The following is a 136,255-nucleotide window of genomic DNA, read 5'->3' on the forward strand; positions in this document are numbered from 1 at the left end:
TGTGATTTTTAATAGGCTTTGGAGGAAGAGTTCACTACCCAACTAGAAGAGCAAGAGCGGCTGGCGGCGAACGCCCGCCTGCCGCCGCCGCCGCCCAGCATGCCCCAGCACAGCTCTACATTACATTCATCTAGAACCAGCTTAGCTTCCAGCCATTACGACTAACAGATAAAACATTAGTATTATGACATTACTTGTCAACTGTCAAAATTACCCAAACGCGTTCGGATATACGTATCTGATTAATTAAGTGTAAATAAGGCATATGTGTTCTTATTAAATTAATATCGTGCTACAATTAAGGTTAAATAAATCTTGTAAGTATTATCCTACACCGCATACTAGTGTACAAAAACAAGTTTTAGTCTGAAACTATTGTCGTTGTATTTGTATCTGGTAGTGTGGTCTGTGTGAGAAAGTGTCAAAATTACCGCCAAAATTTTCACGTGCAAAGATAAAACGCGTGCAGCCAATGCTGAAAGAATGGAACGAGTTTTAAATGGCGAAATTTAAGCCTAATTATTATTAAAGAACCAGTAAAGACTACTTAATTGAATTTATAAAGCGGGGTGCGAATTTTAAAATTGCTTAGGGTTAGAAAACCGGCGTGTTCGTCTTGTCGTCCATTGGCGCCAAAATTATATTAAATTGCATTTAAATTTTGCATGAATTACTTAAGTAAATTTGTATAACAACCTAAAGGTGTTTTGAGTAAACATTATAGAGAAAAATTGGCTCAACATCATTAGTTTTAATAATAAAAATCTAGTATTTTTTTACATTTTCAAACTTTTTTTAAAAGACAGTATATACAGTATCGCACGATGTCTGACATTTTAAAGTATTATCTGTGGTAAAAGTATTAACTTGACTAATTTCGATAAACATTTTAATTTAAAATGGCGAAATTTATTTCATTATTTATTTGCACTAAGAATTTCTGTGCATAATGAAATAAATCTTTTATTTCTTTTATTATATTGAACCCAGCATAAACTCTATAATGTTTACTACAAAATACCGTTTGGTTTGATAAATTTTGTAACGATTTGATATTAAATATTTGAAACGAGGAATTGATCTACTTAATTAAATATAAAGGTGCTTCTGCACCATTGAGACTGCTTGCTTGTACCACAAGGTGCTTTAGATAGATTTAGCCGGATTTAAAATAGCTAGATATGCCCTTTGCCTAAATCTAATTAGGTGAGGGAGCTCACTTAAGTAAAGTTGGCTGATGGCTGGCTAGTACAGATCGTTCGCCCACTAGTCGGAATTCGAACATAATCATAAATTTTCCATATTTTTTATAGCTAATCTTATAGCATAGTAAGTTTAAGCTTAAGCCTTATAAGTTCCAAACAAAAGGAGAATTGGTTGACAAACAGAAAAAGGTTTATAAACTGTTTTGTCAACCTATTAATTTAATGTTATTTTTGTTATCATTCAAGTTACGTTTACGTTCGAAAATGGCGGAGTTGAAAGAGCTACAAAATGGCAGACTAGTTGTCATTAACATGAATAGTTAACATGAGAGACCTAATATAGACATCAATAATGTTTTTTTATGATAAAATTATGCGAAATTAATAAAAACTGATTAGTTTAATGTTTTAAGCTCAATAATAACAATAAAAGTGAAAAAACATAATGTAATATTGCTACAAATTCAATTTATTCTAGTAATATCACTTTAATTATTTTGTATGATGAATTCTATCAAGACTTGTTGAATTCCTAGGTATTTAAATACTTGTTATTGGGATAAAGCGCGCATATCAATTATTACGGAGAGTATTTAAGAGTTAATATTTCGTAAATTTGGGGGGTATCTGGCTATTTTAATCCTTTGGTTCTAGCATTGGCTTTATTGAAGGTTTTATAAGATGGACAAATATGGCGGCATTTACTAACGATGACACAAATATTGCACTCAAGGGTCTGTGGTTTAATTCTTGGTGGAATTATGAGGGGTATTATGAAATAGTACATTACGATACGCCTGGCCAAAGTAGCCTATTTTTGCACGGCGTGAAGTTAGCGCCTGAGCGCAGCGAGGGTGCTAAACGCCGTGCGCATAATAGGCTACTTATGTCACATTCGTACGGTGTAAAAATCAGCTACTTTGGACACGGAAAAGCGTGGCTAAAATGCGGGTTTAGGTCACAGAGTGCTATAAAAAACATTGTGAGATATTTTGTAATTTAAACCAATTTTTTTCATGTACATCGACAAGTATTTGATGATATATGCGTCATATTTGTCCTTCGAAATATAATTTTGAGTATAGATTTGTAACGTGTGAGATGTAGGTAGGTATATGAAATTGAGTCGAGTCATGGTTTTGATAAATTTTAAATGAATTGGCCTAAAAATATTTGTAGCTGTATTAACAGATAGCAATAAATTGAACATAGATAATTTCGGTCGTCCATAAGGTTTTTAATCTGTAATTCCATAGAGTAAGCAGGTTTCTTTCGTCAGTCCAAGCGTTTGTTATTTTAAGAGCAAACAAATTATTTTATTCTTAGTCAATCCAGATCTATTCGATGAGAGATGTATATTTTGTACAGTTAAGACATACAAAAGAAATTATGTGAAATTAGTCAGCGTATAGGTGACTGACATGTAGATATAGGTGAAAAATTAATATTTTTTCATGTACAGTACCTACTTTGTTTTAAGTACATGTGCCTACTTAATTTATGAATCCCGAAGATTTTTATTTTCTGAATCGAAATACGATATGAAATAATCCTTTGTTTTTAAATCTGTAAACATTGAGATAAGTGCTCACTAGCGCCAAGGTTTTTAATTGTCTATTATCTGTTATAAAATAGACAAAATTAAATCAAAAATTACGTTTAGTAATTGATTACACGATAAACCTATAAATAATAATTTTAAATGTCTTAATTATTTTAACATTTCAATATTTTTTTCTCTTGGCGTTAATATCTCTGTCACTATGTAAAATAACTTCTTTTCCCGCCATAATTTTATTCTGTACAGTAGACCAAAGACAAGAATCATTTCCACAATTCCAATACATTAGGTCACTAGTCTTACTCGATCTGTTGTACGAAAAGGCGTTTCCAAACGAATTCTTTCGTTAATTAAGACATTACTAAACAATTTATGGATAGAAATATTGGATTTGAATATGGATGTAATTGGATGAAATATTTGCCGTTGTTTTAAAAAAGAAGTTAAACCAAATTGGCGGGAAGCGATTACAAATGGCGGTGTTGTCTATGTCCATATTTTAACCAATATTTCATATGTTAATTTATTCTTCATTTTTCTAAATACGCTTATTGTTAGTCATTTGTACAAATATCTGAAGCCTTATTTTTCGTATGTCGATCATAGTATAGGATATTATTTTGTTGACACCTTAAAACATCGAAATTCATATCAAAATAATCAAAGAAATAATATAGGATCCATTTTACTACTTTCTACTCTGTGTACTTATCTGTGATTTCTGTAATGTAAATAATTTTAATGTTTATGCATATTACTTAAGCAATGACGATCAAATGTAATTATTTTAATTTGAAAATATGCAAACGCAAGGATACAAAAAATATATATGCGTCTATTTTTAAAATATACATTTAATAGTTCTAAAAGATTCTTAAATAATATGGAAAACTTGGTGCCAAAATCTATTATTATTTTTAAATAATAAAACACTTATTCAAAGCTTATATTGTCTGGTATATAGAAAGAAACATATCGATAATCAGTCCAACTCAATCTGTATTTACTTGTTAAATCTATGCTGGCAGCTGACTTATAAGGCCATGTTAGTAAATAGAAATAATAACGCATGTGTATACTTCAGATAGATTTTTTCTGCATGGAGATAGATACTGATGTCCATGGGCGGCATTGAGGACTTACAATATTATAAAAATGCTTCCTTCTAATTAAAAGTTTTGTAATAATATCTTGGATCCTATGATCGACTCTATAATGACGTATTTAGACAATGAATAATATATATTTGTACATTTTAAACCTACTTAGTGCATTTCGGTATGTTTATTTGAGATTACCGCAGTATTTTGTGAATCAATGTTATTAGCGTAACACGGTAGCCATAGCCATTTTTAATGTTAATCTTATTATTTTATTATTTTTTGTCTATATGAGGTAAAAAGTAAATTATTGTTACAACTTTTCAAGATATAAAGAACTTACTTTGTATGTGGTGTTTCATTGTTTTCCTCTTTTGTGCATTTACTTATTTATTCCCTCCCTTATGCGTTAAAACAAAGAAGTGCAGCGTCAGAGGACGCCACCTTTATTATATGATTATTTAGCAGTTTAAGTTAGCGTAGAATTACTAATTAGTCATAAATTAGGCTAGATCGTAATTAATATAAAGTACCTATTAGTCACTTGGTACTTTATACAAACAAAAAAAAACTTATTTATTGTCAAAATCCGCAGCTCACTACAAACAGGTTTCTTATTTACGTAACTTAAAGCTGATTAGGAATCTAAATCTACACCTAACCTACTTAAAGTAAAAATAGATGCCGTGTCTCTACAACGAATACATTTGATAAATAAATAATAGTTAAAAAAAAACTAAAAAACACGCTTTTATTGCTAATCGAACTAAAACTAAAACTTGAAAATAAATCAATCATAATGAATCGCCTGAATTTTTTTTTTTTCTGCTCTTCTCATAAATTGGGAAATTAATTAATCTAATAAGGATAATGGGAAACTGTTATCATATTATTGCATTGTCATCGGTCCTTCATACGTGTGGAAATTGGTGAAAATTGAACTCAAAGATTCCGTTACATACATACATTGATACGACCTAAGCAAATAAAAGCGTGTTAAAAAGTAGTTAGAAAGCTGAAAAGAAGTATATTTCTAGCATTCTTAGAAATTTTGTGGGACCAAGTTTGATCTTAACTTAACATTTAGTCTTAATTATAACATTTTTCAAACTGATCTATTCCATCAAAAGTTATTATAAGTTAAATTCCTTACTTAACTCCAAATCTTATACCTACATAAAATTCTCGTGTCACAATGTTACCGTACGCCTCCGAAACGGTTTTACCGATTTTCACCAAATTTTATATGCATATTCAGTAGGTCTGAGAATCGGCTACTAACGATTTTTCATACCGCTAAGTGATAAGGGTTGTTCACCCTTTTAAAAACGGGTCAGCTAGTAGATAAATAGGTAAGTAATTTTTCTCTAAGTATGCGATTGGGTATTCGCAGTGGATAATTTCAGTTTACCGGTATGCTTGACAGATGGCGTTATATTCAGAGTCCATGCGAACGATGTCCCTAGCACAACTAGTCTTATATATAAAATTCTCGTGTCACAATGTTCGTTACCGTACTCCTCCGAAACGCCTTCATCGATTTCCACCAAATTTTATATGCATATTCAGTAGGTCTGAGAATCGGCTGTCTATTTTTCTATTCTACTGTCTATTTTTCATACCACTAAGTGATAAGGGTTGTTCACCCTTAACATTTTTTTATTTATATGGCAACACCGTTTGCCGAGTTAGTTTGTTTTATGTAAAATGGTATTTAATAGAGATTCTGTTTATCTTTTAATGCTAAATATTAATACCAGAGGGAGTGTGCGAGAGAGATTATGAATGTAAACGATTTCATGTAGTTATTGTATTGTATCAACCATGTCTATAAATCTTCTATAATTTAAATAATATATGTTGCGGTACACACATGCCTAGCACTCCCGCCTAACGATATTGGAATGTATTATGTATAAAATAATAACAAATATGACTATCATCGTTCCATCACGTAAGTAGAATAAAACCACCAACCTTGATTTCCAAGGCCATCTGCTGACAAATCGTGTCAGGAGTGAATCGCACGGACTTCACATGGCTCCAAGGAGTCGCAGCCTGGTCTTCCTGAGGAGTTGTCACTATGCACTTCATAAAACACGCGGGACCACGGCTAGTCCACGTGGACAACAGGAGCGAGATGGCACGTACATAACGTTTGTATGATCTCGCCCAGTGCGAGACGACGACTGATCGAAAGAAGCGAAATAAAAAGACAACTGGTGGAATTTTTACATCTACCCACATACAAATTGACAAAGATTGAACATTTATAAAGTAATAGCGTAACCGATTTCTTCCATCATGGCGAGCCTAAAGTATAACTTAAAAAAAACGATTTAATAACGAGCCTTAAAGATCAATGTTTCTGTTTTAATAAAATTTTCAGTTCTGCTAAAAAGTAACCTATAAACTCAGATAGTACCAGTATGTAATCGGTCTTTGCTCGATGTTGTAATAATAAAACAAAAATTAAAAAAAAAAGTGTGTGTGTGTCAGCTACGACGCACGATTGGAGTTTACTCCTTACGAACGATAATTATGATATATAGGTATCGAATAGAAAAAAAGGGTAAATGAACGCATCTGCTTAAATAATAAGAGAAACAAACATATATCTGTAATTATTCTTATATACCTTATTATATCTTATTATACAAATCCAATTTTAGGATGATTGATTTCTTTCACTTTGAATTATAATATCATTCTTAAATACTGTAATTATAGGTTTGTGGTAACTGAAATACGATACGTGAACTTCGGAAGTTACATGAGTTATGAATCGTGAAAACACCGCATCAATAGTTGTACCACAGTATCCATATACTGTGGTTGTACCATATCTAGCGCGCAACACACACGTACAAACATACGCACACATTCAACTCTCAGACTGGAGGTAGTGAACTATACAGTGAGACTACGAAGTATCGCGCAAAGAGGAGACCCCGAGAATGAGATACGCAGTGTAATGTATTCCATCTCATTCTTTTACACGTTCAATCCTACAGATATATATGTTTGTCTCTTTCTACGTAACGCCTCAACTTTTCGTGTTACACTTGATTTTACTCCTCATAAAATTTCCGTACCGGGCCTTATAACTCAAATCGTTTCTTAAGGAGTAAACTCCAAAAAAGATTTAATAACGAGCATTAGAGATCAATGTTTCTGTTCTAATAAAATTTTCAGTTCTGCTAAAAAAGTACCTATAAACTCAGATACTTTCTGTGTCAATGACTACAGATTCAAATAAGTTCGTTGAAATGACATTGATATAAATATCTGTAGCATTGTTTATTAGTTTGTAACCTGTAGTAACATTTGTATTTTGTCATTTCTTGTTTAGACTGGTCATCAACAATTATGAAAAACCAATTAAAAGTAATAACTGACTCAACTCACAAAAACGATTTATCAGTATCAGAATCAGAGGTCCATGCGGTCAAAATTGAAATTTAAACCTGAAATGTATTTACATTAAAAATTATTGTCTAATTTCTATTTTGGAGGCATCAAAATTCCCGTTAAAATGGCGACCACAATCAATGAGACTATTCAAGATCGTTACAGACGATGTGGATTTCTCAACAGCATTCAACATGTTGATATTTATGGCAAAAACAAATCGAGCTACGTTGAGCACAAACTAAAGATCGACCCACCATTAGTCACATCTACTTCTAATTCCTCACCGGAATTTACAAAAATGATAACAGATCCAGAATTGAAGAAATGCGTGAAAAATAAACTCGACAAGTTCTCAGTTTCGACCAAAGTGTGTGGGCTGTATCCTGGTAATGACATATTGTCGAAGAAATCGAAATTTAGAAAATTGAGCAAGAGTAACTTTACGTTTTGTGCTTTGAAATGAGTCTACCTGTGTTTGGGAGTAAAGTGTCTGTTACCTAAATATTTGTGTTTTGCTATATTTATTTATTTGCATCAAGTTTTGTCCCTTTTCAGAATATTTTTATAGTTGGTTTTAGTATAACTAAATCATTAATTGTGGTTTTTATTCACATTAATATTTCTCTATATTACAACAGAAATTATCTTTCATTTTGTTTATTTTTATAGTAAAAATAAAATATTTAAAAATAACTGGAGGAGGCTCTGAACTGGAGGCCATTCAAGAAACCGCAATTTTTCAGGATTTTCGTTTTATCTAGAGAGTATATTTGTTTTATGGTTTTAGACAGAACTGCAATATGTAGGCAGTTAAAATTTACACAATACATTCACTTCAATGGCTGCTATGATTACAAATACTACTTCGACTCGCACTTAGCCAAGCTTTTAAATTCGAAGCAATTCAATTGAAAAAATATTTAATACATTTATACTCAAAAATATTAAGGTATGTACTAACTACATGTAAATACACCCACTTATAGCCGTCACAATTTAATAGGCCCATTTTGACACATGCCATCGCTAGGCTCGAAGCATGTGCATTAAAAATTAATAACCTAAGAAACCGATTTTTACGACAAATCGATTACAGCCTCACATCGTATATAGATTACTTAATATTTTGTAAACAGAATATTTATTTAATATTTTTCTAAATTACCTAATTATTTAATAAAAAGAAGAAAAGAAAATAAGTTCTAGTGTACTTAAAAAATTTAATCATGTTTAGAAGAATAAATAAAGCATCGCTCGTAAACTGTTTTTTTTTTTCGTTTTATCATTCACTAAGAAACAATGTCTTGATTATTTTATCGTTGTTATAATGAAAAAGGAATAAATAATTAGTTATTGGTAATTCTAAGTCTCTACCGTCACGTGTTCGTAACCTGCCTACTAAAAAGTTAGTTTAAGACATTATTGACATTAGGATGGCATGTGTCAAAATGGGCCTATTAAATTGTGACGACTAAAGTAATTACAATGAGTTAAAATAAAACAAACCTACTTCATAAATAAAGTATATTTCATTCAAAAGATCTTACAATATGTCACAGTAAAAATATTTTTATTAAAAAAAAATGTGAGCCGTCACGGGACGCCTGGCAGATGTGAAACATCGACATTATTTTGTAAAAGTAATATGCAGAAAAGAACATATTGTGATAGGAACTAAATATGTCATAATGATAAAATAAAATATTACGATTTTTTTCCAGATAACGATGACTATTTATTGAATTCGATTGCGCATGGCGACGCGTCGCCACACCGTACACACTACTGCATATAGACTGTATATATACAGGGTGAATTTTTAAAACGGGCCTTCAGGGCCAAATCCGAAACTATGAGGATTAGCGAAAAATGCTGAAAGGAGTTACGAGGCCGATTTTGATAAAAACTAAAACTGCATCATTAGTTCTTTTAAAATATTTTTTTCCTTAGCCGGGAATCGAACGAGTTCATTTTGATAGTGTCGCTTATAAGGATCAAATTCTGGGAAGTAATGTTATGTGACAAATTAAAGGAAAAGGAAAATTTTGAAGAAAATACGTATTTTTCCATACATTGGCATACTCATCCTTAAGGATTATACATAACAAATGATTTATGTATAATTCTTTAGAAACATACGTAAGTCATACCATTGAAGAATTTGTTGGTTAATCAACTAATTATTCGATGTTATAACCGTGACATACGGCTTAGTATGAGAAAGTAATAGTTTGGCAAGTAAATTACCGCCGTTTTTAGGATTTATTTTTTAATAAAAATAGATAAGTGATTAAATAGTAAATTGTTATTGTTTGTTGTTTACAACTTCGTTTCAACGTTAAATATGATTTTCTATATCTCTTTTTTTAGTAATCACTCGGATTTGACTCTAAAAAGTAATTCTCGCAAATTGTCAACTTTACATCTGTATTAAACGAAACTCCGCCCATAGCTAAGTCGGACATAAAAATATAAATTATTGGGAAATAAAACATCCATTTCGAATGATTAGAAACATTGAGCCAAAAAAAATGTTAATACACGAAATGTTTAAATTGATGAATGGCGGGAACTTAACTGCCAAATTAATATGAAAAAATATGTATTTTCTTAAAATTGAGGCTTTTCCTTTAGTTTGTCATTTATCATTACTTTCCAGATTTTGATCCTTATAAGCAACACTATCAGATAGTGGAATAATATAGAGGGTGCATTTTTTTTCAAAATGAACTCGTTCGATTCCCGGCTAGGGAAAAAGTTATTTAAAAAAAGTAATGATGCAGTTTTAGTTTTTATCAAAATCGGCCTCGTAACTCCTTTTAGCATTTTTCGCTAATCCTTATAGTTTCGGATTTGGCCCTGAAGGCCCGTTTTAAAAATTCACCCTGTATACCATCGTATAGCGTGGGCATGCGTCGCCACGCCAGAAATCGGTTTTACGTGCGGCTATAGATGTTTCACATCAAAAATGTTTGGAATATTTACTATCTAAGCTGCAACTCCATCTTGCAAGTCTTCCTCTGAAACAATACAATATTTTATTGAAAATGGCCTATTTCTTCTAAAAATCGTACGAAATTTCGAATTTGACATTACATTTAGATATTCGCGAATAATCCGCCGAGAAATTCGCCAAATAGTGTCGAGTATGTGAAAGTTGCGCGCGATTACAGACGCGTAATCCTCTAATACACTGAAAAACCTACATATTGTTGAGAACAGACGTCGAGGCGAATACCGAATACATACAACTAGGTTATTTACATACTACAAATTTCGATCTTTAGTTGACAAACATGGAAAAATAAGCCTGTTATTATTTAGAGTAGCTTTCAAAATACAAAATACTTACCTTAAAAACATAAAACACATATTTACCTCATTCAAATTGTTTATAACAGTATGAATTTTACTTCAGGAAACTTTTTATAAGGTGATACAAAAGCAAGGAATATACAGATATATATTTATTTTAAGCCAATATTTCAGCATTTTCAGCCGCGTGCAAGCATTTCTTAGCAGTCAATCAAGCAGTGTCAATCAATAGGACCCTGTAAGCATTTTGAAAAAACGGATCACTCATAAATCATTATATTTACATTTTCAGCTACTGTATTGCGGGCTTCAGACTATAGGAGTGTATCAGAAAATATAGTGTAGTCCGCACCAAACTTCTAGTCCGATCTGAAGTTGGGTACTGGGGCCGCGCTCTCTTCGTCCCGCTGATATTAACAATTTGCTATTGCGACGCGACTCGTTTCTATATTCGGAGCGGACTAGCAGTTTGGCGCGGATTCTACCAACCAATCTATTTTTTTATTTTCAATGCATATCTGTTATCATAGCAACCATAGAACTAAATGCATTGTGAAAATTTTAACTATCTATCTATAATTATATTTTAAGAAAACAATAAAATAATCTTTTTGAAAAGAAAAGTTATTATTAAGTATTTTTGAAGGTGGTACAAGCCTTAGTGGTTCGACTCCGGCGGCACCACCGCCACACCTATTTGTACCTAATAACAGCAGTGTTAGGCGCTGCTGTGTTCCGGTTTGCAGGGTGTGGTAAGGGAGACAGACTTTTCCGAGGCGTTCCAGCTTAGTCCTCAGGGGTAGCGGCGCATCTGTGGCCGACCTCAGATAGGATCTAATCCTATCTAGATTCGATTACAGACGTCCATGGGCGGCAGTAGCCACTTACCATCAGGTGGACTGCATGCTCGTCTGCTACTCCTATATTATAAAAAAAAAGTACACGCCCCTATGGCTTAAGCTCGCTATGTGTTTGTATCCGAAAAAGTAAAAAACTATTAAATGGATTGATTTGAAATTTTTACATAACGTTGCATTCATATATAAGAATGTTTTTATATACTTTACATCCCGAAATTGCTACCGAAAGGGTTCAAAACAGAAGAATGATCCTAAGATGTTAAAAGTTAATTTATGAATGATCCATAGTAGATTTTAATGGTTAACACACATGATTTTAATGAAGGTAAAAAGCAAATCGTTACATTAATTCGCAAATCAGCCAACTCCACTTTTTGTCAAAATGTTTTATTTTATTTATTTCTATAGTAAATGGCGTTGAACGAAATCAAAATAAATAAAAGATACATTTTGACAAAAAATGGAGTTGGCTGATCGGCGAATTCAGTGTGTCCCACTTGGCGAATGGGATCTTTATAGCAGATGTGATCATGCATCATCATCCATCATTTATCGCAGAGGGTAAAATGCTATTTGTCAATCACAGCAGACAATACAGTGCTATTTATCAATAATAGTGAAGCGTGCGATGCTATTAATCATTTATAGTAGATAAATAATCAGCGCCCCAAGCGTATCATAACTGAATGGAAATGTATGGGAAATACGTAAACCAATAAAAAAAACAGTCATTTTTGTAAAAAACTCATACTAAGATCAGTGCCATTCATCATCATCAACATGCTATTCACAGCGTAATTCTACTCATCACCGTCATCTTAATCATCAACATAATATTCACAGCGTACAGTGCCATACCATCATCATCAACGTGCTATTCACAGCGTAGTTCTACTCATCACCATCATCTTAATCATCAACATAATATTCACAGCGTACAGCGCCATTCATCGTCATCAACATGCTAATCACACCGTAGTACTATTCATCACCATCATCTTCATCATCATCAACATGCTTTGTACAACCTAGTATAGTCCGCGCCAAACTTCTAGTCCGCTCTGAAGTTGTTGCGCGCAGATTTAGTTAGCATATACTCCGTAACGTAAGGGCACACTAACGCGTTCATTTTTGCCGCGTACGTGCAAAATGTGGAATGAACTTCCTCCTGAGGTATTCCCTCAGGACTATGACATGGGGCTCTTCAAGAGGGGTGTAAAAAGAACTCTCTTTCAAAGCCGGCGATGCATTGGCGACTCCTCTGGTGTTGCAAATGTCCATAGGCGACGGTGACTGCTTTCCATCAGGTAGCCCGTCTGCCTTATCGTTAGGTTACATATAAAAAAAAAAAAAGTCATGTATCCGCGGACGAGAGTGGACAGCGGAGGGTACCGCGCTGTCTTAGTTCAGCTAATATCTGCAATTTGCTATTGCTTGTTTCGTTTCTATATTCGGCGCGAACTAGCAGTTTGGCACGGACTCTAGCATTCATCATCATCACCAACATATTATTTACAGCGTACGGTGCCTTTCATTATCATCATCATGCTATTTAGAACGTGCCATTCATCATCATCAACATGCTATTCATAGGATAGTATTCATTGTAGTACTATTCATCACCATCATCATCAACATGCTGTTTAGAGCATACCATTCATCATCATCATCACCACCAACATACTATTCACAGCGTACAGTGCCAATCATCATCAACAACATGCCATTTACAACATAATACCACTCATCATCACCATCACCAACCAGCTATTTATAGCATCCAGTATCATCATCATCGTTAACATACTATTAACAGCGCATGGTGCCATTCATCATCATCAACATACCATTTACAACATAGTACTATTCATCATCACCATCACCAACAAGCTATTTATAGCATCCAGTATCATCATCATCATTATATTCACAGCGTACGGTGCCATTTATCATCATCATCATTCTATTCACAGCATACAGTGCCATTTATCATCATCAACATTCAATTTACAGCGTAAAGAGCCTTTCATCATCATCAACATGCTATTTAGAACGTACCATTCATCATCATCACCAGCACCGACTCACCCTTATCATCGGTGTCCATGGGCTCCGGGGTCTCCTGGTAGGCGGGCGCGAGCGGCGACACCACCACGCCGTCCCACACCGTGATCTCCGTGGAGATGTCCTTGCCGCCCTCGAACTCCTGCAGTCCGAGGACGTATCGGTGGCCACCGCGGGCGACTACGCGCAGTAAACTGGCGGGAGGATTGATCGATTTTATTTTTTGTTTTTGTTTTGTTTTTTTTTGGGTGCCAAATCAATCAAATCAAAGTATTATATTCACTTTTTCAGTAACATTTGCTGGGTAAAACATATTTTAAAAAGTGAATTTCAATCTCTCATTCTCACATTCAATCACTTCAATCTCTCATTTTCACATCTGAGCTAAGTGTAATTTGAATAGATTTTTATGGAATTTCAATCCAAGTATTTAGTGGAATGGTGTTTGTATATGTGTGTATGTGAGTCCTTCTTTCTCAGACTCTGTGTATGTATGTGTTCAATGAAATTTGAATCGATTTGTATGTATGTTATAATATTTGGTTCTGCGTATGCGAGTGCGCTTTTACGTGGTCGTCTGTGTATGTTGTGCGTCTGTGTGTGTGTGTATGTGTGTGTCTGCGTGTTCATGTCCATATTTGCCTCAAATTTGTGTATGCACCTAGATATGGATGTGTGTGTATTTGCGTGCCTGTGCGTGTGTGCGCCTGTACGCTGTATGTGTGTATGTGCGTTTATATGTATCTCTATCTGTTTGTGTGTGTATGTGTATCTATGCACTTGATTGTGTGCCTGTGCGCTGCATGTGCGCACGCGCGTGGGTGCGTGCATCTGTTTCTCTCTCTCTGTGTGCAATCGTGTCTGCATATTCACACGCATATCTATCTATACACTCACGTCTGCGCGGTGTTAGCGGCGTGGTCCTGCGCGGCGAGATCTAACGCTGTGTGGGCACGCGCGTGTGTGTGTACTTCTGTATGTCTCTTTCTATGTCTGTTTATATATATGTGCGTCTGTATGTCTCTCTCTCTCTCTGTGTGTGTGGGCATCTGTATCTGTCTCTCTCTTTCTCTCTCCTTCTGTGTGGGGGCATCTGTTTCTCTGTGCATCTGTATCTGTTTCTCCGTGTGAGACAGATACAGATGCACACAGCTGTATCTATCTCTTTATCTCGGCATGTACTCACGTCTGCGCGGTGTTCGCTGCGTGGTCCTGCGCGGCGAGATCCAGCGCGGTGTGAGCGCGAGCGTGAGCCGCCTCGCACGGGTCCGGGAGGCCGGCGCACCCCGGGAGGAACAGACCGCCCGCCACGAGGGATAGCGCTCGTCTGTGGGAGAACACACGATAGTTTTGTAAAGCCCGTTCCACATTGTCGCGAGGATCTCGCGAGAACGCGAGAAAAGTACGAGACGAAAATTTGGAGCTGATACAAATCGGGGTTTTCTCGCGAGAATGTGGAGCGGACTTTAGAGTTAAGTAAATAATAGTAATAAAGTGGAGATAAAAGAAACAATATGAGTAGTTTATTTTATAATGTTAGAGTAGCAGACGAGCATGCAGTCCACCTGATGGATCTCTATCTTTTTCCACTCTCCCTCCCTCACACCAGAAAAATCAATGGCTACTGTCCATGAGCACCAGTTTACATCAGATGGACTGCACCCCCATTTATTGTCGTCAGTGCCTCTGCAGCTGACTCTACATCAGACGGACTCACACTGATTGTCTGCCATTAGTCCGTCTGTAACTAATTCAACATCTGACTGGCTGCATCCAGACTGACTGCCATCAGTCCAATACATTAGACAGACTACACCCTGAACATTGCCGTTAGTCCGTCTGCAGCTAAGTCTACATTAGACGGACTGTACCCCCACACGTTGCCGTCAGTCCATCTGCAATTAAAACTTCGACAGACGGACTGCAGCCGCCCTATTGATGATTGATGGTACAGTCTGTCAGCAGCTCTGCAGCTGCAGCTCACCTGAACGCCACGTTGATGGGCAGCGCCTGCCTCGCGGGGTTGTTCATGATGCAGTGGTGCGCGAGGAGGTCGATCATCCAGGGGGTGAGCGGCTCCAGGCCGGAGTGACGGGCGCACATGTCCCTCAGGAGACGGATCAGGACCTGGGGACAATTATTGTCACTGAATGCTGAGGGTAATGTTATTCGAGTTTATGTATGTACGTCTCATTTTTTGTCACACCCTGCAGCCCAAACGGCTTTATGAGGTGTTAACTAATAACAACAGTGTTAGGCGCTACTGTGTTATGGTTTGAAGGGTTTGGTAAGAGAGACATACTTTTCCGAGGCCTTTTATTTTCCAATATAGTCAGTGATAGCAATGCAGATGTGGAATCTTATCTGGACAGATACAGATTACAAAAAAAATGTGGTTTAAATTAAATTGTGATTTATTAAAGTATGTGTTACAATATTTCAAATTGAGTGTATAAAAAATATATTTCACAATAAAATATTTTTAAATTTTCAATCTAGTTGTTTATTAAGGATGTTTTTAATACTCGTAATTAAATTACATGTTATTTTTTACTTTACTTTTTTATATTTATAATTCTCATTAATTTACTATCAAAATTTATGTGTTACAATTCGATAAACAATTTTGAAAGAAATTTTTATGAACAGTATTTTACCTTAATGGAAGAATGGTGTGCGTTCTCTTCGAACCATCTACTGTGGCGGATCGCCGCTAGGTGGCTACTGATCACCTTATAGTCTAAGTGTACCTGAAATAGAGATAAAAAGATATATTATAATATGGAGCTAGAAGTTGAACCTTTTGTGGTTCAACTCTAGAGGTACCATCGTCACACCTATTTCTGCCTAACAACAGCAGTGTTAAGCGCTGCTGTGTTCCGGTTTGAAGGGTGTGGTAAGGGAGACATACTTTTCTGAGGCGATCCAGCTTACTCCTGAGGTAACGGCGCATCTGTGGTCGACCTCAGGTAGCATCTAATCCTATCTGGGGTTGATTACAGATGTCCATGGGCGGCAGTAGTCACTTACTATCAGGTGGACTGCATGATCGTCTGCTACTCCTATACCATACAAAAATTAATTAAATCTAGCAATATGCATTTAGCCAGCGCGGTGGTCTATGATCTAAACACCTTATATGGAGAGGAGACCCATGCCCAGCAGAGGATCTATTCTCATCATCATCATCATCATCACCAGCAACTCACGTCAGGCTCCAGCTTCCTCAGGTTCTGGTGCAGCGTGGTGACCAGCACGCGCACCGCCGCGGTGGGAGCGCTCACGGTGAAGCCGCATCCCTCACTGCTACTATCATCATCATCATCATCATCACCAGCAACTCACGTCAGGCTCCAGCTTCCTCAGGTTCTGGTGCAGCGTGGTGACCAGCACGCGCACCGCCGCGGTGGGAGCGCTCACGGTGAAGCCGCATCCCTCACTGCTACTATCATCATCATCATCATCATCACCAGCAACTCACGTCAGGCTCCAGCTTCCTCAGGTTCTGGTGCAGCGTGGTGACCAGCACGCGCACCGCCGCGGTGGGAGCGCTCACGGTGAAGCCGCACCCCTCACTGCTACTATCATCATCATCATCATCATCACCAGCAACTCACGTCAGGCTCCAGCTTCCTCAGGTTCTGGTGCAGCGTGGTGACCAGCACGCGCACCGCCGCGGTGGGAGCGCTCACGGTGAAGCCGCACCCCTCACTGCTACTATCATCATCATCATCATCATCACCAGCAACTCACGTCAGGCTCCAGCTTCCTCAGGTTCTGGTGCAGCGTGGTGACCAGCACGCGCACCGCCGCGGTGGGAGCGCTCACGGTGAAGCCGCATCCCTCACTGCTACTATCATCATCATCATCATCATCACCAGCAACTCACGTCAGGCTCCAGCTTCCTCAGGTTCTGGTGCAGCGTGGTGACCAGCACGCGCACCGCCGCGGTGGGAGCGCTCACGGTGAAGCCGCACCCCTCACTGCTACTATCATCATCATCATCATCATCATCACCAGCAACTCACGTCAGGCTCCAGCTTCCTCAGGTTCTGGTGCAGCGTGGTGACCAGCACGCGCACCGCCGCGGTGGGAGCGCTCACGGTGAAGCCGCATCCCTCACTGCTACTATCATCATCATCATCATCATCACCAGCAACTCACGTCAGGCTCCAGCTTCCTCAGGTTCTGGTGCAGCGTGGTGACCAGCACGCGCACCGCCGCGGTGGGAGCGCTCACGGTGAAGCCGCACCCCTCACTGCTACTATCATCATCATCATCATCATCACCAGCAACTCACGTCAGGCTCCAGCTTCCTCAGGTTCTGGTGCAGCGTGGTGACCAGCACGCGCACCGCCGCGGTGGGAGCGCTCACGGTGAAGCCGCATCCCTCACTGCTACTATCATCATCATCATCATCATCACCAGCAACTCACGTCAGGCTCCAGCTTCCTCAGGTTCTGGTGCAGCGTGGTGACCAGCACGCGCACCGCCGCGGTGGGAGCGCTCACGGTGAAGCCGCATCCCTCACTGCTACTATCATCATCATCATCATCATCACCAGCAACTCACGTCAGGCTCCAGCTTCCTCAGGTTCTGGTGCAGCGTGGTGACCAGCACGCGCACCGCCGCGGTGGGAGCGCTCACGGTGAAGCCGCATCCCTCACTGCTACTATCATCATCATCATCATCATCACCAGCAACTCACGTCAGGCTCCAGCTTCCTCAGGTTCTGGTGCAGCGTGGTGACCAGCACGCGCACCGCCGCGGTGGGAGCGCTCACGGTGAAGCCGCATCCCTCACTGCTACTATCATCATCATCATCATCATCACCAGCAACTCACGTCAGGCTCCAGCTTCCTCAGGTTCTGGTGCAGCGTGGTGACCAGCACGCGCACCGCCGCGGTGGGAGCGCTCACGGTGAAGCCGCATCCCTCACTGCTACTATCATCATCATCATCATCATCACCAGCAACTCACGTCAGGCTCCAGCTTCCTCAGGTTCTGGTGCAGCGTGGTGACCAGCACGCGCACCGCCGCGGTGGGAGCGCTCACGGTGAAGCCGCACCCCTCACTGCTACTATCATCATCATCATCATCATCACCAGCAACTCACGTCAGGCTCCAGCTTCCTCAGGTTCTGGTGCAGCGTGGTGACCAGCACGCGCACCGCCGCGGTGGGAGCGCTCACGGTGAAGCCGCATCCCTCACTGCTACTATCATCATCATCATCATCATCACCAGCAACTCACGTCAGGCTCCAGCTTCCTCAGGTTCTGGTGCAGCGTGGTGACCAGCACGCGCACCGCCGCGGTGGGAGCGCTCACGGTGAAGCCGCGCTCGTGCATAGCGCCCGTCACGTTGCCCTGACCCTCGGCGCGGGTTAGCTTGTTCAGCTCCTCTATCACCTGGTTGTAGGGGAGGTGGAAAGAAATTATCAGGGAATAAGAAGGGAAACAGAAAAAAAATGATAAAAAGATTAAGTTACAAATAAGAAAGAGTATATGTGAATGAGGGAAAAGCGGGAGAAAAAGGGAGAGATAATAAAAAGATTAAGTTAAAAATAAGACGGAGTATATGTGAGAGGAGATTGAAAAAAAAGAAATTGTGGAATGAAAGATACAAGGTTATACAGGGAGAGTTAAATATAGAAAAAATAATTGAGATTTTGGTATTTATAGTAAAAGGAAAGAAATGAAAAATAGAGAACGAAAGAAAGAAAGAATGGAAATAAGGAAATTTAAGAAACAGGAATAAAGTAAAAAGCGGAGAAAATGAAAAATAAAAGAAGGGAGATAAGGCAAATGATACCATTATAGGGGAGAAACAGGTGAGAGTCAAGAATGGGTTAAGAGTGGAGAATAAGAATGCGCAAAGAAAAGCAAAAGGTAAAGAAAGAGAGGAGAGGGACGTGAATTAATGGAATGAGGTGAAATAAAAAAAGATAAATTAGTTTTTTTTTATAATGCAGATAAAATCAATGGCTGCCACAAAAACTTTATGTTATATGTCTAAAATACTTTTTTGTATGCTGATCAACTTTTTTGTATTCATCTAATTTACTGAAATTTGACACGTTCAAAATAAAAATAATAATACAAAATACCACATTAATATTTTTGTATTTGTCCACACAGTAACAAACGTACCTTATTCGAGAGCCCTTCCACCGCCTCCTTAGTGGGAAGGGTCTTCATGATAACGACTATATCGGCGACGTTCTTTCCGGTCATCATCGTGCCCTTCTTGTAGGACCCCACCTGCCGGACCTCCTCGAGCTGCTGTAACAAACAGGGCACTGAAACATTAGTATGTTTTGTGGCGAACTAAAAAGGTTTGGGAAGGGTCGGGTAGAAAAAAAGACGGATTGTTTGACAAAAAATAAAGATTCATTGTTTGGAGTCGGGTAAACAATAATTGGTAAAGATCAGAGTAAGAAAGAAAAGAAAATAATAAGTAAGAAAGAAAAAACAAATAAAAGATAATAAAATGTATAATTTTATAAGAAAGTAAATAATAAAAATATATAAAGAATAAGCTTATAAATTGATATAATTAAAATAAATAGAATTGTGAAAAGCATAATAGAGATGAGAGAAGATGAAAGGGAATAAAAAGAAAAACAAAACGTAGAAAGATAAAGAATAAGTAATAATAAAGGAAAGGAAATCATAACATGGTAAAAGAAAAATATAATGAAAGAAAGATGTAAAAGATTACTACATTAAAATAATATGAGATGGAATGAATGACATTATTAAGAATTTAGATAATTAATTAATAATAATATGATTAAAACAATGAATATAATAACATTGCTGAATATACAGGGTGTTAAAAGACTCAATTTTCATATCAAATTTAGTAGCTAATAATAGTTTTCCAAAATTTGAGATAATTTAACATTATTTAACCAATGCAGACTTAAGTGATTAAAATTCCTCTGGTGACCCAAGAGCTAGAGCTTACATCGGTCAACAAATAAGTTTGGCAATACAACGAGGTAATGCTGCTAGTGTCTTGGGTACACGCGGGGCAGCGATCTGGCTCATTTATTTTATTTATTATAGTTTTAAGTATTTTTTGATTACTTTAGACTTAAGTTAAGTTTTAATTTGCTAAAACATAAATATAACTTGTTTTTTTTCTCCAAATTAAACATTACATGATAACATATTATTCTAATAATCACTGCAGAAAGCTTTTATTTTTGTTAATATTACATCATTTCAATATTCTTAAAATCAAATAGTTTAAATAAATAATAGAAGCTTCTTATTAATTATTTAGATTATTCTTTTAACACCCATTTTATTTGTAGAAAGCAATAGTTATAAAAAGTACTGAACCCAGTATAATATTTGGGAACAATAAAATGCATGCTAGTTAACAATTAACATATCCAATACAACATCAATTAAATATGTATCTATTATTTAACATAAATATCTCGTAACATGTAACATTAAAATATATATTAACATTTAATATTCCAAGCATGTTGTGTTACTAGTGTTGAACCCTTTTTGGTAAAAGGTCTCACTTGGCTAAGGGCAAGGTGGTAATGGGTGGTTGATGGTATATTTAAAATAAATAAAGCAAATAATTATTAATGTTCCATAATGAACTTTATAAAACCAAAGATCACAAAATAAATAATTATTATAAATTAAAATTAGTAAACTAAAATAGTTTCACAGAAAGTAAATAAAGTATATTTAAGTAACTAAATGGTTATATTTAAGTAAATAAATAATAAGTAAATAAATAAATGGGACTGCATAGGTAATAACTAATAATAATATTTCACACATTTATCATAACATTAATTCTCGCAAAGCTTTGTTGCATTAATGGCTGTAGCACCAGAAGTGTGTGTGAGAAGAGCGAGACAGAGTACTTAAATGAAGGTAAGAAAGAGAGAAGATACAGAGTGAAGAGAAGGAGAGCTGGAGAAGTATGTGTGTGCGCGTCAGATTAGAAGAATGTACATGTGAATAACAGAAGCAATAGAAGATACATAGATACTAGCTGACCCGGCAAACGTTGTGTTGCCATATAAATAAAAAAATGTTAAGGGTGAACAACCCTTATCACTTAGAGGTATTAAAGATAGATAGTAGCCGATTCTCAGACCTACTGAATATGCATATAAAATCTGGTGAAAATAGATAAAGCCGTTTCGGCGGAGTACGGTAACTAACATTGTGACACGAGAATTTTATATATAAGATATTTATCTGAGGTGTTTCAATTTCTTCCTTAGAGGTTGCAGCTGTACTGCAGCCGGCCTCAGGTGAGATACTAATCTTATATATTTTTTTATAATATGGAAGTAGGAGACAAGCATGCAGTTCACCTGATGGTAAGTGTCTACTGCTGTCCATGGACATCTGGAATCAACGCCAGACAGGATTAGATATTCCTCTTTGAGGTCAGCCACAGAAGCGTCGCTACCCCTGAGGTCTAAGCTGGAATGCCTCGAAAAAGTATTTCTCCCTTACTACACCCTTCAAACCAGAACACAGCAGTGCTTAAGACTACTGTTAATAGGCAGAATTAGGTGTGGCGGTGGTGCAGCCGGAGATGAACCACAAAGGGTTCTACCTTCGAATTTGATTGAGTTTGATTACAGATAACCAGGGGCGGCAGTAGCCACTTACCATCAGGTGGACTGCATGCTCGTCTGCTTCTATAGTATAAAAAGGAGTAAAAAATGAGGAAAACTGAGGATGAGCGAAGAGAGAAGACCGTGAGCCAATAAAGAATTGAAATTTAAATCTTATTTAGACTTCATAAGATATTCTGACCACGAAATAGCAGACCACGAAATACTCACATAAGAGATGGACTGCTAACTATTTACATAGAAAGGAAAATTAATACAGAAGCAAATAGAAGCAAAAGAAGGAATATAGTCATTAGAAGAAGTGCTAAATAAGCAAGAAGAAGTCTCTGTTCAAATAGTACGATTTTGTTTTAAGCGAAAGAAAAATTGAGTTAAATGACATCAGAAGACGGGGCATGTAGGAAGGTTTAATGTGATTGGTTCATTGTGAAGCAATTACACATATAGATTTCTAAATTATTGAACAATGAAACTGCAACATATACTCTTAAATAATTAATTGAATCCCCAAAGTAACATTGTATTCTTTCTTCCTTAACACCATAATCTGCCTTATCGACTTTTTAGTTTATCAAAATCGACTTCGTAACCATTTCACCATTTTTAGCTATACCTTATTTTTTCGAAATTGTTCACCCGCATATACTTAAAAACATCACACTGTATAAATTATGTACTCTGTAATTCTATATTTGCTACATTTTTAAATAGAAGATATCTTTAAAATAGCTCAATTTTAAATTTAAAACAGTTCAGAACAACTTTCGTCTAATATGCCAGCTTTACCTATTGATTTATTTTTATTTTTCAAAACATGATGCAGTTTCATAAAAGTCCAACCGAACAAAACTTAAAATTTACAACATATAGATATAAAAAAATAAACAAAGAAACCACCTCTAAACATATAACAGAATTACACCACAGTAATGTAACACATAATTATATTTAAGAAAAAAATCCGACTACACACACATGCATATATGTCCAAAAATAACAAAAAATGTAACACATATTAGTAACTCTCCACTTACTTGGAAGTGAAAGAACACCTGAAACACAGGTCAGTGGTCCTCACTGCCCAGCCTGTCCCACGGCCGGGCAATGAGGACCACTAGGTAATTTAAATGTTACATTCATAGATAGGTATAGATATCTCACCGCCTTGTAATTGACGGAAGCCATTAAATGGCTTAAACGGCTCATGCGTCAGCCATTTAATAGCTGTCGTGGTGTAATTTACGCGGAACAATGCCGACATGTGCAGTTAAATGGCGCAAAAACACGAAATCGAAAAGTGCGGAGAAATATCGTTTCATTCGTAAATGATTTAAAACTACATTTTTTTTAATATTTTTCAAACACGAAAATAGATGACAGTGACAATTTCAATTTTTAAAACTGGTTATATTTTCTTGTTAGGAGTAATCTTTACTAATCTATGTTTGTCCACCAACCACCGATACCGAGCCGATACCGATAATTATTGACGGCGCCGAAGTAGCGTACATACATTTACTATAGCAACTTGTCCAACGACGTCGTGACCGCTAGATCGGCACCGAGTTTTTGACGGGCCGATGTGTCGGCAATGTAAAACGCATTGGAACTTGTCCATACACAGCCGTCACACGAGTGACAGCTGGAACAAACTAAACCGCCGAGATCGGTCGCAGTGGACAAACTATCGCCGTCACGACATAATTAAAATCGGCCCGAAATAATCTCGTTCTCGGTATCGGCTCGGTCACGGTGCAATGAACAAACAGTCTTACAATATAAGTTATTACAAAAGTAGGTTGTTTCGCTTGTCTAGTTATTAATGTAATGGGTTAGCCCTCAATAGCGTCCGAAATAAATGAGCTACGAAACGGTAAGAGTACTACAATAGCTAAATAATTGTCAGTTGTATCAATGGACCATTTATACATAATAGTGTTTTGTGTAATAAAATTATGGTAAAATATACATTGTAAAATTTATTAAAAGAAATCTATTTTTATATGGTACCTGAAATTAAAATTAATTTGTCTTAAATTCTGAGTGGGATGTATGTATGTCTGTATGTATGCACTACTTGAGTGATCAATTGGGAGCTAGACTTAAAACTTCTAGTAACTAGTCATTCTAAATGAACTGTGATCTGCAAATGCATTGATCAGCTACAAATTCGTTATTTCTCTTTTTTTTATATGTAACCTAACGATAAGGCAGACGGGCTCCCTGATGGAAAGCAGTCACCGTCGCCTATGGACATTTGCAACACCAGAGGAGTTGCCAATGCATCGCCGGCTTTGTATGAGAGCTCTTTTTACCCCTTGAAGAGCCCCATGTCATAGTCCTGAGGGAATGCCTCAGGAGGAAGTTCATTCCACATTCTCTGTTTATGATGATCATATAACAAACATACAAACCTCATTAGTATTAGTATCACCCAACCAAATTAGTATTAGTACCACAATACTTTATATAGGCATTTAGTTTTTTTTATAATACACGAGTAGCAGACGAGCATGCAGTCCACCTTATGATAAGTGGCAACTGCCGTATGGACATCTGTAATCAACCCCAGATAAGAGTAGTTTCCTACCTGAGGTCGGCCACAGATGCGACACTACCCCTGAAGACTAAGCTGGAAATCCTCGGAAAACTATGTCTCCCTTACCACACCCTTCAAACTAGAACACAGCAGCGTTTAACACTGCTGCTATTAGGTAGACATAGGAGGGCCGGTGGTGCCGCCGGAGTCAAACCACAAAGGGATCTACCACCGTCAAAAATAGTAGTGTTATTTAGTATTGTTAGTATGCTATATACAATTAAAAATAATAAAAGTATGTCCAAAATTAGTTACGAATAACCTATTTGCATATATAACAACTCACACAAGCAGCGAAGTCTCCCGGTGCTACCACCAAGTTGTCCAGCACCGTCTGCAGCTTGGTGACGAGGCTCAGCACGGCAGCCTGCTCCGCTGGCGACGGACAGAGCTCCGCGTGTCTTTTTAGTAGCGCCTGTAAACAGGAGGTTTTACTTATTGTCAAAAAAAAAGCAAAGTCCTCAGCTCAGATGTTATGTATGTATCTCATAGATAAGTATAGATATCTCACCGCCTTGTAATTAAAGGCCATTAAATGGCTTAAACTTAACTTAAATTTATATTAATTTTATATAGTACCTATGGGTATGTAATGGAATCTTTGAACTCAATTTTTACCCACTTTGAATGGTCAGTTTAATTCAAAATTTTGAACAATTATCAAGAACCAATGACAATACACAATTTTAATAATATTGTCCCATTCTCCCCATTAGGATTGCCAAGGTTAACAACTTTTTAAATGTTATTTTAGTGTGGTTTTTGGTTTTTGAACTTAATTATTTACTTACTACTTGCTAATTAAAGTAATAATTACTTAATTTTTTATATTTGAAAATATGGTTGTAATTTACTTAGATCAAAATTAAATAGTGGTGCTACTTTAAAGTTATTATTTTTTAGAAAATTGTTATTATAGTAGGTAGCAAAATACCTTTTACCCAGTTGTAGACGGAATTTTTTTCTAAGCATATGTATGTAATTCTTATTCTTTGGCATGCTTCACATCCCTAATTGTTTAATATTTTTTTTAAATATGAGGTGTTGATTATCTAAGTTTAGGTAATAATAAATTAAGGAGATTTCTTGTCAGTGTTTCTACCCATGTAAGCTGATAGATGTATATTATATTCACAAGGCATAAAGATATGACTATTACTGTATGTCATTATCTAATTAACATACCTATTAGCTTACATGACAGAAATAAATATTCTATTGAGTTGTACTTTAAAATATTTTCCAAAAATACCTGTGTTAGCGCGGAGTCATCCGGCGCTGGCTTGCATCTGGGGAACGCTAGTTCAGCGAGGATCAGGTCGAAGGGCGGCCGCAGCATCAGCACCCTCGGCCGGTTGAACGGCGGACGCCCCATGCCGCCCCGCCCTGGCATCCCTCGTCCACCACGACCGGCGCCCCGAACCATATCACTTATTTCACTAACTCACTTAACCAATCTTAATACGCAATAATTCTAACCTAAGCAATCTTATTTTAAGTTATTTTGTAGCCGAAGCTACAGGAATAACGTTGGTATAGTAAATAGTGTGTAAACTTTGTGTTTGGCTGTAAATAAGTAATTTTATAATAGCTAGGGACGCCAAATAGATGTCAAAATTGAACAATGAGGTTAGTTTTGGGTTGCCATTTTGTTTTGTGCACAGACTATTTACGAGTTTTTAGAGTACAAAATACAGATTAAAAATTGAGTGCAATGCGTCCAATTAAAAGTTGAAATTTTAGTTTTATAAAAATATTTTTATTATTATGTTATCTACAATGACCAAGAAATACAAATGAAATGTAAAAAAAATACTGAAGTTCTGATATTCAACGTATGAAATGTGGATTTCCTTAGATAAAGTTTTTAATCCTAAACAGTTAACAAAATAACTGTAGATTACGGAACTATTGATATAATTAATTTGAAATAAATTAAGTAATTAACTGTTCAATCATGAATCAAAGAAATAAAATGAAATAAGAAACATTGACTATATTTTTATTATTTTTGAACGCAATTTTATTAATTTTGACATTGACAGCCCAAAATTTAATATAATGGCCAAAATGACGTGGAGTGATAGGTTATGAGTTTGTTGTATTTAGTATTTACAAATAATTTAGGCCAGATTGGGAGGCAATATTGTTAATACACGTCTTAGAAATTAATTACCTCCAAAATGATTGAAATAACGGATATGCAAAGTGAGTAAATATCATATTTACGTTACACAAAAAATTCTACTAGAATGATTCAGTTAATTTAAGATAAAATCAATATTTATCACTTAATCATAATGGATTACGTGTCTATACTGTATCTATCATAATTACACTCGACATTATTGCTACTTTTAGTAATTATAACTCTGTATTAGTTCTGTAACGGCATTAATATGTCAACAAAAAGATTATAAGAAATACTATTTCATATTGGAAAATACGAATTTATAATACAAATATTTCTATAAACGTGGCAATAAATGAAAATGCCTTTACACTTATAGTGCCCATGTATTTTGTCCCATGGACAATGTAAACACCCATGTTTAAAATAGAAAACTAAATTTATCATTGAGATGCTTGCTTAGCCGGGATCGAAGCTGGAACTCCATTAAATCAATATAGAGACTGTGCCATATAGGCAGTAATTTTTTTGTTTACAATTAAAATTTAATTTTGTAAGTAAACAATGTAGTTTAACTGATGGTAAGGTCACTGTCGTATAGACATCTGTAATTAACCCCACATAGACCTACCTGATGTTATGTAACATATGTATGTAATACATGTCTCTCTTCTGAATAATCATTGAGATATGTATGTATAGTCCGCGTAAAACTGCTAGTCCGCTCTGAATATAGAAATAAATTGCGTCGGCATAGCACATTGTATGACTACACCTGCTCGCAACAACTTCAGAGCGGACTAGCAGTTTGGTGCAGATACACCCACCCAAGGGGATAAAATAGGGGATGAAAATATTACTTTGTAACGCGAGCGAAGCCGCTGGCAAAAGCTCGTCTTTTATATTATTTTACTAAATAAGTTGATATTATTTTTCAGAAATTGGTGTGGGTCTGGCTGGATTTGGGATGACATTTCTATTTCTGGGCGTTTTATTACTCTTTGATAAAGGTCTCTTGGCTATAGGCAATGTAAGTATAAGGCATATTAATTATCATTTGCGTTTATGTAGGAAAAATTGTGAGGAAACCTGCATACTTGAAAAAAGTATGTGTAGTTAACCAATTCACTTGTTACTGGTGCGGTGGACTATGACTTAAACCAAAAAAAAGGTGCAAAAGAGCTCTCCACCAAAGCCGGCGACGGATTGGCGACTCCTCTGGTGTTGCAAATGTCCATAGGCGGTGTTGACTACTTTCCATCAGGTAGCATGTCTGCCTAATCATTAGATTAAACTGTTAAAAAAATAATAAACCCCCCTCTGAGAGGAGACCTGTGCCCAGTGGGACAATAGTGGGATGTAGACAAATATCACATTTGTCACAATATTTTTTGTAATATAGCAATAAAACATGTGCATGCGGTCAATATGGTAAGTGACTACTGCGGTCATGGACATCGGTATTGACCCCAGATAAAATCAGATTCCTACCAGAGGTCGGCCACAGATGCGTCGCTACCCATGAGGACTAAGCTGGACCACCTTACAAAAGTATGTGTCCCTTACCACACCCTTTAAACCAGAACACAGCAGCGCTTAACACTGTTATTGGGCAGAAATAGGTGTGACAGTGGTGCCGTCAAAGTCGAACCACAAAGTGTTCTACTATCTTCTGTGAGTATGTTCAACATCTGCTGCAATGCTAAACAAACGTTTTTCTTTTTTAATTTAGTTCTATATCTAACATTTATTTACAAAGTCAATGTTATTTATCTTATATATAAAAATGTTGTGTCACAATTTTCACCAAATTTTATATGCATATTCAGTAGGTCTGAGAATCGGCCATTATCTACTTTTCATACCCCTAAATGATAAGGGTTGTTCACCCGTAACATTTTTTTATTTATATGGCAACACAACATTTGCCCGGTCAGCTATATAGTATCATTATATTTCTTTTTTTTTATCCTCATGTCTTGTGTTTGAAAAATTCCAGATTCTCTTCATCAGCGGCCTATCCTGTGTGATAGGGATCCAGAGGACGTTATTCTTCTTCTTCCAACGGCATAAAATCAAGGCCTCCTGTGCGTTCTTTGGCGGGATAACGATAGTACTTCTCGGATGGCCTATGGTCGGAATGATTGCTGAGATCTATGGGTTTTTATTACTATTCAGGTATGTACAAAGATTTCTGTTCATTTTCTTTCTAGGGTTCCATACCCAAAGGGTAAAAATAAAAAAGGAACCCAATTACTAAGACTATGCTGTCTGTCCGTCTGTCACAGGGCTCTATCTCTGGAACCGTAATAGATAGACACTTGAATTTTTACAGAGGATGCATAACGGTGGCTGCTATAATAACATATACAAAAAATAAAATATTGTTGAATATTAAAGGGGGTCTCCATACAACAAACTGGTATTTTTCGGTCTAACTGTTAAACCGTACTAGGAAGACAGTTGAAATTTTTACAATCCGTTTACTATTATAACCGCTATTATAATAAATATAAATAAAAACAATAAAACATTTTAATATGATTATTTTATAAAAATAAGTAAAATATAATGAGTATCTAGTGGTACGGAAGCCTCCCTATGCGAGTTCGACTCGTACTTGGCGAATTATTTATAATGCAGGAGTAGCAGACTAGCATGTCCATCTGTTGGTAAAGGCTACTGCTGTATGGACATCTGTAATCAACCCCAGATAGGATGAGATTCCTACCTAAGGTCGATGACAGATGCGCCGCTACGGGACTAAGCTGGAATGCCTTAGAATAGTATGTCCTCTTACCACACTTCAAACCAGAACACAGCAGCGCCTAACACTGCTGTTATGACGCAGAAATAGGTGTAGCGGTGGTGCCATAGGAGTCGAACCACAGGTCCTCAGGGTTAGCGCACCTGTGGTCGACCTCAGGTAGGAATATCTAATCCTACCTGGACTTTATTGTATATGTCCTAGGCCGAAGTAACCACTTACTGTCAGGTGGACTGCATGACTGCATACATCCATGTTGCTTCACTAAATAGATCTTTAGTATAATCATAGATTAGTAAAGATACTTCGCCGCCTTGAAATTGACTGAAGCCACAAACGGCTTATTAGTTAGTTCTTTTTTTAATTCTTGACAAATAAAAACATTTTTAGAGAAAAAATTACGAATAAATAACTAATACTGCGTAATTTACATAATAAATAAATAATTATTTAAAATATTTTAGGGACATTTTAGCACGGAGACGTGGCAAAACTTTTTTACACAACTATTTCAATTCTCAAAACTGGGTACATTTTCTTGTTAGGCGTGAGTAATCTTTACTTATCAATGAGTTTAATAAGATGTTTTGTTGTTTACAGAGGCTTCCTGCCAGCGGCTGTCAATTTCCTAAGAATGGTGCCGGTATTGGGTTCTCTGCTCAGCCTACCGATAATCAGAGGGGTAAGTTATTACTTATTATGCTACTTATATTTTGAAAATGGGATCATGGTAGTTAGTTGCCAAACTATTACTTTCTCATGCTAAGGTGGTACATACTCAAAGGTGGTAGAACCCTTTGCGGTTCGACTCCGGCGGCACCACCGCCATACCTATTTCTACCTAATAACAGCAGTGTTAGGCGCTGCTGTGTTCCGGTTTCAAGGGCGTGGTAAGGGAGACAGACTTTTCGGAGGCGTTCCAGCTTAGTCCTCAGGGGTAGCGGCGCATCTGTGGCCGACCTCGGGTTGGGATATCTAATCCTATCTGGGGTTGATTACAATTGTCCTTGGGCGGCAGTAGCCACTTACCATCAGGTGGACTGCATGCTCGTCTGCTACTCTTATATTATAAAAAATAAAAAAAATAAAAAAACTAAGCCGTATGTCATGGTCATAACATCGAAGAATTAGTTGATTAACCAACAAATTCTTCGATGTTATGATGTTACGATGATATGATTATTATCCTTAGGGAGTAAACATAAGTCATATATAATTATTATGTATAATCCCCAAGGATTAGTAATTGTATGAAAAAATATGTATTTTCTTAAAAAAAATCCTTTTCCTTTAATTTCTTACATAACATTACTTCCCAGAATTTGATCCTTATGAGCAACACTATCAGATAGAGGAATAATATAGGGGGTGTATTTTTTTTCAAAATGAACTCATTCCCGGCTAGGGAAAAGGATATTTTAAAATACGAATGATGCAGTTTTAGTTTTTATCAAAATCGGCCTCGTAACTAACTCCTTTCAGCATTTTTTGCTAATCCTTATAGTTTCGGATTTGGCTCTGGAGGCCTATTTGAAAAATTCACCCTGATTATAAAATAAAAATTTCTTTATTCAAACTATATTTCAAGGATCCCTGATTTCGAATTGAAATCATTTAACAAAAAAAAAAAAAAACAAAATGTCAAAACTGTCAACTGTCACCAAAATACAGATAATGAATTTTTTTTTCAGATTGTAGACAGGATAGCCGGGGACAACGGGCGTAACATGGTATGATATAGTGTTGCCATATGGACAGACTAGTGTATTATATTATCTGTGAAGTGTATGCGTGGATCTGTGTTGTAATTATATACGTTTGAATGATTGGTTGTTTGATTGGGGTAAAGGGGAGACGAAAAATAGATTTTGAGCTTGTACACAAAACTGCGATGCGTCGTTGCATCGTAAAAAATTGCGAGCTCCCTCAACGCATCGTAAGAACTTGCGAGTTGATTCGCATCGCGCATTCCTGCGATGTTTCGTCACAGTTGTTGTTTTTGGTGACCCTGGGAGACGCTATGTCGCACGATATCGCATCGCAGCAATTCGTGTCGCAATTTTCTGCGTTGCGAATTCGCTTCAGTTTTGTGTACGAGCCCATATACTCGTAGTTGGGTCATTCAATTATTATGAAAAGAACAAAAGGAGGTGCTTAAGCCTGCTCCACAGTCTCGCGAGAACGCTAGAAAAGCACGAGAAACGAGAGTGTGGAGCCGATACGAATCGGTTTTTTCTCGCGTTCTCGCGAGAATGTGGAGCGGGCTTTAGGATGAAAATGATTATTATTTTATAACCGAAAATAACCGTTCTGTGAATTATTTGTTTGTTATATTTCGGTATGGAAAGTAGCATATTTTTGCCTATTTTTCAATAGTATATAGTACGCAGGATTAACGTACTGTATTTTGAAGGTGGTAGAACTCTCTTTGGTTCGACTCCGGCGGCACCACCGCCGCACCTATTTCTGTTATAAAACCAGTGTTAAGCGCTGTTGTGTTCTGGTTTGATGTGTGTGTTACGGGAGAGAATTTTTCAAAGCATGACAGCTTAGTTCTCAGGGATAGAGGCGTGTCTGTGGCCGACCTTAGATAGGAATCTAATCGTATCTGGGGTTGAATACAGATTAAAACGGACGGCAGTAGCCACTTACCATAAGGTTAATTGCAAAATTAAAAAACAATAGCATTTTTAGTAATGTTATCATTACAAACATATACTCAAATTTAATTTATTTGTATAGATATCTGATATTATTGCATTTTTTAGGTTCTTATATTCATGTTAAGTGAGTATAAAGGAGGGGGTAAAGTTTCATTGAGAAAGGGTTTAAAAATATTAAAATTCTGTTTATGTAATAATTGAATGACCTGTAAGCTGTTTGTACTTTTGCTTGTAATAATATATCTTACTTAATATGTTCCGTTAATATGATTAAATAAGAGCCGACTTAACGCCATTGAAGTCGTTTTATTCTAATTGAAAGTCAAAGGGATGAGTGGGGAGGGGGAGGTAAAAGTAGCTGCTAGATACTGTGTAGGGGAAGAAGTTGCTACTGTTTGATGACCCCCATACCCTTCATAAGGAGTACGTATAAAACGTACGCAATAATTAATTGTTTGAACAAGAGAAGCTGCTAAGGCCACTTTGCAAGTGCCACTGTCCCTTAAACGCCAGAACTGCCTACTGTAGCACTACCATGAGTTGGCATAGAAACGCCACTATAGAAATTGTAAATAGAAAACTATTGTCATTTTGCTAGTGAATAACATAACTACTATCGTTACGGTATTTCTTGACAACGGCTGTCAAATTAATGACTCATGGGACCGAATTTGTATGGCAATAGATCATAATGACATTCGCTAGCGATTTGATTTCGATAGGTTTTTTACGTATCGAGTTACGTCACTACGGATTTTACTTCTACGAGTAGCCACCAGAGGCGCTGTACAATTTTTCATACATTTATTTTACGCAGTCGCTAGCGAGTAATACTTTTGTAAACTCATGGTAGTGCTACGGATTGTCGTAAGTCGTAATGTCATCTTGTGTAAAAATATTTAATTAAGCAAGCTGCTTGATACCTTACTATAAAATGTAAATAGGATTAAATTGATAGAAGAAATTGCGTAAAGCCCATTAATTCTCTATTGTATCTATGCACGAGTAAAAGAACAAATGGGTAATCAGAATTAAATTATAATTTAATTAGGCGGAATATTTGATTTATGTAAAAGCGAAAGGACGCTCATTAATAAATTATTGAAGAAACTATCTACTGAAACTAGAAACATAAAATTTCGATATAGGTTCATAGGGAAGGTTTATTTTATAATGAAGGTACGCACTAAGAATTATTTGTGGTTCGCTCGTACGATTCCGCTAGCTAGTTAATATAATAAAGTCTCCGTCATAGATTAGTTAAGATTACTCACTCCTAACAAGAAAATGTACCCAGTTTTGAGAATTGAAATAGTTGCGTAAAAAAGTTTTGCCACGTCTCCGTGCTAAAATGTCCCTAAAATATTTGAAATTATTATTATAAATTATTTAATTATCATGTAAATTACGCAGTATTAGTTATTTATTCGTAAATTTTCTCTAAAAATGTTTTTATTTGTCAAGGATTCAAAAAAAGAACTTACTATAATAAGCCATTTGTGGCTTCATTCAATTTCAAGGCGGCAAAGTATCTTTACTAATCTATGGTCTCCGTGTTATAACTGACATAGGATAGTAACTGGTAGGCTTTGGACAACATTGCAACCGTCCGCTACTCTTCGGGGTTGATCCACATCTCCATACGGCAGTACGTATTTACATACTAACAGGTGGACTGCATGCTCATGTTCTACTTATTTATTAAAATATGTCTAAAAAACGTAAAGAACCAACGGATAAAATTATTAAACAAATAATTTTAATAAAATTTACATTAAGCTTTTCTAAAAAACATCTCTGCTTAGAAATTAAGAATTATGTGATCACTTTTTAAGTGTAGCGCCTGTATTATGAAGCAAAATAATAAAAATGTATTTTTAACCTAATGCTAAATTTGAAAATATACTTTTTCGTAATGATAATGTTTTATTTCTTGTAATCAACAGTCAGCTTAGTTTAAAAGAGTGATCAATAATAACAGGTTTACTTTTTTCGCCGGCCAGGCCTTTTATGGGTCTGGTCTTTTAAAGTCCTGGCGTTCATGTGTGCATTGGACCCACGACACGAAATCTTAAATCTTAGAAAAAGTTCCAAAAAGTACAAAAAATGGCTCCTTTTTAAGCATGCTTACGAACTTTGTGTTATTGTAGTGTTAAAATTAATATAAGTTTTTTAATACAATTATTATTAACTGATCTTAAGCAATAATTTGTTAATATAAGGTAAAAAGTTTGTACTTGTATGTTGACTTCCCGCGTCCTTGTATTTTTTAAATATTGAATCCGTTAAACTTTTTTTTTGTTTTTGCGATGGCTTCTCGGTCTTATGACCATTTTGCCAATGTCAAGTTGATGTTCGTTTAAAAACGGGGAAATTCAAAATATAAAAAAGTAAAGATCGATTAATTTAATCCGTTAAACTTATGTAGGAGCGCGAAAATATTGTTTTATTCTTTATGCGACAAAATGGTTGTATTAACGGCCATCCGTTTCGTACCTGGTTATCATTTCATAGAAGGTTACTATAAAAGAAGAATTTTAGAAGCATTATAAAACATAATCAGAAAAATGCTGAACGACGTATTTTTCCTCAGGATGGAGCATCGTAGCGGACAGAAGATCGGACATAAAGTCGCTACAGACACAAAATAATAATTATTATGTATTTTACTATTTTATTCTCCTTTTAATTAGATATTATACAGACTCCTAAGCATAAAACGTAGTTGATAGATGCTCTTATATATCTTGTCGACATTCCACAACGGGGAGAAATACCTAAATTTATAGTAACTCCCTAATCCTACGACATTTATAATATTTTTTATCGTAATATATTTTAATGGTTATAATATAAGAGGTTTGAATATTATTTAATTAACATATTATCAACATAAATTTCTTTGGACAGACAATATTTACTTATTTCATTCAATATAATTTAAAGCAACGGACACTTAATAATAATATATTTATTTTCAAAATTAAAACATATTATGTACTACGCATAGATTAGTAAAGATTACGCACTCCTAACAAGAAAATGTACCCAGTTTTTAGAATTGAAATAGTTGCGTAAAAAAGTTTTGCCACGTCTCCGTGCTAAAATGTGTCTAAAATATTTGAAGTAATTATTTATTTATTATGTAAGTTACGCAGTATTAGTTATATATTCGTAAATTTTCTCTAAAAATGATTTATTTGTCAAGAATTAAAAAAAAGAACTTACTAAAATAAGCCGTTTGTGGCTTCATTCAATTTCAAGGCGGCGAAGTATCTTTACTAATCTACGGTACTACGTAATAATAATAACCAATTGTTTGTATCCTATAATATTTATATTCCTAAACCTTTTTTTACTTTTGAACGTTTTACACAATTTTATTGCTTGAAATATTAAATTATCTAATAATAGTGAAATAGTAAACAAACCGTGTTTATATAATGTTAATTTATGTAATATGGCGCCAAAAATATTTCTACATTTTTCTTTTCTATTTTTGCTATAATATTTTTGAATTTTACTTGGAATAAGTTTTAACTATTTTCTTTAATTATTTGACGTATTTTGTACATTCCTTGTTCGATTAAAGTTATTTATTGCAAACTGGTGTTCTTATTTCCTCGTTCCAAAGTTGTTTTGCTATTTATTTACTGTTACGTTCTTAGAGCCGGTCCACACGGCGCGTTGCGTCAGCGTTGCGTGGACGTAGCGCTGTCACTGCGTCGTTTTACATACTAATAAAATCATAGTGTTCACACGATGCGCTGCGTCGACGCAGCGCATACGCGACTGAACTGCAGCGCCCGAGACGAAGCGGGCGGGGGAGTACTCATTGCGTCGCCGGAGCAGTGTTGGCAACCGTACGATAATTATCGTACATGTACGATAATTTGATACCACCGTACGATGTACGATAGCGAGTCATTATCGTACGCAAATGTACGATAATTGGCTACTTGAAACTTTTTGGGAAACTGTTTTAATGAATTCATAAACGTATTATATATATGCCTTTAATTGAGTCCAAAGTACTCCAGTACAACAATAAACAAACAACAATAGCACGGAAGAGCAAAAAAAAAAAAAAAACCTCGAGTCGACTTGAGTCGGCCCATCTCTACTCGCGCCCGCGTTCTTATGAAATGTACGATAATTTTTCGCCAGATTCGAAAATTTTACGCCCCTGGTACGATCAACGCCATCTCCCAGGTTGCCAACACTGCGCCGGAGCGGCAGCGTTCAGTTGTTTATGCGTTGATAAGGAACGCACACGCAAGCTGATCTCGCTTATTTTTACGTATTTTGACGGTGACGTAGTAATAGCAGCAATGTCAGACGTCTTTTCCGATCCATGCTTTCTATAGAATGACTGCGACGATTACTTAAAATGTTCGCCGGAACGGTGCGTCGCCGTTGCGATGACGGAGCGTTACTACTCCGTCGTAGTAACACTGCGTTGGCGCAGCGCCCGTGTGGCCGGCTATGCGTCAAAACCTTTGTGTTGCGACGAAGCAACGCAACGCAACGCGCCGTGTGGACTGGCTCTTAGATGGCGCTGCGATACATCTTCTGTACCCCTCAACAGATCGCTATACAAATTTCTATATAATTTAAATTCCTTTTAAAGATTGAGAATATTTCCTGCTATTTAATTCTAGATTAAATACAGACCTATAATTTATATACATAGAGGTTAATAAATATATTTAGGATAGCAGGATTTTGTTGGTATCTTTATTATAAAAACTAGCTGACCCGGCAAACTTTGTACCGCCTCAAAATCTATTTATCAAATATATTTCATATAAAATATACCCTATGTTACTCGTGGATTATGAAGCTTTCGAATGGTGAAAGAATTTTTAAAATTCGTCCAGTATTTTTTGAGCCTATTCATTACAATTATAAAAAACAAAGTTTTCCTCTTTATAATTTTAGTATAGATTACGTTCACAGTGTTCTTACTCGTCAATTTTCGAAATCACTTAACCGATTTCAATAAAAGCCGGTGGTACGGGTAGTTCCAGCCTCTAGCGACTTAAGTGGGGGAGGGTGGAAGGGGCGGTCCGCTCCGGGCCTCCAAACACTAATAAATGTAGTTTAAAAAACTAAAAAACACGCTTTTATTATAAAATCAACTAAAAAGTAGACAATAATTTTCAATCTAGGAATCAATTAAGGAACAGTAAATAGTATAATTGTGAAAAAAGCGTGGGGTGCTCCATTTATCAGTTTTCGAAAAGCGCCCCACACTTTTTCACTTTTTTTAATTATTAAATTAAAATCGTGTATTGTCATCGGTTTTTGATAATTCTTCAAAATTTTGAATTAAACTGGACGTTCAAAGTGGATAGAAATCGGGTGCAAAGTTTCCGTTACATAGTTACATACATACATACATACATACAACCCAAGCTAATAAAAGCGTGGTAAAATAGATAGTCAGAACCAAACAATCTATGAAATGTGTATCAGTCAGCAAAAAAGGAGGTCACCGAATCACACACATTTGTAATTTTGTAAACTCAAATCAACTTTTTTCACTGGGGGCCTACAACTTTCCGTCCCGGGCCCCCGACGATTACCCCGGGCCCCGACTTAGTCCGCCACTGACTTCAGCTTGAAACTTGTTTCTGTCTAAGCAATATCTACCTGAGATTATACCTTTTTTTATAATATAAGAGTCGCAGACGAGCATGCAGTCCACCTGATGGTAAGTGGCTACTGCCGCCCATGGACATCTGTAATCAATCCCAGATAGGATTAGATATTCCTACCTGAGGTCGGCCACATGCGCCGCTATCCCTGAGGACTAAGCTGGAACGCCTCGGAAAAGTCTTTCTCCCTTACCACACCCTTCAAACCGGAACACAGCAGCGCCTTACACTACTGTTTTTAGGTAGAAATAGGTGTGGCGGTGGTGCCGCCGAAGTCGAATCAAAAAGGGTTCTACCACTTTCGCAATGTATATGTCTTCCAAAAAAATATAATTCTATATATAAATATATACAAGTTCAAAACAACGGTCAAACAGATTCTAATCTAGTTTATTGACAGTACGAACTCGATAAAATACACAGATAAGTAAGTTTTATATCTAAGCATTATGGCGGCGACACGCTGTCTGCCTTCTTATACAAGATCTCTTTATGAAATTACTATCTTAAACCGCGGCTTTGCTCAAGTTTTTTTTATAAAATAGTAGCAGACGAGCATGCAGTCCACCTGATGGTAAGTGGCTACTGCCGCCCATGGACATCTGTAATCAACCCCAGATGACATACCTATTTCTACCGGCGGTCAGCCACAGATGCGCCGCTACCCCTGAGGACTAAGCTGGAACACCTCGGAAAAGTATGTCTCCCTTACCACACCTTTCAAAACGGAACACAGCAGGCCTAAAACTGCTGTTATTAGGCAGAAATAGGTGTGACGGTTTGACGGTGGTGTCGCCGGAGTCGAACCACAAGGGGTTGTACCACCTTCAAACCACCTTTTTCTACCGAGTTCAAAGATCTATCCCTTGGAAAAGGTACCTTTGTACTGTAATTCCTCAATGTTCGCTATTGATAACTTTTTTGTGTATAAAACCTTATAAATAAATAAAATAACTTTACACGATGAAAGGTCTACGTCCTTCTCTGAACCCCAGAGAACGTGTGTACAAAATTTCATGACAATCAATACTCTCAATACACTACTAGATAATTAAACAAACTAACATTCACATTTATAATATTAAGTTAGGATAATAATAGTCAGAATTAAGATTTTTTTATATTTAAGCCTAACGATAAAGCAGACAACCTGATGGAAAGTAGTCAACGTCTATGAACATTTGCAACATCAGAGGAGTCACCAATGCATCGCCGGCTTTGAAGAAGAGCTCTTGTTGCACCTTTTTTGAAGTGCCCCATGTCATAGCGCTCCGGGAATACCTCAGGAGGAAGTTCATTCCACATATTGCACGTTCGTGGCAAGAACGTCCGTGGAGGATCGCCAGGAGTCCAGTTGTGGATGGAACTTCATCCTTCGGCGAGTGGTGCGATGGAGGAATGGTGACGTAGGCACCAGGTCAAATAGTTCCTCGGAACACTCACCGTTGTAAAGCCGGCAGAACACGCAAAGGGAACCTACATTAGGAAAGGAGCATGTAGTCCACAAGATAAATAACATTATATAATCGTAAATCTTTTACTATTTCACTGCTGGGCATAGATTTGATCAGGTTTAGTTTCAACTTTAGGCCGTAGTAGGCGCACCAAGTTGGCTAAGTGCGGATTGGTAGATTTCATACACCTTTGAGCTCTTTTTATTTTTTTTACTGTAATCTAAGGCATATAGGTGTTTTTTAGATGTTTCCTTCATCACTAAGCCCAGAAATAATTAATTTCTAACATCTAGTAAGTATGATAGTTCAGTAGTTACAATTTACATGTATTTTTCTCTTTTATAATCGCTGGAAGCATGTTTGCTTGATAATAAACTTACTAACAATTAACTACAAAACAAAGATCAAATCTATTCCCACTTCCAAAACCCCAGACGATTGGAGATCGAATCTATTAAAAGACAATGAAACGCAACAATGACCTATTGATTTCCACAACCTGTTTATTTATGACGTAACTCCATTGTCTATGAATACCATAAATCATAGTGACAGCGAAAAAACAACTGTCACTCGAATATCGATATAATAATACCGCGAAGATGGCAGCACTAGTCGTAGTATAATAGTAGCCGCTCCGAGCTCAACTGTCATCGTAGATCAGTTACCGCCCGTGCCCGGGCCGGACCGGTCGTGTGGGGAGACTGTGTTATTCTTTCATTGTGCCCCGAACGCAATAAAACACATGAGAATTACCAAACCGTGCTTTGACTTTCGGCGCCATGAATAAAAAATGCGAAATCGTAAACTTATAGCGTTATAAATGCCATCGGTAGCGGCGTACGCTCGTCTGAGAGCTCGGACTATAACGTGCAAGGATTCTAAGAGGGCGCAAGGATAGGATCGTAAAGCTTGCCTCTGTATAAATTAAAAGAAATTGTTTTTGTGTCATGCTAGTGCTGTGAATTTTGTTGTTCGTTTTTCAAATTATTTTTAAATAAGCTCCGGATTTAAATAGTACGGGTCTGCGCGTCTGTCAGTAATGTAAGTACGATGTGTTATATTTGTAATATGTAATCTATGCTTTAGTTATGTTGTTTCGCGCTTATTTTTTATAGCTTAACATTATATTTGCATTTTTTTGGTTCGTCATAACATTAATAATTTTCGTTATTGCTATTTCCTTTTTATTTTTCAGCTCTCAAGATTTTTCGACAATTCCTGTTACGTGTGTGTTATTTTTATTTTTTGTGTTGTTTTGTAATAAATAGATTAACAAAATTAATCCGTTGCTATTTTTATTTGCCATTTTTCGCGCCTAATTTTATGTGTTTTTTGCATCAACCGTTTTTGTGAGTGAATTGTTACTGATAATATATGTAGGTTGTATTTATGTTAATTTATTACGTGATTTAACATTATTTAAACAAAAATTAAATGAAAAAAACGTCAAAAAACAAAATATGGTGTCTCTATCGTTGTGCATGCATTCGTGTGTATTCAATACTACTTCAATACTATGGATGTTGAGAAAAGGTTAGTGTTATTATATTTTTTATGAATAAGAGATAAGAAATATATACTTATGCAAAAAATTATGTGTATATAGATATGGATCCCATTGTGATAAATTAAAAATTATTGTGATTTTCGGTAGTTCCCATATCCAGATTTTTTCAAAGTAACACGCGCATCAGCAAGTTAATTATCACTTATTTTAAAAGAAATTAAAAAGGCTGAGTAATTGTTTGTCGGATAATATTCTTACGTGTGAAGTTTACTTATTCGCACTGGGCCAGCGTGGTGAACTGTGGCTCATGAACCTTTATCCGAATCTAGCATAGATTAGTACAGATTACTCACTCCTAACAAGAAAATGTAACCAGATTTGACGTCTCCGTGCTAAAATGTCCCTAAAATATTTGAAATAATTATTTATTTATTATGTAAATTACGCAGTACTTATAATTTATTTATTCGTAAATTTTCTCTAATAATGTTTTATTTGTCAAGAATTAAAAAAAAAAAAAACTTATAAATAAGCCTTTTGTGGCTTCATTCGATTTCAAGGCGGCGAAGTATCTTTACTGATCTATGGAATCTAGTAATATAAGATAGGTTAAATCATATTGCCAAACTAGGTAATAGAAAGATAGCCATTTGGGGTTTTGAAGGTGGTAGAACCCTTTGTGGTTCGACTCCGGCGGCTCCACCGCCACACCTATTTCTACCTAATAACAGCAGTGTTAGGCGCTGCTGTGTTCCGGTTTGAAGGGTGTGGTAAGGGAGATAGACTTTTCCGAGGCGTTCCAGCTTAGTCCTCAGGGGTAGCGGAGCATCTGTGGCCGACCTCAGGTAGGAATATCTAATTCTATCTGGGGTTGATTACAGATGTCCATGGGCGGCAGTAGCCACTTACCATCAGGTGGACTGCATGCTCGTCTGCTACTCTCATATTATAAAAAAAAACCTCTTTCTGTCTTACAGCTAAAAGATCATCTCAAATTTTATGCAATAAACTTCGAAATTCATTCAATTATATTTATTACTAGCTGACCCGGCCAACGTTGTGTTGCCATATAAATAAAAAAAATGTTAAGGGTGAATAACCCATCACTTAGGGGTATGAAAAATAGATAGTAGCCGATTCTCTGACCTACTGAATATGCATATAAAATTTGGTGAAAATCGGTAAAGCCGTTTCGGAGGAGTACGGTAACTTACATTGTGACACGAGAATTTTATATCTATACTAATATTATAAAGAGGAAAACTTTGTTTGTTTGTTTGGTTGTAATGAATAGGCTCAAAAACTACTGGACCGATTTTAAAAATTCTTTCACCATTCGAAAGCTTATTATTTCTATAGTAGAAAGTTGTTATTTCTATAGTATAGGAATAACAATTTTCATATGTTCATATGTCTACAAAAATCGACATATAGTCGAGGTATATGTTTGAAATATTACAGAACGTTGCATTTCTATAAAAGAATGTTGTTATATACATTTAATCCGGAAATTCCCACGGGAAATAGACAGAGTCACGGCGAACCGAAACTAGTATTAAGGTTTCTGGCTACCTAAAATGTACCGTTCTAAGAACAATTTTATGTTTTCTCGTGTATTCGAAATTTTGTAGTAAACTTTACAGGCAGTAAACGCTTCGCTTAAGAACGAACTCTGTAATAAATATGAAATATGCTCGCATAGATCATTGGAACGTAGAACCTGTAAAATTTAAGTACGTTTGAATACAGGTGCCTTATGTAACGGGATTTAACGAGAGACGTATTCGGAATATAATGACTAAGATTTATTATATTGGAGTAGGAGATGAGGAAGCACCACCTGATGGTAAGTTAAAGCCGTGCATGGACATCTGTAACCAACCAAAGATACGATTAGATTCCTACTTGAGGTCGGCCACCGATGTGCCACTACTGAAGATTAAGCTACCTCGGAAAAGTATGTCTCCCTTACCACACCCTTCAAACCGGAACACAGCAGCGTCTAACACTGCTGTTATTAGGTAGAAATAGGTGTGGCGGTGGTGCCGCCGGAGTCGAACCACAAAGGGTTCTACCAACTTCAGAATTATTCGGAATATAAAGACTTAATATTTGTTATATTGGAGTAGGAGATGAGGAAGCAGCACCTGATGGTAAGTGGCTAAAGCCGTGCATGGACATCTGTAATCAACTAAAGATAAGATTAGATTTCTATCTAAGGTCGGCCTCTAATGCGCCGCTACCTACTGAGAATTAAGCTGGAATAGTTCGGAGAAGTATGTTTCTCTTACCACACTGTTCAAATCAGAACACAGCAGCGCTTAACACTGCTGTTATTAGGCAGAAATAGCGGTGGTGCCGGATCCGAATTACAGAGGGTTCTACCTTGATTACTGGTGTATCGTCCGCGCCAAACTGCTAGTCCGCTCTGAAGTTGTTGCGAGCAGGTGTAGTCATACAATTTGCTTTGCGACGCGATTCATTTCTATATTCAGAGCGGACAAGCAGTTTTACGCGGACTATACTAGTGATATAATTTTGAATAGTTTTCAGTATTTCGGTCAATGTGAAATACTAAACAGTTAAATAAAACTATTGTAGCAATAGTTTTATTTATTTATTTTTTATCTAAGTCCTTATTAATTGTATAATGTATATTCTTATCTTATATTTAACTAGCTGACCCGGCAAACTTTGTACCGCCTCAAAATCTATTTATCAAATATATTTCATATAAAATATAGCCTATGTTACTCGTGGATAATGTAGCTTTCGAATGGTGAAAGAATTTTTAAAATCGGTCCAGTAGTTTTTGAGCCTATTCATTACAATCAAACAAACAAAGTTTTTCCTCTTTATAATATTAGTATAGATGTAAATTATTATCTTAATTTAATTATCTTATAATTTATTACAGTCAATTCTGTAATGCCGTGTTCACCTATAATTGTGGGTACACGACTTATTTATCTAAACGTTTGCCATCTAATTTATATAAGTGTATACGTTGGTGAACCTTTAATAAATAAATAAATTAAATAAATAATATGGTCAGTATATAGGTAACGGTCAGCTTGCTTGTTTAACAAACGTTAAATTAGGTCCCAAAGCTCCTGTTTAGCGCAACCATTTTGTTTAAAGTACAAAGCGTTGGAACAATGCTAATTAGTTGTAAGTAATTAATTTTCAACTATGCTGAAAGACAGCTTGGTATTTCGAATCTCTTGTTGAGCGCTCTAAGCTGTGCTATTTAAACCCGTTTACACAAAATTAGGCTTCGAAAAAAAGACTTTCTACGCTCAAAGCATCAGGGTTCCGTGTTGTGGCTTTTATTTATAATATAGGAGTAGCAGACGAGCATTCAGTCAACCTGATGGTAAGTGGCTACTGCCGTATGGACATCTGTAATCAACCAAAGATACGATTAGATTTCTGCCTGAGGTCGGCCAAAGATACACCGTTATCCCTGAGGACTATGCTGGGATACCTCGGAAAAAGTATGTCTCCCTTACGACACCCGCCAAACCAGGACAAAGCAGCGCTTAACACTGCTGTTATTAGGCAGAAATAGCAGTGGTGTTGGAGTCGAACCACAGAGGTTTCAACCTTGATTGCGATGTACCAGTGAAGCAATTACAATCTAAATATATATAACTCAAAGGTGACTGACTGACGTAGTGATCTATCAACGCACAGCCCAAACCACTGGACGGATCGGGCTTAAATTTGGCATGCAGGTAGATGTTTTGACGTAGGCATCCGCTAAGAAAGGATTTTAATCAATTCTACCCCCAAGTGGATAAAATAGGGGATGAAAATATTACTTCGTAACGCGAGCGAAGCCGCGGGCAATAGCTAGTTTTGAATATAAGTATATAGAGTTTTCATTATTTCGATCAATGTGAAATACTAAACAGAAATTGTATTGAAGTAGCTGGTCAGCATACTTGTTCAACAAACGTAAATTAGGTCCCAAAGCTCCTGTTTAGCGCAAACATTTTGTTTAACGTACAAAGCATTGGAACAATGCTAATTAGTTGTAAGTAATTAATGTTCAACTATGCTGAAAGACAGCTTGGTATTTGGAATCTCTTGTTGAGCGCTCTAAGCTATGCTATTTGAATCTGTTTAGGCTTTAAAAAGAATACGCTCACAGCCTTATGTAGTCAGCACCAAACTGCTAATCCGCTCTGAAGTTGCGAGTGTGGTCATACAATTTGGTATGGCGACGCGATTCATTTCTATATTCTGAGCGGACTAGCAGTTTGACGCGAACTATACCAGGTTTCGTATCGTGGGTACTCAATAGCCAGAGCCAGATTTGTCATTATTATTATCATTATCTGTCGGGCGGGGAATCGAACTCGGAACCTTCTATGCGTCAGATCGGCATGGTGACCATTCCGTCACTCTGGTCGTGAAAACCGTTTTTATCCGACTACAGAGGGTAATGTTTTTCGCGCGTATTTATTAAGTTTTTTTTATAATATAGGAGTAGCAGACGAGCATGCAGTCCACCTGATGGTAAGTGGCTACTGCCGCCCATGGACATCTGTAATCAACCCCAGATAGGATTAGATATTACTACCTGAGGTCGGCCACAGGTACGCCGCTACCCCTGAGGACTAAGCTGGAACGCCTCGGAAAAGTCTGTCTCCCTTACCACACCCTTCAAACCGGAACACAGCAGCGCCTAACACTGCTGTTATTAGGTAGAAATAGGTGTGGCGGTGGTGCCGCCGGAGTCGAACCACAAAGGGGTATACCACCTTCAAAAAAGGTCCACAAAGGTAGCATACACTTATATAAATTACATTGCAAAATATTAAATAATTAAGTTGTGTACCCAAAATTATAGATGAACACGGTATTAACAGAATTGACGAACTCGTAAATTAAAATATACGTAATTAAATTAAGATTTACATAAAATATAGGATAAGAAAAATATATAGGATTCAATTGTATACAATTAATAAGAAATTATATAAACATTATAAGGTCCTTTGTGTCGTCGTCCGCTACGGCAAAATTAAAAAAAAATGCAATAGTTTCAGACAAAACCAGCGACCTGAAATTAATACAAGTGTGCTAAGTAAATGGTAGCTTGCATCATTATTTGTGTCCATAAAAATATAACGTGAAAAAAAATCAATGTGAGCCGTCACGGGACGCCTGGCAGATGTGAAACATCGACATTATTTTGTAAAAGTAATATGCAGAAAAGAACATATTGTGATAGGAACTAAATATGTCATAATGATAAAATAAAATATTACGATTTTTGCGCGTGGCGGCGCGTCGCCACACCGTACACACTACTGCATATAGACTGTATATATATACCATCGTATAGCGTGGCGACGCCACGGCATGCGTCGCCACGCCAGAAATCGGTTTTACGTGCGGCTATAGATGTTTCACATCAATAATTCCTTTTCAATTTTCTAAAAAATAAATAAATAAACACGTAGTGGATATTTCTCATACAATTCTATATTTCGTGGGAAACCTTACAACCGGGAAACGACCAATTTAAGAGCCCGAGCTCCAAATAACAAGAAATATGGACGCATACATCATTTTAACGTGATTCCCTTAAATAATATTTAAGACTGCGCCAAGAATTTATGAGCAGGTAAGAATGTGTACGAATAAAATTATAACGTCTATTTGTAACAAAACAACATTTTTTGAGTCCCTTGCTTGAATAAAAACTATTGTTTGTTAAAATTCAGGTTAAGTTATCTTAAAGGTAGAATCTTCTGTCGTTCGACTTCGGCACCACCGCCACACCTATTTCTGTTATAACAGCAGTGTTAAGCGCTGCTGTGTTCTGGTTTGAAGGGTGTTGTAAGGGAGACATACTTTTCCGAGACGTTCCAGCTTAGTCCTCAGGTGTAGCGGCGCATGTGGCCGACTTCGGGTAGGAATATCTAATCCTATCTGGGGTTCATTAGGCGGCAGTAGCCACTTACCATCCGGTGGACTGCATGCTCGTCTATCTGGGACATCTGGGACGTCTGGGACGTCTTACCCTCCGGGCGCACATATATGGCGGCAATGTCAACATAAGGGCGGTGGGCAGGAAATTCGAGTCTCGAGGATACCCTCTTTGCCCGGGCATATTCTCAGGTGGTCAAAAGCCCCCTGGAATTATAATATTTATTCATAATAATATAATGTTATTTAAACATTATAATATAATAAACAAGTATCAAAAATAGACTAACCCCACTTTTAAGTGGGTGGTGCTTGCTCGTCTGTTACTCGTATATTTAAAAAAAAGCTACTGTTGTCAGAATATCCTTGCCTATAGTTTTAGCTACACCCTTCCCTATTCTTTATAATATATACTTCTTATGTGCGTGTGTATGTCAATGAACTCCTCCTAAACGACTGGACTGATTTAGATGAAAAGTTGTTGCGTGTGTTCAAGGGGACTTGAGAATGGTTTAGATTCACAATTTAGTCCGTGGGAAAAGGTTTATTTAATTAACTTTTAATTCGTAAGTAGTTGTTGATTTTGGAATGTTTCACATTGGATTCGGCAGACTTCGCTACCATCGCAGTTTCAAATATTCTATCTATTTTTCAAACCCGTGATAAAGGTTTTTCACCCTTAACATTTTTTTATTTATATGGCAACACAACGTGTGCCGGGTCAGCTAGTCTTATATAAAAGATATTAACATAATAAAGATAATAATGTGAGGCAGGATGTTACCATCTGTTGTCAAACTAGAAGGTCGTGCTAAGAAATTTTGATGCCTAAGCACTTATTTGCCGCCCCATTTCTGACGGTAAAAGCAAAAAACTTTACCTCCTAAAGGGCACCCTTTGCTTTTGGCGCTTGGCCTTTTGAATACGCTTCTAGGTATAGACGTTACATAAAATAGTAAACTTTCTGACACGCAGAGGGTCCCGGGTTCGATTCCCGGCCAGACAGATTTCTAAATGATGAATTTAGATTTCTGTTTCTGGGTCTGGGTGTTTGTGTATTTGTCTCTGTGTGTGTCCATAGCACCCACGACACAGGGAATCCTAGTGTGGGGCTGTGAGTGTCGAAAGCGTTTTAGTTTTTTTTTTTTTTCTACACTCACAACCCCACCCTAGGATTCTTTTTTATTCACTCTTTATTGACCATGTTAAACAGTGTGGTGCAAAAGGCGGACTTAATGCTAAATAGCATTATCCCAGTCAACCTTAGGGATGTGCAGAAAAATTGAAGGCGGTACCACTATACTAAGAAATAAAAAAATATAAAAATAATAATAAATAGGAAATAAAATAAAATGAAAAAAAGGGAAAAAGGAGAACATGAAAAAAAGAAAGAATGTGAGAAAGAAAGAGAAAAAAAAGAAATAAATAGATGAGAAGTAAATACATTTTAAAATAAATTACTAAGTGAAAATGAAGAAAAATTGTGTAGACACCATATCTAATGATGAACTAAATTACAATAGTGAGCAGACACTCTTTTTAAAAGTATATTTGGAGCAGATTTTTCTAAGTTCCTCAGGGAGAGCATTCCAAAGCCGCGCTGTTTGGAGCGTGAAAGAATTAGATTCTCTGTATCGTGGGTGTCATGGACACAGACACAGACACAAACACACTAACACCCAGACCCAGAACAGAATTTTAAATTCATTTAGATATCTGTCTGGCCGGGGAACGAACTCGGAACCCTCTGCGGGTTAGTTATGAACGCAACCCTGTACGGGTCGTCATCTATAAAAGGAGGTAGAACCTTTTGTGGTTCGACACCGGCACCACCGCCACGCCTACTTCTGTAATAACAGCAGTGTTAAGCGCTGCTGTGTTATGGTTTGAAGGGTGTGGTAAGGGAGACATACTTTTCCGAGGCGTTCCAGCTTAGTTTTCAAGTGTAGCGGCGCATCTGTGGCCGACCTCAGGTAGGAATATCTAATCCTATGTTGGGTTCATTACAGATGTCCATACGGCAGTAGCTTACCATCAGGTGGACTGCATGCTCGTCTGCTACTCCCATATAATAAAAAAAATCGCACAAAGAAAATCGTTGATCCTGACGATCCTGATGAGAATGGCACAAAGTTATTAAAATCGTGAATAGTCATCGGTTCTTGATAATTGTACAAAAATTTGAATTAATCTGACAGCTTAAAGTGGATAAAATCGAGTTCACTTTCCGTTACATACATACATACAAGTCAAGCTAATAAAAGCGTGGTATAGTCAGCGCTAAACAGCTAGTCCGCTCTGAAGTTGCGAGCAGGTGTAGTCATACAATTTGCTATGGCGACGCGATTCATTTCTATATTCAGAGCGGACTAGCAGTTTTACGCGGACTCTCTTAAGTTGTTGCGAGGTAAAGTCATACAATTTGCTATGGCGACGCGATTCATTTCTATATTCAGAGCGGACTAGCAGTTTCACGCGGACTATACAAATCAAGGTTTAATCAAGCCTCAAAGAGGTTAAATAGCTGTGGTTTTCATACAAATGGTTACCATTTGAAGTTAACTGCTGTTGATGCACAGCTATTTAGTTAGAAATAGCGTGTGCATTTGAATACAGGACGGAAGTTTGTGGTTAGATGTAAAGGGAATGACCACAGCCCTCTTTTTCCGCACCCAAAGGGTAAAAACGGAACCCTATTACTAAGACTTCACTGTCTGTCCGTCTGTCACAGGGCTCTATCTCCGGAACCGTAATAGATAGACAATTGATTTTTTTACAGAGGATGCATAACGGTGGCCGCTATAACAACAAATACTAAGTAAAAAATAAAATAAAGTTATATACTAAGTATAAAATAAAATAATAAAATAAAGTTGAATATTAAAGGGGGTCTTGATACAACAAACCAGATTTTTCCGGCAATTATCGATCTAACTGTTAAACCGTACTAGGGAAACAGTTGATTTTTTTTATTTATACGCAATTTTTCTCTAAAAATGTTAACAAGAAAGTGTAACCAGTCTTGAGAATTGAAATTGTTGCGTAAATAAAGTTTTGCCACTTCTCCGTGCTAAAATGTCCCTAAAATGTTTGAAATACTTATTTATTTATTACGTAGTTTTAGTTATTTTTTCACAAATTTTCTCTAAAAATATTTTTATTTGTCAAGAATTCAAAAAATCTTAGACAAATCAGCCTTTTGTGGCATTCAATTTCAAGCCGGTGAAATATCTTTCTATTTTATTTATCAAAGTTTCACTTGTAAAGTAACCATGAACTTGCTTACAAATGATATCGCCGACAATCATCACTCAAAAAGATAAAATACTAGTTTTTGCCCGCGGCTTCGTCCGCGTTTAAAAGTAAAAATAATATGACATACTAACATACATAAAACTGAAAATTCGTACCTTCATTGGAATGACAGTGGCGCTATCTGGCGAAAATTGGTCGTACCAACTCTGGAACCTTCGTGGGCTCATGGACAACAACTTTCCTAAAGATCATCACTTGATCAAATGCACAGTTTACGATTCAATCCTTACTGATATCGATTAAAATAATCGATTTTTTGGTCCAAAAAGATCGATCCTCCGATTAATCGATCTTAGATCGCCGTCCCTAGTTCCCGTGGGATTTCTGGGATAAAAACTATCCTATGTCCTTTCTGGGGTCTCAGACTATCTTTGTACAAAATTTCATTAAAATCGGTTCAGTGGTTTAGGCGTGAAGAAGAGACAACCAGACAGACAGACAGACAGAGTTACTTTCGGATTTATAATATTAAGTAATTAAGTAACGATAGTAGCATATCCGCAGAATCGTGCTGTGGGAAACAACCCCTACACTCTTAAGCTACCCTCTTGTTTTAATTAACGGCATGTCATCTCTGTTAGCTGCACTAGTCTCAAAGCAAAATTGCAGTTATTCTCACAAAACGTCAAACTGAGTTCTTCAAACCAAGTTGTTCATTTGTTAATTTGCAGGGTTGGCGAAATTTTTGGGTTATTGTTTTTTTTTGTAACAATAGTAGCAACTGAAGCTGAAGTCTACCTGACATAGGGCTATAGAACAACCCTATTCTAGTGGGCTACGGTATCCCCTGCATGTCGTAGAGGCGACTAAAAGGGGGCTTCCGGTGTTGCGGGTGGCAAGAGTGGGAGCTCGACCGTACACGACCCCGGGAAGGACGACGGTATGTGTGGTCGCATGTCGGTGTGGGAGGCGAAAATTGCTCTCCCAGGGCAGTGCCCGATCGGGGCATCGCGCTTGGAGGGCTCCGGTTGTGTTCCGTCGGAGATCCCGGAATTCTCCATACCTACCTATACCTATACCTATCTATTAAAATCGGTTCTTTTCGTCAAGTTACAAATAAGTATTAAACGCTGCTTTATTCTGGTTTGAAGGTAAGAATCTAAGAATCTAATCTTATCTGGAGTTGATTACAGATGTAGGCAGCACTAGCCGCTTACCATCAGCCGTTTTTGCACAAACTGCAACTTTCAAACATAGATAAGTAAAGATTACTCACTCCTAACAAGAAAATGTACCCAGTTTTGAGAATTGAAATAGTTGCAAAAAAAAAGTTTTGCCACGTCTCCGTGCTAAAATGTCCCTAAAATATTTGAAATAATTATTTATTAATTATGTAAATTACGCAGTGTTAGTTATTTATTCGTCAATTTTCTCTAAAAATGTTTTTATTTGTCAAGAATTCAAAAAAGAACTTACTAATAAGTCGTTTGTGGCTTCATTCAATTTCAAGGCGGCGAAGTATCTTTACTAATCTATGCCTTCAAATGAAATTTAATTGCAAACAGTTTTGTTACAAATTGAGTGTAAGCCAAGTGGCAGTGAACCTGCAGGGGATTGTGGCAAGTCCACTCGGGTGTCGCGAGAATGCTCAATTTGCTAGAACAATGGCTTGGCTTTTACCATGAAAACAATGCGTTTTAGGGTTAGCTCGTTTCGTTGTTTGTTCTTTTTTAGAAAGCAGAGAATAAGAATGCCGCTTTTACTCTTTACTTCTCTCTTTAAGTGGGTCCACTTTTAAATCGATTTAATTGAAGACTAAGGCTGAGACCGCACTGCGATTAAACGCAGACTGAATAAAAAAAGCTGAAAACGCCAAAACGCATACGAACACGCACTGCGGTTTTCTTTTGGCTTAATTTTATTTCAGTCTCATCATAGATTTCAGGCGAACAGCACGTGTTGTGGGGTTAGAGACTGAATAAAAAACCAATGATATTTAAAACTATAGATATGTTACCTGCCCACAAAACAACACAAATAAGTGTTACACTAAACACACAAATACACGTTTTTCTTTTTGCTTACCCGAAAGTAACTCATTCATTCATACGTAAATATGTACGTAAATTTTGCTTCTCTATTACTACTTGTGGAAGGAATACGTTATCTCTATTTTGTCAGTTACGTAATTATAGCGGACCAAGCACGAAAAACAATCAAGATATAATGATTTCTCCTCATTTACTTGTGAAATGTGATTCCATGAATCTTGGGTATTTTTTTTGCATAATTTGCACATTTAAGCATTGCCCAAGAAGGCATTTTGAGGCTTAGAAGACTAAAATAATGACGTTAAACGTATACAGTGACATACATACGTGTCAGTTACTACGCCGCGCGAGAGCGGCTGGAGTCGATTCACTCCAATTGGTGTATTTTGTATATTTCATGTTTTACCCACTAGTAACATATCTTTAGTTTATATCAATGCCCCACCATACAATTACTATGGGAGACAAAAAACCGCGCTTTAAACAATCCGCGGTCAAAATGTAACAATAAATCAGTCGACTGAAAAAGTCACTAGTGCGTGCACTTGTATAGAAAGCAATATGTTTTATATTTTAGCGGTTTTAGTCTCGCGGTTAAACGCGTGCGTTTAATCGCAGTGCGGTCTCAGCCTAAAGAATCGATCAACAATGATATCGAAGACAAGAAATCGTATTCCTAAAATCGATAAATAAGTTCTAAAAATGAAAAGCTTTTGTATTTTTGGCATTTAAAAAATGTCTTTGAAACACAAAAAAACAACTGAAGGTTGATTTTAGGATATCGTAGATCGATTAATTGTTTAATATTTATAAATATAATCGGTTAATTTCGTCCAAGTATCGAATAAGTTGGTGTTTAAAAATTATCCTAAACTGTTATTCTGAAGTGAAAATCTTCTAAACCACTTGTAAGGTAGAAATTGCAACTTTTTTCACAAAAAACCACGAAGTGCACTCTTAAAACAAACTTTTTATTTGTAAAAACAGTTTTTCTACAAATTGAGTGAGCAAAGTGGCAGTGAGCAGGGGATTGTGGCGAGAATGCTCAATTTGCTAGAACAATGGCTTGGCTTTACCATGAGAACAATGGAGCGTTTTAGGGTTAGCTCTCTTTTTTGTTTTAGCCACAACATTTTAGTTGTAGTTTGCAGTTTTAGTACACAATAGGGATGGTGTTTTTAACCGAAAAAATATTTTTAATTGATACTAAGTTATGACTAAAGAATCGGATTTTTATAATCGATAAACAAGTTCAAAAAATAGAAAGCTTTGTATTTGTGACATTTTGAAAATGCGAATGCAACAAAAACAATTGAAATTTTATGATGTTTTAGATTTATTAATTATTTAATATTAAATGACGAAATGAACCGGGTTTAATAAAATTTATTAAATCCGGTTCATTTCGTCATTTATTATTAAATAATTCATATAATAGTAATAGTCCAAGTATCTAATAAGTAGATGATTGATCGCAGACTAAGCCGAGATAAACCATTTTCAAGCCACTTGTAAGGTAGAAATTGCAGTACTTTTTATTTGTAAAAACAGTTTTTCTACAAATTGAGTGAGCAAAGTGGCAGTGAGCTGCAGGGGATTGTGGCGAGAATGCTCAATTTGCTAGAACAATGGCTTGGATTTTACCATGAGAACAATGGAGCGGTGTAGGGTTAGCTCTCTTTGTTGTTTTAGCCACAAAATTTTAGTTGTAATTTGCAGTTTTAGCACACAAAAGGGATGGTGTTTTTATTTGGTGTTTGGATTGTTATGACTAAAGAATCGGATTTCTAAAATGGATAAACAAGTTCAAAAATAGAAAGCTTTGTATAAATTTGTAACATTTTAAAAATGCGATTGCAATAAAAACAATTCAAAATTTATGATGTTTTAGATCGATTAATTATTTAATAATAAATGACGAAATCAACTGATTTTAATAAAATTGATTAAATCGGTTCATTTCGTCATTTATTATTAAATAATTAATATAATAGTAATAGTCCAAGTAGTTAATAGGTTGTAATATAGTAATATAGTTGTAATATTGTAATATAGTCCAAGTAGTTAATAGGTTGTAATAGTAATAGTCCAAGTAGTTAATAGGTTGTAAATGTGTTATATAAGTTGATGATTGATCGAAGATTAAGCCGAAGTAAACCATTTTTAAACCACTTGTAAGGTAGAAATTGCAGTACTTTTTATTTGTAAAAACAGTTTTTCTACAAATTGAGTGAAGAAAGCAAAGTGGCAGTGAGCTGCAGGGGATTGTGGCGAGAATGCTCAATTTGTTAGAACAATGGCTTGGCTTCACCATGAGAACAATGGAGCGGTTGAGGGTTAGCTCGGTATAAAAAGATTTTGCTTTCGCTAAAATATGGGTTGGTGGTCTTGTTTAGAAGGGTTTAAAAAAGCCTGAAGTCAATTTATTCAGAAAACTATTTGAATTTATTATTTTTACATATTTATTCATACTTAAACAAACAAAAAGCTGTGATAGCCTAATGATTAAGGAACTCTGAAACAATGAATTTTCAAAGTTATGTGTGTATTAGAAATTAATTATCACATCAATAAAATATCATTTTTATTCCATATTTAATTCTTAATCATAAAAAATATATGTATATTTTTTCTATTATCTACAAAATACGAAATTATTTTTCTTTTCATTCCGACTTATTCCCATTAAATAGTAAATCAAGATGACGTCGCGTATTTCTAGCGTCCACTCAGCATTGAGGGTCTGATTTCCACTCCACGGCACTACTGACCTCTTGAACACGACTTGTTTTCAAACTTTAAATAGATAACATTATATGACATTTGTATTAAAGCACATTTTTTAAAAATATAGGAGTAGCAGACGACCATGCAGTCCACCTGATGGTAAGCTACTGCCGCCTATGGACATCTGTTATCAACTTCAGAAAATACTAGATTTCTACCCTCCGATCTCAGGCCATAGATGCGTCACTACCCCTGAAGACTAAGTTGGAATGCCTCGGATAAATGTGTCTCTTTATCCTCATTCTTCTAACAGAATACAGCAGCGCTTAAAACTGCTGTTAAATATACATATAATACATATAAATAAAATTGGAGTGTGTTTTTAATATTGAAATAACTGGTTTTGACTACATGGAAATTAATATACATACGGTACATACATCAAAATATTTTTTTTTACAATTTTTGTGTCTGTCTGCCTGTTTGTTCTGGCTAATCTCTGAAATGGCTGAACCGATTTTGACGGAACTTTTATTGGCAGGTAGCTGATGTAATAAGGAATAACTTAGGCTTAGGCTTATATTTTAGAACTGCCCCGCGGTTTCACCTGCGTTATTTCTTTTTAACGCGGATGAAACCGTGGGGCACAGCTAGTTAGGAATAAATAGCTATGGCGGTGGTGCTACCGGAGTCTACCACAATGAGTTCTACCACATTTAAAAATATTTTAATAAAGATATTAAGTGCTCTAACAATATTCGTTATTATCTTATTGTAGACTACATGCTAGATTGCTACTTCTATAATATTATAGGCTTCTTTCATTGCATAAAAATATAATGATTGTTAGCGAGGAAAGACGTACTTATAGTAGGCAAAGCGTAGAATAAAAGCCAATTTGTACAAAAAAGTTAATTATTCCAAAACCACGCAGAAGCATTGTACTTGAAAAGTATTTTAAAATGGCGTCGTTAGCTTTTAAGTTTTTTCGGCTGTGTAAGTACGAAATTCGTTGCTTGCATTTACTCGTAAAAGTTCATAATGTGTCGTTGGAATGCTCGTTTCGTAGGGAATTGGGGCGACTGAAAGCTCAAATATATTATGGTTGTACAACCAAGGTTAAGTTAGCTGGATGTCTATGTATTTAGAAATGTATAGACAAAATAGACGACCTTCGTTTTAACATAGATAAATAAACCTTCGGTAGTGCAAGGGCGACGCATTTTTTTATTTTATCTACCATGTTATTTTCTCGAGTTATGTATAACACATTTGATTTGTAAAAATAAATACTTACTTATCGGTCTCTATAATTAGAGAATCTATAGAGAAAGGCTGCATTTTATCTCTTAATAATATTATAGTTTAAAAAAACTAAAACCAAGATTAAATCGCAAAAGAAAAATCGTTAATCCTGGCTATCCTGATAGAGACAATAGGACAAAATGTTAAAATCGTGTATTGTCACTAGCTCTTGATAATTGTTCAAAATTTGAATTAAATTGATTGTTAAACGGACCACTCCTTTCAAACAAGAACATATCAGCGCTTAACATTGCTGTTATGGCATATGTGCCGCTGTCGAACCATAGTCGTCTGCTTTCAAATTATAGTTACTTATATAATTTATTCAGCTGAGAGTAGTCCACCTATTTTTGCCCCATAACAGCAGTGTTAAGCGCTGTTGTGTTCTGGTTTGAAGGGTGTGGTAAGGGAGACATAATTTTCCGAGGCGTTCCAGCTTAGTCCTCAGAGCAGACTAGAACAACTTCAGAGCGGACTAGAAGTTTGGCGGGGATTATACCTGTAGAAAATACTAATAGATAGGTATAGACTATAGAGCTTGTCCGTTTGTGAAAAGGCACTATTGCATGTATACGATTGATCGAATCTTCGATTGAATGTACAAAATATAATTACAAAATTAAATATAATATATTTCATATAGGCCAACGGAGGCACTTATAAATTGTCAGTTACAATATCTTTTCTTATGATAAGTATACTACTATCAGCTACTTTATTTATTTATTATTATTACTTATTACTATCTACTATGGGCATAGATAAGCTTACAAAATTTATTAAACTCTAAAAATACTTATCTCCATTTGTTATTTACATAAATAAGTACTCGTATATAGCTTCTTATACAAAACAATGTATAGAATCTTTGACTTGCCTTTATATGAAAGTCCATGCCAATGTTAAATATTAACTTTCTTCAGTTTGAGGAAGTTTCGAGAACGAGTCATTATTCATGCGCTAAGGCTGTATTCTGAATAGACGTGTGTTAGCTCCGAGGTCAGTTTGATGTGGAATAATATTAAAGTGACCCTTGGACTTTCTTAAATTTTTAATTCGCTCACAACTGATTTATTTATGGTCCAACTTGGTTCGAAAATAATAAATTGCTAACATCATCATCAACCCATTACTGTCCCACTGCTGGGCACGGGTCTCCTCTCAGAATGAGGATTAGGTTATAGTTCACCGCGCTGGCCAAGTGCGTATTGGTAGACTTCACATACATTTAAGATTTTTTTTATAAATCTCTCAGGTATGCAGGTTTCCTCACGATGTTTTCCTTCACCGTTTAGCAATTGATAATTAATTCCTACTACACACATAACTTTGAAAAATCAGAGGTGTAAGGGATTTGAACCTCGGACCTCTCGATCGAGAGGCCGAGTTTCTTAACCACTAGGTTATCACTGCTTTTTAGCCAATTTTTAGCAATAGGTCAAAAGGAGAGAATTCAAGGTTGTGAAATCATTTTTTTTTATAAAAATAGCGAACATAATATGCAATCCACCTAAAAATATTAATAAAATATGCAATCCACCTGTAATCAATCTCAGATAAGATTAAGAGTTCTACTTGAAATCAGCTACAAAAGCTGCTACCCCTATAGATAGGTACTTACTAAGTTGAAACGCTTCGGCACGACACGATACGGCAGTGCTTAAAACTAAGCAGAAATCAGTATCCTGCCTCCAAAAATTTTTTTTATCATATTGGACTGGCAGACGAGCATGAAGTCCATCTGATGGTAAGTGGCTACTGCCGCCCATGGACATCTGTAATCAACCCCAGATAGGATTACGTATTCCTACCTGAGGTCGGCCACAGATGCGCCGCTACCCGTGAGGACCAAGCTGGAATGCCTCAGAAAAGTATGTCTCCCTTACCACACCCTTCAAACCGGAACACAGCAGCTTAACACTGCTGTTATGAGGCAGAAATAAACAAACCGGAACACAGCAGTGCTTAACAAAAATCGCGCATTAGTTAGAAAAAAAATGGCGGCATTTCTATTTCCCTCTCATCATATTGTAGAAACAAGAAACAAAACTGCCATATTCCAGATTATAATTTATTTAAATACGTTATACATTCTATAACAGCCATGACATTACTTAACGAGAAGTATGGACGCAAAAAGTGATTAATTGAAACTAACGTTCATATTGCGTGCATTGGGGCTTATTATATACCTATTTTATGATACGAGATCGCACGAAATAGCATAAAATAGTTTTAGTAATGCAAAAAATAGGTTTGGTAGTAGTTATTACTTTTGGTAGAGAATATTCTTATTAACTTTATTTTTTCATGTTATTTGTGATTACAAAAATATTGGTGGATATTTAATTATTTATTATGTCGTTACGTTTCTACGGTCTCACATAACATGCCTTTTAGCTAAAATCATAGATTAGTAAAGATTACTCACTCCTAACAAGAAAATGTATCCAGTTTGGAGAAATGAAATAGTTGCGTAAAAAAGTTTTGCCACGTCTCCGTGCTAAAATGTCCCTAAAATATTTGAAATAATTATTTATTTATTACGTAAATTACGTTACGATTACGTAAATTAGTTATTTATTCGTAAATTTTGTCTAAATATGTTTTTATTTGTCAAGAATTCAAAAAAAGAACTTACTAAAATAATCCTTTTGTGGCTTCATTCAATTTCAAGGCGGCGAAGTATCTTTACTAATCTATGGCTAAAATGTATTTCAATACATAAATAAAAACGAGGAAGTATAATATAAAATACTTTGACTGAATATAAAAATAAAAACTTTGTTTTATTATCTGTGTTTCTACAATGCAGTTCGCGCCAATTTTTTTTTGTTGTTGATATTGAAATTGAGTAAAGATAATTTTAGTTGGTTAAAGTTAGTACTATTAAAGTTCTCTATTAAAACTATTAAAGAATCTCTTCTTATTTTTATTTATAGATAAAAAAATATCTTAAACGGCATTAAATTAATGAGAAAAGACTATAAAAATCGAATGTTTAAATGTTACACATGAATCTTGATAAAAAAAAATACGTAAATATAATTTTTAATCTACAGCTAATCTGAAAACCCTCGGAAAGGGCACTAATCAAATATGTGTATAAAAAGTAAATAATTATTTTTAATCTGCAAATTATTTCAAAAGCGCGCCAAACCGTTTTCTTTCTTTTAACGCTCGTGACATTGAGGCACAGATAACATGGAACAAGCCGCCATGATTGATGGAACGCACGATAGCTCTTTCAGCCACGGATTTATGTCGCATATGTCGACGGGGATTAAAAGCGGGTTAATATTAAGGAATTAACCGTTTTCATCGGTTTTATAGCTCTGTGGGCTTCGTTTAACTATGCTGGAATTGCATTTTTTATATTGAGGTAGCAATCGAGAATGTATTTTAATCTGTGCTTAAATACGTTTGAATTAAAAGTAGTTCTTTGGGGGGAAAATTGTCATTTGGCTTAGCAACAGACTAAATATCAATAATGTAACTTTCTATAATAAAATTGTACAAAAAATTATTATTTAGGTACTATATACATAGATTAGTAAATATTACTCACTCCTAACAAGAAAATGAAACCAGATTTGGCAATTGAATCGTCATCTATTTTCGTGTTTGAAAAATTAAAAAATAATGTAGTATTTAGATCATTTACGAATGAAACGATATTTCTTTGCACGTGATGATAAAAAAGATACATTTTTTTTAATATTTTTCAAACACGAAAATAGTTGACAGTGACAATTTCAATTCACAAAACTGGTTACATTTGGTTGTTAGGAGTGAGTAATCTTTATTAATCTAAGGCCCCGGGAAGCACATTTCAAAGACCATTTAGTCTTGACGATTTTTTTTGTTTATGATATTGTTAGATTTCTTTTTAACGCGGGTGAAACCGCGGGGCACAGCCAAATCTTGGCTTGGGGTTTGAAACTCGGACCCCTTGATTAATAGGCCAAGTTTCTTAATCACTAGACTATCAGTGCTTCTGATTGGTTATAAGTAACGGTTAATAGTCATCATTACTAAAACTTGACGACCCGCGTGGCGGAGCGGCCACCATACCGGTCTGACGCGCAACGGGTCCCGGGTTCGATCCCCGGCCAGACAGATATCTAAATTATGAATTTAGATGTCTGTTTCTGGGTCTGGGTGTTTGTGTATTTGTCTATGTGTGTGTCCATGGCACCCACGACACAGGGAATCCTAGTGTGGGGCTGTGAGTGTAGAAAGCGTTTATTAGCATGGCTGGTATAAGTCTAGACCGGCCATTTTGGTTTCTTAGTCAATATTACACCTTTAGTCTACTGATTCGAACAGCAGATAAGCCGGCCTTGGGACAAGATTTTTCCGATATGCCTTATGTAACCATACGTCCCATTTTCAGCGGGACAGTCCGATTGTCCCACAACGAAGGCAAAAATGTCCCACATTGACAACACTTTTCTACGCACACATATGAATTCACTAGCTGACTCGGCAAACGTTGTGTTGCCATATAAATAAAAAAATGTTAAGGGTGAACAACCCTTATCACTTAGGGGTATGAAAAATAGATAGCCGATTCTCATACCCACTGAATATGCAAAATTTGGTGAAAATCGGTTAAGCCGTTTCAGAGAAATACGGTAACTAACATTGTGACACGAGAATTTTATATATAAGATTAACTAATTTGAAGGTGGTGGAACTCTCTGTGGTTGACTTCGAAGGCACCGCCACACCTATTGCTGTTATAGCAGTAGTGTTAAGCGCTGCTGTGTTCTGGTTTGAAGGGTGTGGTAAGGGAGACAGAGGCGTTTCAGCGTTGTCCTCAGGGGTTGCGGCGCATCTGTGGCTGACCTCAGGTAAGAATCTTTATCTGGAGTTGATTACAGATGTATAGTTCACGTCAAACTAGTCCGCTCTGAAGTTGCGAGCAGGTGTAGTCATACAATTTGCTATGGCGACGCGATTCATTTCTATATTCAGAGCGGACTAGCAGTTTTACGCGGACTATACATGGGTATCATTGACCACTTATCGTAAGGATTACATGCCTAGTTGTTTACTACCTCTATCTAAATATATATAACTCAAAGGTGACTGACTGACATAGTGATCTATCAACGCACAGCCCAAACCACTGGACGGATCGGGCTGAAATTTGGCATGCAGGTAGATGTTATGACGTAGGCATCCGCTAAGAAAGGATTTTGATCAATTCTACCCCTAAGGGGATGAAATAGGGGATGAAAGTTTGTATAAATCTTCTTAGTTAATAATATTACTTAGTACCGCGAGCGAAGCCGCGGGCAAAAGCTCATTTTTTTTTATAATATAAGGGTAGCAGACGAGCATGCAGTCCACCTGATGGTAAGTGGCTACTACCGCCCATGGACATCTGTAATCAACCCCAGATAGGATTAGATATTCGTACCTGAGGTCGGCCACAGATGCGCCGCTACACCTGAGGACTAAGCTGGAACGCCTCGGAAAAATCTGTCTCCCTTACCACACCCTTCAAACCGGAACACAGCAGCGCCTAACACTGCTGTTATTAGGTAGAAATAGGGGAGACGGTGGTGCCGCCGGAGTCGAACCACAAAGGGTTCTACCACCTTCCTTATTATAAAAATACTATCCTTTTTGAATAAGGCTTGTAAGATCATAATAGGTGATTTTTATACGGTATTTCACAAGTACCCCATTTTCATAACAAGAAAACATGGTAACCTTAGCTATGCCTTATTTCTCATGTCTTAAGAAAATTGTTTTCAGTAAATTACTGTAAAATGGACTGATATCGTAAATTGAAAAAGTTTTCCTTTGGGTACTTTATGACCACTACTGCAGCAACTTAATCAGAGAGTAGATTTTTATTATAAATGAGGCTACTAGAACCAGACTGGCCTAACTGCATTTTAATGACTTTTGACCTGTAATTTAAAAATGTTGAACACTTGACGGTGGTAGAAACCTTTGTGGTTCGACTCCGGCGGCACCACCGCCACACCTATTTCTACCTAATAACAGCAGTGTTAGGCCCTGCTGTGTTCCGGTTTGAAGGGTGTGGTAAGGGAGACATACTCTGAGGTAGCGGCGCATCTGTGGCCGACCTCAGGTAGGAATATCTAATCCTATCTGGGGTTGATTACAGATGTCCATGGCCGGCAGTAGCCACTTACTATCAGGTGGACTGCTTGCTCGTCTGCTACTCCTATATTATATAAAAATCTTTTACTTTTCTCCATATTGTAAATCATGTTTTTTGGAGTTAGGCTACTCTGGTTCTAATAGCCTCAAATGCAAATGCGAGTTTGTTTGTTTCTTTGTTTCTTTGTTATAATTTCACATAATAAGGGTATGTTAAGTTAACTAATACGCACTTGGCCAGCGCGGTGGAGTATGACCTAATCCTTCTCATTCTGAGAGGAGACCCGTGCCCAGCAGTGGGACGGTAATGGGCTTGATGATGACGAAGTTATCTTAGTTTTTTATCAGTCTGCGGAGTGTAATGTTTTCCGAGCGTATGTATGTATGTCTCATTCTTTGTCACGCTGCAGCACAAACGGCTTGACAGATTTTAACCTATGACATGTCATTGGGTTCTTCTAAATTGCAGGAGTAACCATAAGCTGTATTTGTAGCAATGGGTTTTCGTTCCTATTATCATTTAATCTAAGTAATAACAAGGACAGTGAAATAAAACCATAAATATTTAATCTTTTTGGATAACAAAACTGAAACGTATCGCTAAGCGGCAACTGGGTTGGGATTGAATTAATTACATTTAAATATATTTACATATCGCTAATACACTCTCAATGTCACTTCTGTGACAGCGGCTTTGAATCTTTGTGTTTTTATTTCCTTAGGGCGGTATAGTCAGCGTAAAACTGCTAGTCCGCTCTGAATATAGAAATGAATCGCGTCGCCATAGCAAATTGTATGACTACACCTGCTCGCAACAACTTCAGAGCGGACTAGCAGTTTGGCGCGGACTATCATCCACTCGTCAAATATCTTTATCCAAATTCAATGTCCAACATTTGAACAAATTTCTTTGACAGATGCCCATTCCACTTGTCAAATATCTTTGCATAATTTCAATGTCCAACATTTGATCAGATTTCTTTGACATATGCCCATTCCACGTGTACAATTTCAATGTCCAACATTTGATCAAATCTCTTTGACAGATGCCCATTCCACTTGTACAATTTCAATGTCCAACATTTGATCAAATTTCTTTGACAGATGCCCATTCCACTTGTCAAATATCTTTGTCCAATTTCAATGTCCAACATTTGATCAAATTTCTTTGACAGATGGGCATTCCACTCGTCAAATATCTTTGTCCAATTTCAATGTCCAACATTTGATCAGATTTCTTTGACAGATGCCCATTCCACTTGTACAATTTCAATGTCCAACATTTGATCAAATCTCTTTGACAGATGCCCATTCCACTCGTCAAATATCTTTGTCCAATTTCAATGTCTAACATTTGATCAAATCTCTTTGACAGATGCCCATTCCATTCGTCAAAATCTATGTGCAATTTCAATGTCCAACATCTGATCAAATTTCGTTGACAGATGCCCATTCCACCTGTCAAATATATTTGTCCAATTTCAATGTCCAACATTTGATCAAATTTCTTTGACAGACGCCCATTCCACTCGTCAAATACCTTTGTCCAATTTCAATGTCCAACATTTAATCAAATTTCTTTGACAGATTCCCATTTCACTCGTAAAATCTTTGTCCAATGTACATTTGATCAAATAAATTGGATATCTTCATCCAATTTACTACCAACACCGATATTGATCAAAGACTTCACGCTCTGCTACTCCTTATATTATAAAAAAAGCCCGAAGATACTTGTACAAAACATTTTTCAGCTGTTCTCAGCTACTTAAGTAATCTTACCCTAATCTAGAACACAAGATTAACCTCTTAACATCGCTGACTTGGCATTTTTGGATCATCGCTCCAATTTCTCAAAGATTTTTCACTTTAAAACTATGTCTTGGCACTTGTCCGCCACTATCTAGAGTGTTCTCAGCATGAAGATGCTACCTTGTAACTAAATCTCTATCTAGTCTTTGATGCTGAAAAATAGGTTGATGACTGATCTTTCAAAAAGGAGATAGCCTAGTGAAACTGCCTTTCTGGGTCAAATCCCAGACCGCTCTAACGGCTACTGTCGCCCATGGACATCTGCAATCAATCCCAGATAGGATTAAATATTCCTACCCGAGGTCGGCCACAGATGCGCCGCTACGCCTGAGGACTAAGCTGGAACGCCTCGGAAAAGTCTGTCTCACTTACCACACCCTTCAAACCGGAACACAGCAGCGCTTAACACTGCTGTTATTAGGTAGAAATAGGTGTGGCGGTGGTGCCGCCGGAGTCGAACCACAAAGGGTTCTACCACCATTTAAAGTTATGTGCATATTACAAATTATGACTTTCTCGGTGAAGGAAAACATTAGGAAAACTGCATATTTTGAGAGATCTTAATAAAATCCTAAAGTCTACCAATAAGCACATTGCCAGCGCGGGACTATGGCTCTCATTCTGAGAGGAGACCCATTGCTCTTACAAAACAAAAATCAATATGGCGGCAGTTCAGTGTATTTATTTTGTACGCAATTCAAATGCAATAAAGTGTATAACAAAATGTCGTGAATCTGGATTCGCGCCAAAACTTTCATTTCTACGAGTGGTCTGCGTAAATATGTACTTACAGATTATATTAAATTTTAAAGGTGGAATACTTCATGTTGACATTATGTTTTTTTAATCGACTTCAAAAAAGGAGGAGGTTTCTCAATTTTTTATTTCTTTATTATTTTAAATTCAGATGTAGGTACATAAAATAATTCACTTTTGTATTAATTAATGTTACAAGTTTTACATTTAAAACTGTATGTTTTAAAATAATTATATTAATGTTTCTAAATTCGATAAAAGTTATTAACATCTGAAGTCGTCACTAGATGGCGTTGTTTACTGTAATTCATATTTTCTGTAATAAAATATGTAATTAATAAGAAATTCGCAATAATAACATAATAAACACTTTTTACACTCACAGCCCCCACACTAGGATTCCCTGTGTCGTGGGTGCCATGGACACACACATAGACAAATACACAAACACCCAGACCCAGAAACAGAAATCTAAATTCATCATTAGATATCTGTCTGGCCGGTGATCGAACCCGGAACCCTTTGCGTGTCAGACCGGTATGGTGGCCGCTCCGCCACGCGGGTCGTCTAACGTTACCCACATAATATATATTTTTTAATTTAGTACATTTGGTAAGGTTTCCGTAAAAAAAGTTTCTAAAGGTGTGTGAATTCTATCAATTCGTATTTGGCTGTGGTGGTATGAAATAAACTTTGAAAGGAAACACCATAACAAAATGACGAATAAAAATAAATTGGAACTTAGTATAGTCCGCGCCAAACCACTAGTCCGCTCTGAAGTTGTTGCGAGCAGGTGTCATACAATTTGCTATGGCGACGCGACTCATTTCTATATTCAGAGCGGACTAGCAGTTTCACGCGGACTATACGTTACATAATAGAAATAAGTGAAAACAATACAAATACAATATTCAGAATAGTGCTACAATATTTGCTTTCCAAGTTTAAGAATATTGAGTTTTTCTTAGACCTCGATAAAGCCCTCGACATTATTGAATTACTTTTTCTGTTAGCATTTATTAAGTTGAACGTATAACATGTCGGTTGCCCTTCATAAAAGGGTCAATGTGTACCATAGATTAGTAAAGATTACTCACTCCTAACAAGAAAATGTACCCAGTTTTGAGAATTGAAATATTTGCGTAAAAAAGTTTTGCCACATGTCCGTGCTAAAATGTCCCTAAAATATTTGAAATAATTATTTATTTATTATGTAAATTATGCAGTATTAGTTGTTTATTCCTAAATTTTCTCTATAAATGTTTTTATTTGTCAAGAATTCAAAAAAAGAACTTACTAAAATAAGCCGTTTGTGGCTTCATTCAATTTCAAGGCGGCGAAGTATCTTTACTAATCTATGATGTGTAGATTTTCAATATTTTTCGTAGCACCCTTAAAAGACACGAAACATACTCCCCGCGAGAGAATATTAAAGAATCTTAAAGGTGGTAGAACTCTTTGCGGTTCGACTCCGGCGGCACCACCGCCACACCTATTTCTGCAATAACAGCAGTGTCAAGCGCTGCTGTGTTTTGGTTTGAAGGGTGTGATAAGGGAGACAGACTTTTCCGAGGCGTTCCAGCTTAGTCCTCAGGGGTAGCGGCATCGTGTAGAAGTCTAATCTTATCTGGCGTTGTTTATAGGTGTCCATGTGTGGTAGTAGCCACATCATCAGGTGGACTGCATGCTCGTCTGCTACTCCTATATTATAAACTAGCTGACCCGGCAAACTTTGTACCGCCTCAAAATCTATTTATCAAATATATTTCATATAAAATATAGCCTATGTTACTCGTGGATAATGTAGCTTTCGAATGGTGAAAGAATTTTTTAAAATCGGTCCAGTAGTTTTTGAGCCTATACATTACAAGCAAACAAACAAAGTTTTCCTCTTTATAATATTAGTATAGAAACATAACACAGGACGAGTTCTAAGTAAAATAGCATTAAATTCATTTTACTTTACATATCATACAGTCGTTGGGTTCGCGCCAAAACCCGTGATGCCGCCATTTAACGCTCTGACAACGAATTAGTTTTAAATAACACGGGAAATGTATTTTTAAGTACTAAACATTGCTTTAGGAATCGATCTAAAATGTAATTTATTTTAATTTAATGAGTAAATACTACATTTGGCATTCGTTTGGCTGTATTAACGGGCTGTGATAGCCTAGTGTTTAAGAAACTCGCCCTCTCAGGGGTCCGAGGTTCAAATACCAGACTCTGATTTTTCAAAGTTGTGTGCGTATTAGAAATTCATTATCACTTGCTTAAACGGTGAAGAAAAACATCGTGAGGATCATGCAGGCCACCTGATCGTAAGCTACTGCCGTATGGACATCTGTTATCAAGATAAGATTAGGTTCCTATCCGAGGTAGCCCATAGATGCGCCGCTACTCAAGAGGGCTGAGTTCGAACGACTCGGAAAAGTATGTCTCTTACCACATCCATCAAACCAGAACACAGGAGCGCTTAATACTGCTGTTATTACAGAAATAGGTATCGCGGTGCCGCCGGAGTCTAGGTTCTACCTTCAAACATAGATAAGTATAGATATCTCACCGCCTTGTAATTGAAGGAAGCCATTAAAAGGCCTTAAATGCATTTAATGGCTGTCATGGTGTAATTGACGCGGAAGAATGCCGACATGCGCAGCTAAGTGGTGCAAAAACACGAAATCGTAGAAAAAGTGCGGAGAAACATCGTTTCATTCGTAAATCCGCTGCTGTGTTCCGGTTTGAAGGGTGTGGTAAGGGAGACAGACTTTTCCGAGGCGTTCCAGCTTAGTCCTCAGGGGTAGCGGCGCGTCTGTGGCCGACCTCAGGTAGGAATATCTAATCCTATCTGGGGTTGATTACAGATGTCCATGGGCGGCAGTAGCCACTTACCATCAGGTGGACTGCATGCTCGTCTGCTACTCCTATATTATAAAAAAAAAAACTAAAAGCTCTATTTTTTTAATATTTTCCAAACATGAAAATAGATAACAGTGACATGTTCAATTCTCAAAACTGGTTATATTTTCTTGTTAAGAGTGAGTAATCTTTATTAATCTATGCCTTCAAATAGCATATGTTATCGAAATTTGCAATCTGATATCGACCATTGCAATGGGCGACTAGTATAATAATATATCCTTTGGATAGAGGTCAAAAGTAAAGTAATTCTTAGAGGGCAGTAAATATAACAAGCTTAGAAGTAAGTTCATCTGTAGCACTACCATGAGTTTACAAAAGTATTACTCGCTAGCGACTGCGTAAAATAAATGTATGAAAAATTGTACAGCGCCTCTGGTGGTTACTCGTAGAACTAAAATCCGTAGTGGCGTAACTCGATACGTAAAAAACCTATCGAAATCAAATCGCTAGCGAATGTCATTATGATCTATTGCCATACAAATTCGGTCCCATGAGTCATTAATTTGACAGACGTTGTCAAGAAATACCGTAACGATAGTAGTTATGTTATTCACTAGCAAAATGACAATAGTTTTCTATTTACAATTTCTATAGTGGCGTTTCTATGCCAACTCATGGTAGTGCTACTGGCGTTTACGACCGATACGAATTATATTGTAGTCACAAGATGTCGCTGTTCATATTTATGGTTACGATCGCGTATGAATCCGCCATTTTGTGATTACTACGTAATACTCTTTTGTGTTTTAAATATTTAATTTTAAATTGGTTATATTTGAAGATGGTAGAACTCTTTGTGGTTAGACTCCGGCACCACCGCCACACCTATTTCTGTCATAACAGCAGTGTTAAGCGCTGCTGTGTTGGTTTGAAGTGTGGTAGGGATGACAGACTTTTCCGAGGCGTTCCAGCTTAGTCCTCAGGGGTAGCGGCGCGTCTGTGGCCGACCTCAGGTAGGGATTTTTATTATTTTTTTATTTAGGAAACATACAATACAACATGATACTTAAAGATATGTTATATAACTAGTTCACATATCAGTAAAGTTTCCACTAATATCTATTACTATCTGGGGTTGATTACAGATGTCCAGGGCGGCAGTAGCCTTACCATTAGATGGACTGCATGCTCGTCTGCTACTCCTATATTATAAAAACAAAGTCGGGTTTTCTGAAAATAAATGAACAAATGACTTTGCAATATTATTAACGTGTTTATTAGGTTTAAGGGGTTGAATATTAGATCCAACGCCGGGGGTACAATCAACCGTAATGCCATTTATGTTAAGGGTTGTAAATGCACCCCTGTGGCCTCTTACGTAACTTTGGACACTGTAGGGGTAAGCTTGTGAGTGCTTAGAAATTATGTGTTAAGTTGAAAATGAAACCTCCGACTGCGTAAGTAATAAAAAAGCGAAATTAGAAGGAATTTATTCTTTATTAGAAAATCTCTTCTGTACGTAATATTACTAAAAAATAAATATTAAAATTAAATTGTCCTATTTAGCTTTTAATAATTAAATAAGAACGCATTTTTCTAGTAGGGTGAAATAAAAAAAAAACTTTTTAAATGGTATCGCTAATGGAGCGGTGTTGGAATTACGTATCAGGTTTCTAACATTTGTGGGGAAAGACTCCTGCCCACCAAGGGTACATACAAATGACAACTGCCAAATTTTGAAGGTGGTAGAACTCTTCATTGTGCCCCTCCGGACGCACCACCGTCAAACCTGTTTCTGCAACTCAGTAGCAACGCATCTATTTCCGACCTTGGGCAGGAATCTAATATTATCTGGGATAAATTACAGATGTCCATGGGCGGCAGTAGCCACTTACCATTATGTGGCAGCATACTCGATAGTTTTCTTATATATAAAATTCTCGTGTCACAATGTTAGTTACCGTACTCCTCCGAAACGGCTTTACCGATTTTCACCAAATTTTATATGCATATTCACTAGGTCTGTGAATCGGCTACTATCTATATTTAATACCCCTAAGTGATAAGGGTTGTTCACCCTTAACATTTTTTTATTTATATGGCAACACAACGTTTGCCGGGTCAGCTAGTCTTTATATATATATTTCTTATGTGCGCGTGTATGTCACTGAACTCCTCCTAAACGACTGGACTGATTTTGATGAAATTTGTTGTGTGTGTTCAAGGGGACTTGAGAATGGTTTAGATTCACAATTTAGTCCGTGCGAAAAGGTTATTTAATTAATTAATTTTTAATTCGTAAGCAGTTATTGATTTTGGAATGTTTCACATTGGATTCGACAGACTTCGTTTCATCAGACCATCGCAGTTTCAAATATTAAATAATAATCTTTTTTAAATGATAGTTTTTCCCAACAGTTGGCGCTGCGATAGAATTGAAAAAAATATTTTGTTATCATTGAGTTATTTTCGAACATGTGCTGAATCAAATATTAAATCAAGAGGTTTTGAGCGTTAAAAGAGTTTTGAAGTGTGCATAAAAAACTATACATTTTCCGAATTGAGTGGGAATCGTAGTGAGTATATTTCTTATAAATTTTGTTCAACCTTAACATTTTTTTATTTATATGGCAACACAACGTTTGCCGGGTCAGCTAGTATAGTAAAAAATGTTTAAAAGCAAGTGTCTAAGACACGGTATTAATTTGTAACCTTCAATCCTGAGTAGCGTATTGCAAATCATATGAATTATTTAGTAAGATTGATTATACAATTACAGCAGAGACAAGCGGCTAGGTTATAAAATATTTAGATTCTGAAAGCTAGAACTAGTTGGTTCGATCGGGGAGCTACTATTGCGGTCTTGGGCAGTTCTTACCTTTAGACGTCTGGCTTTTTTAAATATAAGAGTAGCAGACGAGCATGCAACCTGTCTGATATAAAAACGCAAATCCTTACTTCCTTACTAATATTATAAATCCGAAAGTAAATCTGTCTGTCTGTCTGTCTGTCTGGTTGTCTCTTTTTCACGCCTAAACCACTGAACCGATTTTAATGAAATTTTGTACAAAGATAGTCCGAGACCCGAGAAAGGACATAGGATAGTTTTTATCCCGGAAATCCCACGGGAACTAGCGATGGCGATCTAAGATCGATTAATCGAGAATCGATCTTTTGGACCAAAAAGTCGATTATTTTAATCGATATTAGTAAGGATTGAATCGTAAACTATGCATTTGATCAAGTGATAATCTTTAGCAAAGTTGTTGTCCATGAGCCCACGAAGGTTTCAGAGTTGGTACGACCAATTTTCGCCAGATGGCGCCACTTTCCTTCCAATGAAGGTACGAATGTTAAGTTTCATGTATGCATAGATTAGTAAAGATTACTCACTCCTAACAAGAAAATGTACCCAGTTTTGAAAATTGAAACAGTTGCGTAAAAAAATTTTGTCACGTCTCCGTGCTAAAATGTCCCTAAAATATTTGAAATTATTATTATAAATTATTTAATTATCATGAAAATTACGCAGTATTAGTTATTTATTCGTAATTTTTTTTTTAAATGTTTTTATTTGTCAAGAATTCAAAAAAAGAACTTACTATAATAAGCCATTTGCGGCTTCATTCAATTTCAAGGCGGTGAAGTATCTTTACTAATTATGCATGTATGTTAGTAATTTTCTTTTAAACGCGGGCAAAGCCGCGGGCAAAAACTAGTATTTAATACATCGGGTTTAAACTATTTTTAACTTTTTGGTTCTTTTTTATTAACAAATAATAAAAGATTGTATTTTAAAAAGTTCTTTTCATTTATTTTCTTACATAACGACAGGTGTGGTGATGGTACCTAGTAGATTCAAAACGTTTTTGCGTTCTAAAACTATTTTATAAAGTAAATGCAGCATTAATGCCGCACCGGCTATTTCTCCGGCGATAACATCAACACGTGTAACAAGGACGCAATCCTTCACTGCGAAATAAAGGCGCGCAAATTCATTCCATTTTAAATCATACGGTTAGGAACCATAGACACAGAATAATAATACCTTTTTATTGTGTCCATAGATTAGTAAAGATTACTCACTCCTAACAAGAAAATGTACCCAGTTTTGAGAATTAAAATAGTTGCGTAAAAAAGTTTTGCCACGTCTCCGTGCTAAAATGTCCCTAAAATATTTGAAATAATTATTTATTTATTACGTAAATTACGCAGTACTAGTTATTTATTCGTAAATTTTCTCTAAAAATCTTTTTATTTGTCAAGAATTCAAAAAAAGAACTTACTAATAAGCCGTTTGTGGCTTCATTCAATTTCAAGGCGGCGAAGTATTTTCACTAATCTATGTCTGTGTCATAGATGTGTCTTTGTAATTAAAAAAAAAACTTATGCAAGTTAATCTTTATAGTTTGTAAGTATGGCCGATTTTAATTTAAAAAAAATGTTACGCTTATCATAACTAAGACATGGTTGTACAACCAACGTTATTTTGGTCGGATGTAAAAAAATATTGGTTGTGCGACTGTTTCCCGAATTACGTTAGGTACCTATAGATCTCGCGCGACTTTAATGAACATGACTGTATTTACTTAAGCATTTATGGAAAAAATTTTTTTTTTTATAAAATTAAGTAATAAGATCGCAATGATAAATATGTTTATTAAACAGTAAAACGCTTGCAAATAAATATATTTTATAAGACGCAATTACTTAGTTAAAATGACTATTAATTTATTTATACTGATAACTAAGTGTCTACAATAATATAAATTATTAGAACTTTATATATAAACTAAATTAATAAAGTAATTAGAAATATTTATAGCATCTTAAATAAATAAAATTATAAATACTTTTTTATATTCGTACATTGTTTAATCATTTATACATAGTCACAACTAACAATAAAAATAATTGAATATAATAATAACATAATGTTGTATAGTTCGCGTAAAACTGCTAATCGGCTCTGAATATAGAAATGAATTGCGTCGCTAAAGCAAATCTCTCGCTCGCAACAACTTCAGAGTGGACTAGTAGTTTGGCGCGGAGTATACACAACAATACGAATGAATGGAATCACATAAAGTAAGTAGTCTTTATGTAATTACAGTTTCTAATTAATTAACAAACCCTAAACTACATTTTTAATAGCATTTAGCAAAAAATAGCGGACAAGTCAGCTCAAAGCTAGCAAAAACTGAAAAATCAGCACAAGAAAAACGTTGTTGAAATAACAAAAGGTGTAAAACAAAGGGAAAACAATAGCGTACTTGTCAACGCCAGCGCCTGTTCGGTTACAGAAACGGCCGCCATTTTTAGGGTACCGTACCCAAAGGGGAGAAACGGAACCCTATTACTAAGCCTCCGTTTTCCTTCTGTCACAGGGGGGTTACTGCCATTTCTTAAAACAATATTATTTTAATTATACTTTTACTTTTTTGCAGGAAATTTAAATTTTTAAGCAAAAATATTGGTTTTATATAATGGATAAGCGAAAAATGAATAAGGGTTTAAGTTTGTTCAACTGTGTGTGACGGAATATTTTACTGTTTTAAGGAGGAAATAAAACTTTTCTGAACTATGATGGTTTTTAAAAGATGGTAGTAGGCCCTCAGAGCGGACTAGCAGTTTTACGCGGACTATAGCTGCTACAACAAGCACTAAAAATAAAAAAAGCTTATAAATAAATGGGGTCGCCATTGAAGAAACTATTTTATCTATTGAACCGTAATTTTTTTTATAAATTAGAAGTAGCAGACGAGCATGCAGTCCACCTGATGGTAAGTGGCTACTGCCGCCCACGGACATCTGTAATCAACCACAGATAGGATTAGATATTCGTACCTGAGGTCAGCCACAGATGCGCCGCTACCCCTGAGGACTAAGCTGGAACGCCTCGGAAAAGTCTGTCTCCCTTACCACACATCAAACCAGAATACAGCAGCGCTGAACACTGCTGTTATAAGGCAGAAATAGGTGTGGCGGTGGTGCCGCCGGAGTCGACCCACAAAGGGCTCTACCACCTATAAAAAATAAGTGGACAGTTTAAATTATCACAATGAATTCACTTCAATGGCTGCTATGATAACAAATACTAAAAATAGAAAAATATGATATTAATACGGAACCCTTGGTTTGCGGGTTCGACCCGTACTTGGTCCATTATTTAACTCGAGACCCTTCTGTATTAAGCCACAAACACACTGACGCCACCAGACCATTTGTCTTTGGTCGTATGAGATTAAATCCTTTGATAAATTGGTCTGATCGATAATCTTTTTATTTATATTCTGTTTGACACGACCAATTTGTTTTGGTCTTTCTATAAAGAAAGCTCTATTAGTGCCGAAAATATATATATCCGTTAATCTTATGACTGTTTCCTTTGTATGCACGGGTTTTCTTTTAGAGTAAAAGGGGCTCAGGTTATTGTCCACTTGTCCCTGTAGTTCCGGGATTAGAATAGGGCTACGGTATCCCCTGCCTGTCGTAAGAGGCGACTAAAAGGGGGCATAAACACTACATGGTGTGGGAGGAGCGAAAACCGCTCCCCCACGGTAGAGCCCGATCGAGGCATCGCGCTTGGAGGGCTCCGGTTGTATTCCGTTGAAGATCCCGGAGTTCTCCAACAAGCGCTGAGGACGGCCACCGGGGGGTTTTAGTGCGGTAAGAATCCCACAAAGCCCGGCTCGCTTCCACGTCGTCGGACACGTTTTGAAGGTTCCCCTCGAAAACAAAAAAAGGGGATACCGTAGCAAACTAACAAAATTATAATGGCTAGTGGCGCCTGACACGTAAAAAAGTTTATCGGACTACATAAAACGCAACAGAATTCAAAAATACTTCAAAGTTCATACGTTATCTGCGCGAAATTTCCGTCGAAAAAGAAAAAAAAAAATAGGAAATTGCTCTCAAACGACGCGCCGTTTTGTTAATTCCCGCGCATTTCTGAAGCACACTCCAAAACGCGGGAATCCGTAGGCTTATTGACGCTTTGCGATGTTTTTAATTGCTAGCTTTAAAAACGTGATCTATGGTATCATGACATACTGACGTAAGTTTCAATTTGTATTTGCAAAAATATGGAAGATACTCGTATCTACAAATTTTTAATTACTTAAATCAAAATAGGTTCTTTACAGAGCACTTTTTGAATGTCAATACAACTAACACCACTTCACAAGGTTGTTTCGTTATGGAGAAGCGGCGAAAGAAACTCCATAACACACATCTTTTAGAAAAAAGTTGTTAAACTTAACATGATGGTACATGTGGAGCTGGAACTACTTCAGACCACACTATTTTGTCAGTTAAATAATCACTTAGTTTATAGAACGCTTTTTTACATAGCGTTTGTTTAACGACATGTTTGAACTTTTTTTCTGTGAGATTCAAAATGTGGTCGGGTATTTTATTGTAGTAGCGAATACACTTACCCATGAAAGATCTAGCCACCTTCCTATGTTTAGGAATTGCTAATTTATTTCTATTTCTAGTATTAAAGTTATGGTGGTTACTTTTTTTTAAACATTTCAGTGTGTTTTCTTATATACATAAATGAATTTAAATAAGAATAACTGCAATATTTGATCAATTTATTAAGTGTAGATGTTTATTTTTAAGAAAGAAAATTTTACAAAAACATATTGTTATTTTTTTGTTAAGTATGTTTCAATATATTTCATGTTTAGTAGGAATAAGTACATTAAGACATTTACATAATGCTTACAAAATATTAAAATTGAGAATTTGCTCACAAATTAATAAAACCAATGCTACATTAAATGAAAGAATGCAACAAACTTACAAAAATGATATTCTATCACACAACATTGGCCGCAAATAAAAAGTATAAAATTCCATAATGGCTGACAGAATTCCCGCGCAATTATGACAAATATAATTATTTTGCATAATTTAATTTAATCCAATCTTAAATCAAATAATTAAAAAACACGGTCGAATTGAGAATCCTCCTCCTTTTTTGAAGTCGGTTAACAAAGCAATTACATCACTGGATCTCACAGACTATAAAAATAACTTCAATACACTCGCCACAGAGTATATAAATTTATTCTGAACTGAATTGACTTCTCGATTTGCGCATTATTCTCGCGCGCTTACTTGTAACATTGATGTTAAAAATAATAATATAGTGGTTACGTTCAATGTATGGCGGTTTATAACGCTTATAATTTATTTTTACCAGCTTTTTTATAAATAAACAAGACGTAGACCAGCATCCGATGCACCTGAGGTTAAGTAGCTACGACTGCCCATGGACATCTGTAATCAACCCCAGATTGGATCAGATATTCCTACCTGAGGTCGGCCCCAGATGCGCCGCTACCCCTGAGGACTAAGCTAGAACGCCTCGGAAAAGTATGTCTCCCTTACCACACCCTTTTATCCAGAACACAGCAAACACTGCTGTTATAACAGAAATAGGTGTGGCGGAGTCGACTACAGAGAATTTTAAGTACTACAAAATAAAAACAAACAGAATCTCATCAATCTGATCAAGTGCGCGTCAAACTGCTAGTCCGCTCTGAAGTTGCGAGCAGGTGTAGTCATACAATTTGCTATGGCGACGCGATTCATTTCTATATTCAGAGCGGACTAGCAGTTTTACGCGGACAATATCGACCTCATTTTTTATTCTGTGAAGTATTTACTTTAAAATCGTCAATGGATTAAAATCGCTAATAGCGATAGTGTTGTTTCGGCCCAAGCTTTAATTCTCGTACTGAGAAGTGTTTTTCTACCGATTGAGATTATTTATTCAAAGCTACGCGGATCGCCAATGGACTGAAATTGCGCAGATGTTTATAATAGGGTTATCACTTGTCCAGGCTTTAATATTATTAATGTTTTATTTATTTCATATTTATTTAAAGGTGGTTGAACTACGGCATCACCGCCACATCTATTTTTGTTATAATATATATTTTTGTTATAATATAAGAGTAGCAGACGAGCATGCAGTCTACCTGATGGTAAGTGGCTACTGCCGCCCATGGACATCTGTAATCAACCACAGATAGGATAGGGTATTCCTACTTGAGGTCGGCCACAGATGCGCCGCTACCCCTGAGGACTAAGCTGGAACGCCTCGAAAAAGTATGTCTCCCTTACCACACCCTTCAAACCGGAACACAGCAGCGGCTAACACTGCTGTTATTAGGCAGAAATAGGTGTGGCGGTGGTGCCGCCGGAGTCGAACCACAAAGGGTTCTACCACCTTCAAAAATAGCAGTGTTAAGCGCTGCTGTGTTCTGGTTTGAAGTGTGGTAATGGAGACATGAGACATACTTATTCCAGGTGTTCCAACTTACTTCTGTTGCGGAAATTGTAGCGGGACAGTTGTGGCCGATCTTAGGTAAGAATCTCATCTTATCTGGGGTTGATTACAAACGTCCATGGACGGCAGTAGCTTACCATCAGGTGGACTGCGTGCTCGTCTGCCACTGCTATATTATAAAAAAAGTAGAAAACTAACAATAAACGCAACATAATAAGGAGCCTAAGTAAATAATATTGAATACGTATTATGAAATGTCGGATTCCTTAGCGGCAACCCTAGAATAAACTATTTTAAATTTTATTTTCAATTGCGATAAAACGGAATGCTCATAAAGAATTTACTTGCTAATAAAATTTAAAAGTTACTATTAAGGTGTTTATTCCTGGTCTAGACTTTATGAAAGAGCAATAAGCACGCAGTCCACCTGATGGTATAGGTCTTCCAAACTGCTAGTCCGCTCTGAAGTTGTTGCGAGCAGGTGTAGTCATACAATTTACTATGGTGACGCGATTTATTTCTATATTCAGAGCAGACTAGCAGTTTTACGCGGACGATAAGAGGCTACTGCCCATGGACATCTGTGATCAACCCCAGATAGGATTAGATTCCCTGAGATCGGCTACAGATGCGCCACTACCTCTGAGGACCAAGCCGGAACGCCTCGGAAGAGTATGTCTCCCTTATCACACCCTTCAAACCAGAACACAGCAGCTACACTGCTGTTATGAGGCAGAAATAGGTGTGATGATGGTGCCTTTGGAGTCGAACCACAGATGGTTCTACTACTTTCAGAAATACCTTTACTTTACACCTTCGTAAATTATAAATTTAGATTTCGGAGTCTAGGGGTTTTTGTATTCTTTGTGTGTGTCCATGGCACTCACACAGGAAAAATCCTAGTGTGATTTGAGTGTAGAAAATATAGTCCGCGTGTTACTGCTAGTCCGCTCTGAATATAAAAAATGAATCGCGTCGCCATAGCAAATTGTATGACTACACCTGCTCGCAACAACTTCAGAGCGGACTAGCAGTTTCACGCTAACTGTACTAGAAAGGATTATTTATTACGAGCTTTTGCCCGCGGCTTCGCTCGCGTTACGAAGTAATATTTTCATTCCCTATTTTATCGTCTTGGGGGTAGAATTGGTCAAAATCCTTTCTTAACGGATGCCTACGTCATAACTTCTACCTGCATGCCAAATTTCAGCTCGATCCGTCCAGTGGTTTGGGCTGTGCGTTGATAGATCACTCAGTCAGTCACCTTTGAGTTATATAAATTTAGAAGAAGAAGATGGAGTGAGCGTTACGTCTACTTTTTTATGAAAGTAAGTATACATTCTTACTTCATAAGTATCTGTAATTCATTACAGAACTTCATTACAAAAGATGGCTCGTGTCTCTTATCTCGATAAGATCGCATGATTGGACACGTATACGTGGGAACTCAGCTGAGTTGTTGACTCATTTTTAGGGCTTACAAAATGCCTATGACATATTCATAAAGAAATCACAGATAGATAGATATCTCACAGCTTTGTGATTGAAGGAAGCTATTAAATGGCTGATTATGTGTCAGCCATTTAATGTAAAATGGCTGACCGTATTCCCATTACGTCTCCGACTGTTATAGTGTAATTTACGCGGAACAATGCCGATGTGCAGTTAAGTGGTGCAAATACAACACGAAATCGAAGAAAAAGTGCGGAGAAATATCGTTTCATTCGTAAATGCTCTAAAAATTACATTTTTTTTTTCAAACATGAAAATATATGACAGTGACAATTTCAATTGTCAAAACTGATTAAATTTTCTTGTTGCGGTCATAGATTGGTAAAGATTACTCACTTCTAATCAATGGTTGACACAGAGACATTTCAAGGCGTTGCAAATTTGCCGCCCCAGTGCACCTGTGGCCGATCTTAGATAAAACCACAATCCTATCTAGAATTGAATACAAACGTCCACACGGAACTTACCATCAGTTTGACTGAAGGCCCGTTAGCTTTTTTTATAATACATATAGGAGTAGCAGACGAGCATGCAGTCTACCTAAAGGTAAGTGGCTACTGCCGCCCATGGACATCTGTAATCAACTCCAGATAGGATTAGATATTCCTACCTGAGGTCGGGCACAGATGCGCCGCTACCCCTGAGCTCAACTGGAACGCCTCAGAAAATGTCTCTCTTACCACACCCTTCAAACCGGAACACAGCAGCGCTTAACACTGCTGTTATAACAGAAGTAGGTGTGGCGGTGGTGCCGCCGGAGTCGAAACAAAGAGTTCTAACCTAAATGTGTAGGCATAGATTAGTAAAGATTACTCACTCCTAACAAGAAAATGTACCCAGTTTTGAGAATTGAAATAGTTGCGTAAAAAAGTTTTGCCACGTCTCCGTGCTAAAATGTCCCTAAAAAATTTAAAATAATTATTTATTTATTACGTAAATTACGCAGTATTAGTTATTTATTCGTATATTTTCTCTAAAAATGTTTTTATTTGTCAAGAATTCAAAAAAAGAACTTACTAAAATAAGCCGTTTGTGGCTTCATTCAATTTCAAGGCGGCGAAGTATCTTTACTAATCTATGTGTGTAGGTAATAATTGTGAAGTCAAACAGCAGTAGGTAATTTAGTTAAGTTTGTCAATTATTTAAATTATTTCTTACGAGCGTAAGACGAAATAATTCTTAGTGCAAGCAAAAACACTTCGTTTTAACAAGAATGTCAATAAGCACTCAGGTCTCACTTTCCCGCGCTAAGTGGCGGGGCGGCCATTTTGTTCTTGTGCTCTATGGTTCTTTATGCTAAAAGTTTCTTGATTTTAATATTAATTTATTAAGAAAATACGACATATTTCTTGATATTTTTAACTTGATAAAGACGTTAGTATTTAATTTCAGTGGTTTTCAGTTTACGAATATTCATTTAATAAGTTATTTTAAATATTGAAATAAATTCGTTTGGTTGCAATTCCTTGTAGATTTTTAAGACAGAAATTGGCTCCGTGACTTGTTTCAATATTTAAAAACAAAAAAGCACATTTTTATAAAAAATCTAAATAATAATTAGCTATTATCTTCGTATCAAGAAATTTTGGCGACTTCCGAGGCTAATGTTTTGGTCTAAATTAGAGCTATATACCGTATATATATTGTTTATTTTAGATAGAAAATAATGTATTTTAAAGGTAAAATGGAGAATTTGAAGTAAGAACTTTCTGTGGATTGAATCCGGCGGCACCACCGCCACATCTATGTCTATGTCCAACAGCAGTGTTAAGCGCTGCTGTGTTATGATTTGAAGGTGGTAAGGGACATATACTTTTTCGAGGCATTCCAGGTTAATCCTCAGTTATATCTGTGCTCAAACTCAGGTAAGAATTTAACTTGTATCTTTATCTGGGGTTGACTACAGTTATCGACAGTAGCCACTTATCATCAGGTGGACTGCATGCTCGTCTGATCAGATAAATGTAAAACAGAAATCGAACAGTAGGCGGTTTCCAAAAAAAAAAAAAAAAACTAAAAACTACCCAAAAATTAACACTTCATTTAATGCCCAGGATTTTAATATTAGAACTTAATTAGCCAAATGTATTTTACACTTTTAAAGTCACCTACTTCCCATTTAGCAAAGCAACTACTCACGGAATAACATAATTATCTTATAAATGCAGCAGAAACTAATTTCATAAACAGAGAGCTGATTCAGAGATAAAAGCATCAGCATCATAGAGAATGTTTGTTTTTTCTAACGTTTTATTATCTGCACTCGCTTTGATCTCGATAATGTTTGTTTATGGTACACAATTATAATGTACCCGGTTGACGTAAACGACATATTTTTGAATGTAAATTAGTTTGTATTATCAGGATTATAGCTTTCTTAAGTGCTTTTTGATCGTTATGATTATTATGATGTGCTTCCTGTATTTTCCATTGCATTGCTATTAGTTTTTGATTTCATGAATACTAATAATTTTGGGCAAAACATATTCTATATTAATTATTATAAAGCTATTTTATATCAGTTAGAATCCTTAAGCCTGCGGAGGGACATAGGTTCTCTCTGCGTGTACCGGCTTTGCAATGGTGAGTGTTCTCAGGAACTGTTCGATCTGGTGCCTACATCACCCTTCCTTCATTGCACCACTCGCCGAAGGATAAGGTTCTATCCAATCCAACTGGATTTAGCGGTCTTCCACGATTCGGTTTGCCGATCATTTATGCTGAATACGTGCGAAATGTGGAATGAACTTACTCCTGAGGTATTCCCTCAGGACTATGACATGGGGCTCTTCAAGAGGGGTGTAAAAAGAGCTCTAAAAAGAGCATAAAAAGAGCTCTCCTTCAAAGTCGGCGATGCATTGGCGTCTCCTCTGGTGTTGCAAATGTCCATAGGCGACGGAGACTGCTTTCCATCAGGAAGCCTAGCTGCCATATTGATAGATATTACTATAAAAATACTAATATTTTCTTGTGCCATACATTTTATTTCACAAAAAAGTCATTACATAAATAAAAATACGTAGACCATTTTACAACTTTTACAGAAAAACACATAAAAACCACAAGAATATTCGTCTTACTTCTCTTTACAAAGTTTCTCATAGAAACCGAGCTGCACAAATAACCTAGTTTAAAAATTTTTATTTATAGTCTGTGGCTATTCTTTAAAACCTTTTTGAATCTGTCGTAGGTTACACATTTTCGCGCTCATTTCGCCATATTGAAAACAGCGTCAAAAGAGCCACTCATAGACAAAAATAGAGTCATTAAGACATATACACACTGAGTAAATATTAACTTTAAATATTTTTTATGTTGGTTGCACAACTAAAAATTGGTACGCGATTTTTTGATATAAGTACAACAATATATACTGCTGGTTTTAGAAGTATGGACTTTTGCAAAGTATTTCTCTATATAAAGTAAATGAGTACTAGAATGGATACTTTGGAAATTCATCCCTTAAAGCATAGATTAGTAAAGATACTTCGCCGCCTTGAAATTGAATGAAGCCACAAACGGCTTTAGTAAGTTCTTTTTTTGAATTCTATAATCTAATTAACAAATAAAAACATTTTTAGAGAAAATTACGAATAAATAACTAATACTGCGTAATTTACGTAATAAATAAATAATTATTTCAAATATTTTAGGAACATTTTAGCACGGAGACGTGGCAAAACTTTTTTACGCAACTATTTCAATTCTCAAAACATTTTCTTGTTAGGAGTGAGTAATCTTTACTAATCTATGCCTTAAAGTTGTAAAATATAGGTGAAAATTTGAATAAAATTTCGTGTCTTTTTAGGTTATTTATAGGATGAAGATGATTAATATAGACTATTCGAAGTCCCAGGGAACTTCTAAAAAACATGTCAAAAATATAAAGTCAGTTAAAAACATCGCGGTTTAACTTTGAAGCCACCAATACCGCTCGTATTTCTACCTCATACCCGCAGTGTTGCGCTGCTGTGTTCTGGTTTTAAAGGTGTGGTATAGGAGACATTTTGAAGGTGGTAGAACCCTTTGTGGTTCGACTCCGGCGGCACCACCGCCACACCTATTTCTACCTAATAACAGCAGTGTTAGGCGCTGCTGTGTTCTAGTTTGAAGGGTGTGGTAAGGGAACATACTTTTCCGAGGCGTTCCAGCTTAGTCCTCAGGGGTAGCGGCGCATCTGTGGCTGACCTCAGGTAGGAATATCTAATCCTATCTGGGGTTGATTACTGATGTCCATGGGCGACAGTAGCTTACCATCAGGTGGACTGCACGCTCGTCTGTTACTCCTATATTATAACTAACTTAGTTTTAGCGCTTTACAAACTTTAATCTTCCTATGTTTGCAATTAATAAGTCGTTTCGTGGATCATTAAGTCAGAATTGTGCTTGTCTGCCAAAACGACTTATTTACTCACGACTGCCGGATGGTAATAGCTTGGCTTGCTGTAACTCTTAGCTAAGGCACTTGTGTCATATACAGCGATAAAATAGGAAAAAGTCTATGGAAGTAAGATTAAAATTTTAAATTTTAGTCTAAAATGCAACGAGAGCCTTGTAGTTGAAGCTGTGCCTCTACATCGAGGGTTTGTGTCGAATCTGACACGCATCTGCTTTTTAAAATCACTTGAGAACTAAAAGTTTACTTCCTATTTATCTTCTTTTACCATAACGGTGAATGCAAACACCGCGAGCACACCTATACACCTGAAAGTTGTCTAAAAAAGGTGAAATGCCTCGGAAAAGTAGTTCTCCCTTATCGAACCATTCAAATCACAGCAGCGCTTAACAAGTTCATTCGTCAGCTTTTGAGCTATAACTATTTTTACTCTGATAGGAAACCTCAAAAATGGGATATATTGACACAAAAACATCTCATCGCCTACCCCATAACTATGAGACACAAAAATGCAACAGTGCATCACTTTTATGTGCTTAAAAAACCTGAGTCTGGCAGCTTGAAGCACTTTCTAGACATATATCACTTTTATAGTAACCACAAACTTAAGGTTAGAGTCGTAAATGACCATTATGAGTTATTTATTTGAGGATTTTTCAGGTAGTTACGCTTTGGATGCAAATTCGGACTTGAATTGTCTATGGCCTTGCTAAACTTTCAGTATAGTCCGCGCCAAACAGCTAGTCCGCTCTGAAGTTGTTGCGAGCAGGTGTAGTCATACAATTTGCTACGGCGGCGCTATTCATTTCTATATTCAGAGCGGGCTAGCAGTTTTACGCGGACTAGAAATTTGTAATCTATCCTCGTTATGATTCGTTTTAGCTAAGATCGGCCACAGATGCGTTGCTACCTGAGGACTAAGCCCGAATGCATTGAATAACTATATTATTATCTCCCTTACCACACCCTTCAAACCAGAACACAGCAGCGCTTAAAACTGATGTTATTATGCAGAAATATGAATGTGACGTGATCTCGACGCCGAATCACGGAGAATACTATTTACCACCTTTAAATTCAAACCAATTTCTGCTTAACGATTTATAAAATTTAAATATTAAGGGCATGTGTTAGTAAAGATACTTCGCCGTCTTGAAATTGAATGAAGCCACAAACGGCTTATTAGTAAGTTCTTTTTTTGAATTCTTGACAAATAAGAACATTTTTAGAGAAAATTTATACTGCGTAAAAAACGAATACTGCGTAATTTACATAATAAATAAATAATTATTTCAAATATTTAAGGGACATTTTAGCATGGAGACATGGCAAAACTTTTTTATGCAACTATTTCAATTCAAAAAACTGGGTACATTCTCTTGTTAGGAGTGAGTAATCTTTACTTATCTATGATTAAGGGTCACAGAAATAAAAATAAAAAAATGACAGATCAGACGTCAAACCAAGACCATCTTGGTCGTGTGACAAATGTCAATACTTGATGTGATCTGTATCTTACTTTATACTTTTTAACAAAAAACTTTAAATACCTACAATCTACATATAATTTATCTCGAGACTTAATTTCATTTGTTTTTAAATATCGTTTTCACACGTGTAACACGAAAACGTAAAAGACTGTTAAGCCAAAGTAATTCAATTCGACGACGTTTCGCGCCCAATTGGCAGTCCGCCATTTTGTACTATTTCCGTTTGAAGTTCGAATAACGCCTTCATAAGAGCATATCCACACTATCTGATCGGATTAGCTCTCGAAATTTATATTTTATTGTATGACAACTGTAAAATTGTACAGTAATGAAAAACAATATTTATTCACCGCAATAATGATAATATACAGATAAAATATAGTAGTGACAGCTTTGTGTTTGAGACGTGACCTTTCATCGAGCTTAATCATCAGAGGAAGCGGCGGATCTGTGCCCGACTTCAAGTAGGAATCTAATCTTATCTGGGGTTGATTACAGGTGTCCATGGGCGGCAGTAGCCACTTACCATTAGGTGGACTGAATGCTCGTCTGCAACTCCTATATTATCTAAATACAAATTATAATTTAAATTAAGATGATTATGAGAACCGATATTAATATTCAATGTTATGCCCAACCGCACTACGTTTTATCTCTATTTGGTTGTACGACCGTTAAAAGTTGTACAATCAAAATTTTATCGGTTTCATAAAATTTTCTTTATATTATTGTTTTAGTTTTTATATCTGTTTTAGAGCTTGGGAATTTGCGCTATTAACTGAACTAAAATACTGACGACGAAATTTTTGGAGCATAATTTCAATTTTTTTGAAAATAGTGGCTTTTATTATTGTTTTTCGCTCATACAATAATAAAACAAGTGAGAGGTAAAGATGTCAACATTATGGAATTTTAACCGATTGCGGACGGTAATGTTCGAGCGCATATATGTATGTCTAATTATTAGGATTAACATATGAGGTGTCGTTCGATTTCTTCTAAATTGAAGGAGTGACATTATTATCGATATTATTTTATTTTCAGTTAATTGTTTTTAGGCAGTTTGGTATTTGTTATTATAATAATTATAAGCGTTTACCTTTAAAGTGTTAGAAATATATTCAAATTATTTCATTATTTGTAGTAATTAATTATTTTGTCTTATTTCTATGATGTATTATTTTTATAATAATGTGCTCTTATTTATATAGTCACTGGCTGGTAAAATGATGAATTGGTTCAAGAAACAGTTTTACTCTTTCAATAGAAACGAATATACTTGTATGTTTACGTGTGTGTAAGAGTACGTGTGTGTGCGCACGTGTTTTTGTGTGTGTGTGTGTGTGTGTGTGTGTGTGTGTCTGTGTGTGTGTTTCTACATTTGTATCAGCTTACACTACAGCTTAAATTACAGAAAAATGATAGCAACCATTTTTGTCCGAATTTTTTATATTTCTTCTCCCAAATGTCGGCATAGACGTTATTATAACCATAACATGAGGCATTCCCCTACTCTAAGTTATCAATTTAGAGTTCAGATGATATTTTTGCTAGGCAATCTCCGAGCTAGACGTATTATCGTAACAAGCGCTATTTTTAGATCTTAGCGACTTACTGACCCGTTAAATTGCTTAATACAATAGCTTGCAACATCTCCATTCGATTTCATAGTAGTTACAAAGATCTTATATATAAAATTCTCGTGTCACAATGTTAGTTACCGTAATCCTCCGAAACGGCTTTACCGATATTCACCAATTTTTATATGCATATTCAGTAGGTCTGAGAATCGGCTATCATCTATTTTTCATACCCCTAAGTGATAAGGGTTGTTCATCCTTAACATTTTTTTTATATGGCAACATTTGCCGGGTCAGCTAGTTATATTTAAAGTTGGTAGAATCCTTTGCGGTTCGACTCCGGCGGCACTACCGCCGCACCTACGAGTATTTCTGCCTAACAGTGTCAAGCGCTGCTGTATTCTGGTTTGAAGGGTGCGGTAAGGGAGACAGACTTTTCTAAGGCATTCCAGCTTACTCCTCAGGTGTAGCGGCGCATTTGTGGCCGACCTCAGATGGGAATATCATGTCTGGGGTTGATTTCAGATGTCCATGGCCGCCGGAGTTGAACCACAGAGGGTTCTACGAGATTATTAATAATATTGTAATTAAAATTCATTGAAGTTTTGTTTACCTTTAGCGTGTTCCCTATTTTATTTATAAACCCTATGTTATATTATTATTATTTAACATAAAATGTCTTCGACTGTGCGTGAATACGCCGTATTAAAAATATAAATATTGTATTATACTTAATAAATAACACAATAATAATTAATAACATATATTTTTTCTTGTTTCAGAATCGGAATCCTGCTCTCGAACCATCCAACTCACAAAAAAAACAAACCAACCTGTCAAACTTACGCGCGCAAAAATGTTACGCACAGATAACTTATAGTATACAGCCAATAAATACAGTGAAATGGACAAGTGAGTAAGCAGTGTGGTGGAGATCTAACAATGGCGACGCCCCCGGACTCGCCAGTGGAGGAGCACGCATATGAGTTAGAGCCCAGTAGGACCCCAAAACCCATACCAGTTGCCTTAGAAGAGCTGTGCCGGCAAACCAAGTTCTCGAAACAGGAGATCAGAGTCATGTATAGAGGATTTAAAACGGTGAGTAATTTATTTTTGGTCTTAAAGTTGTTGTTTTCTGGCATAGATTAGTAAAGATTACTCACTCCTAACAAGCAAACGTAACCAGTTTTGATAATTGAAATAGTTGCGTAAAAAAGTTTTGCCACGTCTCCGTGCTAAAATGTCCCTAAAATATTTGAAATAATTATTTATTTATTATATAAATTACGCAGTATTAGTTATTTATACGTAAATTTTCTCTAAAAATGTTTTTATTTGTCAAGAATTCAAAAAAAGAACTTACAAATAAGCCGTTTGTGGCTTCATTCAATTTTAAGGCGGCGAAGTATCTTTACTAATCTATGTTTTCTGGTGATGAAATCTGATGATGATTCATCAACCCATCACTGTCCCGATGTTGAGCACGGGTCTACTCTCAGAATAATAAAGATTAGGCCATAATCCACCGCGCTGGACAAGTGCGTATTGGTAGACTTTACATACCTTTGAGAAACTTTTTACCACGTTTTTATTATGTATCTATGTATGTAACGGAATCTTTGAACTCGATTTTCACCCACTTTGAACGGTCTGATTAATTTAAAATTGTCAAGAACCGATGACAATACACGATTTTAATAATTTTATCCCATTTTCCTCATCAGGATCGTCAGGAATCAAGATTAACTATTTTCCTTGTGCGATTTTAGCGTGGTTTTTAGTATTTAAACTATCATTATTATTTTAAATCTCTCGGGAACGCAGGTTTCTTTACGATCTTTTCCTTCCACGTTATTGTGGTAATTAGATAAATTTATAATTTAATCTAAATGTGTTATTTATAAGATATTTTTACGTTTTTTACATATTAGACATATGTACATATATATTAGACCTGTCGTAACCAGAATGTATCTAACAATTATCTTCATTTAAGTTAAATTGTATATTCTATGACTTTTTTCAACGTCAAGTTTGTTTCTATATTTAGCTTCTGTAAAAGGGCATAAATCTGTAATTTATTTGCTTCATTAATTTGACAGGTCAAAATATATTGATGTTACAAAGTTTTTAAAACAATTTTTAGGAACGTCCTTTATTACAAGTTTTTTTATTCTTTTCAGAAAACTTTATCATTAGATATCCTTATCAAGGGTGTGTAATTACAATAAATAATAACGAATTATTTTCTAAAACACAGAAATAAATAACAAATAATATTACAACGTTATGACGTAACGTTGTATAAGATAATATAACGTTTTTACTTACGTTTCGTTATAAAATATAACGTTATAACGTTACAACGTTGTAACGTTATAACGTTATATTTTATAACTATACTATACTTAACGTTTCGTTATAAAATATAACGTTATAACGTTACAACGTTGTAACGTTATAACAGTCCTCAGAATAAGTTAGAATGCCCCACAGCGCTCTAGTAATTAATATTTTCTTTGCAAACACCAACTTTCAGAGCCTTCATCATAGGCATCTATACAATTCCTATTTGACTTTGTTATTTTAATTGTGGCGACCTAATACACTTACTTATTCTGCTATTAAAATGAGCGTTCATTATAAAGTAAGCTATTGTTTTATTTTACATTGAAAATAATGTATTTTAAACGTAAAATGGACAATTAGAAGTGAACTCTTTGTGATTCGATTCCGGCACCACCGCTACACCTATTTCTGTTATAACAGCAGTGTATAAGCTGCTGTGTTCTGGTTTGAAATGTGTTGTAAGGAAGACTTTTCCGAGGCGTTCCAGCTTGGTCCTCAGGGATAGTGGCGCATTTATGACCGACCTCAGGTAGGAATAAAAAAAAATACGGTGGTACAGTACCCCAATGGCTGTGAGTTCGACTCACTCTTAGCCAATTATGTTATAAAAAAAGTTTACGTTTTGAACGACTATGGGTTAAATAACCAATCAAAGTCAGAAAAACAAACAGACGCTTCAATTATATTGGTATATAGATAGAAAAGTCAGGAAGTACTTACAAGACGGATAAACTCGGCTATGTCGCTCTAGAATACAGAAAAAGCTCAACTTCGAAAACTTCCGCCCGACTCACCTACGTATTGTAATATTACCGCTATCATCGGAATATATAGGTAGCTTTTTTATAATATAGTAGCAGACGAGCATGCAGTCCACCTGATGGTAAGGCTACTGCCCATGGACATCTGTATTCAAACACAAATAGGATTTTTTTTATATAATATAGGAGTGCCAGACGAGCATGCAGTCCACCTGATGGTAAGGCTACTGCCCATGGACATCTGTAATCAACCCCAGATAAGATTAGATTTCCTGAAGTCGGTCATAGATGCGTCGCTACCCCTGAGGACTAAGCTGGAACGCCTCGGAAAAGTATGTCTCCCTTACCACACTTCAAACCAGAACAAAGCAGCGCTTAACACTGCTGTAGATATAGGTGGGGCGGTGCCGCCAGGATCAATTCACAGAAGATTCTTACTTCAAATTATCCATTTTACCTTTAAAATACATTATTTTTGATATAAAATAAACAATATATATCTATACTAATATTATAAAGAGGAAAACATTGTTTGTTTGATTGTAATGAATAGGCTCAAAAACTACTGGACCGATTTTAAAAATTCTCTCATCTTTCGAAAGCTACATTATCCACGAGTAACATAGGCTATATTTTATATGAAATATATTTGATAAATAGATTTTGTGGCGGTACCAAGTTTGTCGGGTCAGCTAGTGGATTATATAGCTCTAATTTAGACCAAAACATTAGCATCGGAAGTCGCAAAAGTTTTTTTTAATTTTAAATTTGCTTTTTAGTTTTTAGTAGCAATGGAGTGTTGTTAAAAATTAAGTCGGTGTTAAAAGTTCGCAACAGCCCTTATACATTTTAATTAATTACAAGTGCATACACGCAGTACCTTTAAAAATATTTAATTAATTATGTAGGTACTAATAATGTCACATGTTATTTTAAGGGTTTCGTATACTCCGCGCCAAACTGCTAGTCCGCTCTGAAGTTGTTGCAAGCAGGTGTAGTCATACAATTTGCTATGTCGACGCGATTCATTTCTATATTCAGAGCGGACTAGCAGTTTTACGCGGACTATACCCAAAGGGTAAAGACCGGGCCTTATTACTAAGCTCCGCTGTCTGTCCGTCTGTCACAGGGCTGTATCTCTTGAACCGTAATAGATAGACACTTGAAATTATTACAGTGTGTATTGCTATAGCCGATGTAACAACAGTTTTAAAGGTGGTAGAACCCTTTGTGGTTCGACTCCGGCGGCACCACCGCCACACCTATTTCTGTTATAACAGCAGTATTAAACGCTGTTTAGGTTTCAAGGGTGTGGTAAGGGAGACATACTTTTACGAAGCGCTCCAGCTTAGTCCTCAGGGGTAGCGGCGCAGCTGTTGTCAACCTCAGGTAGGAATCTAATCTTATATGGGGTTGATTACAGATATCCATGGGCGGCAGTAGCTTACCATCAGGGGACTGCATGCTCGTCTGCTACTTTTATTTTATAAAAAAAAGAAACCGATATTTGTTTTACGAATTAGCATGAAAATTGACAGGGTTGATCATACAGCGCCATCTAGTATCGAGTAGCGGGAAGCTCTATCTTTGTTTCAACATCGTTTTAAACACTTTGTACAACACATTAACCCATACCTTTTATTTGGCAAGCGCGAAACATTCCCAGTTGGGTAGATAAGGAGGAATATACACTATCCGATTGTTAATGACGAAATTATAGTAAACTAGCTGACCCGGCAAACTTTGTGCCACCTCAATATCTATTTATCAAATATATATATTTCATATAAAATATAGCCTATGTTACTCGTGGATAATGTAACTTTCGAATGGTGAAAGAATTTTTAAAATCGGTCCAGTAGTTTTTGAGCCTATTCATTACAATCAAACAAACAAACAATGTTTTTCTCTTTATAATATTAGTATAGATATATATTGTTTATTTTATATCAAAAATAATGTATTTTAAGGGTAAAATGGAGAATTTGAAGAGATAACCTTCTGTGAATTGATCCCGGCGGCACCGCCCCACCTATATCTACCTAAATAAATACGCCATTTAGGCGCTGTCTAAATATAAATATATATATTTTTATATTTAACCTAACGATAAGGCAGACGGGCTACCTGATGGAAAGCAGTCACCGTCGCCTATGGACATTTGCAACACCAGAGGAGTCGCCAATGCATCGCTGGCTTTAAAGGAGAGCTTTTTACACCCCTCTTGAAGAGCCCATGTCATAGTCCTGAGAGAATACCTCAGGAGGAAGTTCATTCAAGTTCACACAATAATATAAAAGGGTAAATTTTCCAAGTGGGCTTTCGAGGCCAAATGTAACTTATTCGATTCCCGGCTAGAGAAAAATCTAAATATATATAACTCAAAGGTGACTGATTTACATAGTGATCTATCAACGCACAGCCCAAACCACTGGACGGATCGGGCTGAAATTTGGCATGCAGGTAGATGTTATGACGTAGGCATCCGCTAAGAAAGGATTTTGATCAATTCTAACCCCACGGGGATAAAATAGGGGATGAAAATATTACTTCGTAACGCGAGCGAAGCCGCGGGCAAAAGCTCGTATTCAATAAATCGGTCGGACTAAATATGTAAATACGTTTCGGACAGTGTACAGTCCCCACTAATGTGTTTGTTTACGAGCTAACAATAATGTTTCCATCTCGGGAAAGAAAATTGAGCTTTTGCAACGTGTGACGTAATTTTACATGTAAATTACTGTGTTACAAATACAGTTATTTATATAGTTTATGTGTTCTGCTGGCGGACAGTGTATTCTCCCCACTAATGTGTTTGTTTACGAGCTATCAGTAATGTTTTTATCTCGAACAAAATCGAGCTTTTGAAACGTGTGGTAAAACTTTACATGCAATTTTAATGTTATTTACATTTAATCTATTTTAATTAGGTTCCAGAATAATTATTATCGTTAAATTATTACTGTTTTTAATAAGGTTCTAGAATAATTGTGGCCATTTAATTATCACTACTCTCGGTACGAATTGTAATCATTTTCATTAAATTTAAATAAATCATTTGTCAACAATATACCGTTCTCGACTGGGTACAAAACAATACAGGTCTGAGCTCTCGACCTAAGAATGTAATGCTTCCGATATCGGAGCGAATAACATTGTGTAAATACGTTCCGGACGGTGTACAACCCCACTAATGTGTTTGTTTACGAGGTAACAGTAATGTTTTCATCTCGGGAACGAAAATTGAGCTTTTGAAACGTGTGACGAAATTTTACATGTAATTGTACTGTTATTTGCGTTTAAGTTCATTTTAATTAGGTTCTATAATGATTATTACCAGTAAATTGTTACTGTGTCAGTGTTGGGCATGGGTTTTTGAGATTAAAGGCCATATTAAAGATGGTAGAACACTCTGTGGTTCGACTACGGCGGCACCACCGCCACACTTATTTCTACCTAATAACAGCAGTGTTAAACGTTACTGTGAAGGGTGTAGTAAGGGAGACAGACTTTTCCGAGGCGTTCCAGCTTAGTCCTCAGGGGTAGCGGCGCATCTGTGGTCGACCTGAGGTAGGACAATGTAATCCTATTTGGGGTTGATTACAGATGTCAACTTAATCCTCAGTGGGATTCTGGGTGGCAGTAGCCTTCTGTTTTTAAGCAGAAATAGGTGTGGCAGTGGTGCCGCCGGAGTCTAACCACAAAGGGTTCTACCAAATTATTATTTGTACTACTCGAATTATTAGAAAACTAAAAGTTACCGCTCTAAATATACTATCAAAAGAATTGCGTACATCCAAACTTGTTTATTTGCAATAAAACAGCAAATTCGTCATTCAAACTACCATAATAACAAGGAAATGACGTATAAATCATGGCGACATGAATACCCGAAACCGCGAATCTATTTTAAACGTAGCTAATGAGTTGGACAGAAATAGCAATATGTAAATATAGCGCGAGCGAGCGGGACAGGTGTATGTTTGTCAGGTCAACGTAAAGGTTAGTGGGTAAAGTGAACGACCGTAGCCGAGAATAGGACGCTTTTTTAGTGTTGCTAGTTTTGTTAAAGTTTTCGCCATAGATTAGTAAAGATTACTCACTCCTAACAAGAAAATGTAACCAAGTTTGAGAATTGAAATAGTTGCGTAAAAAAGTTTTGCCACGTCTCCGTGCTAAAATGTCCCTAAAATATTTGAAATAATTATTTATTTATTATGTAAATTACGCAGTATTAGTTCAAAATTCAAAATAAGAACTTACTAATAAGCCGTTTGTGGCTTCATTCAATTTCAAGGCGGCGAAGTATCTTTAATAATCTATGGTTTTCGCACTATAAATAATTTAAATATTGTTAATTAAGGCTATCATTTAGCGAGCATACAGTTCCTTGATATTGGGTAGCAACTGATATCCTTGCACAATGTGCAGCACATCTATAATCAACCCTAGATAGTTCGTGTCTTAACTGAGGTTGACCAAAATGGTAAATATCAAGATGAGTAACATTTTAATTTTTTTTTAAATATATGTCCTAAAAATACTTATTAGAAAAAAAATCATCCAAACTTACTTCTTCACCTATGAAGCCCCCGCTCCGCCTTAAACCGCGCCTACAATAAAAACCAAAATGAAGTAATTTAAATCTAATAGAATTAATTAAGATTTAATTAATTTTTATGTATGATCTTGGTTTGTGTATTCGTCTTTGTGTGTCCGCCCAAAACACGAATAATTCTAACTTGATTCAAACACCATTGCGTGCGGCTAGTTTCACAGGGGGTCACGTAAAACTAGCCGCACTTCAAGGAAATTTAAAAATTATCGTCAGTTTTCCCGGAAAATTGTAAAAAACCCGATATCATATAAAGTTGAATAACTCGAGTATTTCTGAACCAATTTCAATTTTCTTTTTTTAATTTTTCATATGAAAGGATGTTTCATTGCGGTACTTTCCTACCTTGACATGAGTATGCTTAGATGACTGATGCTTTATATTTAAGTCGCCGTGCAATCACCCTTCGATCGAAACTCAAGCTTTCATGCTAGAAATAGGTGTGGCGATGCAAAAAAAAATATTCTAGTATTAATACGGCAGTACTTCGAGATAATATTTATATAAAACACAGTTATATAAATATATTAGCTGACCCGGCAACGTTGTGTTGCCATATAAATAAAACAATGTTAAGGGTGAACAAGCCTTATCACTTAGGGGTATCAAAAATAGGTCGTAGCCGATTCTCAGATCTACTGAATATGCATATAAAATTTGGTGAAAATCGGTAAAGCGGTTTCGGAGGAGTACGATAACTAACATTGTGACACGAGAATTTTATATACAAGATAACGTTGTGTAAAAAATGTAACTCAATCTAGGAAGCAATTTTTTTGTAAAGATTGTTTTAGTTGTTCTGTGAAATATAACGTGTGCGATACAACTAACGCCATCTAGTATCGAGTAGCGAAAGGTTAAATAGTGTTGCCGTTAAATTCTGCTAAAATTAGCCCCATTTCTTAGATTACAGATCTTCCTAACAGGATAACGAAGCCGTAGAGTGTAAATAAGAGGATTATTAGTAAATCTGTCAAATCCAATACAAATGGACACTCGTAAATGGTTAACCTGGTATTGACATAGATTTTTTTTTTTTTTATAATATAAGAATAGCAGACGAGCATGCAGTCCACCTGATGTGGCTACTGCCGCCCATGGACATCTGTAATCAACCCCAGATAGGATTAGATATTCCTACCTGAGGTCGGCCACAGATGCGCCGCTACCCCTGAGGACTAAGCTGGAACGCCTCGGAAAAGTCTGTCTCCCTTACCACACCCTTCAAACCGGAACACAGCAGCGCCTAACACTGCTGTTATTAGGTAGAAATAGGTGTGGCGGTGGTGCCGCCGGAGTTGAACCACAAAGGGTTCTACCACCTTTAATTTATAATATTTATGTCATATCTAGTTATATATAGGTTAGGTAGGTAGGTTAGGTATATATATAATGTCCCTGTAGTTCCGGAACTAGAATAGGATTACGGTATCCCCTGCCTGTCGTAAGAGGCGACTAAAAGGGGCTTACGGGGTTGCGGGCGGCAAGAGTAGAAGCTCAAACCGTCCAGCAAGCGACCCCGGGAAGGACAGTGGTTTGTGTGGTGGCATATCGCTGTAATCGCTGTATCGATGAGAGAGGAGCGTATATTGCTCCCCCAGGGGTAAAGCCCGATCGGGCCATCACGTTTGGAGGACTCCGGTTGTATTACGTCGGAGATCCCGGAGTTCTCCAACAAGCGTTGAGGACGGCCACCGGCGGGGTTTTAGTGCGGTAAAATCCCACATAACCCGCCGTCGCTCCCACGTCGTCGGGTACCTTTTGAAGGTTTCTCCCTCAACTCCAGACAAGACCACTACCTAAGGTCGGTCAAAACGCGCCGCTACCCCTGAGGACAAATTTTTTGATTTTTGATTTTCTTTTTTATTTTTTTTTTATTCAATATAGGTTCTTTACCACTTTTTGAATGTCAATACAACAGACAGCATGCGAGCACACCTACCGCTATTCTTCCCGAGGTCGCTGGCGGTTCGAGCTCCCACTCTTGCCATCCGCTACCCCGGAGCCCCCTCTTAGACGTCAGACAAGGGATAACGCAGCCCTGTTCTGGTCTCGGATCTATAGGGACAACCATCAAGTGGACTGCATGCTTATAGCTACTTTTTTTTTATAATATAAGAGTAGCAGACGAGCATGCAGTCCACCTGATGGTAAGTGGCTACTGCCGCCCATGGACATCTGTAATAAACCCCAGATAGGATTAGATATTCCTAGCTGAGGTCGGCCACAGATGCGCCGCTACCCCTGAGGACTAAGCTGGAATGCCTCGGAAAAGTCTTTCTCCCTTACCACACCCTTCAAACCAGAACACAGCAGCGCTTAACACTGCTGTTATTAGGTAGAAATAGGTGTGGCGGTGGTGCCGCCGGAGTCGAACCACAAAGGGTTCTACCACCTTTACCTTTAGCTACTTCTATATATTACGAAACAATACGAGCAACTTAAGGGTATGCCAAGGGATACCGCAGCCCTATTCTGGTTAGCGATAGGCGATTGTTCTAAATAAACAATCGAATAAATCGACAATCGAAGGAATCGACAATCGATTGTCGATTTATTCGTAGTAACAAAAAAGAATCGAGTAACAATCGACGTTCGAATAACTATCGAAATTCTTCGATTGTATTCGAATACAATCGAACACAATAACAATAGAATAATTCGACAATATTCAATTATATTCGACAATAACAATCGAATAATTCGATTGTTTTTAGTGACAATCGCGAATCGCTAATTCTGGTCGCAGATCTACAGGGACAACCATCAGGTGGACTGCATGCTCGTTAGCTACTCCTATAATACAAAACAATGCGATCAACATAAAAAGCGTGTTCTATTTGAAATCTACGCCTCTATTTCCCAAATAAAATATGTTCATTGTACATAGTTCAGTCACGCCAAATCGCGTGTGAACGGTAATTCGGCGCAAAATTCGACGGAATTAGTCAATAACCTATATACAGGGTTGGCAAGCCGTGGTGATGCAGACCTTAAGGAGTGATCGATTTTTAGGACGTTTTCTAAGCATTTTGAGACAAAGCTTACGATATCAAAAAGTTTGAAGGTGGTAGAATGCTCCGGCGGCGTCACCGCCACGCCTGTTTCTGTTATAACAGCAGTCTTAAGCGCTGCTGTGTTCTGGTTTGAAATATGGTAAGGGAGATATGCTTATCCAAAGCTTTCCAACTTAGTTCTCAAAGGTAGCGAAGCATCTGTGGCCACCGGCCACAGGTAGGACTCTAATCTTAAATGGGGTTGATAACAGATGTCCATGTGGGGACTAGCCGCTTACCGTCAGGTGGACTACACGCTCGTCTGTTACTTAATCTAAATATATATAACTCAAAGGTGACTGACTGACATAGTGATCTATCAACGCACAGCCCAAACCACTGGACGGATCGGGCTGAAATCTGGCATGCAGGTAGATGTTATGACGTAGGCATCCGCCAAGAAAGGATTTTGATCAATTATACCCCCAAGGGGATAAAATAGGGCATGGAAATATTACTTCGTAACGCGAGCGAAGCCGCGGGCAAAAGCTCGTATCATCATACAAAATAAACCTGATGGTAAATGATCTCTGTCAACTGTGGACCTGTTTTACCAGCTCAATAGAAGGGTCTTACCTGAAGCCGATCACAGATGGGTTGCCACGTAAGGACTAAGTTGGTCACTTCTTATATAAATCAGTCATCAACACCCTTCATTAAAACATAGAACTTCACGCTATAAATATATGATAAATACATAAATATATATGATGATTTGAAGCTGGTAGAACCCTTTGTGGTTCGACTCCGGTGGCACCACCGCCACACCTATTTCTGCCTTATAGCAGCAGGTTACGCGCTGCTGTGTTTCATTTTAAAGGGTGTGGTAAGGGAGACATAATCTTCTGAGGCGTTCCAGCTTAGTCCTCAGGGGTAGCGGCGCATCTGTGGCCGACCTCAGGTAGGAATATCTATCCTATCTGGGGTTGATTAAAGATGTCCATGGGCGGCAGGAGCCACTTACCATCAGGTGGACTGCATGCTCGTCTGCTACTCCTATATAATAAAAAAAGAAAAAAATATATATATGACTGTGGTACCACCGAAATCAAATCAAGAATTATTCGACCACTTTAAAAACCTTATTACAATTTTAATTTATTTTTAGTTTTCAACGAGGTTTATACGCGCCACTCCAAACTAATTTTCAAAATAAATGGTTGGTTTTATTTATGAAATCACTGGACGGTTAACGTTTTAATTGGTCTTATTGCGATTGTTTTAAATTTTATTACAGTCCGCGTAAAACTGCTAGTCCGCTCTGAATATAGAAATGAATCGCGTCGCCATACCAAATTGTATGACTACACCTGTTCGCAACAACTTCAGAGCGGACTAGCAGTTTGGCGCGGACTATGCCAAACTTTTATTAGCTTGACCTGTATGTATGTATGTAACGGAATCTTTGAACTCGATTTTTACTCACTTTGAACGATCCGATTAATTTAAATTTTTGACACTTATGAAGAACCGATGACAATACACGATTTTAATAATTTTATCCCATTCACCTCATTAGGATCGTCAGGAATCAGGATTAATGATTTTCCTTGTGCGATTTTAGCGCGGTTTTTAGTTTTTAAACTATAATTATTTTGTAACACGTGAAATGAAAATTTCATAAAACCGTTTTGAGTAACATAGACGAGTAACGAAATAGATGAAAAAACAATGATTATGTGCCACATGGGAGTCTAAGAATTCTTCGTAATTAATTTGTGGGCAGAGCCCTCTGTGGTTTGACTCCGGCGGCACCACCGCCACACCTATTTCTGTTATAACAGCAGTGTAGCGCTGCTGTGTTCTGGTTTGAAGTGTGGTAAGGGAGACATACTTTTCTGAGGCGTTCCAAATTACTCCTAAGAAGTACCAACGTATCTGTCGACCTCAGGTAGGCATCTTATTTGGGATTGATTATAGATGTACGGCAGTAACTTCAATCAGATGGACTGCATTCTCAATATCTAGTTCTTAGGCACATAATTACATAACAATTAACTCATATTATATTAAACTAACACGACTATTGAATTGAATTCCAAATTAGTTTGACTAATTAGAATTCCGTAATCCGTAATTGAATTACTAATAGAGTATGCAATACCGGGATCCCGGGATCCCGCATACTGTAGCTACTTAAATTTTACGGGATACTAATCCCAGTCTTAAATTTTATGGGATCCAGTCATCATCATCAACCCATTACTGTCCCGCTGCTGAGCACGGGTCTCCTCTCAGAATGAGAAGTATTAGGCCACCATAGTCCACCGCGCTGGACAAGCGGAATTGGTAGACTTCACATACATTTGAAAACTTTTTTTTATGATTTCTCAGGTATTCTGGTTTCCTCACGATATTTTCCTTCATCGTTTAAGCAAGTGATAATTAACTTCTCTTACGCACATACCTTTTTGAACAAACAGAGGTGTGTGCTGGAGATTTGAACCACGGACTCCTCGATCAAGAGGCCGAGTTTCTTAACCATTAGGCTATCACTGTTGGTGCAGTGCATCCTACAAAATCCTATAAAAATTATATACCTGTTTCAACACGTACTTGGTCAGCGCAATAGGGATCTAAGACTAATCCTTGTCGTGATTTGCAAGGGATTTCACACAGGACGCCAATCCCGTGAAATGTACACTCGTTATATTAATTCGCACTTGGCCAGCGCGGTAGACTATAGTCTAAACCTCACTCTGAGACCCATGCTCAGCAGTGCCCAGTAATGGCTTTATGATGTGTTACTCCAGACGCGGCTTCAACTATTATGAGAGAAATCTTCAAGACAAGAAATACCTTTATGTTTTGAAGAAGATGCTTTCAAGATAAGATTTAATTCTCTGAATAGTTTCCAAAAGTTTCACTTTTATAAGAGTCGTTCAAAATTTCAAAATTGTCTGAAAAACATTATTTAAAATATTTATTTTGATTCTTACAATTTGATTTGTTTCAATAAGTTTTCTTTAAATTGCTGGTATTGTTCATGATCTATTTCGCAGTCTAAATAATCTCGCAGAATCTAGCAAATACCAGGATCCTGCCTTGAGGATATCCAATCCCGGAAATACCGGGATTGAAAGTTTATTACGGGCTTGCCTTCCCTAAAGTTGCGGCTTGTCTTTTTTGTAAAAAAGCGATTCAAATGAAGTATCATTTAGTTTTAATAATAGTGATGGATATCTGTGCCCACTAGTGGGATGTAAACTGATTGCTGATAAGTCCTTAAATGTCCTTTCTGTTCCAGGAATGTCCAGAGGGAGTGGTGCATGAAGAATCCTTCAAAGATATTTACGCGAAGTTCTTTCCTCATGGGAGTAAGTATCTTCTTATTATTCTAGAAGTAATCACGCAGCATGATGTAATGACGCAATATTTTTTTTTTTTTTTTATAATATAAGAGTAGCAGACGAGCATGCAGTCCACCTGATGGTAAGTGGCTACTGCCGCCCATGGACATCTGTAATCAACCCCAGATAGGATTAGATATTCCTACCTGAGGTCGGCCACAGATGCGCCGCTACCCCTGAGGACTAAGCTGGAACGCCTCGGAAAAGTCTGTCTCAATAATAATAATAATATGTAATGACGCAAGCATGCAGTCCATCTGATGGTAACTGCCGCCCACGGACATGAGTAATCAACCCCGATATTTGATTTCTATCTGAGGTTGTCAACACCTTGTGAAGTGGTGGTAGTTGTATTGACATTCAAAAAGGGATCTGTAAAGAACCTATTTTAATCAAAAATGATTTTATTTGATTAACTGATTTGAAACTACATTCTGATAACTGATTTGATGCGCTGCTAGCTCTGCGGGCAGTGAGAAATCTCGGATAATTATGTCTCCCTTATTACACCCTTCGAACTAGAATACAGCAGCTTAACACTGCTGTTATTAGGTAGAACTAGGCGTGGAGGTGGTGCCGCCGGAGTCGAATCACAGAGGGTTCTACCACCTTTGAGCACTCTTAATACTGCTGTTATAATATAAATTACTAGCTGACCCAGAAAACTTTGTACCACCTCAAAATCTATTTATCAAATATATTTTATATAAAATATAGCCTATGTTACTCGTGGATAATGTAGCTTTCGAATGGTGAAAGAATTTTTAATATCGGTCCAGTAGTTTTTGAGCCTATTCATTACAATCAAACAAACAAACAAAGTTTTCCTCTTTATATTATAATATTAGTATAGATAGATTGATAATAAAATTAAAATAATTAGTGTGGATTAATTAAGCTATTAAATACTAATGTGGAAATAAAAATAATGTGAAAAAGTTTGCGCAAACGCATGATTATTATGGATTATAATTGACAATCAGTTCTGAAGGTAAAACGCGGTAGAACCCTCTGTGGTTCGACTCCGGCACCACCACCGCCACACCTCTTTCAGCCTAATAACAGCAGTGTTAAGCTGCTGTGTTCTGGTTTGAAGAGTCTAATAAGGGAGACATACTTATCCGAGGTTTTCTCACTGCCCTCACATCTATTTCTGTTATAACAGCAGTGTTAAGCGCTGCTGTGTTCTGGTTTTAATTATGGTAAGAGAGACATACTTTTCCGAGGTATCCCAGCTTAGTCCTCAGGGGTACGGCATATGTGACTGATCTCAGCTAAAATTTTAATTTTATGTGGTTTAATTACATATTTCCTAGGGCGGTAGTAGCCACTTACCATCAGGTGGACTGCATGCTCGTCTGCTACTCCTATATTATAAAAAACACACTTTTAACACTGCTGTTATAGTATAAATTATGTATAGTAAATAAAGAGGAAAACTTTGTTTGTTTGTTTGATTGTAATGAATAGGCTCAAAAACTACTGGACCGATTTTAAAAATTCTTTCACTATTCAAAAGCTACAGTATCCACGAGAAACATAGGCTATATTTTATATGAAATATATTTGATAAATAGATTTTAAGACGGTACAAAGTTTGCCGGCTCAGCTAGTTAATAATAAAATAAAAATAATTATTTTGAATTAATTAAGCTAATGACAATACTAGTGTCGAAATAGAAATAATATGAAAAAGTTTTCGCAAGCCCATGATTATTATGGATTCATTAAAACGATAATTAATTAATTAATAATTAAAAGCAATGAATAGCTTAGTGGTTAAGAAACTCGGCCTCGATCGAGGAGTCCGAGGTTCAAATCCCAGGCACGCTCCTCTGATTTTTCAAAGTTATGTGCGTATTAGAAATTAATTATCACTTGCTTAAACGGTGAAGGAAAGCATGAGGAAACCAGCATACCTGAGAAATCTTAAAAAAAAATCAAAGGTATGTGAAGTCTACCAATACGCACTTGGCCAGCGCGGTGGACTATGGCCTAATCCTCATTCTGAGAGAAGACCCGTGCGCAGCAGTGGGACAGTAATGGGTTGATGATGATGATGATGATGATGATGATGATGATGATGATGATGATGATGATGATGATGATGATGATGATGATGATAACACGTATTTTTTCTTTCAGACTCAGCGCTCTACGCTCACTACGTGTTTAAAGCCTTCGACGTGAACTGCAGCGGTGCCATCAGTTTTAGAGTGAGCTTGTAATTTTTTAAAATAATCACTATTTATTTATTTATTTAATTGTCATTCGGTTATACTAGGGTTTCTGATTTGCCGGCATATTTTTTTTCCCGGTTCACGGGATTTCCCGACCACATTTTCCCGGGAATTCCCGGGAACTCGGGAAATTTTCAAAACATTATGAATTCTATGTCTCCAACCTTTCTAACTGTTATTTCTGGGCATTACCCACTTCTTGCAACTGGGGGAGACCTGGACCTATGAGTAATTTACGATTTTTTAAGATTATTTCGGACCTTTGAAATTTCCCGACTTCCCGGGATCCCGGCCCATTTTTCCCGTCCCGACTCATCGTGTTTTTCCGATCCGGGAATTCCCGCCCAGAAACCCTAGGTTACACCAACAAAGTGAACACTTATACATTGTCTAGACATATCACATTAAACTTAAATCTAAGTGTCACCTCAATTACAGGTGTAAACTACATTCTGATAACTACGTACTAAACATTAAATAAAATGATTGACAATTAAAAAAAACAATATAGAATACGATAGGAACAATAATAATAAAATAAGGAATTAAAACAATAACCTTAACCTTCACTAGGTACACTATAAAGAAATCCGAATTTTCGTCCAAAATTTCGTACAAAGATTCGTTCAAATTCGTTTCATTGCTTATTTCGATAGAAACTTTCTATGCAGTAGACAAAAACTCGTCGAGTACAAACAAATATACGCGAGTGTGTAGGTTTTCAGTGCGAATCAAAAGATTATGCGATTGGCGAGTTACTAAGTTTTGTAGAGTCCGCGCCAAACTGCTAGTCCGGTCCGAATATAGAAACGAATCGCGTCGCTATTATAATAGCAAATTGTAGATATTAGCGGGACGAAGACAGCACGAAGCTGGCTGCTTTCGCCCACGGGTACATAGCTGCGTTAGTGTGCCCTTACGTTGCAACGGAGTATATGCTTGTAGTTGTGTTTGACCGCATTGGCTCTCACTACACCTGCGCTTATTAACTTCAGAGCGGACTTGAAGTTTGGCGCGGTTACATAGTCGTCATTTAGAACACCTTTCGTGCAAATATTTTGATGTTAATAATTTCGTAACGTACATAACGTTACTCCCGCGAAACATAGATTAGTAAAGATTACTCACTCCTAACAAGAAAATGTACCCAGTTTTGAATTGAAATACTTAGTTGCGTAAAAAAGTTTTGCCACGTATCCGTGCTAAAATGTCCCTAAAATATTTGAAATTATTATTTATTTATTATGTAAATTACGCAGTATTAGTTATTTATTCGTAATTTTTCTCGAAAAATGTTTTAATTTGTCAAGAATTAAAAAAAATCTTACTAATAAGCCGATTGTGGCTTCATTCAATTTCAAGGCGGCGAAGTATCTTCACAAATCTATGCCGCGAAAAGACAAACTTACGTAAGTACAGTCGTATGGAAATGATAAATTTATTGTATAGTCATGGAAAAGAAACTTTGGAAATTCGATAAATCATCAACTTAGGATGCAAGGATAAGAAATGTAAAAAGTACGTTCAAAGTTGTTTTAACAGTACTTACTCACAGTCACTTTGTTCTTCGTATTCTTCTCCGAAAAATAAATCCGCCATTTTGTTGCACCATATTGAATTTATGACGTCACTATATGATGTCCAAAGGTATATGAAAATTAGAACAATCGGTATGGGTTAAGTGGTTTAAAATTCATCGTCATGAACCCATTACTGCCTCACTGCTAGGCACAGGTCACCTCTAAGATTTTTTTTATAATATAGGAGTAGCAGACGAGCATGCACTCCATCTGATGGTAAGTGACTACTGTCGCCCATGGACATCTGTAACCCAACCCCAGATGGGATTAGATATTCCTATCTGAGGTTGGCCACAGAAGCGCTGCTACCTCTGAGGACTAAGCTGGAACGCCCCGGAAAAGTATGTCTCCTTTACCACACCCTTCAAAACAGTAGCGCCTAACACTGCTGTTATAACAGAAATAGGCGTGGCGGTGGTGCCGCCGGAGTCGAACCACAAGGTTCTACCAAACTGCTAGTCCGCTCTGAAGTTGTCGCGAACAGGTGTAGTCATACAATTTGCTATGGCGACGCGATTCATTTCTATATTCAGAGCGGACTAGCAGTTTTACGCGGACTATAAAAGAACATTTTTTGAACCGTTTCTAATCGAAACGTCAATCCTATTTTTAAAATGACTGACAGGTTGATTGGGTTTTCGAGAATCAATGATTCAGTTTGAAGCCGATTTTTAATCAATTTATTAAGCTGATAAATTTTATGAAATTTTACTTCTGTAAAAAACTGATTAAAGTATATTTTTTGTTACGGAAATGTCACTTACTATTTACGGAATTTCCATACATTTTTTAACGCGAAAGAATCCTTAAAGATCTTCCCCCAGTGGTAGAACCCTTTGTAGTTGACTCCGGCTGCACCATCGCTACACCTTTTTTTTTCTTAACGAGAGGGAATCCTTTAAAAGGTACCCGACGACGTGAGAGCGACGCCGGATTATGTGGGATTCTTACCGCACTAAAACCCCCCCACGGTGGCCGTCCTCAACGCTTGTTCGAGAACTCCGGGATCTCCGACGGAACGCAATCGGAGTCCTCCAAGCGCGATGCCCCGATCGGGCTCTCCCCTGGGGGAGCAATGTTCGCTCCTCCCGCACCATTTGGTGTTCACGACCTTCCCGGGATCGCTTTCTGGACGGCTCGAGCTTCCACTCTTGCCGCCCGCAACCCCGGACGCCCCCTTTAAGTCGCCTCTTACGACAGGCAGGGGATACCGTAGCCCTATTCTAGTCCCGGAGTCCTCTACGCAGCGCCGAGGATGGCCGGGGGGGTTCTAGTGCGGTAAGAATCTCACATAACCCCGTGCCGCTCCCACGGCATAGGGCACCTTTTGAAGGTTTCCCCCTCGTCAACAAAAAAAAAAGAAAAAAAAGCCCTATTCTGATCCTGGAACTACAGGGACAACCACCGCTATACCTGTCTGCCTAATAACAACAGTGTTAAGCGCTGCTGTGTTGCTTGAAGCATGTGGTAAGAGAGATATACTTTTCCGAGGCTTGCAGCTTAGTCCTCAGGTAGCGGCGCATCTGTGGCCGACCTCAGGTGGGATTTTTTTTATAATATAGGAGTAGCAGACGAGCATGCAGTCCACCTGATGGTAAGTGGCTACTGCCGCCCATGGACATCTGTGATCATCCTCAGACAGGATTAGATATTCCTACCTGAAATCGGCCACAGATGTGCCGCTACCCCGAGGACTAAGCTTGAACGCCTCGGCAAAGTCTGTCTCCCTTCCCACACCCTTCAAAACGGAACACAGCAGCGCCTAACACTGCTGTTATTAGGTAGAAATAGATCTGTAATCAAATCTAAAATTGATTACAGATGTCCTTGGGTGGCAGTAGGTGCTTACCATCAGGTGGACTGTATGCTCGTCTGCTACTCCTATATTATAAAAAGGCACAGGGAAAGAAAAAGCCTAATTTAACATCAGGTGTGCTTACTCTTACGAAAATAACTTTGAAAAACTTTGTAAAAAACCTAATTGGATTGCACAGTACGCTGCAAAGAGCCATTTTAATGTTTCAAGTTTTTACATTTGAATAAGCCACGTCAAATGAAATACTGTTTTGGATGTGGCTTTTTTGAGTGTATTTTTACCACGTTATTAGCTTCATCTGTATATATCTGGGTATGTAGAAAAAGGTTGCGTAAGTTAAATTATATAAATCTTTTACGTAAATTTAATCTTTAGTTATTTAAGTATCATATATAATTTAAAACAAAATAAACATATTTTATTTATAAGTATATTGATTTTAACGTTTTCTCGAAAAATTACCATCGGTACGACTTAGGCACCTGGTCTTCTAAGTAATTAACAATTATGTATTAAATAACTAGCTGACCCGGCAAACGTTGTACCGCCTCAAAATCTATTTATCAAATATATTTCATATAAAATATAGCCTTTGTTACTCGTGGATAATGTAGCTTTCGAATGATGAAAGAATTTTTAAAATCGGTCCAGTAGTTTTTGAGTCTATTCATTACAACCAAACAAACAAACAAAGTTTTCCTCTTTATAATATTATAGATTTGCCAAGTACGAGTCGAACTCGCACATGGAGGCTTCCGTACCATCAAATGATCATTATTTTTTACTTTTTTTATTCATTTTATTATTTTCTACAATACTTAGTTATATGACACAACAATAGATGGCGTCGGGGTGATGACGAATGATACGTAAACAATGTATCATCATTATCAACCCATTACTGTCCCACTGCTGGGCACAGGTCTCCTTTCAGAATTAGAAAGATTAGGCCATAGTCCCCCGCGCTGGCCAAGTGCGTATTGGTAGACTTCACATACCTTTAAGATTTTTATATCTCAGGTATGCAGGTTTCCTCACGATATTTTCCTTCAGCTTGTTTAAGCAAGTGATAATTAATTTCTCATACGCAAATAAATTTGAAAATCAGAGGTGCGTGCCTGGGATTTGAACCTCGGACCCCTCGATCGAGACGCCGCGTTTCTTAACCACTAGGCTGTCACTGCTAAACAACGTAATATAAACTTAAAATAAGTATATTAAAATATGTTTTATGGTTCTTATTTGTATTTATTATAATACCAGTTATAGTAAACGGATTGTAAAAATTTCAGCCGTCTTCCTAGTACGGCTTAACAGTTAGATCGAAAAATGCCGAAAATATCCGGTTTGTTGTATGGAGACCCCCTTTAATATTCAACTTTATTTTATTTTTAGTATTTGTTGTTATAGCGGCCACCGTTATGCATCCTCTGTAAAAAAATAATGTGTCTATCTATTACGGTTCCGGAGATAGAGCCCTGTGACAGACGGACAGACGGACAGACAGCGAAGTCTTAGTAATAGGGTTCCGTTTTTACCCTTCGGATACGGAACCCTAACAACATGCTAGCTTATGATATTTAAAAACAATATTAAAAAGAAAAACAGCTCAATTTCAATTGTGCTTTCAAACAACTTATCATAGTCGGAAATTTGGCAGAATGCATCGCTAACTTTAGTCCAGTTTTTGAGTAATAGCTACGCTAGAGACTCCATGATTTATAGGACTAAATAGGACAGTACACAGCAGCCTAATATTGTTTTTATAAGGCGAAGGTAGGTCAGTTTTCAAACCACACAATGTTGACAGGGCTTTATCGTTTTCGATACTTAATTTTTTTATAAAGTACTAGCTGACCCGGCAAACGTTGTGTTGCCATATAAATAAAAAAATGTTAAGGGTGAACAACCCTTATCATTTACGGGTTTGAAAAATAGATAGAATATTTGAAACTGCGATGGTAGCGAAGTATGTCGAATCCAATGTGAAACATTCCAAAATCAATAACTACTTAGGAATTAAAATTTTATTAAAAAAACCTTTTCCCACGGACTAAATTGTGAATCTAAACCATTCTCAAGTCCCCGTGAACACACGCAACAAATTTCATCAAAATCAGTCCAGTCGTTTAGGAGGAGTTCAGTGACATACACACGCACATAAGAAATATATATATAAAGATGTATAACGGTGGCCGCTATAAAAACAAATACTAAAAAAATATCAAGCTTTTAGAAACGGGTGAAAATTGAGCTCAAAGATTCCGTTACACACATACGTACATACATACAACCCAAGCTAATAAAAGCATGGTAAAAATAAAAAAAAAACCTTTCACTTTATCACAGTTTACACTTTATAATATAATAATAATAATAACCATTTATTTCAGAATAAGATTCCATATTATAACAGTTTATTACGGTTCAAATTTTCACAATGCAATTACTTATATGGCAACTATGATAACAGATACTAAAAATAAAAAAATATATGGTGGTAGACCTTGTGTACGAGTTCTTCTCGAACTAGGCCAGTTCTTGAAAAAATCGGTAAAATTAACTTTACGGTTTAAGATATTTATTTTCTAAAAGAGTATAACTCTAAGAAAATACATGTTCATTTTCAGCGACACACACATAGACAAATACACAAACACCCAGACCCAGAAACAGATATCTAAATTCATCATTTAGATATCTGTCTGGCCGGGGATCGAACCCGGGACCCTTTGCGCGTCAAACAATATTCTTGAGATTTTACATTTGTAGATATGATTGCATTATTAAGAATAAGAATAGTGGAATATTACAAGGTATAGTTAACAATTCACATGTGGGTAAGAATCAAAAATGACTTATTAAGTATGGTTTAGATAGAGATAGATAGAAGTCGTTCATATAGAAATTGTGATGGAAAAATATAATACTTTTGGTATAATAATATAATATTTTAATAACAACTTTCTCCAAAACAATGCTCATCGCATAGCTATAACTGAGACAGGAATATCAGTACAAAATCACAGCGATCCTACTAAGAAGTGCTATATTAAAAAAACTAATATCGCACGACAGTTCCTTGGGTGGCTTCCAAGGTATTTCTTCAACCATTCTCTTACCTGCACGAAGGATTGCGCCAGTAATATCGGATATTTATTATTAACGACGCCATGCTGGTTATGTAAGACGCCATCTTGGAGAATACATTTTAAATATAGTTTTAGTTTGGATAATTGTACCAGTATTATTATAATATTATTATAATTAAAGGTGGTAGAACCCTTTGTGGTTCGACTCCGGCGGCACCACCGCCACACCTATTTCTACCTAATAACAGCAGTGTTAGGCGCTGCTGTGTTCCGGTTTGAAGGGTGTGGTAAGGGAGACAGACTTTTCCGAGGCGTTCCAGCTTAGTCCTCAGGGGTAGCGGCGCATCTGTGGCCGACCTCAGGTAGGAATATCTAATCCTATCTGGGGTTGATTACAGATGTCCATGGGCGGCAGTAGCCACATCAGGTGGACTGCATGCTCGTCTGCTATTCTTATATTATAAAAAAAAAAAAAAAAATACACTTTGAGTTATTCGACTTGTAATTTAGTACTTAATAAGAAGTTTATTTACCGACTTTTTTATTATTTATTTTAGTTGATAAATCCATGAAAGATATATTCAGATAGTTAACATAGTTTTTGTCTAAATATACATAATAAATTTGAGGATTTTTCATCAATAATTCTCAAAGAAATATATATGTATTTTTATAATATTATTATAAAAGAAGCAAATGCATGCAATCCACCTAAGTTAGTGGCTACTACCGCCCATGGATATTGCCGCCTGTAATTAATTCTGTAATTAATCTGTAATTAATCCCAGATAAGTAAGAGTTTTATCTGAAGTCGGCTACAGATGCGCCGGTACTTCTGAGGACTAAGTTGGAATGGTTCGAACATGTATGTCTCCCTTAACACACACTTCAAAGCAGAATACAGCAGAGCTACATTGCTCTTATTAAGCAGGAATAGGTGTGGCGGTGGTGCCTCCGGAGTCGAACCACAAAAGGTTCTACCACCAAAAACTCAAAAAATAAAAGAATAAGTCTTTGCTTATTTATATTTTCCACTTTTTTAATTAAAACCCCATCAAAAGCTACTTTAAAATATAATAAAAATGGTTGACAAATACAAGAGATAAATTCTTCACTGACACATCTGTTTATCAGCCTATTAAAATTTATATAATGATATCGCAAACTATAAGTTTATAGAAAGTCATCGGTATTATATAGTTTCGTAAAGAATGCAGCGCCCTCTACGTAAAGTTTTACCGGCATTGTTTTCAGTGAAACATTCCCAATTTCCATTTTAAAACGAAAACTTTTCCTTTCAAGCCGTATTAAACGACGTTCCTGAGAATATTTGATGTGTCACTGTTATAACTTTAGAGTTTAGACTAATAATTAGTATAAAATATATTATATAAGAGTATATAAAAGCTTATTATATAATATTGAAGTAGCAGACAAGCATGCAGTGCATCTGATGGTAAGTGGCTACTGCCACCCATTCACATCTGTAATCAACCCTGGATAAGATTAGGTTCCTACCTGAGGTCGACCACTAGTGCGTAGCTACCCATGTAGTCCACATTGGAATGTCTCGGAAAAGTATAAAGTATAATCTCTCTTCAAATCAAAGCACAATAGCGCTTAACATTACTGCTATTAGGCAGAAATAGTGGCAGTGGTGCCGTCAGAGTCGAAGCATAAAAAGTTCTACCATCACCGCTTCTTCTCCATAACGAAACACCTTGTGAAGTGGTGGTAGCTGTATTGACATTCAAACAGAGCTCTGTAAATAACCTATTTTGAATATAAAAAAATAAATGTACAGTAGTATGAAAGAAATTTTGAAGGTGGTAGAACCCTTTGTGATTTGACTGTTGCAACTCGCAAGGAAGACATACTTCTCCGAGGTGTTCTAAGTTAATCTTCAGGCATTATTTGTGGCCGACCTTAGATAGGAATTAAATCTCAACTGGGGTTGATTACAGTCCATACGGCAGTAGCCACTTACCATCTCGTAGACTACACACAACACACACACTATAAAAACATCTATACTTCCAGGAGCTTCTCGTCACATTGTCCACACTCCTCCGAGGGTCAGTGTACGAGAGGCTGCGCTGGGCGTTCAGACTTTACGACGTGGACGGCGACGGAGCCATAACGAGGCAGGAGCTGGCGGAGGTGGTGGTAGCTGTTCACGAGCTGCTGGGTAGACGGGCGCCGCCAGGGTCACCTGCTGCGAGGATCGACGATGCGAAGGCTAATGAACAGGTTGGTGGAGGTTGGCGCACAACGTGGGACCATGTGGCTCTTGTTGGGCACCAGTTTTTTCATTTGCTTGTTTTGTTTTGTTAGCTTTGAACAGTCGAACTACTTATAACTGATTACTGTCGTAGATAGACAACAATTTTAATAACAAATCATATATTTAGATATATACAAAAAATAAGATCATATAGTACTAAAGAAGAACGTAGTACAATTAATAATCATGAATCGTGACTTTTTTTAATATAGAAGAAGCAAACGAACTTGCAGTCCATTTGATGATAAATGGCAATCGTACATTAACATCTGTAAACAATCTCAGCTTAGAGTCCTACTTGAGGTTAATCACAAATACGTGCTACCTCTAAAAACTAAGTTGGAACGATTCGTATAAATGTGTCCTTTACCACACCCTTCAAATCGGAACACAGCAGCGCTTAAATGTTAACCATTTAAGCCAGGCCTTTAAACCAGAAGAAATAGCAGCAGTATGAGTAGAAATAGATGAAACGGTGGTGCGCCTTGAATTGTATTGCCCCTTGAATTGAATTGGGTTCCACCACCTAAATACCTTCAGTTCATTTCTTTGCAGTTTTATGTTAAACGAAGATTTTCATACACTTCCTCAGGTGGACCGAGTGTTCAGGAAGCTGGACCTGAACCAGGACGGCGTGATCACGATCGAGGAGTTCCTGGAGTCGTGCCTCAAGGATGACGTCATCACGCGCTCGCTGCAGATGTTTGACACGGCGCTATGACAGAGCCGCCCGCCGCACCCGCCGCGCTCGCGTGATACCAGGTAATCGAAGAAACCAGGCTTTTCCAATGTGGTGACTTTCCGCTACTGGTCAAGAGATAGCGCTACACGTTTCTGAATCACGCTATCGAAGTTTCCTGACATCTTGCATAGCACTCTCTCTCTCTCTTTCTATTCTTCCCACCTTAATCATATTTTTAAATAAATATCTACTTTCTTCAATTGTAAAAGTACAGAATTTTATAAATACTCTGTCTCACTTTTTCTCCTTTTTTGCTTTCCTCGTTCCCTTCTTTCATCTTTACTTTCGTCCTTCCCCGTAGCTTTGCCACATTAATCATATTTTTTTTAATAAATATATATCTTTTCCAATTGTAAAAGTACAGAATTTTATAAAGAATCTGTTTGACATTCCAGAATCGTGTCAAAGCGCGCACCGCCACGTGTATGCACGTGCACGTTCCTCCGCAGCGTGGCGGTCGCGTGCCGGCTGCGGGCGACGTGCGCCCGGTATCTGCTCGCCGCTGAACACTTCTACAACGGCGTCGTACGGCCACGGGTTAGAAGTGTGCTTCTGCTGCACTTCTAGCTTCTTCGTATAGCTCTGGTTACACGGAGTGTGGTAAAGCAGGATCGTGGGGTTGATAACGAAGCGTTTGCGGGATTGCGTTCTATGAAAGGGAAGTGTCTAAAATTATTAGGCCACGTTTAAAATTCGAAGACTGTAGTCGGCGTATTCGGTTTGGTAAATTGGGATTGCATCGATTGTTGGGTTGAAATGAAGCGTTAGCGGGATTGCGTTCTATGAGAGGGAAGTGTCTAAAATTATTAGGCCACATTTAAAATTCGAAGACTGTAGTCGGCGTATTCGGTTTGGTAAATTGGGATTGCATCGATTGTTGGGTTGAAATGAAGCGTTAGCGGGATTGCGTTCTATGAAAGGGAAGTGTCTAAATTTAGAAAGAGGTGACGTATGAAATTCGTAGATTGTAGTCGGCGGATTCGGTTTGGTAAAGCGGGATTGCATCGATTGCGGGATTGCGTTCTATCGGAAAGAGGGAAGTGTCTAAATTTACTAGAAAACGCGTCTATGTACGGGAATTTAATAGAAATGCCACGTACGGGATTCGAAATGTCCAAATTATGAAGCAATATCGGAATTACGGGATAATTGCGCCAGATATGGACAAGTTTAAATTACGGTTGGAGAGATAGCGGCGTAAGCGGGATTCGGAAATCCACGGTCACGTAAGTAGGTTTCAAAATATAACTGAAATTATGAAGCATCATCGGGATTGCGGGCTTAATTGCGCGAAATGTGGGCAAGTTTAAATATCGGTTTATAAAACAACCAGGTAAGCGGGATTTGGAAACCGCCGTGTGCTGAGCTCGAAGCAAATGCGGGATTGCGGTTAATGCCATGACGTGGAATAAAATGTGGTATAATATTTATTACGTTGTTTAAAACGATGGGAATTCATTGACAGCGTAAAAAATCGAAGCGTTAGCGGGATTAAGCGGTTAATGTGTTAAAGATAAATATGTTATTTATTATGATTTCTAAACAGCTTCGTAAGGGTTATGATATAATATGACTGATGATAATAACATTTTGAAGAAGCACATGGATTTTGGTACTTTTCGGGGGCCCTCTAATGTCGGGGGCCCTGGGTACGGGCCTCTTGTGCCCTTGAGGAAAAAATGGAATAGGCAGTCAGCAGCAATTTAAAGTGATTTAGGATGTATAGGGGAGTTTACATAACAAAGGTTTTCGTTATAAACATTAAGAGAATTAATGATCATAAAATGCCACAAATACGCTTTTCGCTCATAATAATTTGGCCTTTACCAAAAACTTATATTACGCGATACTAACGCCATCTGTTGTCGAGTAGGAAACACAATATTTAAAAAGTGGGTCTAAAATCAACCATAATGATCATATTAGTAAATACCAAAAAATGATCATTACGATGATAAATTTATGATAAACAATAGATAAATTATTGTCTCTTGATGAATTGGAGTGTCATTAAATAATAATAAAATATAAATGAATTTGACATAAATATAAATGTCATTGTCAAAAATGACATATTTCAAGGGTTTTAAAAATTATACTGAATTTTCAATAAATTTTAAGGTTATACGTTACATGTCACGTTCTCATCGCAGTCGTTTCGTGGTCGTACCGAGGTCGTGGCTAAAACCGATCCGTTGACCGCTATCGCTAGGGATGTATTCCCATTCGATTATTATTCGAATAATTATCGATATTATCTATCGAATGTTAACGACTGATTCGTGTGAAGACATTTTTTGTTAAAAAAATGTCATAAAATGTGTTATGGAGGTAAATAGATCCCATTTTCGGCATATTTAAATACGATATTAATTTTGAAAATCATTTAATAATATGTAATTGGAGTAATAAACGAGCACGCATCCATCTAATGATAAGTCATTGCCGCATGGACATTTATAACCAACCTCAGATAAGATTAGAGTCCTATCTGAGGTCGGCCATAGATGCCTTTCTACACTTTAAAACTAAGTTGGAACGCCACGCGTTTTACCACGCCCAGGGCCGGATTTAGAGGTCTAGAGGCCTTGGGGCAACAAAGGAGTGGAGGCCCCCTGGCCCCAAATTATTTTCCGAATAAAATGAACAATTTTTTCAGTTGAGTTTTTCAATAAATATATTATTCTGCCGTCATAACAAAAAAAGACGTTTCTACGAAAATCTAATATTGGAGAAATTAAATGTTTTGCAATCCAAAAAGTAAATCAGTTGCTGTCCCTAACATTATAAAATATTTCATGTTATTTTGGTGTAAAAATGTGAGAATTGTTTTCAGCTTACTAACTTTGAAAATGGTTAAGATGAAATTAATATGATTAAATAAATAAATGCAATTTTCCTTTTCTCTGTAGAAAAAAAAATATTGAAAAATTAATCATACGAAATAGAAAAGACGCTTCTGGCTAGATACGCTTTTTCAACTTAGCAATTTTGAAAACGTTTTTTCTACCTAGTAATAATACGATAATTACCAAAAGAAAAAGCCTTTTCTACCATCATACCACCTTTTCAATTTAGTAATACCTGATTAAATGATGCGACAAAATCCGTCTAGTTTACAAATATGACTACTTTGCCTAAAATAAACTCATTAGATCATAATGTATTTAATTTGTTAAGATAAAATAAAACAGCAATGTACTCGTATGTAAGAAATAACATTTATTTATGAAAAAAGTTCTTAACAAAAATCCCAGTTTCTCTGGTAAAAACAAAAACATAATAATCCTCTAAGAAATATACATACTCATTCTTAAATAAGGAACGTTCCTTTCCTTTCCAAAAATCAGGAAGGAACTTTTACAAATGAATAGGAGCTTATCTAGTTCTATCAAAATAATTCGCTCATTGTAACATTTCTTTTAGAAATAATCAATCAAAATTTGTTCTTAAAACCATTAAAACTATAACTAAAACATGAATGAGATCAGAAAAAATAAATTAAAAAGATAATAATAATCAATAACTAACAATTAAGTAACACAATCATTACAATGAAATATTTTTAAGTTAACAACAACAAAGTACAGTTAGTAATAATGTAACGTTAAATATTATGAAGTAAAATAAAATATCTGTCTACTACAAATTCGAAAAAAACACTTAAATCTAAGAATTTGGTAGTCTAAATCACATTTAGTTTTAAATCAGTCTTCTTCATGACTTCGGGAGAGATCAACACTATCATTGTTAATGGGTAGATTATACCAAAATGGTTTTCTGTTGTCTGGCATCAAAGGAGTCAGTTTTTGTATGATCATCGTCTTACGTTCATATGTAATACCTCTGTATTTTGATTTCACTTTTGGTGGTGGTATCCCACTTTTAATATTTTTTAATCTTAAGAAATCTAGAGAATATTCGGATTCACTAGTGAAATCAGTCTTATATTGAATGATGTGGGTGCCTCTGTGAAATGTTACTTCACACATATCACTTAAGTAAGCTCGAGGTGTAGTGTTTTGTAGTTTGTACGACGAAGAACAGTCTTCGAATTGACAAAAATCATCCAAGTTCATTACTTTGACGTTAATGTTTGTCCTAGTGCTCGCAACTGTTTGATGAAAATCTTCGAAATCATAGAGATGTTTCTTCTTTTTCATAGCCAATTCCACCTGGTGGTGAAATTCGTCAGCGGACATAAAAGTATGGCCCACCTCTAAATATTTTAGTTTTATAGAATCAAAATTGACCTCTACTGAATTCACAAGATGAGTCAAATATGAATATAACGTCCAATTTTTGTTTTGTGACGCACAGTTATCTAACCAGATAACTATGTGTTTTAAATCTCTATTGGCATGTAAAAAAGCTTTGAAACAGCTCGCTATATCACTCATTTTACGACCTGATACCGCTTCGTGCCATATAGCAGCAAAGGTTTGACAAACTGGGTTTCTCTTTTTGTCACCTATAGGGACAAAACTCTCATTAAAAATTATAATTCTTGGACAAAACATGACAATTTTAAATTGTTCAATACGTGGAAGCATGATAACTTTTTCTAAATCAGCCGAAAAATATGCAGTTTCTGGGTTCATATTAGATGTATTTTGTTTATTGACGTCTTTTTTATACTCTTGCCTAGCTGTTACATACTTCTGATGGTGATGCTCATAACTGCGACAATCTTCACATTTCCTGTGTCTTAGCTCTTTATGATATGCATTGTGAAGAAAATATTTTTCACATATCTCACACTCTTCGTGTCCAAGTTTTGTAAAAGATATATTTAACTTCTTTACAACTTTCCTGTAGTACTCATAAGAAACCTGTTGGTTAGTACCTGGGTTATCTGTAGGTTGCTTTTCACAAAAATCTTGATACATTTTTGATACGGTTAGGTCAGATGGTAAATATTTTTTATTTGGTGCATGAATTCGCCGGTAATGAGATACGGAAGGGTTAAATGAATTGATATGTTCTATAATTTTGGTTTCATCTATCTTATTGATATTAGGATTAGATCCACGTCCATCTAATGGTTCTCCATTGTATACGCCGCTTAAAGCATTTCTTACAGCTTTATCATTTCTCCGATTGAAACCCAACGTTTCTAAAAAAAAAATTTTGCAAACCTTTAATTTTGTCCCTTTATCTTTAGACAAAAAGTACGTGACGGTGGTGTTTCTATCTATTTTTCGATTTTCTTTAACAGTCTTCCTCTTAGGTTCTTCTTTAGATGTATTATTTCTTATAAAATATTGTTGATCCTTCCAAGATAGTTTTCTAAAAAACTTATTGAGATCTTTTCTTTCATCTTCTGTGAAACTTTCATGGCATTTCTTTTTACATAATTTTATATCACATCCTGGTTTTAATTTATATTTAGATTCCATGTCATTAAGCTTTTTAAGTTCCCGCCTCTCTGCTACTGATTGATCATACTTCTTACGTTTCCTAGGGTTTCCTTTTTTAGTTAAATCTTGTGGTGTGTTTTCGTCATTACAACATTCAGGCGATTCAGGCACAGTTATATTACGAGACTGTGAATTTGGGATAATATTTGATGAAAAATCTGAATCATTGGAATTAGCAGCGGAAATTAAATTTGGTGGTACATAATCTTTATCGAAAACTGAATCATCTGAATCGAAATCTAGTTCTCCGTCTAAGTTACACTGTAGGTTGTCATAAATTGGTATACTTTTGTTTGTTTCCGGTAAATGTTGAAATAGATTATCATTATTAATGTCATGTGACTCTTGGTTGGAACTCGTTGATGGCTCCAACAATGCCAGTATTTTTGAGGACCGACTGCAACTCATTCTAAAAAATAAAAAAATAAACTTTTTTTAATGAAAGCGACCTTGTTTGTTTATTTCTTTATATGTTGTTACAAAATAATTGCAAGATAAAACTAACTCGTAATAAAATTAATTGTAGTAGGCATTACTTTTCGGAACCTACAAGATTAAAAATATTTAGTTTTTGGCTCCGATTAGTTTTAGTGTCAAAATGCAGTGTGCACTAAAATGAATCAGAGCTAAAAACTAAATAAATATTTTAGGTTAAAGCAAATAAGGTGAAAAAGTTGTTTAAATACAGCTTTACGAAAACTTACCTTAGGATGCGAATAATAATTACACGTGTTGAATAGTCGCGACGTGCGCGAACGCAACGTGATGTCCTCTTCGATGTTTAGGCGCAACTGCCGATCGGACTCACAACTGCGACCCCCACTCCCCTCCGCACAAACATTGATACTAAGTAGAAAAAACACATCTGCCACTTGCGCCCTGCCTAATTTTCTTAATACTAAAATGAAAAAACGTATCTGTGCAGAACTGACTTTTTTACTTAGTATCGTGTAGAAACGTTTTTACATTTTAGGATCAAGTTAATATTTTGGAAGAAAGTAAGACGCTTCAACGTAAATGCGTTTTTTCAACGTAGTAAAAACCAGAAGCGGTTTTTTATTTTAGTAATACTTTCGATAATACTCAAATGCGTCCTATTTCATAATCATTAACAGGGTTCCAGTTTGGAATAGAAAAAATTCAAAAATACCAGCAGATGCGTCTTTTTTTACTGATTCCGAATATGTACATAACTCAATTTTGGCAAAAGTGTTAGATACGTCTTTTTTTCTTATGACGGCAGTATTGTGAAACGTAGGTAGATTCTTCTAGTATTCATGTCTGTACAAAGTACTGTGGATAAAGGTAAAACAGCGAAAAAAAATATCAAAGGAAAATATTATATATTTATTACTAGTGCTTACTAGTCGGAATTAAAAAAAACCGACGTCTCTATTGTGGGGGCCCCTCTTTTGTGGAGGCCCCGGGGCTGCCACCCCGGTTGCCGTCCCTTAAATCCGGCCCTGACCACGCCCTTAAACCAGAACACAGCAACTTTTAATAAAATGGCATGCTCTTCCCTACCTCCATACCTTAAAATATAGTAAAATTAATATTTCATTCTATATTTTTTAAATGACAGAGGTCTTAGAATGATTTTGATACGAAAAGAGCTTTCGAGTTGACCTGTCAAAAATCTTGACAAAAGTCATCTATGACTATACACAAAATATTGATAAAACGCTTCAGAATTAAATTAAGATGATTTCATAAATTACTTAATTGACAAAGTTTAAGTAATTCCAAGATGTTTTTTTTATTTAATGCCGCTCTTTATTTTTATTAAGTTGACGATGGTATTCACTCTTTTTGTATCATGTAGTACTTTTTATTTGAATGATTATGTGTATCCGACATCTATTAGTTGGTCAATGGAGATATATAATTTCTTAGTACTGGGTATTTAGTATTTAAGTATGCAACGCCGGGGGTAAAACTAGTTGTAAATTTATTATTATCAATTTAAATATTGAAGTCATAGTGTTATATAAGACCGTTTAAAACTTTTCAACGGTTTTCCGTTTATATCTACAGAACGTGTCAGACAAGGGACGTATCAGACACAATAATATCCTATACAATAGTTCTGAAGGTGGTAGAACCCTTTGTGGTTCGACTCCGGTACCACCGCCACACCTATTTCTGTTATAACAGCAGTGTTAAGCGCTGCTGTGTTCTGGTTCGAAGGGTAAGGGAGACATAATCTTCCACGTTCCAGCTTAGTCCTCAGGGGTAGCGGCGCTTGTGGCCGACCTCAGGTCGTCTATCTAATCCTATCTGGGATTGATTATAAATGTCCATGGGCAGCAGTAGTGACTTACCATCACGTGGACTGCATGCTCGTCTGCTACCTATACTATTAAAAAATCTAGACAGGCATACCCCGTGTTGTATAGGAGAATTTGTCTGTCACGGCACGCGTCTGACACGGTCTGTGTCTGTAGATGGAAACGGATTCCTACTTGTTATATTTTGCATAGATTATAAAGGCTCTTGTCAAAGCGACACAGATAAGAAAAAACGAACACCATTAGTTACATTCAAATATAGTGATAAATGTCTTTAATAAATTATATTAATTAAAAAAAATGTTCCAAATTATACTAAATATGTTTAGAAATAGATAATAGTTATAAATATTGGAAGCGCAATAGAGAAGACTTAAAATTAGAAACCCTAGACTAGGTGCGTTTATAGAGATACTGATTTTCGGCGCTGGCTTATGTTTCAAGTGCCTTTTTGTACCTCATACCATAATAATACCGATACCTGAATGTTGGTAGGGCATTTTGTGTTTCGCAGCGAATATTCTGCCTTATAACAGCAATAGTGCTACTTTTCTGGTTTGAAGGGTATGGTAAGGACACACGTACGTGTTACTTATCAATAATCAATCTATCCAACAAACACAAATTGTTATATTTCGATCTTCAGTAGGCAAAATTTAAGTAGATTGAATATCGATTACGGTTGATAATCCTCATGAGTAACGCATCTGTAGCCGCCTTCTGGTAGGATTAAAAAAAATTGGTTTAGAAAAATCTGCTTCAATGATTACCAACCTAATTTGCTAATTTAATGAAATGTCTATGGTACGGCGCCAAATTCAACATTGACAGTTGTGTCAGAAATGCAAATTTATTCTGTATTTTTAACATTTAACTGTCAAAAAACAAACTTAATCTACTGTATTTGTTTTAACCTATTTATTAAAGGAGCTGGTTATCGTCGATAATAAGTATCTCTATAATCGCACCCATAGAATCTGACCACGATTTCTAAGGTTCATTCAATCTTGTGATATCGAGTGATATAATAAGCTTATAACTTAATTTATTAATAATCTGTATATTAATAGACAGGCAAAAGAGTACAGTACCTTTTCTGTTTCGTTTCTCAATTATTTTTTGTTTCATAACTATTGAAGATCTTTAAGGGCCATTTACATTACTTCGGCTGGATAGTTTTATCGTTCGGCGGATTTAGGGCCCCTATAAGAAACTGGGGCCCCTTCAGAATGAAATCCCTGTCATACAAAAAAAAAATTAAGTATCAAAATTGTCGGTCTATTTTTTATAACATAAGAGTAGCAGACGACCATACATCCCACCAGATGGTAAGTGGCGCCTGGACATCTGTAATTAACCCTAAATAAGATTAAATTCCTACCTGAAGTCGGCCACAGAAGTGCCGCTATATTTGAGGACTAAGCTGAAATGCTTAGAAGAAGTACATCTTCCTTACCGCACCCTTCAAACCAGAACACAGCAGCGCTACACTGCTGTTATTAGGCAGGAATAGGTGTGGCGGTGAAACTGCTGGAGTTGAACCACAGTGGGTTTTGCGTTCAAAATGAGATCTAATGTGAACAAAGCCGCTTAACTGAACAATAAAACTGTCCCATTGATGTAATGTATACGGACCTTATATGCGAAAATGTTAGTTTGTTGCGCTTTCATGCCTTAACTACCAATCCGATCGTCATAAAATTTTGTACACACGTTGTCAGGGGTTCAGAAAAGAATATAGCGTAATTTTTATCCCAAAAAAGTACTGTACTGGTCACAAGGGATTGATAAAACAAGTAACAACTTTGACAGTGAAAAGCCGCAGGTAAAATCTAGTAGAACATATTGGACACACAGTTATAAGTTTTTCTCAAATTTAATAATAATTATGGTCGAATTTCGACGACGGAGCGCACACTATATTTATTAGAAATCTGGTCGGAATTTTGTCATAGAAGCACTGGCGGACTAAGAGTTAGGGGGCCCTGCTCCGAGGGCCCCCATATGTTCACAAGTTCCCTTGTGAGCATTTAAAAAGCTTGAATAATTAGATTAACTCTTGGACTAGGGGCCTCATTCAACTTTCCACCCGGGGCCCCCAACGAGCTTAGTCCGCTACTGCATAGAAGGGTAACATAACATAGCTTAGACTAAGATCTAGGGGCAGTCGATAACAGAAGTGATTTAACATTACAATTTCAAATACTAGTAATTATTTTACAAACAAAAATCCTGCTTACTTTTTATTTTACTCCCACAATTTAAATGATAGATTCATTATGTTAAAAACGTCTTAATTATGTTAAAATCTGTCAAGCCGCTTGTGTTTCAGGGCCAAGTTATCTAAAATGACATTTATATATTTTTCTCGCTTATACAGAAAGAGCGGGAAGTAAATAAAAATGTGGCCATTATTCTTTTTTACTGAAATGATTTTTTAATTTATGTATTGTATTTTGTGTGCTTATAAAATCAAAATATAATCCATTTTTCTAATATTATAATATAAAGAAAATAATAACTTATTTTAGAATTATATTAGTATTTTAAAATCGATTTTAATTCAAATTAATTTATAACAAAATTATATTCCATAAGAAAATTGTTCATAAATAGAATTTATAATTATTAATAATTTGTCACAGATAGTAATAAAATAAATAAATTACTTCTGTATTCGACTGATAACAATAATCTGCTACTAAATTAAAAACTAGCCAAAAATAACGATAGAAAAATGAAAACGCAGGTTCTAGATTAAGTAGTGTTGTTTAAGATAGACATATATAACAAAATATGCCTGTCCGTTTGTTATAGTCTGCGCCAAACTGCTAGTCCGCTCTGAAGTTGTGAGCAGGTGTAGTCATATAATTTGCTATGGCGACGCGATTCATTTCTATATTCAGAGCGGACTAGCAGTTTTACGCGGACTATAAACGATCTCTAAATTACAATTTCTAGAGTATATCGACTTATTTACGGACAGAACCGCGTGCGTCAGTTTATTGTATTAAAAATGAAAAATAAAAAAAACTACTCCGCATTATATTTTTATTATCATAGACATGAAAGTGAAGATTAAAAATAAATAACAAAGTACATGTTTGTGCATTGGAAATTATTTTAAATTTGGTTTGACCAATCAAATTATATATTATTGTTAATTATTGTTATATTACAACAATTATAAAATATATTATAAGAAGTAAAAGTCATTTAATTTATTTGTGCTTCATGCTGTCTTTGTCCACTGCGTTTAAGCACGGCAGTACGTAAGTGACTTTATATGTGTACTTTTTAGAAATTATTGCAAAGTTGCATAATTGTAAAAAAATAAATAATAATTAACATATTTATGTTGAGATATACCAAACTACATATTTTTATCATGCAGGGAATTTAATTTCAATTCAAAATGGCGGTTTTCGCTTGTTTTTCGCTCACAGATTATAAAGAGCGGGAAACAAATAAAAATGGCGCTATATTGATTTTTTATAACTGTATTCGTAAGTCACACACACATACGTACAAGAGCAAATGAATTAAATGACCTAAATTATAATTAAAAAGATATTTTGACGAAATTTCACAAACAAATCCTTCGTTTTGCCAACAACAGGGTATAAAAACACACACATCCGCATCGATTAATCTCAAATTTAAATTAGTGAGAAGATTTTGGATGCGCTTACCAATACGACGATATTTTTAGAAAACTTTTCGTTTTTCTAGTTACTTTTGGCGATGTCCCGTGAATTTTGTATATCGAATGTATTATGCTTTTTATGCACCCAAATGGTTATGACACTGCCTTGTATTTTCAAACAGCCATTTTGTCCAAATATTCCAAAATTAATTGAATGTTAGAAATAAGCAGAATGTGTAATTCATAAACAAAAGCTTCACATATTGTAATAATTCATTCATAAATCCGACCTATTTAAACTTGGTTGTACGACCATCTGTAACGTTGTAAGTTGGTCTGTTATAAAAATCATAGACAATGTAACCATAAATTTTAAACCTCTTTCACATAGGCGAGCCAACTTGGATTTTTACAAGTAACTTTTTTAATTACAATGATTTATTGTTTATCATAATTATATTGTTTCTTTTTACCTTTATGTAAAATCTCAGAGTAATAACCAGTATAGAGCGAGCGTACTGGTACGAAATGTTAGCACATGTAAGAAAATCATCACTATGTTAAAGACAAACAATTATAAATCAAGTTTAAGAGCGAACTAATTAATTTCATTGTTTTAATAATTAATATTGTAATTCTAGTGAAATGAGCTTTTAAGTAGATTAGTATAAACATATGTATGTTATATGTTTCATACCTAAGCTATTTTATATATCTATAAAGAATACATCCACTTACTATTTAAGAAAAGTTTATGGCGGCATGGCGCGCTCTATAGTAATTATTACTCTGAGTTCTCATGATGTGTACATAATGCATTTTATTAATATTTTCATGTCTTCGTGATACATTCACTTCTTTTTTGTTAAAAAAATAATACTTTATGCAATATTAAAATGAAAATTACAAAAGTATAGTCCGCGCCAAACTGCTAGTTCGCTCTGAAGTTGTTGCGAGCAATCATACAATTTGCTATGGCGACGCGATTCATTTCTATATTCAGAGCGGACTAGCAGTTTTACGCGGACTATACCCAGTTTCAGAAGCATATTCAGCGAATCCAGGTTGGCGCCTAAAACATCAATATTTTACACTCAATATTCTAGAAATTTAATGGTATTTTAGTTGAAAACGAAAAGCAATGAAATAATACGCAATTTTGAATCATATCACGTAATTTTAATTCGTTTAAGCTTCGTAGCATAACTTTCCATTGTAAAATTACATTTTTTACTTAACGTCATTTTTGTAGAATAATTTTGCATTTATAGGATTAACTTTATATACTCTGTGAACATAGATAAGTATAGATATCTCACCGCCTTGTAATTGAAGGAAGCCATTAAATGGCTTAAACGGCTGACGAATGTCATTTAATGGCTGTCATGGTGTAATTTACGAACAATACCGACATGCACAGTTAAGTGGTGCAAAAACACGAAATCGAAGAAAAAGTGCGGAGAAATATCGTTTCATTCGTAAATGATCTAAAAACTATAATAATTTAATATTTGTCAAACACGAAAATAGATGACAGTGACAATTTCAATTGTCAAAACTGATTTCATTTTCTTGTTAGGAGTGAGTTATCTTTACTAATCTATGTTTGTGAACCTGATTAGCAATGAACTTTAAAATGCATAGTTTCGTATTTTTCAAGTTTTTATTTAAACATAAACTGTTTTCCAAGGCGTTCGCTTAGTCCTCAGGGGTAGCGGTGCTGTGGCCGATCTCAGGGAATACCTTATCCTATCTGGGGTTGATTACGGATGTCCAGCGGCAGTCACTTACCATCAGGTGGACTGCATGCTCGTCTGCTACTCCTATATTATAAAAAAGTGATTTTTTTGCACTTACTTCAATGTTCTAGAGATGCGGTCTGTATTTAAGTTATCTATTACATTACAGTTCTTTACAACTATACGTGATGTATGTATTTATAGTCCGCGCCAAAATACTAGTCCGCTCTGAAGTTGTTGCGAGCAGGTGTAGTCATACAATTTGCTATGGCGACGCGATTCATTTCTATATTTAGAGCGGACTAGCAGTTTTACGCGGACATTTTGTGAAACTGTAAAAACAAATCATGCAGTTCACCTGATGCATAGATCTATGACCTGATGTTAAACAGTCACTCTTACAGCCATTTGTAATCAATGAATTTTTATTGTTAGATTTAAAGATAAAATACATTTATAAAGAGCCCTGTATATTTAGAAATGGTTTTCATTAAATGCCACATTTTTTATAAATCACTCGCTCATATATAGAAAATAAGCGTAAGGCAAACAGAAATGCGGCCATTTTGAATTATAATTATTATAATTGGCGCCAATTTACGATGCTAATCAGGTTCAAAAGTGAGTTATGTCCCATGCGTAATTAAAATTCTCGTTAATTAAACGAGGGGTTTTAACGCGCTTTTTTGGATTAAAATTGGAAATTATAAAGTTTGTAAATTGTAAAGGTGCGTTTGTGACCTGTTTGATAGTTACTTGATATAAAGCCACATCCGTACTATAGCTTGTCTATGGTCAGGTTACCGGTAGTAGTACGAAAATTTTTTTGTCTTAATTTTCAGACAGTATATAATAATAATAATTTAACTATAAATACGAAAAAACATAATTTTAGACGTTGTTTCAATACTGAGATTTTAATAATTGCTAATAATTGTTCATTTGTTAATTCGACAATGATATTATAATGTTTCAAATAAGTGATATGTGTCACAACTTTTACAATAGTGCGGATGTGGCATAACTTAGTTATCTTTTGAAAATATTGTATGTGGACTGAACCAGTGTAATTCGTAATTTGCAAATAAAAGTTCCAAATTACTTCTAATTTTAAATGTTAACTATTATATAATTACTAAAATATTGTTTCACATCCCCATGTTTATTACTGTAAGTAAAGTTACCATAACGTTACGTGAGATGGAGATTTACGTTTTTACACAAAAATCGAAATGCTTAAATAATTATGTTACAATTTCTATTATATTTTAATTCCCAATCGTATGTGTCTGAAGCAATAGATTGATATTATAATAAAGAAACATTATTAATTAATTTAGTGGCTTAAACTGTACCTTTAGCATGAGTTTTTTATGTTTTACAAAAAGACTCTTTTTGTATTTGTTTACGTATTTCCCATACATTTCCAATCAGTTCTGATAAATTCCGCTAGGGGCGCTAATTGGAAATGTATAGGCAAATACGTAAACGAACACAAAAACAGTCATTTTTGTAAAAACGTAAAAACTCACACTAATGGTACTGATAAATGATTTAGTCTTACCCTAGTGAGAGATCTATGTTAATTAAGACGTTGAAATGTGAACTGTGTGAAGTCAGCCATAGATTATGTCACTAAATATTTCCAAGAATGTTAAGTACAAAAGTGCTATTATTAACTAAAGAAATGTTTTATAAAATATTACTCACACTATTTAAACGAATTTAACGAAACCTCATATATTAAAATATATATCGTTTGAGCTGCAGGCTGTGTCAAAGAATAAACCATACATACACTCGAAAAGCATAAACCTCCGCGTCAAACAATATCATCTCTTAAGCCCGCTCCACATTCTCGCGAGAATCTCGCGACAACGCGAGAAAAGCACGAGAAACGAGACTGTGGAGCCGATACGAATCGGGTTTATCTCGCGTTCTCGCGAGATTCTTGTGAGATTCTCGCGAGAATGTGGAGCGGTTTATCAATGCTTCATTAAAATATATTTATTCCCTATTTTTACAAAAGACATTATTGAGTTAACAAACCTCCGTATAAAACAATAACTTCTCTTATCAATGCCTAATTATTAAAAACATACTAATTCACTTTGTAATATTCACTATATTTTATAATACACACTTTGTTACCTATACTATCTAAAATTATGACGTCATAAATCTTATAAGTACAAATTATTCATTCCCTTTCGCGTCAAATATCGTCAAAGTCCTTGGCTACCTCCTCAACCTGTTATAGTCTATGGCTGACTTATAATTATTGTAAATAGCTATAAATTTCTCGCTATATCAACACGTCCACGTTACGTCTGATAGTAAAAAGTTCTTCATGTTTGTGTGTGTTTTATTTTAATGCCTTTATGGATTTTTAATTTTCCCGCCAGTGGTCAAGTTTGCAGCGCATCAAATCATAAGTACACAGTACAATAAGTTATACAGGAATAAGTTTAAAAAAGAGACTTATTTATTGGGGTCTAGCTTAGCCAGATACATTACAAAACTTCAGACAGAACTATGTTTAAATTACCTCTGTAAGTGTGGTTCCTTACTGAGCTCTTTAAAGCAGGACACAGCAGCGTTTAACACTGATGTTACTAAGCAAAAATAAATGTGGGGACAACTTCGTCAGCGGGAAAAGTTCTGAGGTCTATGTTTCTGTCTTTTTTTTATAATATAGGAGTAGCAGACGAGCATGCAGTCCACCTGATGGTACGAGTAAGTGGCTACTGCCGCCCTTGGACATCTGTAATTAACCCCAGATAGGATTAGATATTCCTACCTGAGGTCGGCCACATATGCGCCGCTACCCCTGAGGACTAAGTTGGAACGCCTCGGAAAAGTCTGTCTCCCTTACCACACCTTTCAAACCGGAACACAGCAGCGCCTAACACTGCTGTTATTAGGTAGAAATAGGTGTGGCGGTGGTGCCGCCGGAGTCGAATCGTAAAGGGTTCTACCACCTTCAAAACCTGTCTGAAATAAATTTAGGATCAAGATCAATTGCATGAATTGCAGTTGTGAAAGTTTGTCATTATCTTGTTTTTGTAATCACGACTAATATTTATGAAGAAATAAATAAATTTTGTTTGTGATATTACTAGAGGTAGTTTTACTTTAGAAATTAGAACGAATACAAGAAAATAATAGAAATTAGACTTGAAAACATATTAATATATTCACATCAATAGAAATATAAATTTATCTACACCAACGATTACATGCGGTACTGATAGTAAAGTTGCAATATTATCATGAATAAATCTGTTACTTTATAAAAGCGGTTTTTTGTATATAAAACTAATGGCTGTATAGTCTATATATTTTCGTATCTAATTTAAAATCGATTAAAAACAAAATCTTACGTCAACGTCAATATTGTCAACCGTCAATATGACATTGTTTACAAAATAATGTCCTAATTTCGTGTTAAGATTAATTAATTAAGCATTAAAAATAAAAGAAAATGTCTAAAACAGCTCATGTTGTGGATGGCGAGGCTTCAGAATCAGATTCGGATGTTGAAATTGGAATGTCTCCCGTACGTAAATAAGACCATGATATTTTTACCTAAGATTATTAAATCTTTTCGTTTACCCCATTATCAGCTTATTACCCACGGTCACAGTCCCACTGCTGGGCACTGGGCATGGGTCTCCTCTCCAATTGAGACGGTTTAGAAATAATTTACCGCGCTGGTAGTGCTAATTTCGAATTCTTGCATCCTTGATTTTTTTATTCTTTTTCAGACGCGTAGTTTTTTTCCTTGTCCACAATAATGAATATTTTAGAAAGTGATAATTAGTTTCTTCTATGCAAATTACTAATAATATATATTGCATATGTATACTAGCTGACCCGGCGAACTTTGTACCGCCTCAAAATCCATTTATTAAATATAATTCATATAAAATATAGCCTATGTTACTCGTGGATAATGTAGCTTTCGAATGGTGAAAGAATTTTTAAAATCGGTCCAGTAGTTTTTGAGCCTGTTCATTACAACCAAACAAACAAAGTTTTCCTCTTTATAATGTTAGTGTAGATAAAAGTAAATAGTTATAATTTATTTTCAGGAGTCAGAACTAGCAAATTCAAAGGGTTTTGTCATAACAGGGGAAGCTCCAGAGTCTGATGATGGTAAGACCACTTTTTTTTGGAAAATTTATAGTTATTTTTAAATACTAAAAAACCAAGTAAGATGATTTTTTAACAGGATTTCAAATCAAATCAATTTATTTGTGAATATGGTTATCGTTAGTTGTTACACATTTTTATTACATAGCTTATTCTGCCACTGAGTGGCTTACAAATGTATATTTGTAAGCCACTCAGTGGCTTACATTGAACTTACTTGGCTTACATACAATTCAATATGACTTGATAACAAATGAGATTACAGATTTTTATCGCTCAAAGGAGTAGCAGACGAGCATGCAGTCCACCTGATGGTAAGTGGCTACTGCTGCCCATGGACATCTGTAATCAACCCCAGATAGGATTAGATATTTCTACTTGAGTTCGGCCACAGATGCGCCGCTACCCCTGAGGACTAAGCTGGAACACCTCGGAAAAGTCTGTCTCCCTTCAAAACGGAACACAGCAGCGCCTAACACTGCTGTTATTAGGTAGAAATAGGTGTGGCGGTGGTGCCGCCGGAGTCGAATCACAAAGGGTTCTACCACATTCATTTTAAACTATAGTAGCATTTACTAGTTAGATATGTTTTTAGTTTAGTTTACTAGTTAGTTTAGTTTTTTCAACAAAGTAAGTTTAAAAGAAATTTCAATGAATTTTGCAGAACCTCTATACTATATCGAGTTGGTTACAGATGTTGGTGCACCTTTGACTGATCTAAGATAGGAATATAATCTTATCTCGGGTTGATAACAGACGACCATACCAGTAAAAACTAACCATCAAATCATGCTCATCTGCTACTCCCTATTACCTAAAAAAATGTGAGCCGTCACGGGACGCCTGGCAGATGTGAAACATCGACATTATTTTGTAAAAGTAATATGCAGAAAAGAACATATTGTGATAGGAACTAAATATGTCATAATGATAAAATAAAATATTAAGATTTTTTTCCAGATAACGATGACTATTTATTGAATTCGATTGCGCATGGCGACGCGTCGCCACACCGTACACACTACTGCATATAGACTGTATATATATACCATCGTATAGCGGCATGCGTCGCCACGCCATAAATCGGTTTTACGTGCGGCTATAGATGTTTTACATCAAAAAAATCACAAATATTTGTAGTACTTTCATAGATTAGACGCTACATACAAAATCATTTCGTCTACCTTCATAGAAAGTTTTGACTTACAGAATCCAAGATCCCTTCACCCGAGGAGCCAGCAGACCTGGACCTACCGCTCCACGTGGCGATGTCACCCCAGTCCTCCGCAACCAAGATCATGTATCACTCACTCTTGCATCAGAAACTATGTAAGTTCTATATATTGTCTCTCAAATATTAACACGCTTTTATTACCTTGGGTTGTACGTTTGTATGTATGTATGTAACAGTAACGGAATCTTTGAGCCCGATTTTTATCCACTTTGAACGTTCAGTTTAATTCAAAATTTTAAAGAATTATCAAAAACCGATGACAATACACGATTTCAATATGTTTGTACCATTGTCCTTATCAACATCCTCAGGATTAACGATTTTCGAGGGGAGAGAAAGCGCCTTATGGAGCGTACAGGCAAAGATACTAGATTGATTTTTAGCTATTAGAAATAATAATGTTATTTCCCTATAACTCAAATGTATTGAAACATATCTATAATGCCATCTTTTAGAATGATTTTTAGGATTCCATACTAAAAGGATAAAACGAAACCCTCCGCTGTCTGTTCGTGAGTCACAGGGCTTTATCTATAGGGAAAATTATTTTCTTCTTTTTAGTTGATTTTATCATAAAAGCGTGTTTTTTAGTTTTTTGAACTATATTTATTTTATATAAGACTGAACGGTGTATAGTATTCTGAATCATGCTATCAAAGTTTTCTAAACATCTTGTGTATATACAAGTTTTGAACTGAGACTAGCAGAGCATGGAGCTCCCAAGGGTTAATGACCTCATTTGGTAGATCCATTGCTAAAGTACAACTATGTAGTTCGACAGTTATTGTGACTTATAACAGCACAGCAACAGCAGCTTATATAGTTTAGAAAACTTTTATAGCGTGATTCAGAATACTCGTCGCGCCATCTATTGTGATAATTCACTTTTAACTTCAAGGTGGTAGAACCCTTTGTGGTTCGACTCCGGCGGCACCACCGCCACTCCTATTTCTACCTAATAACAGCAGTGTTAGGCGCTGCTGTGTTCCGGTTTGAAGGGTGTGGTAAGGGCGACAGACTGTACCGAGGCGTTCCAGCTTAGTCCTCAGGGGTAGCGGCGCATCTGTGGTCGACCACAGGTGGGAATATCTAATCCTACCTGCGGTTGATTACAGATGTCCATGGGCGGCAGTAGCCACTTACCATCAGGTGGACTGCATGCTCCTCTGCTACTCCTATATTACATAAAAGAAAGAAAAACACAAATTTATTAAAATGTTTCTTGCAGGGGAATGCAATGTGTCTCTCCGAGCAACCCTCGAAGGTTTAGTGAAGCATACAACAGATATATCTGTGGAAAAGCTGACGCGAGCTGATAAAACTCTGCTCAATGTACAGGTAATAAAGAATCATCATCAACCCATTATCGTCCCACTGCTGGGCACGGGTCTCCTCTCAGAATGAGGATTAGGCCATAGTCCACCACGCTGGCCAAGTGCGTATTGGTAGACTTCACATATCTTGAATACTTTTGAGATTTAATGAAGATTAATTAGTTTAAAAACAGTGAAATGTACATAAGCAAGATGTACTTATAAAGCATTTAATAAAATAAATATTACATTTTTTTAATAACTATTCATATTATTATTATTATTTATAATATAGGAGTAGTAGACGAGCATGCAGTCCACCTAATGGTAGCTACTGCCGTATGGACATCTGTGAACAACCCCAGATAAGATTAGATTCCTACCTAAGGTAGGCCGTAGCGCCGCTACTCTGAGGGCTAAGTTAGAATGCCTCGGATAAGTATGTGTCTTACCACACTTCAAACCAGAACACAGCAGTTTAACACTGCTGTTATAACAGAAAAAGGTGTGGTGCTGCCGGAGTCGAACCACAGAGGGTTCTACCTGCAGACTTATCTAATAACTAGCTGTTCCCCGCGTTAAAAAGAAACAGGGGAACAGCTAGTTCTAAAATATAAGTAGCCTAAGTTACTCCTTATTATATCAGCTATGTGCCAATAAAAGTCCCGTCAAAATCGGTCCAGCCATTTCGGAGATTAGCCACAACAAACAGACAGACAGACAAAAATGGTAAAAAAAGTTATTTTGGTGTATGTACCGTATGTATATTCATATGCATGTAGTAAAAAGCGGTTATTTCAATATTAAAAACAGGCATTCCAATTTTATTTATATGTAATGTAATGTAATGTAATGTTTACCATTTCAGGAAACCATGAGAACCTCTAATGCAAATTTGACGCTAGCAAGAGCCCGTTTGAAGCAAATACAGGCTGAATTAGAAAAAGCTAATTGTTCTAATGTTTTACCTACTGTGAAAATAAAGCTATGAAAAAAGTTTTATTTGCCTATTTCCCTCTACTCGATGCATTGTGAAAAAGCTAATAATTGGTCAATTTTTTTCATATAATATAGGAGTAGCAGACGAGCATGCAGTCCACCTGATGGTAAGCTACTGCCGCCCATGGACATCTGTAATCTACCCCAGATAGAATTAGATTCCTGCCTGAGGTCGGCTACAGATGCAACGCTCTCCCTGAGGACTAAGCTGGAACGCGTCGGAAAAGTGTGTCTCCTTTACCACACCCTTCAAACCAGTACACTAGCGCAAATTATATAGAATAATTTATTGCTTTTTTTTATTAATCTTATCAAATAGATGTACAATGTATGTAGGTAGCTATAGTTATAAATTAAAAAAAAAATGTGAGCCGTCACGGGACGCCTGGCAGATGTGAAACATCGACATTATTTTGTAAAAGTAATATGCAGAAAAGAACATATTGTGATAGGAACTAAATATGTCATAATGATACAATAAAATATTACGATTTTTTTCCAGATAACGATGACTATTTATTGAATAAACATTTATTTTCATTAAATACAAAAATTTACGAATTTATTTCAAATCGTGACTACTTAATTCCTTTAATCAGTGACTTCGGTAATAGTTATATTCGATGTTGCCTCTGAGGATGGTATTACGGTGTCGATTGCGCATGGCGACGCGTCACCACGGCATGCGTCGCCACGGCAGAAATCGGTTTTACGTGCGGCTATAGATGTTTCACATCAATAATTATTTTTATGTATTATAACATGTAAAGTATTTCTTTATTTGTACAAATTGATATTTTGTTATTGTATTTTAGAGGTAATAATCCGTAATTATTTATTTCCTTAAAATAAATATAGTAAAAAAAACTAAAAAAACACGCTTTTTCGAAAAGCACCCCACACTTTTTTCACAGCTATACTATTTACTGTTCCTTAATCGATTCCTAGATTGAAAATTATTTTCTACTTTTTAGTTGATTTTATCATAAAAGCGTGTTTTTTTAGTTTTTTGAACTATATTTATTTTATTAATTTTTAGTATTTGTTGTTATAGCGACATCATTATGCATCGTCTGTAAAAAAATCAAGTGTCTATCTAATATTACGGTTTAAGAGATATGCCCTGTGACTCACGAACAGACAGCGGAGGGTTTCGTTTTCTCCTTTGAGTACGGAATCCTAAAAATCATTCTACAAGATGGCATTATAGATATGTTTCAGTACATTTGAGTTATAGGGAAATAACATTATTATTTTTCAAAACTAAAAATCAATCTAGTAACTTTGCCTGTACGCTCCGTAAGGCGCTTTCCCTCGCCTCGAAAATCGTTAATCCTGAGGATGTTAATAAGAACAATGGTACAAAATTATTAAAATCGTGTATTGTCATCGGTTTTTGATAATTTTTCAAAAATTTTGAATTAAACTGAACATTCAAAGTGAATAGAAATCGGGTTCAAAGATTCCGTTACTGTTACGTACATACGTAAAACCCAAGCTAATAAAAGCGTGTTATTAATTAGAACACAGTGCGTCATTAGACCACATTAGATGATAAGTAATTTGGGAATTTGCGGGTGAATTTCAATGTTTGTTTTATATAAGGATTTTCCTTAAAGAAGCGTTTAAATTGAAATTATTGTGTATTATAATTGATAAGATATAAATATGTGTAAAGTTGAATGTCTTTTCACTTTATTTGAAGGTTATTATATAAATAATATAGGAGTAGCAGACGAGCATGCAGTCCACCTGATGGTAAGTGGCTACTGCCGCCCATAGACATCTGTAATCGACGCCACATAGGATTAGATTCCTACCTGAGGTCGGCCACAGATGCGCCGCTACCTCAGGACTAAGCTGGAACGTCTCGGAAAAGTATGTCTCCCTTACCACACCCTTCAAACCAGAAAACAGCAGCGCTTAACAGTGTCATCTTATATTTAAAAATTCTCGTGTCACAATGTTAGTTACCGTACTCCTCCGAAACGGCTTTACCGATTTTCACCAAATTTTATATGCATATTCAGTAGGTCTGAGAATCGGCTACTATCTATTTTTTTACCCCTAAGTTGTTCATCCTTAACATTTTTTTATTTATATGGCAACACAACGTTTGCCAGGTCGGCTAGTTATAAGATAGAAATAGGTGCGGCGGTGGTGCCGCCAGATTCAAAGGGTATGCCACCTTTAGTATGTAGTAGTATTTACTAGTAGTATATAGTTATGTAGGTAGGTAGGAAGGTGGTAGAACCCTTTGTGGTTCGACTCCGGCGGCACCACCGCCACACCTATTTCTACCTAATAACAGCAGTGTTAGGCGCTGCTGCGTTCCGGTTTGAAGGGTGTGGTAAGGGAGACAGACTTTTCCGAGGCGTTCCAGCTTAGTCCTCAGGGGTAGCGGCGCATCTGTGGCCGACCTCAGGTAGGAATATCTAATCCTATCTGGGGTTGATTACAGATGTCCATGGGCGGCAGTAGCCACTTACCATCAGGTGGACTGCATGCTCGTCTGCTACTCTTATATTATAAAAAAAAAGGTATGACTCATTCTTTAGCACGCCCTATGTCTAAACGGCTTGATAAATATCACATATGACGTCATAGGACACTATTGTGTGTGACAGGGTATATTTTTAAACGGAAAAAATATTCGTTTGAAGATTTCTCAGAAAAATATTCGAACGTTTTTTATCCCAATTGATAAACTCACGAATAACAGTAAACAATTTTTATCAATATTACATTGGGCAAATTCGATGTAAAATGTTATTGTAATTATTATAAGACGTTTCAGATTGATAGCGTTTTCTATGAGCTACATCTTATATATAAAATTCTCGTGTCACAATGTTAGTTACCGTACTCCTCCGAAATGGCTTTGCCGATTTTCATCAAATTTTATATGCATAATCGGTTACTATCTATTTTTCATATCCCTAAGTGATAAGGATTGTTCACCTTTAAAATTTTTTTTATTTATATGGCCACACAACGTTTGCCGGGTCAACTAGTAATTAATATAAGAATAAAATTATTGACAATATTTTTGATAAGAACAGCAGACGTGGATGCAGTTCACATGACGGTAAGTCCACTACCGTATGGAGATCTGTAATCAACCTCAGATAAGATTCCTACCTGTCGCTCACAGATGCGCCGCTACCCCCGAGGACTAATAGAATGCCTCGGATAAGTATGTCTTACCACCCTTCAAACCAGAACACAGCAGCGCAAATTATATAGAATAATTTATTGCTTTTTTATTAATCCTATCAAATATATGTGCAATGTATGTAGGTAGCAATAGTTATAAATTAATGATTTTTTTGTATGATAACATGAAAATCATGTCTTTATTTGTACAAATTTATATTTTGTTATTGTATTTTATGTACCGGTGATTATTTATTTCCTTAACATAAATATAGTTCAAAAAACTAAAATAACACGCTTTTTCGAAAAGCATCCCACACTTTTTTCACAATTATACTATTTACTGTTCCT

General features: G+C 36.3%; 4 protein-coding genes and 1 long non-coding RNA gene across 5 annotated transcripts; 3 read left to right on the forward strand and 2 right to left on the reverse strand.

Annotated features, from left to right (window-relative positions):
* Positions 1–9,385: 9,385 nt before the first annotated feature.
* Positions 9,386–26,405, reverse strand: LOC140752805 (interleukin enhancer-binding factor 2 homolog). Its single transcript, XM_073087155.1, has 9 exons — positions 26,000–26,405; positions 25,034–25,162; positions 19,669–19,800; positions 18,772–18,927; positions 16,177–16,269; positions 15,504–15,646; positions 14,706–14,846; positions 13,544–13,713; positions 9,386–10,300 (listed from the first exon to the last, which is right to left on the reverse strand). The coding sequence occupies exons 1-9, from the start codon at positions 26,171–26,173 to the stop codon at positions 10,269–10,271; spliced, it is 1,170 nt and encodes a 389-aa protein (XP_072943256.1). The 5' UTR covers positions 26,174–26,405; the 3' UTR covers positions 9,386–10,268.
* A 393-nt stretch (positions 26,406–26,798) lies between these two features.
* LOC140752831 (vesicle transport protein GOT1B) lies at positions 26,799–35,914 on the forward strand. The gene is made up of 6 exons (XM_073087187.1): positions 26,799–26,955; positions 27,817–27,908; positions 28,878–29,056; positions 30,246–30,327; positions 31,337–31,375; positions 34,902–35,914. Exons 1-6 carry the CDS (start codon positions 26,931–26,933, stop codon positions 34,914–34,916), a joined length of 432 nt encoding a protein of 143 aa, XP_072943288.1. The 5' UTR covers positions 26,799–26,930; the 3' UTR covers positions 34,917–35,914.
* A 4,182-nt stretch (positions 35,915–40,096) lies between these two features.
* Positions 40,097–112,520, forward strand: LOC140752784 (A-type potassium channel modulatory protein KCNIP1). Its single transcript, XM_073087133.1, has 7 exons — positions 40,097–40,466; positions 86,852–87,167; positions 100,098–100,167; positions 102,346–102,416; positions 110,969–111,178; positions 111,805–111,974; positions 112,350–112,520. Exons 2-6 carry the CDS (start codon positions 87,012–87,014, stop codon positions 111,931–111,933), a joined length of 636 nt encoding a protein of 211 aa, XP_072943234.1. The 5' UTR covers positions 40,097–40,466; positions 86,852–87,011; the 3' UTR covers positions 111,934–111,974; positions 112,350–112,520.
* A 2,633-nt stretch (positions 112,521–115,153) lies between these two features.
* Positions 115,154–118,621, reverse strand: LOC140752817 (uncharacterized). Its single transcript, XR_012103467.1, has 2 exons — positions 118,079–118,621; positions 115,154–117,783 (listed from the first exon to the last, which is right to left on the reverse strand). It is a non-coding gene; the product is annotated as an uncharacterized LOC140752817 (long non-coding RNA).
* Positions 118,622–128,467: 9,846 nt separating this feature from the next.
* On the forward strand, positions 128,468–132,751 carry LOC140752804 (uncharacterized). Its single transcript, XM_073087153.1, has 5 exons — positions 128,468–128,606; positions 129,142–129,205; positions 130,412–130,531; positions 131,665–131,774; positions 132,618–132,751. The coding sequence occupies exons 1-5, from the start codon at positions 128,532–128,534 to the stop codon at positions 132,738–132,740; spliced, it is 492 nt and encodes a 163-aa protein (XP_072943254.1). The 5' UTR covers positions 128,468–128,531; the 3' UTR covers positions 132,741–132,751.
* The last annotated feature ends 3,504 nt before the right edge of the window (positions 132,752–136,255 follow it).

This window comes from Epargyreus clarus, unplaced genomic scaffold (assembly GCF_041222505.1).
Source record: "Epargyreus clarus isolate Ecla_fem2 unplaced genomic scaffold, WU_Ecla_fem_2.2 ptg000025l, whole genome shotgun sequence".
NCBI classification, from domain to species: domain Eukaryota; kingdom Metazoa; phylum Arthropoda; class Insecta; order Lepidoptera; family Hesperiidae; genus Epargyreus; species Epargyreus clarus.

Coding starts and splice junctions, on each gene's coding strand:
- LOC140752805 (XM_073087155.1), bottom strand. CDS start 26,173: ATGGTTCGGGGCGCCGGTCGTGGTGGACGAGGGATGCCAGGGCGGGGC. Junction 19,801..25,033: donor CGGGAGACTTCGCTGCTTGT/GTGAGTTGTTAT, acceptor TGTTTGTTACAG/CAGCTCGAGGAGGTCCGGCA. Junction 10,301..13,543: donor CATGGACACCGATGATAAGG/GTGAGTCGGTGC, acceptor GTATTGTTTCAG/AGGAAGACTTGCAAGATGGA.
- LOC140752831 (XM_073087187.1), top strand. CDS start 26,931: ATGATTGAAATAACGGATATGCAAA. Junction 27,909..28,877: donor GTCTCTTGGCTATAGGCAAT/GTAAGTATAAGG, acceptor GAAAAATTCCAG/ATTCTCTTCATCAGCGGCCT. Junction 30,328..31,336: donor GCCTACCGATAATCAGAGGG/GTAAGTTATTAC, acceptor TTTTTTTTTCAG/ATTGTAGACAGGATAGCCGG.
- LOC140752784 (XM_073087133.1), top strand. CDS start 87,012: ATGGCGACGCCCCCGGACTCGCCAGTGGAGGAGCACGCATATGAGTTA. Junction 100,168..102,345: donor GAAGTTCTTTCCTCATGGGA/GTAAGTATCTTC, acceptor TTTTTCTTTCAG/ACTCAGCGCTCTACGCTCAC. Junction 102,417..110,968: donor GCGGTGCCATCAGTTTTAGA/GTGAGCTTGTAA, acceptor CTATACTTCCAG/GAGCTTCTCGTCACATTGTC.
- LOC140752804 (XM_073087153.1), top strand. CDS start 128,532: ATGTCTAAAACAGCTCATGTTGTGGATGGCGAGGCTTCAGAATCAGAT. Junction 129,206..130,411: donor AGCTCCAGAGTCTGATGATG/GTAAGACCACTT, acceptor TTTGACTTACAG/AATCCAAGATCCCTTCACCC. Junction 130,532..131,664: donor ACTCTTGCATCAGAAACTAT/GTAAGTTCTATA, acceptor TGTTTCTTGCAG/GGGAATGCAATGTGTCTCTC.